Raw genomic sequence first — 130,339 nt, forward strand, 5'->3', positions numbered from 1 at the left:
ACTGAGGCGTGGCAGCAGCACCTGATCCGGGGGCCTGCCAATGCCACTCCCCGTCCTCCCCGGCCCGGCATCATAGCATGGCACATGTTCCACGGTCCTCACGGAAGCGAGCAGCAGCACGCAGACGAAGCATCGATACCATATGGGACACGGCAGCCACGCCGATTAATGATGCTTCGCCTCCGACGCGCGCGCGACCCTGCCCCGGAGGCAAAAATGACAAAACTCAAGGACATTATAGGACACCAACACCACGACGACACCCAATCCAGCGGATGGATACATACGTACTTGGCCCCTGCATGCTGATTTCTGAAGCATGCATGTGTGTACATATACGTACAAAGCAGACATATGCGACATCCAATCCAGCGCGGATACGTACGTGCTGCAGCATGCGTACATACTGTACTACAGTAGTACGTAGCAGGAGTACTACAAATCACAATCAGACAGGGCAGCAGGCGCCGCAGGTACATTCATATATACTCCGCCGGCCCAAACATGACAACGCCGCGACGGGATGGGACGGGAGGCCACGTTGCGTTGTTTTTTTTTTAATTGAAAGAACAGAGACAAGTTCAGAGACAGATCCTTTAAATCCGGCAGTTGATCGAGTGGAGTGAGTTGGTCCTGTGAGAAGACAGATACTTGCAAGGTTTCACGCCATGGAACTTTAAAACACTGGAAGCAGCGTCCTCCCTCCATTCAAAATGATTATAATTCTAAATTCAAATAAGTCATTTTTTTTAAAAAAAATTATCGAGTTTATACTAATAGATTCACACTAATATATTATAATTAAACTAATACAATGATACTTATTTCGTTTTATAAATATTAATACTTTGTATAGACGTGGTTAACCCTGAAATAGTTTAACTCCTTCAACAACGATAATTATATTCCTCTAAGAGCATCTTCAAGAGACTCTCTATATACTTCCCTCCAACAACTTATCTAAATGGTCATACAAATATAGCCAGCTTATCTATGTGGTCATACAAATATAGCCATATTCTATTTTAGATTTTTTGCTAGCCAAATATAGAAGACAAAAATGGCTCCCTAGAGTACGCATGGGATATAAAATAACTGTTGGAGAATAAAAGATATAGAAAACGATTTTTATGTAAATGACTCTCCAAATAATGATTTAGAGAATGAAATTTAGAAAGGCTCTTGGAGATGCTAGTATGTTTGAATATAAATTTTTGGGGAAGCCAACCAAGGACAATTAACAATTTGAGCATATCCCCTGTGTCATAGAATAAATAGATTCAAGTTGTGTTGAGTCAAAATTTTTAAACCTTGATCGAATTTATAGCAAGATCATCAAGGTTTATGATACAAAACTAGTATCATTAGATGTACCATAGAATATACTTTCATAGTATGATAATTTTATGTCATAAATGTTTTTACTCTTTTCTATAAAGTCAGTTAAACTTAGGTACATATTCTAGAAAATTATTTATTTGTGAACGAAGGGAGTATCTATCTACTTTGTTTCGTCTACTGCAGAATTCTGAGGGGGATAGGACATGACTCCTATTGGCCTTAACTACTTTCTTTGTCCCAAAAACTAAGTGTAGTTATAGAGTTCAATATTTATTGTAGTTCTTGCCCACCTATAACTTTTCCATTGTTTAAGTGCAATCATTATATGTTATGCCAAGTTTTATTAGGACATGCGTATGCATAAATCTCTTCTCATCTTAACACTAATGCCTTGTTTAGATCTTTTTTTATTTTATTTTGACACTATATCACTTTTGTTTTTATTTGACAAATATTGTCCGATCATAAAATAACTAGGTTTAAAAGATTCATATCGCGATTACATATAAACTGTGTAATTAGTTTTTATTTTTATCTATATTTAATACTTCATGCATGTGTCGCAAGATTCGATGTGATGGATAATTTTAAAAAGTTTTTGATTTTTTAGGTGAACTAAACAAGACCTAAGTTGTCTTAGAATCGCACTTACATGGGACCGAGTGAATAGGCTCCACGTACACCTGCCTGCGACGAGTTACACGTACTGACACACGGTTTGGGATCTATGATCGAATGAGCCAGAGGCTCCACCGGCCGGGACACCGACGAACGAAACAACCCAGAGAGGGCTTGTTTAGTTCGTAAAATTTTTCAAGATTTCTCGTCACATCGAATCTTGCGGTCCGGGCGACCGGGCCTGTCTCCATCTCATCTTTTGCTCCATTGTTGCTGACGAGACGGCGAGAGGGAGAGTAGCTAGCAGGGAGGGACCAGAGACAGAGAGTGCACCAGCCGTCGAGCCGGTGGAGTAAAACTGATGGACGGCGCCACGGCGGAGACAGCTAAGGCGGCCGGCCGTCCAGCCGGGCATTATAGCCTGCAGCAGTACCGCTTGCACGGTGGCACTCCATGTAGCAGCAGCAGCAGCAGCAGTGCAGCACACTGCACAAGCTAGCACAACCGGAGCTGTCGCTGGCCATGCCCGGAAAGGCTGGATACGCATGCAGGCTGCATCCATCCATCATCATGGCGGTAATCATCGTATTCGTCTGGGTAAAGTGGCTATGACTCTCTCTCAGTCTGAGAACGATGTTGGGGGCATGTCACTCACATGAAATCCTGTGGTTCAGACTGCACCACGGACGGAAACGGAATAAAGTAACTGGACTGCTTTTGGTTCACAAAAAACTCTTTTGATGGCACGCACGTTTGGCAGAGTATTCTAGGGCTTGTTTACTTCCTGATTTTTTTTTTGCAAAATGTTAAAAATTCCCCATAAATCAAATCTTGTAGCAAAACATTAAATCTAGATTAAAAAATAATTAATTACATACAAACTCGTATATAATTTGCGAGACGAATCTTTTGAGTGTAGTTAATCTATAATTAAATAATAATTATAAAATATAAACGAAAGTGCTACACTAACATTTTACAAAATTTTTCTTTTTTTTAGAATCTATGAAGTAAACAAGGATTGTGAAAAATTTGTCACCAGGATCACTGAAAGTATACCAGCCCAGCCCTGGCCGATGGACCCGTTTTGGGCCTACATTTTCTCAGCGGCCCATATTGCGAAACGGACGTCATCACAAGGCTGCGGGCCATCTTTCCACCTGTGCCACCTCGTGTCGTGCAGGCGCGGCCCAGCCCAGCCCAAACCACTTGGTCTGGTGGTGATTAAACAGCTTGCTGCTTGCAGTGTTGCTTACACAAGCGGCGCACTCACGCCACGCACGGGCACGGCCGACTCGATCGGCATCCTTTCCATCCCCAATCCCGCACCCGCCCACCCCGACTCGCAATCCCTAGGCAGCGCCGCGGGCAGGGAGGCGCGCCGCACAGGCACCAGCGGACAGCGGGCGCCGGAGGCGGCACGTAGCACACGGCAGGTCTGCACTGCAGCAGCCACAGGCTGGGGTAAGAAATCTCTGAATCGATCCATGGAGCGCGTCAGGAGGGCTTCGCACGCCGGTTCTTGGTACACGAACAATGGTACTCTGCGATTTCACAATTCTCCTCTCATGTTGCTTTTTGCACTTGTTCTGTCTTGTTCGAGGCGTAGCCTACTAATTGGACACTGTTGGTGTAGTTTCACTTGTCATCACTAACCTTAGTTTATTGGTAGTTTGTTTGTTTGGAGTGGAATGATGTATTGCTGCCTCTGACTGTTACTGTGCTACTGCTGAGGCCGCACAATCGGCCTAATTGTACTGCAGAATTGCTACTCAGTGGGTGGCACATTGAGTACCAGGCCACTGATTTTGTAAACTCACAGGGCATCAATCAATAAATTGATGCATGCACTGCATTGCCTTTTCCTGTTCAGTAAACATATTTATAATGAAGTGAAATTCATCGCTGCAGCATATGCACCCAGTATCCTTTGGATGTAGTGAACAAATGCAGTGTTCAGCTGATAATAAACTTTAAGGGATATAAAAAGATGCTTCCTGTTTCTCCCTTTGCTTAAGTCTTTGGTTTACTATTTGGGTTGCGTTGTCATCTCCTAAAGTCTAAGTACTGCTCCATGTTTACAATTAGCCAGGAAGCTGGAAGAGGAACTCAATGGTTGGCTGGGGGCAGCTGGTCTAACCAAGTCTCCTGATGTTAGGGCAGTAATTGCACCGTAAGTTGGTATTTATTGTAGGATGTTCGATACTTGCTGATTAGTACTATTCTGTTGTGACATGCTTTGCCTGCTTCTACAGCCACGCTGGTTATTCATACTCAGGCCGATGTGCAGCTTATGCTTTTGGCAACATCGATCCAACTAACATGTGAGTCATTTATCATGTTGATATAACTTTCTGCTAGTGTTTCCAGATGTAATAGCAAATCGTTCTTGTTGATTGTGTCAGTACTTAATATCATGGATGTTTTCTTATACCATCAATTACCTTGGAAAAGCTAGTCTTTAGTCAATGCAAGACATGAAGTTTCTACATTTTTTTTCTTTTGACAGAGGAAAACCCAGCTTTTATAGAAAACTTTAAAGCGTAACAAAGTTTCTACATTGTTAAAATTTCAAATCTAATGTATTACTTTGTAACCGGTAATAAGTGAAGGGTTATTCATACATTGTTTCAATGTTGTTTCCATATACATACTTCATTCTGCCCCTCACAAAAAATGCACTTCATTGTACACTCTATAATATCATTCTACCTACTTTCAATTGGTTACTATAAGTATTTCTCCTCAAAATTCTCATTGTTAACGGTCTGCTATTTTTTTTCCTCTGTGCATGTAATTCAGTTCTCGGGTGTTTCTGCTTGGCCCTTCTCATCACTACTACACTCCAAAATGTGCTTTAACTAGGGCTTCTGTCTATTGTACCCCAATTGGGGATTTGCCAGTGGACCAGGAAGGTGGGTGCTTACTCAATCTGAATGGTTGATTTTTTTTTTGCCTAGTTCTGTATATGTACTGTGCATGTTAATCAATCAACCAGTTTAATATTAAGTGTGCATGTTATTTTTTATGCTAATGGCGTCTTGTGTAAGTTATTATTTGTACATTTGTTTTGTACCAGTACTGATATCTGGTTCTAATATGGATGCAATATGTTCAGTATTAGAGGGATTGTTGTAAAACTACATTGTTTACATAATCTGGGATGGACCACTATAAGTGCACATAGTCAGGTCAATTTGCATTCTGAGACATTTCTAGATATTTATCTGTGGCCAGTAGGTGTCGCGTGAGCTCGTGACAACCTGTAATATCTTGTTTAACCCACTCTGTTGATTGAACTTGACATGATGAGTTTTCCTTTGAAACGAGTCCAGACCTCCCCTTTCTGAACATTTTAATATTCTCTCTGTCCCAAATTATAGGTTGTTTTTGCTTTTCTAGGTACATAGATTTTGCTATGCACCTAGATATACGGTATGTCTAGATACATGTTAAAGATTATGTATGTAGAAAAGTCAAAATAACGTATAATTTGGAACAGAGGGAGTACATTATAATAATTTTTCCCGATACCAAGGAACCAAATGCTGCATGAAAGTTCAGATTTAATATTTCTATTTTACTCTACTGATTTACACCATTCTAGTCATCGAGGAACTCAGCGCCACTGGAAGATTTGAATTTATGGATCTTAGTGTGGATGAAGCTGAACATAGCATGGAAATGCATCTGCCCTACCTTGCTAAAGTATTTCAAGGGTAAATCCTTTGTTAATATGTCATATCCATTTAGTAGTCTTTTTGGAACCAAACTCTTGTCTCTACACATTCTTGATTTTTCTCTCTTTCTGTGTTGATTTGACAGACATACTGTGAAAGTCGTCCCTATCCTTGTTGGTGCACTTAGCTCCCAAAGTGAAGCCATGTATGGACAGCTGCTCTCCAAATATGTCGATGACCCAAAAAACTTTTTTTCTGTGTCGTCAGACTTCTGCCACTGGGGATCCCGGTAAGTTGTTAGCTTTTATGTGTCTGCTTACTCATGTCTCTTGCTTGTATTATCAGTGTAAAAAATTATGAATTTTGTACATCTTTGAGTGCATTGCATGCGTGTCTTTGGCCTATGGCATGTGGGGCCTGCTGGTTGACCTCACCTGCCCCGCTTAATTACCATAAACTACCACTCCAATACTCCATTCCCCAGATTTCATATCTGATGAGTCAGGAGAGAGCAGCTGCCATTGTCAGTTCTTGATTCATTATTGTTAGCAATTAGGAAGATAAGGACCAGGAGAGGCTGACCGGCAGCCTCACTTCAAATAGTGATGTCGAGATGAATATATGGTTACATGGGCACTGATGTCCTGTGATTAGATTAGAAATTCGCAAGAAACCTCTGAGAAATGAGAAACATGGGGCTGGAGGGATTGGATTGGATATTTTGGCTGTGAAACCTATGAGACCTTCCCAAAGCACATACCAAATGTCTTTTATCATGTAGATGCAAAATGGTATTGTGGTTGGTGGTGGAGAATTTCATCTGTACCTATGCTTAGCCATGAGCCCTTGACCAATCTGCATATTTTCCAAGAAGAAGAATGCACCGGAGCTGCTATAGTCACTTTTACTTGAGATCCTAGAGATCAATTGCAGTTTGGTGCTCACATGCCAGTCATCGGACACGTTTAATAATGTTGTGTCTGACCAAACCAGTTTTCTTAAAGGAAAGTTATACGGCTCAGTGGGCTATACAACCTTCTTTCGGATTGCAAATCTGAATTTCAGGATACATGGATTTTGTTACATGGTTTTCTTTTTTCCACGCTAGGCGAAACCCAAATTTCATTACTCACATAAGCAATGAAATTACAAAGTTTTCCACCGACCATTCCAACATTTACATGGCATTGCTAGATTAAATTTATTTACATGACCTTTAGTCCAATACTCATGTTATTGCAGCATGTGAAAAAGGGCAGACCCAGTGCCGGAGGCTCCCACATGAGTGGGGTCTGGGGAAGGGAAAAATCGAGGCAAGCCTCCCCCGCCAAATCTGCGGAGAGGCTGCTTCGAACCCACGACCTGGTGACTCAGTGAGACAGCTCTCACCACTGCACCAGGCCTGCCCTTCTTATTGCAGCATGTAGCTTACAAGAATTTGTTGTAAATATATCAGGACAACAAGTATAAGTAGGATAATTTCTCAATGGAAATAGAAATTGAGAGGCCTGAGAGTTAGATTATGGAATATAGATAGGATGGGGAGGAAGAAAGTCTTTTCATTTTTCTTTGATGTGTTTTCCTCTTGCAACCTTCCCCTATTTGAATTCTGAAGGTTTGACTCTTGCACCACACCAAGCCTCATTATAGCGCAACCCCAAGTCCCCAAGGCTAATGCCCACTGCACATGAGTTGAAAAAACTTAAAGCACTCCTACTTTATTCTCAACAAACTTGTTTCTTGCTGCACCTAGCATGACAGCGCCCTCCGCTTGTGATGCAGCCTGTCCACAATCTGCTGCTACAAAACTTTTTTTTTCTCAAACATGCAGGGGAGTTGCATATGATTAATATTAATAAGAAGAAAAAGGGAAAAGAAACCCTTACAAACACCCCACACTAACACCAAAGAATAGCCACGAGAACTCTACCTCACCAGGATCTCTATAGTGGAAAAATTAGCTCTTTAGCAAGCGATTGTCTATTGTAACCCTTTAGCTTGTTCGTTGGTCCAGTGATGGTATGCTGGACTCTGCTTTAATTTATTGCCCAGACTAGTGAGTACTTTGTCACAATCTTAGACAAAGGCACTCCTTGTGTCTGAGTATTAACACTATTTTTTAGTGTTATTAAATCGTATAAGAAACACAAGACACAGAAATAAACATGGCTGGAATTTACCTGTGCGCATAAAGGTTGGTGAACATAGAAATAGACACTTGGTGCTTCTTATATCAATATATATACATAAGTGCTTAACACTCTTCTTATTTGCCTATTTTAGCATCTGAAATTTTCTTTGTTGCTGATTTGTTTCATCATCTGGTAAATGGAAATAGTTTTATTGATCCCATACTCATACCACAGGTTTAGTTATACATACTACGAAGAGAAACATGGTGCAATTCATAAGTCTATTGAGGCCTTGGACCGTATGGGCATGGAGATCATAGAGACTGGTGATCCTGTAGCGTTCAAAGAATACCTGCAGGAGTATGAGAATACCATATGTGGACGCCACCCCATCAGCGTTTTCCTTCATGTAAATGGCTTTCTTGTCAATAATCTAGTCAATGCGTATCTTTTATTTTACTGTCTTCATTCACTGCATAAATCTCTTTTTTTCAGATGTTGAAACATTGCTCAACAAAAATTAAGATTGGCTTTGTTCGCTACGAGCAGTCAAGCCAATGCAAGAACTTTAGGGATAGCAGTGTAAGCTATGCATCTGCAGCAGCAAAGGTTGATGCATCAGGGGAAGAAGAGAAACAAGATTGAGCAAGCTACGGCTTGTTTGATATAGCCGCCAAACCTTGGTGCAACATGTGTGATTGGTTTCCCATAAAAAAACATGTGATTGGTTCGCACCGGGACCTGTCTATCAAACTTTATAGCATTGGCTCGATGCCAGTTTGTGATAAACAGGCCCTGGTTGAATGCCGATTATGTCGCCAGAAACACTGGGAAACCAGACAATCAATAAAACTGTTATCTGGGGATGTGTTCTGTCACTCTGTGTGTCTACCTCGACTTACTGAGCTGCATTAGACCCGTAACACAAAAACAGAAAATTAAATAAAATATTGCTCCACCCTTATTATTTTCTTAAACATTGTAGTCTGTTTCTGATGTAGTTCGCTTATTCAGCAACTTAATCAAACATTGGGCATTCTTTAGTGTACAGCCGTACTTTTCAATTCCATTCTTGAAGGTTTATTTAGCCTATTTGATTTTGTTGCTCACAGATGTAGGTACTTGAAAGCATTTTATATCATATCATTTCATTAAAAAGAAGGGAGAAATCTAATTCTGACCTGTCCTGAGTTTGGTTTTAGGACTTGTTTAGTTTCCACTTAAAAACTTTTCGTCCTATTACATCGAATGTTTGGACACATACATGAAACAGTTTGCATGTATTTTGCGAGACAAATCTTTTAAAATTGATTAGTTTATGATTAGACACTAATTGCTATAGTTACAAATATGCTACAGTGCAAAAAAAAAAAACTATTCTTTTCATGAACTAAACAAGACCAAAATACTTAGTCATCAAACTCTAAACCGGATATCTTAGGCCACCAAAATAACTAAATCTGACAACTCTGGCCCTCAGCTAGTTTTAAAGATGGTTTTGGCACAAGCAGCAGCAAGGCCGGCAGGCATGCTTGTCCTTGTGCCCGTCTGCTCAAGGTACGTACAGGGCATATTTCCTTCCTTCTCCGGTTCCCTTTCCCTCCAAGAGAAGAGATGAGAGGAGTGTGCATCTTTTAACAGTAGGGGAAATCCTGCTCAAATCGGCCGTACGAGATTCAGTTGGTGACTCTGATGATTTGGTCTACGCTCGCTGTCATAGTAGCCTGATAACGCTGCTCCCGGAAATTCTCATGTCCACTGGGATTGGGATTGGGACACAGATCCTTCATGCCTGCTACTGCAGTGGAATTTTCAGAGCAAAGCATCCTGTGGCCTGTGGCTGCATGGTTTCATAAAATCCATTGATTTGGAGTGCTATGGAGTGTTTGGATACAACAAATTTTACGGCTTTGAAAACCATAATATTGCTAAAGTGAGTTTTTTTTTTAAGTTTTATCTTTAAAAAAGTTATTATGCATATCTATGGTAGGTTCTAAAACTGCAGTTTATTGATACCATGGTATCTTAACTACGTAGAACATACAAATAGGACCTCGATCAACGCCTAAGCTGAGGTGAATCTGATCTGAACCTTGAGAGGATACGCCCAACTTGTTAACGCGTATCACGTGTTGGGTAAAGTATGGAGGTCGTTCATATCAGCAGATTCGGAGGACGAGCAAGTTGACAGCGGCTGCATGCATCATGCACTGCTGCTGACATGATATATAATCCCTTTGGTTTTAGATGAAGTATGACACGTCAGAACAATTTACTACTAATAGTTACTAACACTTGACAGCGGCTGCATCCATCATGCACTGCTGTTTGTTGGGGCTTTTTAGGAGCTTTTCGACTTTAGCTTTGGGACCTTCCGATCCGAAAGCCGAAGCAGTTTCAGTTGGGCCTGATCAACACTGAGAGCCCTTAATGTTTAATGGCCCTGCCAGCTGATCCTGCCGACGTCCCCTCGCTGCAGTCAAGGCTCTCTTGCAAGGAGAGGAGATCTCGTTTTCAGGCGAGATGAGATAGGACGGGTGGATGTGGATGGATCGTATCAGTGCCGAGTATGCATGCATGCATGCATGCTACTACGGCAGATTTGATTTGTCCCCCTCCCTCTGGCGTCTCCATCCAATTCCAATCCCAATCCGTCGCAGTCTCGGGCGTATCCGATTCGAATCCGCGCCACAGTTCTCGGATGGTCACGTCGCAAATCTTGCTTTCCCCGTTTTTCATTTTTAATTTAATGGCGTTTTCCGATGGAGATCATAGGATAGGAGTATGTATCCCCGTCCGTATCACCCATCTGATCACGCATGCATGTGCTTGAGCTTGTGGTGGCAAACTCACATAGTACTGATGAATCAAGGCAGAAGAAGCAGAAAACAACCAACACACCATATAAGCAGTAATGAAAGGCCACATCCACTAGTGACACTACTATAGTGCTCCTACATATATTTAGTAATACGTCGTCTCTAGGAGTACTTACCTGTCAATATGCAATTTCTACTCACGACGTACGCGACCCTTTTGAAAACCAAAGGGCCGGCCAGTTGCAACAGCAAAGAAAGATCTATCTCTCGTACATATAATTAATAAACCAGTTCATTTACATCCACGCATCCATCCACTGGACGATAAATAACTAGGATTAGGAGCAAGCTTGTCCTTGGAGCAAGTGTGGGAGCATACCTACTATCAGGGATCGTCAGCACTAGTGGCCGCTAAGCAACGGTTTTAGATTAGTCCACACTCAAAGTCAAACCACCACAGTGGTTTTGACTTAAAATTATATTCCATCCATTTACATTTACTGAATATATATATATATAGTAAATTTTTCCTACTCCCTAGGAGTAGTTACTCCCTTATTCCATCCTGGCTTGTCCCGCACTACTGCTCGTAGCGGATCACAAATGACTAAACCCAATAAAGCACGTATACGGTATATAGCGCATACTATTAGTCATCCACCGAGTAAATGATTTTTTAATCATTTAATAATTATTCCTGCGCTTGACTTGCTAGATGAGATACGTACGACTTCCATTCAAAATCATATCTATTCCGTGATTCATTATCCTTCGTTCTCATCTAGACGGGTTGAGGAGACACTGCCGCACGGCAAGGATGCAGGGCGACGCGCCGACGCCGGTGGTCTATGGAGCGGAAGCAGGTTGCCGCCAACTGGGTTGCACGCGTCTCTGCATCGGACGACGCTGCGATCAAGATCCTCCAGGCATCTAGGCCATCCTTCCACTGTCTCGAGCGGACTGTGCTATCTTACTTCTCCGGCCGGCGGTAGGGCATCCCTGTCTCGTCCTTGATCATCCCCCTAGACCGGATCGAAACGGAGATCCGGAGATTTAGCCAGACCTGCAATAATCCATCTCTTTCTTCGGTATGTCTCCTTGAACAGATTTCCCATTTTCTGTAATATAGATTCTTGAGTCCTCGTATCCAAAGCTTTTATGCGGTGAATACGACACAATGGATTTAGATTTCATATTTCAGATCGGATCAAACATTATAGCGCTCCATCTAATTAAGTCGACGAGCATGTATCTACACATACTATATTTGTCTTACTGTATATGGACATACTATCTAATAAAAAAAGTATGAACACATACTACCATACATATATATGGACATACTACCGTACATATATCCACACATACGTACTATACTTGTCTTCTAGTGTATATGGACATACTTACCCTCTAAGAAAAAAAGTATGAACGCAAGTATGACTTTCGATCTACAGTCCTGGAGCTGCAAAGTATGTAGACATACTAACGTGCATACGTATATAACAAACCCAGCGTACTGATCGGGTGTTCACGGTTAAATGGGTCACGTTCTCAGCCCGTTAAGCATCGTCTACCTTGCGGAAGCTCCACACAGTACCTATACTATGGGTGGGAGTAATTACTCCTGGGAGTATAAAAAACCCACCCTATGATTTGAAGAAAAGTTGGTTAATGTGCTTCGTCCTGTTTAATTAATTAAATTAAATACAAGACGAATTTCGTCCACAAGTATTTTTGTAAGTAACCTACGCAGCGGACGCTGCTCAAGTATCAACAGACTCAAAAAAAAAAAGACTACCTCAGAATCCAATTTGGCGAGGGAAGGGAATTGGTCAACCTATGAGATAGCTGTGACTCGGCCTATTATAGAAAACAATATTAACAAAAAATTATGAAAACATATTTTCATAATGTATCCAATGATACTAATTTGATGTTGTAACCATATTTTTTTCCTATAATTTTGATCAAAGTTAACATAGTTTGATTTAAGACAAACTTGGATCAAGACAGATATGGAGTAGCTAATTATACTCTCCGTCCTATAATATAATATAGTGCATATAAATATTCAAAAAATGTACCCAAATATAGGAAACCATAGGAGACATGAAACAATTATGTACTAAATAGTTGCACAAACTTGGTAGTCATTTATCAACCAACCTCTATTAATAATATTAGTGATAGCATCTTATTAGAAAATAAAGTGAGGGCATATGCATCTTTTATATTCTCAAAATATCCTAGAATCTCTAAAATGCACTATATTTAGGACAGATGGAGTACTTAATTTTAAGTTAAAGCTAACAATTAGCCATAACTCATAAACATGCGCTATCATCATTTTTGGTGAGTCAAAGTAAACACCCCAGTTCATTAGGCACCCTGGATGATGGTTACGGGGCAGCACCAAGCCTCTGACTTGCATCAACCATGTCTGGCCTTCACCTTGTCGCTTTGCAGTTTTGCTCCTCTAAACACCTTCACAAATCACAATCACCTTGATGTGCGCAATTAAATAACCGGCGAAAATGCAGGCCGGAGAATCTGGTCTAGTAGGCCACAAAAATGATACCGAGGATTAGTGCTGACCCTGACTTTTTAAGGTTCTCGATAACGCATTCCTTCTCGCCATCGTCTCCCAAAGGCAAATCATTTGCCCAAGAGAAAAGGTCTCCTTTGACGAATAAGTTGTGCATAGAGGTAGGGGGCAGCCTTTGAAGAATATAATGGAGTCAACAACGATATCTTCTCCTTCAGAATTAATACTCTTGGCCGGCCCCGATGAAAAGAGGAGAAGAAAATTAAGATTAAACGGAAAATAAAAAAAATGCAGTAATGATGCATATAAAATTTGTTCTTTTAAATATCATTTTAGTTTTGTCCTAACCTAAATAATTGATACAACTTTGATCAGGCTATATCTCAGCCTCAGGAATACAACATGAAGTAGCAGTATCATAGCATAGACAAGAGAGATCACACTAGCTAACAGAAACTTGGTGGCGACGCAGGAGAGCCGAATTGACTCTCATGTGCACGCATGTAAATCCTTGCCAGGCTAATATCTTGTTTGGATCCATAGAGATAATAGCTAGATACTACTTTTAGCACCAAATGATGGATCCAGCTAATTACTCACTAGTTAGGCCAGATCAGTTAATAGTTAGAGCATCTCCAAAAGTTCCACTTTCAGTCTTGAGTTTTTGGTGAGATTATCTACTTTGTCTCAACTCACAATCTTTCGATTGGCTGGAGTGATATGGAAATAGCTCGGGATTCTTACAAAATTGTCTTTTAACTTTTAGAAATGAGATATTAAAATGGTTTAAGAAAGGTAGCTAATGTACCATTTGTTTCGTTCAACGACTTGAAAAACTCACTGACTTTACTAATTATTTGTTTAGAATTAGTGGAGATGCTCTTAGCTAGTTAATATTGAGCATCTTCAACCGTTTGACAAAATTTATTTCTCAAATCTTGTTATTTGCCAACATCTAAAATAATATGGGAGAGGAAAAAAAGATCTCATCTCCAACACTTTGGCTTTTGTTTTCAAAAACTCCAAAACCCGCTAACGAAACGAATAGGCCCGCAGCATGCTAAGCGAACGAAGAGCCCCGCTAATCATAAGGAGAAAGACCAATGCCAAGCACGGAGCCTGCGCGCATATTTACGCGTTAGACATGAAGATATGCTTAGTTAAAAAAAAGATGAAGAATTAAGATGTCAAACGGTTGGAGAGAGGTTTTCCTCACTTTGCTAAAAAAAATATGAATAAAAAATTATTTACCAAACTGTCAGAGATTAACTGACAAACTATTAATGGATCCAAAAGAAAAGAAAGAGAGTTAAAGGTTGGGCAAAGCTGAGGTTGTGCCAAACACCCGACGCTCGCTGGCGCTGGTGCGACAACATGCACAGATGCACTTCACTGTTTTGGAACAACCACTCGGAACGAACCGGAGCGATCTCGTCCGTCCATCTTGCATGTACGGCCGTCGTCAAGATAGGGCCTAGCCCCAGCGTCGTTGGGCCACGTTCCCCACCGGCTTCACCGAGGTCGACGAGATGCAAGGTCATGACAGGTCACATAGACTGCGGGCCCCACCTGGCGGAGGGACAAGGCATCGGTAGGAACGCAACGGGGGTTTGGCACGGGGGTGACGTCAGCGGATCTCTCCCCGGGATCCTCGCGGGCCCCGCCCATGAGCGTGACGGTGACCGGGCGAGAGAGCCGGAGAGGACTGGCTGCCTCGTGGCTCCGGTTGGCCCTCCGCTTTGCCTGGGCCTTGTTTAGTTCCCCAAAAATTTTGCAAAATTTTTCAGATTCTCCGTCACATCGAATCTTTAGATGTATGCATGAAGTATTAAATATAGATAAAAATAAAAACTAATTGCACAGTTTGATCGAAATTGACGAGACGAATCTTTTGAGCCTAGATAGTCCATGGTTGGACAATATTTGTCAAATACAAACGAAATTGCTACAGTGCTCATTTTGCCAAAAATTTTGGAACTAAACAAGGCCAGCCAACACGTCCCCACCCCCCCCACCCTCCAGTTTCGTTTCATTTCACCCAACAAGTGAACGAACGGCACAAAGTCACCGCACCACATCACCGGCCGGTAGCTTCTCTTCTTTTTCTCAACACAAACAAACACGGTTCAAATGCTGTTAAGATAATGAGGAGAGGAGACACAAAATGGTGCTAGGCTCGTAATAATACTAGTTAATCTAAACCTTGTACCCTATGCATACTATGTACTACCTTAATAATCGTTCGCACATGATGATTATTCCATCCATCCATCCTGCCAGTTCTGTTCTGCATATTTATTATATACACTATAAAGCTCGCGGGTGTTTATAAATCCCGCACGGTTTAAACCGGCCGTCTGAATGCGCACACGACCCTTTCGCTGTATTTTGCTAGTCATCAGAAAGGTAGAAACTGAAACACACATCCACCTGTTGAGCTAGTTCTCGAAAAGATAAAAAAAAAAAACAAAAAGCTTTTGAGAGAGAGAAAAAAAAGTTGAAAACACACTGACGGCCTAAGGGTGTGTGTTCTTCTGCCCACGTAATCTAATGAAGAAGGTCTTGTTTAATAGATGTAGTAGTTTCTATGAGCAAATGCTGAAATATGTCTATGCTGAGAAAATTGCTATTATATGCTGAAATACATGTATAATCAACCATTTTGCATGATTGTTCCATCTATAGTACAAGGTTACTGTACAACAAACCAAGTATTCCTTTTTTTCAGTCATTTACATGTACTGCATTTAGCATGCCTCACTCATCTCGAAATAATATATAAGATGTACGGAATATTCATGTGAAAGCAACCAAATCGTAGCTGAGAGGGACAATAGAAAGGGGGAGGAGCGGTGTTGGCCTTGTTGGCTGTTGGGTAGAGACCAGAGAGTCAGAAACCGAAGAAACAAGGAAGGCAGCTGTGCTGTGCTGGTTGTGCCGAGAGGTGCGTCCGTGCAGGCAGGCAGGCAGGCAGGCAGGCAGCCTAGTTGCTTGGCATCCACACCACACCCACACCACAGCAAAGCCAAGAACCAACTCATCGGGCGCGGAGACCACAGCGGGGGCAAAAGCGAGGAACAGGGTGGGAGCGGGCGGGCGGGCGGGCGGGACTGGGAGGGAGAGGAGAAATCATGGAGCCGATTTGCTGTGGAGATTCGGGCGCGTGATCCGGTCGGATCTTGCTTTCCCGGGGGGCGATCGAGGCCACGCCGCTGCCTGCTCTGCTGGTGCGTGGGCGCGTGTGACGTGCCGTGCCATGGCTGTGCCGCTCGCCTATATCCCCCGCCTCCCTCTCCCCGCCGCCTGCCGCCGCATTCAGTAAAGCAACCTACCCTTCTTTCTACCGCTACCCCGCCGCGGCCACGAGGAGGAAGGCGACGACGCCTCTTCCCGGCCTGCCTGTGCGCGCTGTTCAGGAGCCGAGGGACGCTGCGGCGTGCGCGCGCGCTGGTCGTTCTGGTCGTCGTCCGTCCGCCTGTTCCCGTCCGTCCCACGCCGCCATGACGGTGGTGGATGCCGAGTCGCGGTTCCATGTCCTCGCGGTGGACGACAGCATCGTCGACAGGAAGCTCATCGAGATGCTCCTCAAGAACTCGTCCTACCAAGGTGAGCCCCCGCCGCGGCGACACCTGGCCGCCCCTCGGCCTCAACAGGACATGGACAGTGTGTGTCCGTCCTGCTGTCCGTGTTTCTTGGAAGAGTTGAGTTTTTTTTCCTCTTCTTTCTTGCGGCGAAATTCCCTCTCATCTCATCATCGGTTTCCAATCGTGTCCTTGTTCTTCAGTGACCACGGTGGATTCCGGGAGCAAGGCGCTGGAGCTGCTGGGGCTGAGGGACAACGGGGCGGAGGACGCGTCGTCGCCGTCTTCCTCCTCCCCTGACCACCAGGTAAGGGAAAATCCCTCGCCTCCTGCCTCCTGCTCGGATTGGCACCCACCCTGTTCGACCCTGTTCTGTTCTGTTCTGGCCTGTAACCTCACCAACCTCTGTTCTTGTTCTTGCTGCAGGAGATCGACGTGAATCTCATCATCACTGACTACTGCATGCCAGGCATGACAGGATACGATCTGCTCAAGAGGGTGAAGGTGAGGGGCCTTAAATTAAATTCCTTCACCCTGTTTGGGCTCTCAATCCCATTAATAATCCTGGTCCACGGACCACCGCGGAGTAAAAACCTCATCTCATCTTCGCTTGCCAATTCTGGGATGCAGGGGTCCTCCTCGCTCAAGGACATTCCTGTGGTGATCATGTCTTCTGAGAATGTGCCTGCCCGGATCAGCAGGTGAGCTCCAGCCGCATTCAATTTAAACCTTATCTCATCATGTTCTTATTTACTGTAGTACGAGCAGCATTTATCGAGTTGGTCCACTAGTACACACACTAGGCAGGAGCAGGAGAATTTAACTAGGGCACAGCTGAGATTGATCTTCTAGTTCATGCGTAGAACAGCCAGTGTGTGGCTGGTGTGCATGCCGATGTACCAGATGAAAATGATTGGAGCTTTGCTGTTTTTTGGCTGCCTGCTTCTTCTGAACTGAAGTGATTAAGATCTGTAGGTAGTAGTACATGGTACAGATCATGGTGAAAGGGTTGGGGGGTTGTCTAGGGAGCAGAAGGAATAAAATGCCATCATGCTAGATTACCAGTTTTGCATGACAGGATTCAGAATGGATTGAGTGAATGTGTGAGTGATTATTTAATTTCTTCTTCTTTTGACAAAAGGCGCCTAGGGATTATTTAGTTTACTAGTGTTTGCACAAAAAAGGCTTCTCCAGGCGTTGGGATCGATTTCTTAATTTGATTGGAGCACTGAAAGATTTGCAACTTTTGGCTCTGAAAATTTGTGCCTTGTAGTAGGAGTATTAGTTAAAGCCTGTCTAGTTAGTAGGTCTAAAGCTTGCAAATAAATAAAACATCCCTGCAAAACTCTGCTTTTCCATCTTGCTAATACAGCTCATCTCTTTCCTTTGCCCTCCTCTGCGGCTCTGCCTCATACTAGACCTTCACTTTTGCCAAATAGAAAATCAACAATATTGCAGTTACTACTGTCTATTACGCTTATACAAAAAAAAATCAGTTCTTGCAAGGGTCCAATTAGATTCAATTTAAACAAAGCCGGCAGCGACCAAACGTCCAAGATTTGATCTTTTTCAGATAAGAACAAAAGAGGAGCATAGTAGCGTGATTTGACGGGACAGGGAAGAGAAAAAGGCCCGGAATTCCCCAGAACAGCACCCTTGACGTTGCCGTGTAACGGAACGGAGAGGCTTTCAGGGTGTGGACTGTGGTGGTGGTGGGGCAATTGAATGCGCCGCGCTGCGTTTTCATGCATAGATCGCCATATCTCGGTGACAGCGACGTAAAGCATAGGAAAGGTTCCTCTCAGTGCCTTGCTGTGCTGTGGTGGTGGGCCAAGATCTCGCGAAATCTTTCGGACACAAACCCACACCAAATGGTTGGATTTGTTGCAAATTGAAAAAAGGTTATTTGTATCTTTGGGTTATGCCAAAAACATTTTCGCTTCGAGTTCTCGTATTCTTTTTGTACTAGAAAAAAACGTATTCCTGTGGTCAAGATTTCTAATAGTGGGATGGGGCTGTGCTGAGTCAAAAAGAGCGCTGAAAAATTCGAAAGACCGGATCTTTTCTTTTCCCTGTGGGAGCAAAGATATCTGACAAGTCTGGCCTGGAGTGATGTGATCACTCGTCTCGTCTCTCTCAGAAACCAAAGGGGGAAAGAAGAGGATTCGATTCTTCTCTAGGGCCCTTTGCTTCCTTCCTTGTTCGTTCCAAGCAATCTGCAGCTTCCATCCCATTTCCAGCTAACGATTGCAAGGTTTTTCAGGTGCTTGGAAGATGGCGCAGAGGAGTTTTTCCTGAAGCCCGTGAAGCTCGCTGACATGAAGAAGCTCAAGTCACACCTGCTGAAACGGAAGCAGCCCAAGAAGCCTCAGGTACAGGCGGTGGAGCCTGAGCAGCAGCTGGACCAGCACCCGGCTGTGCAAACGGCGCACGAGCCGGAGGAAACCGCGGCGGAGCCGGTGTCGGCCGCATCCAACGGAACCGCCGTTGGCGACTGCAACGGCGGCAACAAGAGGAAGGCGGCTGCCATGGAGCAGCAGCAGGAGGAGGGGCGGCTGACCCTGACGGCGGCAGCGGCAGCGGTGGCGCCGGAGAGCACCAAGCCGAGGCTGTCCACGAGCAGCCTGGCCGTGGAGACCTGATCGGAACTCCGGAAGGCAACCGGATCACATACTACTACGTACATTAATCTAGCAGGGCATGCAGTCGACTCGAGAGGCAAGGCAAGCAAGTGAGCAACCCAGCCCGCCGCCAACAAAAGAACTCGTCCTCCTTTCTTTCACTGGTTCTTTTGGTTCTGGGAGGGGTGGATCATCATTAGCTCCTGGGGATGGAGTGGGGTTTAGCTCTAAGTGAAAAACAATTACATAGCGACTGCTGCTTCGGGCTGCAAATTTTGTTGTGTGCTCATGGACATGGACACCCTTGTGTTGTTCATTAGGAAGGGGGAAAAAGGAAGCTGTAGATAAAAAGGCAGGAGGCGCCTTGGATGCTCTTGTTGTTTAGGCTAATTTTTAATTTCACCCGGCTTATTAATCATGGTACTGACTTGCTGCCTAAAAACCTGTGATGGTTGATGCGTGCGTTGATGGATGGATGTATCAATCGGTTGCTGATGTTGTTTTCGCTCGGTCCTTCTTCTTCTTTCTTCCAATATGTATACTGAATATTCAGATAAAACATGCTGTAATCTGAACATTCATATCGTTCTTTGGCCGTAGCAGATGAGCTTTTCTTTCCCGTGTCAGCGTGCCTGACGAACTTTTCTTTCCCCTGTCGGCCTGCCTGACGATGGAGGCAAAAATTCTACAGCATGGAACAACGTTTTCAGTGGTCCTCCACGCCGATCTGATGTCGGTCCCCTCGAAACAACGTTTCAGGTGGTCTCCATTCAGACGCGACCGACCCTTTTCTTTTTTACATGAGAAATGAAAAATCACCTAGACTCTGTAACAGTAAGAAACTGCTAGACTGATTTACAGATGAAGAAGATGATAAAAAAAATATAAGGAGAGAATACTCTAAGAAACATATACAAGTAGTACAGTTTAATGGAAAACACTGTTTCGTACGTGTGCCATACTGGCATGACGCTAGGGTAGCACTGGCACGGCAATATTTTAGGCGACGGTGACGGTGGTGGCGGCATCGAAGCAACTAGTGGTGGTTGGGCGGGAGGAGGGGCAGGATCCGGCAGGATCACCGCGGATCCAATAAGCTAGCAATATCCGGAGATCTCTCTGCGATCACACACGCCTCAGTCACCCAGCGGCACCGGCTGCGAATTTTAATTTTTTTTGGGATAGAAAAAAAAAAACAAGGAGAAGGTCGTCTCGTCTCGTCTCCGAGTTGAACTGGAGCCGCCTTGGCTCTCTGCTCATGCACGCACGGCCAGTATGCATGCGTTGCATCTGGGCATGTGTGGCAAGTTGGTGGCCATGTGGGGGTGGTCCGCTCCCTGTCCTCTGGTCTCCTCGTCCTCCTCCTCCTCCCCTCGGTCGCTTTGCTTGCTTGCTTGTCATGACAGTCTTGCTGCCGGCGGATCGGAGTGGACTGGAGGTGGAGGAGGATGCTATTGCTATTGCATGGCCGGGCCGGGAGGCAGGCAACTGCTTCCAAGATTTGGCGTACCACGCTTGTCGTTTCGGCCTTTTTCTGCTCCGTCTTTTCGGCTGGGGTGGGGGGACACAGCTGCCACCACCGGACAATGGGATTTTACCCTTTTTTTTTTCACAATCAAAGAAAGCACCGGACACGCAGATGTTTAAATGTGTACAAGCGTCGTCTACGAATGATTCGGCTGCTAAATCTTGAGGTTACTGAAGTACGGAATACAGCACATGGCCCCCGTAGGCTCTTACGAGAAGCAAAAGGCACGTTAATAATGAGACATGCAAGGAGCAAGGTGACAAACTTCGGTTATGAATCCCTAAAACGAGTAGAGTACGGGGTCTGTTTGCTTCCTCCTATTAAATTTTAGCTACTGACTAAAAAGGAGCTAAAATAGTTTAGTGCACTAGTCACCTAAGAGTTAGTTGACTAAAATTTAGCAAGGGAAACATACAGGTCCTAATTGTAACCATCAAAGTTGTTGCTTAGTTTTACCCCCTCCGTTTTTTTGTTACGCCCTTTGATTAATATTTTTCCTTTTTGCTCAATATCGTAATGTTTAGGATCTCTTAACAAACATAGTGATTTTTTTTTTCACACCGATGAGTGTTACTCCCTCCATTCAAATTATAAGATATTTTGTTTTTTTTTTCTAGATACAATAATTTTTGTATGCACTTAGATATACACGATGTGTAAATATATTGAAAAAACATTTTTTGTATTTAAAAACTCAAAACACCTTATAATTTGATGAATGAGTAATATAATACATATATTTCAGGCCGGTTTTGGCTTAAGTCACAAGTGCCAAAAACAAAATTAACATGCTGTCCCACCTGTCATATGTACCCCCTGAGGTCTGTAGCTCGCTTGATGTTGATGGTCCATGTCCATCCACTGAGCCCCGGGCCTCAAGCGGGAACTTGTGCCACAGTTACGGAAGGCCCAGCAAGGCCTGCCTGACTTACGGCAATATGATGTGACAGAAAGGTCCTCCTCTCGTCCTACCGGACCTATTGGAAACCAGGCCTCAACTGATCCAGCCCAAGCCAGCAAATCCTCCCCCAGGCAAGCGGCCCGGCCCATGTCTAGTGCAGGCCCATCTGCGCCCGAGCACATGTGGCGTCCTGGACTCTCCGTCTCTCCCGATGCGACAACAGATTGGGAGGAGAGTCACAGTCAGTCACTTTGCGGTTGCTCCGACGACCGCCCTGTTCCACTTTAATCCCAATCCAAGTGTCCAACTTCTCCACTCCGCTCCGCAACCCAATTCCGCCGGTGAGGATTCACTACACTACACTACACTACACCCAGTTCGTTCCTCGATCGCGGAATCCCCTACCTACTTGCTGCTGATCCGCTGTCTTCCGTTGCTCCGGTAAGAACCCTCGCGCGTCGCTCGGACTAGAAGCCCTGCTCTGCTATGCTCTGTCAGTCGTCGCTCGCTCGTCGGGATCACTAATTATTCCGTCCAATTATCCTCCAACCCATTGCTTTCATGTTCTGGGCATAGTTTATTTATTCAGTTTCCAGTCACAATCACAACCACCACAAGAGTTCGTCTGTTCGTGCGATGCCATAGCGAATAATAATAATAATAATATCTAATCATCATCATTTTGCTTGTTTTTATGTAGTTTATATTATATAAGCGAGTCTCGTCTTTTTCTAGGGAAAACAAATAATGCGATTGCGAAATCTTGCGTGACCAAGCATACACTCATCATCGTGGCACCATTTAGTAATCCCACTTCGAGTAAATCCGAACCCCACTCCACCGGCAGCGGACCGTCGATCGATCGCTTCCTGCCTTGCAGGCGCCGGCTGCAGCTTGCAGGTACGACACGGATCCCATCTCGCACCGCATAGAATGCGATCGCTTGCCTCGTAATGTCTTTGTCGGGGTCTAAGGATGGATCTCGGTTCGGTTCTTCGGACCATCCTCTTGCCACGATCTGGGAAGGAACCGAAGTTTTGAGGTTAGGTTTCCATTTCCTCCTAGTCGTAGGTCACGGCTATGGTGGCCGTTCCATCTCGGGGAGGGCTGCGGCCGCAGGGGGACGGCTGCTGTGGACTGCGGAGCGCTTCGTTTAGTGGGGAGTGGGTTGCGTGGAAGCCATTGACGGGTGCTCGGAGCAGCGAAGTGGAAACGAGGTTGGGATGAGCGACGTTCTGGACTCCAGATGAGCTTACTTCCTAGCTGCAGATGCAGATGCAGCCATACAGAGTGAGTAAGCGTGCTCCACAGGGAATTAGTATTAGAGAAAATGACATTTTACAGACCATCCTGAAGTGTATTTCCTTCGGCCAGTTGTTAGCGCTGCGGCAGCAGCTGTGGGATTTATAATAGCACCACTGTAGTTTGTTCAGACTTCAGAGCTCCAGCATAGTGGCACGAAATCCTAAAATCAATTATCCAGTTTGCATACTCCAAGTCATGCTACATACAGTTCGTCTGTTCTGATGAGATGGCAATTCCACGTTTTTTTTCCAGGACATGTGTCTTGTACAGCTGGTTTGAGGAAAGAGGTGCTCCTGTTTGCCCATAATGGCTTTAGCTTATGCTAGTGCCATGTTTCCTCCTTCGAGCTCTTCACATAAAACTTGGGAGGACCCGTCATTCTTCAAGTGGAGAAAGCGTGAGGCGCATGTGCCATTGCGCTCACAGGACACGCTGGAAGGTAAGGTCTAATGCACTCTCCCAATAGCCAATTTTGTCTTTCCTGTATCCAAATTGTTTGATTGGTTTGTTTTCTTTTCTTTCCTATATCCATAGGAGCCCTGAAGTATTGGCATGAACGGAGGAATGTGAACTACCTCAATTCTGACACTGCTGTCTGGAACGATGATGCGGTTCGCGGTGCTCTGGAAAGTGCTGTTTTTTGGTCCAAGGGCTTACCATACGCCAAATCTCTAAGTGGATACTGGAAATTCCTTCTGTCTCCTTCGGTGGAAAGTGTTCCAGAGAGATTCTATGATACTCATTTTGATGATTCAAATTGGGCGGCTTTGCCAGGCACGGTGCTACAACTTCCTTCTGCCTTTTCAACATGCTTTTTAGCTGAGAAGGTGCTTGTTGTTTAGCATGTTCTCTTGCACATCATTTGAAAATTATTCTCAAGTGAGTCCTACTTGCTTGCAGTTCCCTCAAATTGGCAAATGCATGGGTTTGACCGTCCAATCTACACAAATATGACTTATCCTTTCCCATTGAACCCACCATTTGTGCCGGCTGATAATCCCACGGGTTGTTACAGGACAGTTTTTCACATCCCAAAAGAGTGGAAAGGTATGCTATTTACATAATATTTTGCAATCTTTCTTTTCTGTACAGCAATCATGGTATGTTGGTGCTAATTGCCACCCAATTCTGTTCTTTGTTCTTAATCCTTCTATTCCTCCTTTCTTTTCTCTCTCCCTCCCTCCTGCGATGATGATTTGGATGACGTTGTCATTATATCGAATATTTGTCTTGTTCGAGAAGATATGTGGTTCATGAACTTGAAAAGGAATCGCTGACAGTAGCAGACCTGTTCTGAAGTTCTGCATTGGTTTCACAATGTTTGTGCGATTCTTGACAAGTTTGGGCGAGGCATGATTATTGCATAGCTGGCTATCTCCTTGGACAAACTGCTCTGTGCTGGTTACATATACATGTTTTTATTTATTTTCTTTTCCCCTTTTGCTATGTTATTCCTTTAATGTCTCCTGGGATGCGTCTTATGACATTTTCTGAACTTCTTACATTCTTTGACATGGATAACAACTTTGTCTCTGACATTTAAATGGATGTAGCTCTTACTGTTGTCCCTGACATTCCCTGTTATCCATTTTGCACAATTTTGTGCTGATTATGATTTCTGATAGGTCGGAGGATCTTGCTGCACTTTGAAGCTGTTGATTCTGCATTTTTTGCTTGGGTAAATGGAGTACCAATTGGGTATAGGTATGAAAAACCGCAAAATGCTTTGACTTTCTTTCGTTGCACTCTATTTTAATCTGCAATTTACAGTACAAATAACTTATCAAGTTAACAATGTTGATGGCAAAATAATCCCCCGTCCACCTATTTACTGCCAATGGATGCTGTGAAGCCTGTCATTGTTATCACTGTTTCGGTATCTGACTCATAATTTTTCTGTACTACCCTTAAAAGGTTTCTGTATATAAGAAAGTGGAATATACGATTATCTGCAACCACGAATTGTCTGTTGTGTGGTATCCAAAAAGTTTATACGTATAGATCTTTTCAGCATTTTAGTTTCCATTTAACATCTTTCACTTTCTATTTGAAAAAAGCGAAGGTTCTTCCCAGTTCCCAACCTTATAAACATGTTTTCCTGCTGTGAATTGTTTTTTCAAATGCTTAGATTTATAAAATTCTGTTTTCTATATAAACAAAGCTTTAAAAAAATTGCACCTGGAAACATGATAGCTTAAACATTTTGGTTGTGATTTAGGAGTGTTGGGCTGCTGGCTACCTGCTGTTTGTATTTTTTATTCATTTTCGGACACTTTTGAGACAAGAAAATTCTTGAGGATTTTTAATTATACATAAAGTTTTATTATAGTGCTCTATCTGGTTTGACCTATTTTATTTAGTAATTATAGATTTGTAATGAATTGTTTGTTTGATTGAGCGTTGCTTGATGTACCATTGTACCAATGCAGCCAGGACAGCAGGCTTCCTGCTGAGTTTGAAGTTACCGATTGCTGCCATCCTTGTGATTCGGACAAGGAAAATGTTCTTGCTGTTCAAGTTATGAGGTGGAGTGATGGTTCTTATCTTGAAGATCAGGATCACTGGAGGCTGTCTGGTATTCACAGGGATGTGCTCCTACTATCAAAGCCACAGGTTACTCCTTGTTTCTTACATGGCACTTAATGAATTTCTAGCTATTATTTTGCATCTTCTAAAAACTGGGGATCTTTAAGGTTCATATTTGCTTTTAATATGACCTCATTTAAACTTGAATTAGGTGCCTGATGTCATGAGTTTGTCAAGATATGGCATAATAACTAGGCAGAATTGAATCATGAGCTGCATTGTTTTATTTAAAAGGGGGATGTACTAACTTGTTGAGATTATACACTGCATTACATTTTTATTTGTTTTCTCCATTCCTTTTCTTAAAGAAATTATTCTGGTGTCTCCAAAATTCTTGCGTTATGAAGTGCTCAAATGTTCTTTGCAGATTTTTATCACAGATTACTTCTTCAAAGCAACCTTGGATGATAATTTCAGTTTAGCTGATATTGAGGTAACTCTAGTCCCAATCTTGGCAGGGTTATCCGGTTTTGCGAATTGGTTAGTGCCTTAGTGGAGATGATTTTATTCATGACACACATGTTCCGGGAAAAACTAATGAAGATGATTGAAGACTATTTCTTACCTTTCTTCCTTCTTTCTTTTGGGTAGGAATGTTAATATAACCTTCAAAGTTCAAACATTTTTTACAGTAATAACTGATATCTGTTACTCAGAACCACATGATTAATCAATTAACCAACCACCAAAGGACTTGTAGATACATTTAGAATCTTATGCTGTTATCGCAACAGATAATCATTATGTGCTTATCCAGCTTTCGTGCTTGCTTCGATTGCTATAGCTTTTTATGCCCCATCTTTTCAACACCAAACAACAGGCAACACATTTTCTAGGGGAACTCATTTGCCATTTCCTGTTTTTTTCCCTCATATGGCAAAATATAGGTATTGTAATTGCTGATTTTGCACAAGTCAAGGAATTATTTAATCTGATATTGCTATGTAATTTAGTTCACTTCTAATGTTATTTAGTATGTCAGGTCGACGTGGAGATTGACTCACACAAGAAAGACCGGGAGCATGTCCCAACTTTGTCTATTGAAGCAACACTCTTTGATAACTCTGGACTATCTATCAGTATAGATGCTGGTCTTTCATATGCTAATGCAGTCAATTTGAAACCGAAGCCAAACCCAACTGGAAGCCCTTGTCGTGGTTTTCATGGTTATGTTCTTGGTGGAAAAATAGAAAATCCAAAACTTTGGTCTAGTGAGCATGTAAGAGATATAATAACCCCAGGGTACTGTTACAGTTCAACTGTATAAAAGCTATGTCTTTAACTATTCTTCCTCTTGTAACAGCCCAACTTATACACTCTTGTTGTTCTCCTTAAAGATGCCAATGGGAAGCTTATTGATTGTGAGTCATGCCAAGTGGGCATTCGTAATGTGGTCCTGGCACACAAGCAAATGCTTGTCAATGGATGTCCTGTTGTACTAAGAGGTGTCAACAGACATGAGCACCATCCACGCCTTGGAAAGACAAATTTAGAAGCATGCATGATTGAGGTCGATATCTTCCTCTCATATTGGAGAACATTTTAAGTTTTAACATATCATCTCTTTGGTTTGATTTAATCATCTGCCCAGGTTCAGATTCTTACAATCTATCTATTTGTGACAGGATGTGATTTTGATGAAGCAAAACAATATCAATGCTGTTAGAAATAGCCATTACCCACAGCACCCGAGGTGGTATGAGTTATGTGACATCTTTGGTCTTTATGTCATAGATGAAGCCAACATTGAGACACATGGTTTTGATGATTCTAGCACTTTCAAGCATCCTACACTAGAACCTATCTGGGCAAATGCAATGCTTGATCGTGTTGTTAGCATGGTGGAGAGAGATAAGAATCATGCATGCATTATTGTTTGGTCCCTAGGAAATGAATCTTCATATGGACCTAATCATGTTTCCATGTCTGGTAAAACATTCTTACCTGTCAGTTTATTTTTTCTGTATCTTATCTAATGGTAACATTCATCTAGGGTGGATTCGTGGAAGGGATCCAACAAGACTCCTTCATTATGAGGGAGGTGGTTCCAGAACATCATCCACAGATATTGTGTGCCCCATGTATATGCGTGTCTGGGATATTGTTAAGATAGCAAAAGATCCATCTGAAACAAGGCCTCTAATTCTTTGCGAGTATGCTAATCATGACCTCACATATTAATAACTTGATTCCCTTTGTCTGTATTCATATGATTTTGATTAAAATACTTTTCCTTTTGCTTTCAAGATATTCACATGCTATGGGAAACAGTAATGGGAATATTGATGCGTATTGGATGGCCATAGACAACACTTTTGGACTCCAAGGAGGTTTTATATGGGACTGGGTTGATGAGGTATCACCTATTTACTTTCATCCACTCTTGACATTTGTGTGATTCTAGTTTCTATAAGCCTCTAGGACTTTCTTATGTGTCTCACTGGTTGGGTTAAGTTATGATTTATGACCTGCTTCTTTGATGAGTGGATAGAGTAGAAAAGGATTATAACAAGCTGACTTCTTTAACTTTCATCATTGCCTAAAAATCTTGTCAAGCTAATCTAGTACATTGCTACAGCCTACAAGTGAAATGCTGTAAAATGTATCATTGACGAATTTTGTTTATTTTCTTACACCATCGTTTGTTTCTGACCACTATCCTTTTCCTTTTTTTTTTTTGTTTCAGGGTTTACTGAAGGAGGACTCAGATGGATCTAAATTTTGGGCATATGGTGGTGACTTTGGAGATACTCCAAATGACTCCAATTTTTGCCTCAATGGCATTGTGTGGCCTGATCGGACGATTCACCCAGCTGTTCATGGTAACCGGAAATACTAGGGAAAAATGTTTGTCTTATGTATCAATTTGTTAAACTAATATCTTTTTCTCCAAAGTCATTGTATGCCAAACTTGGCTGACCAAATTGATTCTGGTTGCAGAAGTTAAATACCTTCACCAGCCTATCAAAATATCATCAGCAGAAAACATGCTTAAGGTAACCTCTAGTTGATGTTTGTTAGTCATCATGTTATTTTCTTATGTGCTTTGTGCCTCTAATAGTTCCGTTATTATCACACAGATTGAAAATGGACACTTTTTTGAGACAACAGAATCTTTGGACTTCAGTTGGGTTCTTCATGGAGATGGTTGCATCTTGGGCTCTGGTCCTTTGAATGTTCCAACTTTGGCACCGCAAACTAGTCATCTCATCAACATGGAATTATCACCATGGTTTGCCCTTTGGAGTGCTTGTGCAGCAAAAGAAGTATTTTTGTCTGTAAATGTGAAACAGAGGCATGAAACACGATGGGCTAAAGCCGGTCATCTCTTGGCTTCAGCACAACTGTGTTTGCCTCAGAAAAATGTCTTTGTCCCCAACGTATGTTTTCTCAGCCTGATCTTGTTTACTACTTTACTCCTGTTTCATCCTCATTGTCTTACAGCTTAATACTCAAAGTTTGACCAACATTATAGAAAAAATTAGAATGATTTATGACATCAAATAGATATTACTGTGAAAATATAACTAATGAAGAACCTAATGATACTTAGTATCATAAATGTTATTATGTTATCATATAAATTTGGTCAAAGTTGAGATGCTTTGACTCTTCAAGATTCTTGGAATGACTTATAATTTGAGATGGATGGAGTACTATTTTGCTCCTGTTTCGTCTTCATTCTCACACAGGCTAGTACTATTTTACTCTGGTTTCTTCCTCAATGTCTTACAGCTTAGTATAATCTTCAGGTGATAGCATTCTCCAGCAGCCCTTTGGTCTGTGAACGCATTGGTGATAGTGTAACCATCTGCAAGAATAATGCATGGAAAATTAAAGTAAACAGTCAATTGGGAACAATCGACAGCTGGAAGGTATGTAGAATGTTCATGGGGAGCTGAAACATGCTGTCCATACATGCCAAAAAGTAGTAAATAGGCAAGTGTAAATCAAGTGGACTAATAAAGCTAATGATGCTATTGCGAACAACAGGTCAACGACGTTGAGCTTATGAGCAAGGGGATACTCCCATGCTTTTGGCGCGCACCAACTGACAACGACAAAGGAGGTTTCTTCACCAAGCCATACGCTTCGCGATGGAGAGAAGCCTTCCTCGACAACGTCTCGTTCCACAGCAGTCAGTTCTCTATCAAGGAATCGCCGGACAACACCGTGGAGTTCTCCACCGTCTACTACGGCGTTCCCGGGCACTTGCCGAAGCCTGACGACGAAGCCTCCGAGTCCATTCTCTTCCGGGTGAAGATGGTCTGCCGGATCCACGAGTCAGGCGACGTGGTTCTCGACTACGAGGTGAACCCCAAGGCCGACCTCCCTCCCCTTCCCCGGGTAGGCGTCGTGTTCAGCGCCGAGAGGTCCCTGAGCCACGTCACTTGGTACGGGCGGGGCCCCTTCGAGTGCTACCCGGACCGCAAGGCGGCGGCGCACGTCGGCGTGTACGAGAGCAGCGTGGAGGAGCTGCACGTGCCGTACATTGCCCCCGTGGAGTGCGGCGGGCGGGCGGACGTCAGGTGGGTGGCGCTCCGCGACGGCGGCGGGCTCGGCCTGTACGCGTCGGCGCACGGCGGCTCCCCGCCGATGCAGGTGAGCGCCAGCTACTACGGCGCCGCGGAGCTCGACAGGGCGACGCACGTCCACAGGCTGGTGAAGGGGGACGACATCGAGGTGGGATTGGGAAGCCATGTGTTTTCTTTTTTGAGTGGTCGGGTCGGGGAGTGATGGCTCGGCTCGTGCTCGTGTTTGTTTTGCAGGTGCATCTTGACCACAGGCACATGGGGCTGGGCGGCGACGACAGCTGGTCGCCGTGCGTGCACGAGCAGTACCTGCTGCCGCCGACGCGGTACGCCTTCTCCCTGCGGCTCTGCCCCCTGCTGCCGACGTCGTTGTGCCATGACATCTACAGGTCTCAGCTACCCAGCTGATGGTGCCGGAGGCCCGTGAAGAGAGAGGCAGGCCCATCGAGCCTTGCGAAACAACAATGAACCAGAGACGCATTCGATCCTGCAATGGACTGGCCAGTGAATTATTATATTATAAATAATATACAATAAATCAGAGACGCATTCGCCTGGTTCCCGTGATGTTCTAACAAATCCTGGATATGTTTTTCGGTTTCGTTACTAGTAAACGTAACTCAGCACGTCAATCAGACTCCATTGCATTTGCATAGAACTTAACACATCTTGAAATCGGATTTCGTATCATCTTTTTGAAATTGGACCCCCTACCGAATTCTATGAGTATGGGGTTATGAATCCGGATCATATATCAGATATATATGGAGAACGTGGGGCCAGGTCACATTATGGAAGTAAAAAGAGGGATATAGTTTTTTTTCTTGAATACACAAAAGGGGAAAATGGTTTCTGCGTCTTTGTATTAAGTAGGAGATATTTTTTTTACACGATGCGCTATTCAACAGCACACTAAGGAAGGAGGACAAGAATGTTTACATTTTGGCTTCACATCCCTAGCAAAGGGGTCCTTCGGTGGACTACTCACGAATTAGACAACCTAGCTTGCATGCCCTGACATCAACCCATTGTTTGGCGACATGCTTGATGACCGCTAGCACCAAGATAACTGCGGAGGTGTGTTATTACGAAAATATCTCGCGTTATTGTGAAAACATCTTGCATTGTGCTTTTTCCAGAGCTCCCATGGCGGGAGAAGAGCCACAAAGCTCCCATGGCGGGAGAAGGAGCATGACGTGAGCATGTGGTCGATGGACTCCGACCCTTGAGCTGCACAAGAAGAAGTGACTTGGGGCATCAAGGCTGTGGCGTCGTCTCTAGTCTACTGTCCAAGGGCATCGAGGCCGCGGCGTCATTTTGTCTGTTGTCCGGTACGTGGCATCTTCGTAGTGCAAGCCAGAGGAATTATCTTGACTCGCAAAGGGGCCCAAGTCTCCCAGATCCGATCACATCCTGATATTGGGTGTGATACCAAGTGTAGTGCCCTATAAGCTGACCGCGTGGTATACACCCTATCAACCGTCCATTGGCACACCAAATGGTCCTTAGCCTCGAACAATTAGACGTGTGACGTGTCACACCTGATCCGAAAATCTAAGGTATTCCACCATTGCGGGTATCGTGACGCCTCCTGTGATCTGAATGGTTCGGGTAATCTATAATTTTGTGTAAGAAAGAATACTAAATTCCTTCCAATGTTTGAATCCTGCTTCTAAGATTATCTATATTATTCAAAAAATAGTACATTGTGTAACTAGTTACATCGCAAAATTCAATACCCATTACTAAATTTTAGTAGCCTCAATACCCATTACTAAACTTAAGTAGTCAAATCATTTCAATTTCAACATCCAAATACTTAGGCACAAGCTTTTGTTGGTGTGTTACCAATAACCAATCCTACGTTCAATGATCAGGAAAGCACCAATAACAAAATCCTACATTATTAACCATCAAATAAAAGTAGTTATTACTCAATGATGGAACTCCATGCATGGTAGATAAAAAGCTGTATACAATATGATAGGAAGAAAGCAATTAAATAAAATAGATGTACTCCCGCTTATGATCGTTCGAGCTAGCCCCAATTCCATTCTTACGGTTAATTAGCTCTGCATGTTATTGATTCTAGGAAGGATCCGTGCAGTGTTCACAAGAAGGAAGGCGTGAACCACGCCGGCGGCGGCCATAGCTGATGCTTGCCGAGCGCACGTATAGTCTCTACACTGCCGGCCTTTAGGTTATAGACGCCAACGTCTCTGAGCTCGATGTCGTCGGCTTCGCCGTAGGAATAGGATCTCAGCTGGCAGTTGGCCTCGCGTAGGCAGGCCGCCCCGACCTCGTCGTCGGTGAAGTAGACGCAGCCGGGCCTAATGCCCTGGTGCTCCCTCGTCGACAGGCACATCGACCCGTTGACGCCGACGAAGAGCGCGGTGTCGCCGATGTCCGCCGCCTCCTCCCACCGGCCCTTGACGCGGTCCAGTATCTGGACCTTGAAGGAAACGCGCGTGCGCGTGCCCCTGGCCCTGGAGTAGGGATGATCGTCGTCACTTTTAAAATCCCCAGCGTGCTTGAGCACGGCAATGAGTCGCCCGTCCATCGACGCCGCGATGTACTTGCGGCGCAGGTGCATGTCCTCGTAAGCCAGCCTCGGCGCGACCTCTTCGCTGGTGAACTCGCCGGTCTCGGCGTCGCGCTGCCACGCCTCGACGCGGCCGGTGTAGGTGATGGACAAGAAGCGGCCGTCGTGGTGTATGGCGTCCTCGACGGCGTCGGGGGAGCGCGCCATCCTCCACGAGGGGTCCGGGCCGTCCTCCGCCGTCGCGAAGGCCGGGGCGCCGATGCACCGTTCCATGATGAGCATGGCGGCGTAGCTGTCCGGGCGCGGCGATTCCGAGAGGACGACCTTGCGGTAGAACACCTGCCGCATCTGGGCGGCCGTGACCGTGAACGTCCTCGCCGTTGGGTAGTCGTAACTGTGTCCCGGCGCCGGCGGGGGTGGGGGTTGGCCTCCGAAGCGGACCTGCAGGAAGGGATGCACGTCGAGGCAGAACCAGTGGCCGCCGGGTTTCGGCTCGATGAACGGGACGGTGGTGATGGCCGGCAGGTCGGCGTGCGCGCCCGTGGCCGGGTTGGTCATTCGCAGGGCGCCCCGGTCGTCGGCCGTCACGAGCCACCCGCCCGAGGAGCCGATGGCGACGGGGCCGCGCATGGCCACGTCCGAGGTGCGCACGGTGGCGGACTCACCGTCGGCCACGGAAAAGACCCTGGCCCTGTCCGCGTTCTCCGCGGGGAGGATGAGCCACGGCGTCTCCCTCAAGAGTTGCCCCGACTCGCCGCAGACGGAGGCGAAGGCGAGCCGCTCGAGGAAGGCGAGGCGGTGGTGGATCTCGGCCAGCAGCTCGGGCGGAAAGCAGTGGAAGTTGAACAGCCGGACAGGGGCAGGTGCAGGGGCAGCTGCGGCGGCCGCCTGCTGCCTCTCCCTCTGCCGCTTGAGTTGGCGGCGGCGGCGCGAACCGGCCATGATTGTTTCGACGAGGATCCAGAGTAGGGCACGGTCCGCTATACATTGCTCATGCAAGTCGGTAGACTTGGATCTAATATATCATTTCTCTCCTATTTTTTTGCCTTGGCCAAACAAGGTGTAGTTAGGCCTTAAAAATTTATCTTGTAAATTATTAATTATTTTTTATTTATATTTAATATTTTATGTGTACATCTAAATATTTGAGGTGACATTAAAAATTCTTATAAAAACTATAAAAGGCACATTTTTTTTCCAATAAAAGAGACATGTTTTTCCCCCAAAACCCCGCCCCTCCACGTCTCGCCACGCCGTCGCGCCGTCCGGCCCCGCCTCTCCCCGTCCCAAGTCCCATCCTGCCACGCGCGCCGCCCTGCTCCGGCGCTCCCGCCACGGCGCCTCCGATCCACCGGTGTCCTCCGAGACCTCGCATGGCTTCCCGCCGGTGCCGGTCCTTTCCGGCAATGAAGGAAACTCGGTAGGAGCTGAGGAAGAGGACGGACGAACGAAGACGCTGGGGCTTCATCCTGCCGCTCGCTAGCTCCTTCAGGTTTCAGGAGACGGCCGCCGCGCAAGACACGTGCGAGCGAGCAGCGCCGGCGTTGGGCAGCTCCCCCGCCCCCCGGGCGTCTGCATGGTGTCCTATCTCGTATGCACCACCACAAGTCCACAACTCAGCGCCACCGCTTCATCCGCTGCGGTGTTAAGTTAAAGGAAGAGGAATTACCACAATTGACTGACATGTAAATACGACCTGAATTTGCATTACCATACTAAGCTGGCATGGTAATTTAGATTACAAAAAATTAACATGATTCTCGAGAGAGTGGCAAATGCAAATTAAATGCAATTTCCAAACTGACTTGAGGCCGCGCTGGTAAGGCCAGCAACATGCTAACAGCACGAGCAGCAGCATACACTGGCAGCCTCACTTTGATTGATGCAACCTTGCCTAGCTAAATGCAACACTTTACATAAATTTGACAAACCTGAAGAGGAATGATCTAGAACTTGATCAGATTTGGTGTCAAAACTTGATGATGCCCTTGGGAAAAGGGGTATATAGCGTCTAAATTGTACATTTGTAAAATTAAATCTCATATAGGACGATCCCAGATCACTCCTTTTCTATATTTTGCTAAAGCTTGCAAGGATTGTCCATAAAAGACAAGGGGGTGTGCGCAGGTTAGCATGAACTTTAATTATGGCATTTTACCTGCTGATCGCGTATCCATGGATGCTCCAGGGTGTCCTTGCGGTCCCTATATAGTAGTGTGGGGAACACACGACCATTCCTGCATTCTATGACACCAGCACTCACCACAGTAGATGCATATATATGGAGCTATATGGGTACCGCTGGATCGCATGGTAATTTTATTTTTATTTATATCTTTTATTTGGACATCTTTCTTACTATACTAATACTTGCCTAATTTAGTATATCAATCTCGATATTTTTCAGTCCAGCTTAATTCTTTAAAGGTGCTCATAAAGGTATATATGTATGTGTGTTCACTGTGGTAAATATGCGATCGTGCGTTTGTAGTTGGGTCTCCCAAAAAAGAAATTGCACACGAGATCAAGAACAAGAAGCATCTGAAGAAACGCAAACATTCTCATGCTGCATGGGGACATGCTTAAGCCTTAAAGTGTATATGCAGAGGAGGAGAGATTCGTGATTCGTAGTAGCACTGCCCTGAATCTTTATTGTAACGTGGTGCCAGGGCCACATGGACGTGGTTTGGGCGTGGATGGATGAACTACCCAAGGAAGATGTAGATGATTGATTTGGCGGCTTCGTTCGCTAGAACTTATTTGTCGAATTTGTTAATCATTCAATAATATTTTTCTTTAATAATAAATTAGACAATAGTATTTTCAGTTATGACTTTTGAGATAAGTGAACAGACTCAGAGCCTACGTGGAATGCAGGATTTTATTTTTATCTCATGTGAGAGAAGGAACTAATTTATGATTTTTTTGCGTAATATCCATCCAATACAGCAATTGAAGATGGTCAATCCCCTGTTATATACATCTCCATCGCCGATGCAAGTAGGCAAGAGCAAGTAGGATTTTCTCCTCATTGGACCTACTAGTATATTCATACGAGGACCTACTAGTATATTCATATATTTCTGTGATAATGTTCTTTAATTTTCGAGTTCGATCCCGACAAACCCTTGCCGCAGGTTGTTTGGTTTTTGAGATTCACACAGTCGCGACAGCTGATTTTTTTTTTTTTTTGACAAGTACTGCCAGTGCCAGTATTTGAACGGACCTAGAACAGCCACGCCGTTTGGTTGGTGGTTGGTGGTTTCAGTTTCAATTCTGAGAGGTAGAGGAGGTATCCCAATTCCCATCATCATGCCATTGCCATTGGCGGCCCAGAGCGCTCTCGTCGCGGCAGCCGTCGCCATAGCCACGGCCACCGTCCTCCTCCTCGTCCCATGTACGCTACGCCGCCGCGCCTCCTCTCTCCTGCTCCCCTCTCGCGCTCGGTAAAGGCTGACATGACCCGCCTCTCCTCGCATTTGCAGGGACGCCAACGCCGCGGGACCGCTTCGCCGACATGGTGCTGGCCAACGCCACCATCTACACCGCCGACCCCGCCCGCCCCTTCGCCGACGCCATGGCCGTCCGCGACGGCCGCGTGCTCCGCGTCGGGACCTACGAGTCCGTCAAGGTCGCGTCCGTCGACGCTTCTCTAGTCTCTACGCTCTCTCATCCTCTTCATCTCTCTAGTTCAGAGCTGATACTCTGCTGCTGCCTGCACTGTGTACTGTGTGTGTTTTCAGGAGCTCAACGGCCGCCACACGCATGAGCTGAGTCTCAGTGGGAACGTGGTACTGCCAGGGTTCATCGACTCCCATGTCCACTTCATCGATGGTGGATTCCAGGTACTACTGTGCACTCCAATTGGCATGATCGACAAGTTACGGATTTATAATAATACAATGGTGCAGTGTGTAAACTGTTTCTTAGCGTGTAATAGCTTTGTAATGCTACTCTCTGATTGATACTCTGCAGCTAGCGAGGGTGCCACTTCGAGGGATCAGAAACAAAGATGACTTCATTGGCAGAGTCGAGGAAGCTGTCAGAGGTAATGTGCTAGTACTTTTTTTAAATTATTATTCCAATTCATTTTCCTGCCAGAAACTGAAATTCAGTTGTGAATGCATCTCGTTCAGTGTAGCAATTATCAAATGAGTAAGAGTAGGTTCTTTGTTAGAGTTATGATCTGCTTTTTTTTTCCACTTCTACATATCAATAGCTACTATGCAATATGCTCTGCTTGGGTATGGCAATTTATTCAAATGCTTGTTTCTGCATAGCATGCTCCCGGCATAATAAGTAGTTTGTTTAGCATATCTACTGCTCCTATTTCATCAAGGTTAGTGTTGCCAAAAGCTTTCTACTGATATTACTGAGACTATTTTCTGAACAGATAAACATCCTGGGCAGTGGATTTTAGGAGGAGGTTGGAACAATGATTTTTGGGGAGGTGACCTCCCTGCTGCTGCTTGGCTGGATGATATGTCACCTGATAATCCAGTGTGTTTTCAAACTTGTGCGTTGGACCGTTCTTTTTGAGAAGCCATGGTAACAGGGATAGCAAGTGACTTAAATTTTCAAATGCAGGTCTGGCTCTCTCGTATGGATGGTCATATGGGAGTAGCCAACTCATTAGCTATGAAGATTGCTGGGATTGACAAAAACACAGACGATCCAATTGGTGGAACAATCATGCGAACAACCGGAGGAGGTAACACAGCTGATTAACATGGGTCTTGGCCCACCGATGTGACTTATTATTTTTTATGCTTATCATCGCCAAAAAGAAGGGGTTATTCTCCAACTACTCAATATGCCTTCTGTCAGTTTATTCACATGGTAATTTTTCAAGAATCTTGTGGTTAGGAATGACCAAATTATCTGTCCTCTATTATTACTTGTAGAGCCTACTGGTCTTCTAGTTGATACTGCTATGAAGCTTATATTTGATGTCATTGAAAAAGTTTCTAACCATGAAAGAAGAGAGGCTCTTCTTAGAGCAAGTAAACATGCCCTAATGAGGGGAGTGACTACTGTTGTTGATGTTGGAAGTTACTTCCCTGGGACCTCAACAGAGAAAACATGGCAAGATTTTGCAGGTATTCTGTAATACCTTCGCTTGCATGGGCAAGAACTAAAAGGTTTCACTTTTGTCTTATTTTATATATGACCTTCTTTGGACTCCTGGCATACTGATGTAAGTATTGATATCACTACAGACATCTATGAATGGGCTCACTCAATGGAAAAAATGATTATGAGAGTATGCTTATTCTTTCCAATGCCCACATGGTCTCGTGTTTCTGTAAGTTTGTTTCTGGAAGCATGACTACCTCTTTTGTGTGATTTCTTTACTTTATGTGAATATAACAAATTTGCTGCTTTTAGGATCTTATTGATGAACATGGTCGATCACTAAGTCAGTGGATCCATCTAGGTGGTGTTAAAGCTTTTCTTGATGGTTCTCTGGGTTCTTCAAGCGCATTGTTCCATGAGGTAAATAGTTTATCCCTCCCTCTTGTAGTAGCCTTTAAGCTTTTTTTTTTAATAATTTGTTTTAAGTTGCTGATGGATCTTTACAGCCTTACGAGGGTGATCCTGGTAATTATGGTCTGCAAGTGACAGATTTGGACAGCCTACTTAATAGAACACTAGAATCTGATAAATCTGGACTCCAGGTAAGTTTTTTTTTTTAAATACCCTCTATCCTAAAGTTTAACTACCATCATTCTAGAAATTTAAAATAATGTTCTTTTCTTCAGGTTGCCATACATGCAATTGGGGATAAAGCTAATGACTTGCTACTGGATATGATTGACAAGGTTGTTGATTTAAATGGAGTGAAGGACCGTAGATTCCGGGTATGTTCTGATACTATTTCAGAATTGTTTCTTTCCCTCGCACTCTGCTTAGTATTTATTTATTTATTTTGGAACGAACTCGCTCTGTTTAGTAGAATCTGAATTGAACATTTGCATATGTAATCAGATTGAGCATGCCCAACATCTGGCTCCAGGTGCAGCAAATCGCTTTGGCAAGCATGGTATCATTGCATCCGTGCAGGTAAACTATTCCGTCCCATTGCTACTATATATATTGCTATTATGCTTTACAAAGCAGATTGTGCATTGAAAGCTTCCGCTTCTGAATTCCTTTTAAAAATCTTCGACTTCTGAAGTATCTGCTTTATCGTTGACAGCCAGATCATCTATTAGATGACGCCAACTCAGCTGGAAACAAGATTGGGGTGGAACGGGCTGAACGAAGCTCCTACACATTTCGATCACTGTTAGATGGCGGTGCACAGCTAGCTTTTGGCTCTGATTGGCCTGTACGTAATTCTTCAGACATTTCAGTAAAGTCGGTTTTTCAGTTACCATATAGTCAGCCACCAGGTATACTATTACTGTCTTTCAGGTTTCAGACATCAACCCTCTACAAGCTATCCGAACCGCAATGTTCCGTAAGCCTCCTGGGTGGGAGGTCCCCTGGATCCCTGCAGAGCGCTTGACCCTAGATGAATCACTGAAAGCGTAAGTCTCTTTTGATCTAGTCATTGCAATGCCAAGCTCTGCAGACCGATCGTTTTCCCTGCTAATGGATTGGTCTCTCACTCTGACGAACACACAGGCATACGATGTCTGCTGCCTACGCCTGCTTCTTGGACCACGCCGTGGGCAGCCTTTCTGAAGGGAAATACGCGGATTTTGTGGTGCTGCCCTCTACATCGTGGGACGAATTCTCCAACGATGTGCCGGGGCAGGTCCTGGCGACGTACGTGAGCGGCAGGCAAGCCTATCCATGAACCATAATAGATAGCAGTTCTAGGAAGATCACGTTGTGTAGGGTTATTGCTACCATTCTTTGGAAATCAATGGCTGCAATACTGTAATCAGCATTCTCGAAGATACGATCTGCAACATTTTTTCAGAGAGATTTAGTTACTACTACAAAAGAAAGGTTCACTTGGAAGTAAGGCCTTGTTTAGTTTGTAAAAATTTTCAAGATTTCCCGTCACATCGAATTTTTGGTCGCATGCATGGAGCATTAAATATAAACAAAAATAAAAACTAACTGCACAGTTTACCTGTAATTTGTGAGATGAATCTTTTGAGCCTAGTTACTTCGTGATTGGACAATGTTTGTCAAATAAAAACGAAATGCTACAGTACCCAAAAACAAAAAATTTTGCAAACTAAACAAGACCTAAATGTTCTTGCAAGGACTTCGGGGTCTAACGAATCAGCTCGAAATTCCGCTGAAAGAAGAGTTTCGTAAACACACACGTGATGCACCGAGTTTAGTGGACACTTACTGAACATCCCCTGGTTTTGAAATGTTCTTGGTAGACTTGATTTGAACCACCAGCTTTTTGTTGCTGACTTGGCCTAAAAGGAAGAGCTAGACTGCTAGAGCGAGGTGTAATTCAAATAGTACACACGGGTTGTCTGGCTGAGACTGACTGATCGTTGAAACTTAGAAAGTGAATGCGCACGTGTAATATGATATGACCAAGGAGTTCAACGAATGACGTCGGATGTGAACTACTACGAGTGGAGCCCACACGAGGACTGATTCTCCACTCGGCTTTGCTCAGCGCAGCTGCTCTGGAAGCTAGCGTTCGGCTGCTGATTGGTTTGTTTGGAACAGGACTGCCACCATTCCTCTCTCTCTTTTTTATTCAAGAAAACTGGAAATATTACATAGGCCTGGTTTAGTTCCGAAAAAAATTCGAATTTCGCTACTGTAGCATTTTCGTTTTTATTTAACAAATATTGTCCAATCATGAACTAACTAGGATCAAAAAATTCGTCTCGCGATTTATAGACAAACTGTGTAATTAATTTTTTTGTTTTCGTCTATATTTAATACTTCATGCATGTGTAGAAAGATTCGATGTGACGGGGAATCTTGAAAATTTTTTGGATTTCGATGTGAACTAAACAACGCCATAGACGAGTATGGTTTTGGGACTTCCATTGACTCTGCAATTTGGAGCGGTCTGAATCAAAACACAAGGCGACAACCCACTGTTTACTGAAATTGACGAATTGGTGGCAACAGGTAATATGGTCCATACTTCCTCAATAAAGGTAATATGATCCATATGGATAGGTTCAATGCAAGGAGAACAGTCAACTTCCTTCTAGTTCCAAAAGGAACGAGATTATACACACTCCCTTCATCCTAGTACATAATGCGTAACTACTTTTTATTCATGTCTCATAGTATAAGACGTACCCTCTCACGAATATTAATACAATAATACTAGTGTTGAGAGAGAGAATTAAATATATTATTGGTCTCAGATGGTTACGTCTAATATATTGGGACAGGGAGAATAAGCAACAACACACCGGCATAAGTATAGGACGGTGGCGGGTTGAGTAAGGCGTGGGTAGATTAGCTATCCACCCTTGTAGATTAGCTATCCGCATAGAGAATTTTACATCTATACTGTACAAGTTGGGTAAGATACATGAGGGTTAGAGCCCGAATAGAATATATAGAATTCATTGTATTTTAAGCATCAATGGCAAAACGACATATCCAAATATGTATCCGTCGGTAGAAATGGCACTCATACTTGCACCCATAGTAAATTTTTATATTGACACCCATCAGGTGCAATACCCTTGGGTAGGGTTGTCATCACTATGTGCATGTCATGCTAGTCTCCGATTGCACTTGTATTTCATATGGAAACATAGAAATAGTGTGCTAGGTTAAGATTAATATCGAATGGGTGTAACATGACTTGAACTTTTGTCTAACATCTCGCCTTGCTAGTAATTTGGAAAGTCTTCTCACAATCTAAAACTTATAAAAGAAATTATATGCATTTTTCGTGGATTTTATGTTGTTCAATTGGAGGTTTCTCTAGAGTACCCCTTCCTTATCAATTCCTAGGTTAAATTTGAGTCATTCATGTAATTTGATAGTCGGTCTGAGTCCATTTTTCTTTTTTTTTCTCTTTTTATTTGAGAGGGGGAGGGGGCACAATCCCCTCACTTGATAATATATTAACTTTTTAATCTCTTGTTATGTTGTTAAATTAGAGGTTTCTCTAGATTGCCCCTTCCTTATCCATCCCTTGTTGTATTAACCCTATACCAGCAGTGTTTTCCATTCTTCACAACAAACTAGCTAAAACACCCTCTTACATGGACACATGCACATAATGACATAAACATGAAGTACAACTCGCCCTAGCTATTTGCTAGCATATTAAACATCGCATATGCACAACCATCACCAGCTCAACAATCACCACTTACCTTGTTTAGTTCCGAAAACTTTTTGGTTTTCGGTACTGTAGCACTTTCGTTTTTATTTGGTAATAATTATTATCCAATCATGGCCTAACTAGACTCAAAAGATTCATATCAGGATTTACAGGTAAACTGTGCAATTAATTTTTATTTTCATCTATATTTAGTGCTTCATGCATTTGCCGCAAGATTCGATGTGACGTGAAAAATTAGTCTCTGCCTCTGCTGCAAGAAGTTCCCACAGCGCGGCAGCCACCATGAGAGGCAATTTCCTTGTGTCAAATAAGAGATATACTTGCTCCATTCGAAATGAAAGAACAGTTTGACCTCCGTTGCTCTTATCAATTTTTTCAACCTAAATTTCTTGGGCGTACATACATTTGGAAGAAGAAATAAAAAATAGTAAAAATCCACATGTCGGCGTGGGGGGCATGCAGACGCGATAAGGCGACCAAACAGCGGCCGACTGGCATCTGTCATTTGTCAAGGAGTAGTTGCCACGTCCATCTGAGCGGCCGAGAAGATAAACTGAACACCAACGTGACGCACGCGCGTCAGGATCACCCACCCCTCTTCTCCGCTGGCCTGGCCATGACAACAATACACTTGCAGAGTTGCACGCGCAGCCGAAAACGGAGGCCAGCCAGCCAGCCAGCACAGAGCTTGTTCCACCTGTCGCCAAGTCGGCACTCGCGCCGACGCGTCCAACGGATCGGAGAAGCCTCGGAAGGAAAGGAAAAGAAAGAAAAATGGCCGTCACCTTTGACCACTGACCTGGCCTGCCTGAGCCCTGAGCTGAGCCAGCACAGAGAGACACCTCCCCTCCCTTTTCTTCTTCCAGGTCAGGTCAACCTCCCTCCCTCCCTCCTCACCACCACCACCTCCTCTCTCACATATATAGCCACCCGCCTGCCACAGTTTATTACAAGCCCGGCCATCCCGATCGAGCTCGCTTCAATTCTCACACCGTACGTTGCACGTGGATCCATCCGATCCCTAGGCTCTCTTCAGACATTGGGACATGGGGAACGGACTCTCCTTCTCCCCGTCGTGCCTGCACCTGCCGGCGGCGGCGGCGCCCACGGCGGTGCGGCTGGTGTACTGGGGCGGTCTGTCGAGGCAGCTGGTGATCACGGGCGGCGGCGGCGGCGACGTCACGGCCGGGGACGTCGCGGCGGAGCTCCCGGCGCCGACCGCGGGCTACGCCGTGTGCCCCGCCGACGCCTTCTTCGTCGGCCTCCCGATCCCGGCCATGTCTCCGGGCGAGGAGCTCCTTCCCGGCAGGACCTACTTCGTGCTCCCCGCCGCGCGCCTCCCCTGCCTCAAGGCGCTCACGCCCGCTACGCTCGCCGCGCTGTCGTACGGCGACGGCGGCAGCAATGGCAATGGCAATGGCAATGGCAAGAGGAAGCAGCCCTTGTTTGCGGTGGCGGGCCCGTGCCCGTTCGAGCACGTCAAGGGCGCCGACGGCGCCGCGCCCCTCATCAGGGTCCTCCCGGAGTTCATCGAGAAGCTCATCACCTGCGACGCAGCAGGTGGCCGCGGCGCCAACTCAAAAGCCAAGGACAAGGACGCGGAGCTGTGCAGCACGCCCGAGCTGAAGCGGCATTACGCGCAGCTCGTCGGGACCGGCAGGAGCCGCCCCTGGTCGCCCAGGCTGGAGACCATCTCCGAGCGCAATAGGAGCCGCTGGATGACGGCGGCGGCGAGGACCATGCTGTCCTCGCGCTAGGCGCTAGCTGTTAATTAGCTCCAGGAGATTTCCGCTTAATTAGGAACGAACGATGAACACCAACAGCAAAAAAAAAAATGTATTTTTTTTTCACTGTGTCTCGCCATTGTTCATCCTGTCCACGAACTGAGACACACTGGCTGATGATTGACGCCATCCAAATGCATGGAAGGCTGCAATGTGCCGCCGCCGCCGCGTGTGGGAAGCCTGGAATTGGTCGGACACGCGTGGGAGGATGGGAGGGACTCGTCGCGTCGACCGCAGTCTCATCGTCTTCTCCGGTTGACCGGGCCGCGTCCGCGTCCCGCCGTCTCCTTGTCCTTGGGTAGTGGGGTGGTCGGCGTCGGGGAAGGAAACTTCGCGGAAAGAGAGCATCGGCCAGGTGGGCTGGGCCTCCTTTTGCTTTTGCGGCAGAGCATGGTCAGGTCCACGGGCTGTCAACGAACGCTCGCGCTCGCGCGCGGCTCCGGACTATTACTTCGAACGCGGCCGGGCCGAATTTCACCCGGATCCGCGGGCCTTTTGAGGATGCAACAAGCAGGCTAGCCCGCTTGCATCCTTCTGCTCTTCCTGCACAATATTTCAGTACAAGTAGAAGTAGAGGACTTGTAGCGCTTCTCCTCATACAGTCATACCCAGAAAAGCAAAACAAAAACAAAACAAAGGGTCTATGGACTCTGGCTAACAGAAAACCATATACTATGCATCCATTGGTATTTTGCAGTGACTTTCACAATTATCATATATATATTCTTCTGTGTCAACAGAACACACACACATGGACACACCATCAGCACGCGGATGCATGCGTGCATTAGTACTGCTACTACATAGTCTTCCCAGGTAAACAGTCCATCATTTACAGACTAAACTAGAATACCTTATTAGCTAGCTGCATGCATGCTTATGGAGTAGCACGCCGTTGGATCTGCAGGAATGCTGATCGAATGCATGCGCCAGCACTGTGTGTACCGGCCGGTGGTGGAGGTACCTTATCTGGCTGCTGCAGATAGCTACGCCCCTGCTTTCTTCCTGACGATCTTCTCCAGTTCGTCGCAGAATCCTGGGCACTGCTCCTTCATCGTTCTTTGACTTCTCTGTCAGTGCGAAGCATTGGTAGGATGCATATTGTAAGTCAACAGGGACAGACAGCCGTTATTATCAACTTAGCAGGAATGCAGTGATCATAAGCACATGTAGATATACAGGATATGAGGGAGGAATGGACCATGACTACAAAATTCACAGGATGATTATCTCACAATACACCACTCCCATCAATTGACTCTTGCGCTACTATCACTGTATGGACCATTTGTCAAAACTGTGCAGTTGAATTGTCATATGCCATTTGAATTTGAATACATGTAGAAGGCAGGACTGATCAATCTGCCTCAGGACTCCAGGAGATGATGGTAGAGTTTTTTTATAGAGTTCCTGGGTGAGGTAACCCTACTTAGAAACTGAATAGCTCCAATCCTTTCAATATTTCTTGTTACTTATATTATGGCATTTTGTGGATACAAATACTGGATTTTCTTACAAGTAAAAATCCTTACGTTGGACGACTATTATTTTTTCATCGCTCCAAATCCCCAAAGTTCACATCCCTATTGGTGTAAGGTAATGTATCTTTCAAACTCAATTAAGATTGCTAGTACAACATGTGCCATGTATGGGCTAGCAATTCTAGGAAGATATTTCAAGAAGAGTGTAAAGTATTAGAGAAGTGTGTGGATAAATCTAGGGCCCACTCCTAACCAATACCTTTGCTTCCTCTCATTAATTTGTTCATTTTCTTGCACAATACCTATTGATGAATTGTTATCTTTATCCAAACGGGATAGACTTTAGTTGTGGGTTACACTATATATTTTCATTCCCATCTCCATTCATAGTTTCTACTTTGACTAGCCCATCTGTAAGACTTCATATATTAGTCCATATTTTGCTTACTAATTTGATCCCACTTACTTCAATTTGTAAGGGAAGTTTTTTGGTCTGCATGTTAGGCAATTGTGCATAGTTTCGATGGCTATTGTGATTGGGTTTACAAAAGTGATGGTCATTATTTCTAGGGAATTTATATGATTTCTTTCTTTTTCTAGCATGTTCCATGAGAACTAGTGGAGCACTAAAACATTCTCCAAATAATAATAGTAATAAGATATAATAACATACAATAATTACATTATAGTTGAATATTTGTAAAGCTAATGCATAATTTCATTCTTTTTCCGATGGATAAGTCACTATTTATGGGTTTCTTTTTGTCAAAATATAAGGTATTTTATACCCTATCAACATATTTAAGTATGAACCAATTGATTTTTAAGTTTATGTTGGCATCTTTGGGTGTGTACATAATACATAAATAATAAGGCACACACATGTTGCAATAATTTTGGTAAGCCAATGCACAACAACGGTCTTCCTAGACTATAATTTGGCCCAACAGCTAGTAAATATTATATACATCATATAAAACATTTAAATTAAGGATAAATTATGGTGTCTAATAAGATAATTATAGATACACTAGCACTTAATTTTTCAGGTTACAACTTTTTTCTAACTAGCTCTAACTAAACTTAAACTATAGTCTTGTGTACCTGAGACAAGTAGTTCTTGTTGTAGATTAAAACACCATATATAAAAAATCATGTATTTGCACTAGTATTTGTGACCTTGCATAAGCTGGAATTCTAAAAGACATAATTATTAGAATTTGTGGATGAAATAGAAGCCAAATTAATCAAGAGCTCTTCTCTTTGCTCTCTCTTTGTTTGTTTTCTCATAAGGTTGTGTCTATTTTACTAAAATAAACTTTGACTAACAAGTACTCTTATATGTTCTTCCATTCATATTATTCTAGCTTTTCCCCTTTGTATCATACATACATGTGTCTTCAACATATGTTTAGTTTAAACTTTAGCTTTGTCAGATTTTCTTGCATTTCATGTGCTTTGATTCATAACTTTATGAATCTTGCTTGTGTTACCTTCCCAATTTTTATCTTATTAGTTGTTGCTAGTTTTTTAGAAAATTAAGTGTCTATTATTGTGCGTATGAATCTTCGTTTTATTCAAAGCTCTCTCTCTCTCTCTCTCTCTCTCTGTATTTTTAACATATGGATTTTGTGTCATAGATTAAATGATTAGTACAATGAAATAGTATGGATTCATGAAGAAATATCTTTTCATTATTTGTAAAACATGAAAATTATACTTATCACTCATGCATGCATACTTGGTCTCCTAGTAGACCATGTTTGTTTATGAGAAATTTAAATGTGCATTTCATCAAAATGATGGAAATTGGTAATTTTGAGATAAATTTAGGGTTTAGTTTATATTACCTTACATAATATATATACAGTGGCAGGCACAATTGTGTCCATTGGTATTCAGTTGAATACCCAAAATTTTTGGCAAAAAAAATTATATATATATATATATATATATATATATATATATAGTATTTATACATATGTGTATTAGTGTGTACAAGAAAAACAAAAATATTGCCTCCTGTCACACTCGTGCAAAGGTGAATTACGTAAAAATATTCTCGAACTCCATCGGTAGCATGAACTATATACAATATATACCATATATGGCACAATACATGTCGAATATGAGCCATTTGGTTGTCAAAAAAAACTTGAAGCCATTTAGTTGTCAAGGTTTTCTTTTTTTTTTGAATACCTAGCTCTCAAATCCCGCGCCCGCCACTGTATATATAGTATATGTGCTTAACTTAGATGCAAATTTAGGGGAGGGGTTAGTTTACCTTATATTTTATAAGGGTGGAGGTGGGTAATTTAGATGATTATTTAGAGGCTACCTTATTATGTTTTAATTTTGTAATGGCAGATGTGAATAACTTAGATGTAAATTAAATCTCTAATAGTTATTATTGTCCATAGTGATTATTATAATCTATTGGACCAATGTTTTATGAAAATTTATAGGATTTAATTTTCTTCTAGTATGTCTAGTAGTTGATTAATATGGATGCTCTAAAAGAAGCCTCTAACTAGTAATAGTAAGATCGTTATATATATGTCCATTGTTATGTGTGCGTAGCCAAGAAATCTAGATCCACAAATGACCTGCTAGTTTTAGGGCTCATTTGGCAGGCTCCTTAGGGCTTCGACTCCATTAGTTTAGATCCTAGGAACCAAATCCGGTGAAGCCACTAGCATATCTTGTGATGAGAGAGAGAAAAAAAAAAGCTCCTATAAACTAGTGCAGGAGAATTTGAAGTCACAATAAGCCATGTCAAACAGACCCTAAGTTATCTCCCAATTCTATATCTGTTAAATGGTATCCACCACAAGAGTGAGTGGCCCCATATTTTTTGCTTTTGAAACAAGATCAACTTTGCTGGATCTATTTTGATTCCTTTTTGAAACAAGATCTAGTGGTTATTGTGAGCCTAGTGTTAACAATATATAAAGAGCTTTATCTTTCAAATACTTTTTAATTCAATATCTTATTAACTTAGCAGGGCCGGGTATGGAGAAAAGTTAATACTCCACTAATTTAGATGAGCCTAGCTAGATGAAATAAATTATCGTCGTATTATGGCAACTGTTAGATTGTATCAATCAATCCAATATAAGTAATTGGACAGAGTAAAAGAAAAATCAGGTCAACATCAAGGAAAAGGGAAGGAAGAACATTGAACGATGCATCGTCAAAAGAGAGGTCGAAGCTGTCATGCACCTGAAGATGGAGGCTATAGAATGTCTTGTTCTCGAAGGTGGAGTAGGTTGATGAGCTGACGAGGAGAAGGCCTTCGTTTTCTAGCACCTTTATGCACTTGGAGAGAGGGAGAGCTGTGGCGGCCACATTGCTGTGCAGGCTGACCTGAACCATGATCTCCGTGTCGTTAAGGCAAGTAGCAGAAACAATGGGAGTTACGATCTCTTTGGTGTTGAGAACTCCCGGCTTGCAGTTGGCGTTGGTCAGCTCCTTCTTCCTCCTCTCCAGGTTATCCACCTGCTTCTGCAGCTCCGGGATGTACTTGAGAACTCGGGACACGGTGGTGGGGATGCTCAGCTTCTTCTGCAGCACAGCATGGTATGCGTCGTCGTCGTCAAGATCCATCGATTAATTCGCATGCTTCCACAGGAGATAGCTAGGAGCTTAGGACGTACAGTGTGATCAGCGTCCGGGAGGAGGGATCGGAGCGAGGAGTAGAGCTCGTTGAGCTGCTTCCGGCGGTCGCGCTCGTATGCGTTGTGGCTGAGCTTCCTGCCGGAGCCGCCGGAGCCATAGCCGCCGCCCGAGGAGGTGGCGGCGTTGGCGGCCGGCGCGGAGAGGTCGTGTATGTCGTAGTCGTCGTCGAGGTCGAGGTCCGGCCACGGCGGCGACGGCAGCTGTCCGCCGCCGCCGGCGGAGAAGATGTCCGCCTCCAGCGACGAGATGCTGCTCCCGAAGGGGTCGTCGAACAGCTGATGGTCCATGCTAGCTAGCTTCTGTTTGTTCTTGGTGAGATCTCAGGAAGGGATGATAAAAGAGCTATTTGGAACGCCTATGAGGCTACGCTGGGTAGCAGTAGAGAGGAGATGTTAACATGAGAGAATTTTAATGTGATAGATTAGCAGGAGGCAATATTTGTTAACTATAAATCTGTGGTGGTGGTAGAGGGTTTGATCGAGTAGCTTAGCTTTAGGCAGTTTCAAAGGGGTGCTTCCCTATTTATATAGGCCGTGGTGGATAGATCCATGTCGTCACTGTGTCACACATCTATGCATGGCTTCATTAGGAGAAACAAATTCAGTTAGACATCCGGATGGAATAAGATATTCAGATGAACGTACTATGCACATTATCGCATGCAGTAAAAAGTACCTAGCTTTTAGAACAACAGTTAGAGACGTACTTATAGTTGGTCGGCGATCATTTTCAGTATAAAACAACAGCAATAATCAAGGCTAGAGACGTACGACTGATCCCTCTGTTAAAAAAATGTCATTCTAGGTTTAAAGTAAGTTGAATTTTTTAAAATTTAACTGAGTTTATAGAAATAATACAAAAGCTAGCTATATCTAAATAGATTTATCATAAAATTGTTTCTATCAAGGTGCCTCTCCATTGCTCCTTTTAAACCGCGCTAACTCATATGAAGATTTAAAAAGATTAAAAAGAATAAATAATAAGTCTCTCCATTGGTCCTTATTTTAAACCACTAACTCATATAAAGTTTAGCTACATTTAGAAAAAAAAATTAGCAACATTTATATCTCTAAATAAGTTTATAATGAAAATAGATTCAATGGTGTATCTAATGATATTAATTATGTACTATAGATATTAATATTTTTTATATATATTTAGTCAAAGTTAAAAACACTTGTTGACTCCTCATGAAGTGAAAACGACACTTATTTTTAGATAGAGTACTACTCCCTTTGCCCCCAAATATAAGGCGTAATTTGACTTGGTGCGTGATTCAAGAATATATTTTGACTTATAATTTTTCTTATAATATACAAATTGTAGGAATAAAAGTTTGATCATTAGAAAGTACTTCTAAATACAAATATAATGTAACTATTTTTTTAATATAAACTTTTGATATAATTAGGTGAATTATTAGTCAAAGATAACAAAGTTTAAATTTTAAAATACATGTATTCCTTGTATTCAGGGATGGAGGAAGTAGTATATAGAAAATCATGTAAGCATAGACACATAAATCATTAGAATGTGTGAGAGCTTAGTTCTTTTTGGAAAGTTAGTTAATAGCTTTTTATCTTTCTCTATTTTTTTGCTGAATAAAATATGCTGTAAGCTAATTTTTTAAGAGTTGCACAACCCTTATTGCGCATTGTAAATATTATTAGAATCTTTTAATTTTATATTTATTTAGTCAAAGTTGGGACTGACCAACTCTTCGAGAATGTGAGAATAGCATCTACTATCGTATACTCCCTTTCTATAGGATTTAGAAGTGGTTTAAGACAGTGACATAATTTCCAAAACATAACTTTGACCTCTTATTTTTATAAAAAAATTTAGAAAAAATTATATATATATATATATATATATAATATTTTAAAGACAAATCTACTTATATAATTTTCACATTTGCAAATTCAATAATTTAAAAGTTATTAATGATTTTGATCTAACTTTGTCTAAACCGACTTTCAAATCCTATACGAAGTATATGTCTAAAATATGCAGGATGCTTCCTATAGCTCAGCGTATAGTTACAAATATCTGACGCATGCAAGTTAGGCTCAGGTGAGTGGCTATGTAACTATATTAGGCTAGTTTTAATAGAGTTTTACTGGAGTTTTATGGACATTAAATATGCTGATGTAACATTGTATTAATGAAAAAAGAGGTGATAAAAGTTTTATGAGAGTAGAGAGTTTTATATAGAGATGAAACTCACTATTTCTAAAATATGATGTATTGGAAACTGGGTCATATAACTTGCATTGAGGATGATCTTATTATTGCCTAATATACTAAAACCCAGTGGCATTAGTCAATAGTATTAGTGCACTAATCAGGACTAGTAGAGTATATAGTAATATATTCCCCAGCCAATAGTAGCATCATGCACGGAGCTAGCTAGACAAAGCTAAGCCACCAGGGAGGATCTAGCCTGCTAGCTAGCTAGGGCTTATCTTAATCTGACACTTTTTTTAATACGGAGCGCAGTGATTACTGATTACTCTAATCCTGCAGCATCGCATGACGGGTGCGCGTTCATCACGTCGCGTGAGGGTGTCGACACGCTCGGCGAGCGTGGAGGAACGGGGACGCCTCGTGCCGGCGTGTGCCCGGCAGCCCTACTACCCGTGCGAGCCACTCCGATATCCCAGCCGTAGTCCTCGTTGGAGGTGACAAGAGCGAGGCCAGCGGTAGTATAGCCGGCCAAGCGCTTGTCTATAATTAAGGCATTAAGCCACATCAGCATTGTAGGCGCCAGGTGGCAGAATGGCAATGGGCTTTTTAGTCGTCTAATAATATATAACACACAATTGTAGTCATAGTGTCGTCGCTAGAACGCCAGCAGGTCGTGTCATCATCACGGGTCCCATGAGTGTGTTGGTCGAATATCGTGTAGTGTTGGTCGACCAAACTGGTTGCGAGCTCTCTCCTCTTTTCGGTGGGTCGGCATGAAAGCTGGCGTGTTGGGCTGTTAGATGAATGTAATATATAGTGACATTAATAAGTACAGTAAAAACTAGTAGCATAGAGGGGAAAGCTCTCGTGGCATAGCATATTTAGAGTAATATATTTAAACAAATGTTTTCCCTATTCAAATTTAGTGTAGTTAATGGATGTTTTCCCTTTTTAAATTTAGCTTCGTCAACGACAGCTTTTGTCTGTCTTAACTAATATTTTGATACATGTGTTGAAAAATATTGTTTGTACTAATTTTTATAGAGTAAAATTTCAAAATTATCACATGTATCCATATTATCTAGATAAGTTGACCAACCCGTGAACCCATAAAGAGGCAAAATTTTAAAAGATGCATCATGCATGCATAGTTGTTTCAAAAGTACTAGTAAGAACTGTGATTAGATTTTTTTTTTAGAAAAAGATTAATTACTGATTAGATGCCATAGGAATCTCCGGTAAGAGCATCCTACCTTCATGGTTTTTTTCGTTACAAAACTTAAAAAATAAAACGAAAACAACTCCAACAAACTTCTTAAAACAAGCCTTCATCTTTTTTGCTCTCTAAAACCATTTTCATTCTCACCCTCTAGTAACGGAGAGCCTATAGGCTATGTGGTCTCTAAATTTAATATTGATAGTTCTATCATGATGTTTTATATGAGAAAAATATGGAAAGTCAGTGGATTATACGGAAATTCAAGTTTACAGTGGCTTTTGAAGTTGCTCTAAGATTACATATATGCCACCAGCCCACAACTAAAGTCTTGTTCGCCTCAATTTATCTGCCGAATATGCTAGATATTTGATAGTGTTTTTTCTTTCTTTTATAATAAATCAGTAAATAGTATTTTCAACCATGAGTTTGCAGACAATCCAACAGACTTTAAGTTGACGCAACGGCCATGTTAATTATGGACTAGCAGAAGCTGGAACCGGAACTAATGGGTCGGCCGCCTCAGGGGGCTCGTCATGAACCTGGGCCTTCACATGCTGGGCCCAAACTGAGCCTACCCTCTCGATGCCACCGCCACAGCCTGGCCTATACGAATGAGGTCGTGCAAGCTCGCGGACAATTGGTGACCCAGCATGTGTTGTGGGCCTTGAACTTTTCCATTCTGTGACTTCTGCCTTTGTGGCCTTCTGACCGGAAATTTTATCAGGTTTTTTTAGTTTCTTGTGTTTGTGTGACAACAGAAAAAAAAAATGAACCAGTCTTCTCCAAATCGCCAAACTCCATCTAAAAATATACAGCCTTATTGATTTACTTGAGAAAAGAATGCATTTCGTATGCAAGTATCAAGTACCCGTGACTTTGTAGGAAAATACATCTCCTAGAGGGAAAAAAAATTCAGTGAGGTTAACATGATGTGCTCATCAATCAGTTGCTTGCTTCTAAAACAAAACCATGCATGGGCCCGGTCCATGTCCATTTGATGCAGGCCTTTCGGCTGGTAGTAATAGTAGAATAGAACGGAAGCTCTGATCTGAACTGATGCAGCATCACTTGGTTTGTTTGGAAGCACAGCAAGTGTATAGTAAGCTGGAAAAGAATGTTAATGCTTGTTGTCTTCAGGATCACGACTTGCAGATGTCGCAAATAACCCTTTGATTTGTATACATGAGATGAGAATACACCTAAACACCCTAGGCAATACTAGCTCTTTGCCATCTCTCACACACTGCACACTCTTTACTTGGCTTTTCAGAACATGTGAACGAAGCCAACTGTCTAGTGTCTACAGTTTCTCGCCGCCAAATTCTAGCTCACATGTTACTCTCTCCTAAATTATGTGATCTTGTGTGCTACTGATCCAACGAATCAAGTTAACAATACCATTCGGCAAGCAGAAACTAATGATGATGAACAAACCGCGGGACGAGCTCAACAAGTTTGCAAGAGATTTGTGTTTCTCCCTGCAATTCAGTTCAGAAGAAAGCTCTGCTCCCATAGAACACCCTTGCCCCATCCTTCTTCGCCTGCTGCCGCTCGATCACCTTCTTCTTGTCGGGCGTCTCTTCCTTCTGGACGCCGCTGCCGATGCCATCGCCGCGGCCGAGCTCAATCGGCAGTTGCATCTTGGCCAGCGACTCGCTGAACTGCTGCATGCTCTTCAGGTACATCTCCATGATCTGCCGCTGCATCGCGCTCTGCTCCGCCTCCATGTCGATGTCGATGTCCATGTCCCCGAGCGGCGACGTGAACACGTCGGTCTTGGTGGCCTCCCCGCCGCGCGACGTCGGCGTGTCCGGCGAGCGGCGGGACACGGGCGCCGTGGCGGCCTCGTCGACGTCGTGCAGCGACGGCGGCTTCTCTGCCGCATCGGCAGAAGAAGAGACGGCCCTGTCCTCGCTGACCGTGCTGGCCGTCGAGGCGGCGGCGTTCCTGCTGATGCTGCCGTCCGAGGACGCTGCCGCCGTCGATGACTTCTCTCCGAGCGCGCGCGGGCTCGCGCTCATCTCGCAGTCCTCCGCCAGCACGGTCTCCCCGGTGCGCAGGAACGGCAGGTACTGCACAGCCATGGCGTCGTTCTCCTGCTCCACTCTAAGGTCCGTGAACTCGATCCTCGAGTAGTCCACGGGCGGCGCGGGGCCGAGGATGACAACTTCCGACGCGATGGACGGCTCGGCGTCGGCGCCGCGACCCGCCGGCAGGTCGCATGCGTCGTCTTCGGGGATCTCCGGGCGGAGGGCGAGCGAGAGGCGCACGATGCCGGCGGGCGAGTGGAGGAGGTCGGTGGACGAGAGCTCGAAGTCGGCCTCGACGATCGTAGCGCCGTCAGCCGCGGCGACGGCGGCGAGCGGCACGAGCGCGAAGCCGAGGAGCTGGTCGTCCAGGACGCCCCTGGCGCAGCTGCGCATCCAGAGCTCGCACTTGAGCACGTCGACGGCGATCCTCCCGCGCGGGACGCGCAGCGGCGGGAGGCGCTCGGCGAAGCGCGGGGTGGCGCCGCCGCCCCGCGCGACGCGCGTGGCCCGCGCGGCGCCGCCGTCGTCGTCGGGCGCCGACGTCAGCGCCAGCCTTGCGTACACGTCCTGGTCGCCGTAGATGCAGATGTTGTGGATGCCCCGCGCCTCGTGCACGAAGATGTCCAGCACGCAGGGGACCTCCTCCTCCTCCTGCTGCTGCTCGAGTTGGCCGCCGCTCTGCTCGTCTGCTCCTCCTCCGCCTTCGTCCGGCCGGCTGCGCAGAAACCTCGCCGCCGACTCCATGGCAGTCAGAAATCAAGCCAGAGAGAGGTAAGAAGAAGAATGTTGTGCTGGTGCCTGGACCACGGAGAGAAGGGTTGCAGGGTAGTAGACGCCAAGATTTGTAGTAGTGGCTTGCAGAGCCGGGGGAGTGTGCTGTGCACGCGAGGGCATAGTGGATGGAGTGGAGTGGCCGCCGCGCCGGTAGTTGCAAGAGGAAAGGAAACCCAAACGGCCAAACCCTCTCGCCAGGTCTACTCCTACAGCTGCGACCTGCGATGCGATGCGGTGCTGCATGTAGAGACGACACTTGACTTGAGTTCCGTCCAAGGTCGGGAGTAGGTGGCGAACAAAACCGGAGCGGATGTTCCCGGTTGGGTCGGTTGGCTTGGCGCGAAGAGGCCGGCCGGCGCCAAGCATGCATGGGCCCATGGCCAGCCACCGTACCCCTCCTCTCTCCATCTCCTAGTGCACGCTAGCGGCATCATCATGTTGATGTAGCAGCAGCTGATCGTCAGCCACATCAGCCAGCCATCTCACACCACAGCAGCAGCACCCTTGCTTTGCATGCCTCGGTGTCTTTTTTGTTTTTCCTCTAGCTGCTGGCTCTCTGATGTACCCATGTACTCGTACGTGTGATCCTGCCTGTCCACACCCTGATGATGCATGATGCCTTGCAGTACTGCACCTAAACTCCTCGCCCGACCGACCGGTTTCACTGTCATGTGGTAGTTGCGCTGCTGCTAGCCTACCTGCATGTTTATCTAGAAGACATGGATACACTCACTCCTAGTACACACAGCTACATTAGAGACTGAAGAAAAAAAAAGAAATATATGTTTTTAGTGCTCTAGTAGCGTCTCTGGTTAGTTGATCATGATGGTAGCGTCGATAGTAACATTGATCGATTGAGACTCGATCAGGATCTTGTAAGCGTGACTATTGCAGCTGTTGGAAGTAATGCTAGTATATGATTTTCTTTTAGATAATAATGCTAATAGCATGTCCGGCGGCAGAGCGAGCGGCGACGTCGCCGGCAGGATGGCCGCACGTAGGTCGTCGGGAAAGGTGGGAAAAATAAGCGCGCGAGTAGTGGAAGTGGATGGCATGGAGGGGAAGTGCAGGTCAGTTGGCGTAGGCGTCGTCTCTGTCTGTTAATTTGTCAACCCGACTGGCTGGAGCACACTACCGCTTCCTTCCGTTCCTTGGCTTGCAATTGCAACCGTCGACAGCGAAAGCCACCCAACCGGACTTAATGGGCGCCACCACCAACCGACGACTAATGATTTTTTCTTCTTCTTCTTTTCTTTTGCACTCGTCTCTCTGTCTGAAACTATAGATCGTTCTATTTTCTCAAAAGCTTTTGCTATACGGTAAGATGCACCTCTAGTCCTCCTCGAACTTTTTTTTCTCAGAAGATCTAGTCCTCGAACTTAATTTGGCTCTGGATCCCCAGGCTTCTAAAGATGAGCATCCATGCAAGCAGATTAACTTAAATTTTGCTGATTTAGATCTCACATGACACGATTAGTAAGTTTAATTACGAACTAGACGTGTATTTTGGAAGCTTGGAAACCTAGATGACATCTCAAATAATCATGGAAGGATCACTGGCATGCTTTTTACTCTTTTTGCTATACATAACATTAATTCTAGATATACGTTTGTATCTAAATAAACAATAAAAGCGCGTATCTCTAAAAGTCAAAACGAACTATATATATGATTTAAGATGGACAGTAGTATTTGTTTTTTTATGAAACAAATTAAGACCGGCTGATATACACACTCTCATGCGAAAATGAGATAAAGGCAGGAATGCATGGTGGTCGTGGCGTCACAAAACTTCGTGATGTAAAAATCCGATGACGTCACGGTGCTTCTGGTCTACACCTTTTCCAGAAAACGACTAATAATAAGGCTGCAATGGAACGCCTTTGCATTTGTTTTTCTTGATTGAACAACCACTCGATCATCGCTCTTGCACCTTGGCCACTGTCCATCGTGTCCTTTTATTACTTTTGATTGATCCGGTAAAAGTGGCCGAATCCTGGCTGATGACGCCAACTAACTAAATAACTCAGCTGCCAGCCATGATACACGACGAGTAGTAGTAAAAAGATCTCGTTGCTAGCTAGGACAGCATAGCTGAAACTGAAAGCTAGCTTCTCTGCAGCATGCATCACGATTCACACGCTCAGAAAACAAGGGAGTAAAGCCAAGGCCAAGAGTTAGGTCTCGGTTCAACTCGTCACAATCTACCTTTTTAGTGGGGATTAACAGGTGAGCTATGCTTTGTATATTGGGCCTTGTTTAGTTCCGAAAAGATTTCGGATTTTGATACTGTAGCATTTTGTTTGTTTGTGGCAAATATTGTCCAATCATAACTAACTAGGCTCGAAAGATTTGTCTCGTAAATTACAGACAAACTGTGCAATTAGCTTTTGTTTTTTTCTATATTTAGTTTTTCATGCATGTGACACAAGATTTGATGTGACGGAGAATCTTAAAAAGTTTTTGAATTTCGAGGTGAAGTAAACAAAGCCTTGGTTCTTTTATTAGCATCAATATTGCTGAATTTGCAGTAGTGGTTAGGGTGGTTCGTTTCGTTATTTAGTACGGCGTCATCCCAAACCGCCGTCATGCTCGCAACCGTGATCGACACCTGCAAACTGATTTAGGTACCCCACTGCTTATATAACTAATACTCCCTCCATCTCAAATTATAAGTCATTCCAAAAATCTTGAAGAGTTAAAACATCTCAAGTTTAACCAAAATTATAGAAAAAATATAAAGTTTTGTGACATCAAATAGATATACTATGGAAATATAATTAATGAAGAACCTAATGATTAAATGTTATTATCCTATCATATAAATTTAGTCAAACTTGAGATACTTTGATTTTTCAAGATTCTTGGAATAACTTATATTTTGGGATGGGGGGGTTTTATAATTCTGTACTGCCTAGGAGTGGAGTATATGCTGCTCATAACTACTCATACTTGTACTACCTAGGAGTATATCCTTAAAATGATGCAATTCTAGTTCTATAACTTTTTTTTTTGAAACTAATTCGAGTTCTATAACTAGTCAGAGCATCTAAAGTTTAACAAGTATATATAAAAAATAATAATATTTATGGCACTAAAGAGACGTGTTATAAAAATATATTTGACAACTAATCTAGTGAAACCTATTCGATGTTATAAAAATAAGAATTTTCTTAAATAAATTTGGTCAAACTCAAGATGGATTGATTTGGTACTATGCTAGAATTATATCTTTTTCCTTTAACAACAGAATGAATATTCCCTAGTAAATAAATTCTTTTTATTAAAAGGAAAAAAGCAGCATTCCATTTTCTTCAACCTTGCCGATCACAAGTGGGAGTGAAATAGTGCTTGACCAAGCATGAATCACACGGTGAATGTAAAGTCAAATCCTCAAGTGGTGAACCATGCAAATGTTTCCCATTTTGTGTGGTCTACCGTTTGCACATCAAGTGGAGGAGATGGTGAACATCTTCCTTTTCCTGCCATTGGTTGCAGTGATGATGATCTTCATTGCCACTCGAGCAACTAACTGCCAACAAGCAACCTTGCAGTTGCAGAGGGGGAGCTAATGGACAGAGTAGTGGCAAAGTGGCAGCTGGTGCCTGCCTCCAAATATTGTGCAGCAGCAATGAGCAATGGCCGGCCGGCCGGTCGGTCTGATTTCACACCACGCCGTGTCCTGCAAGTCCAGCGGAGGTTGACAAGTGAGGGGTCGAGTTCACAAAGAATCAGACGGGTTCGGTTGGATTAGGTCTGAACCCACTTTGGCCTTTTAGATAGTCTTGCTTGCTTTGACAGCTCGAGAGGGTCCCGTGTCGGTCGTTTCTTTTATGTGCATTGCAGCGACAAGTGTGCTTCCAGAAGTCCCACACTGACGCTCAATGGTGATGGACTCGCCAACTTGTGCCGATAACTCTTGCTGTCCTGCATCAGAATTCAGAAGCACCAAACAGAGAGGGATACAAACATCTGTGTTTGTGTTTCTGAATGTTTAAAGGCACAAGCTTTGGCAATTCAGCTTCAGAAATGCCATACTTATGCAACAAGCTAGAGTAATAGCTTCGGGACCCAACTATTCTCACCAAACTCTTGCCACATGAATACATGATTACATTATAAATTAAGAAGACTTCCTCCGCTCAGTCTTTCACAAATTCATAGGAGTATAATATCAGCAACGGCGCACCATGGCAGATCACAATCATGTACAGCTTGTGGACAAGATGTCCTACCTGGAATACTGTAGTACATCCAGCCAAATCTTGACAGTTCTTTCAGTTCCCTCCCAGGAATTGCAGTTCTGTCATCTCATAATTGTTTAGTTGATTTGCCTCTATACCATAGGGGAAACCAACATATATCTCCTCTTCTTTTCTTTTTCTTTTTTTTTTTTTGGCGCAAGAAGCTTCCATCTGTCCACACTGCACACCACCGTGTGAGCTTCCTTGATTACTTGTGTATCATATCGTCATCCATTCAGTATGCACCTGCACATGCAACCCAAACAATTTAACCAAAGCCAAAAATGGACGTGTTTGGGACATGTTTGGCTTTTGTCAAATATATTAGTTACCTTACACTTGATACTTGATAGTAGTATTAGTGTAGCAGACCGCCTGACAGTCTGAACAAAAATAGTTGATGCTGCATAGTGGAAATCTAATAACCAATGGAGAAAACTACGTAACTCTGGTTCACACTGGCCATCCAGATTAGATTTCATTTAACTGCATTTGTACAATCACAAACTTTCACTTAATTTTAGTCGCTGAATCATTAAACCTACACCAAAATTCAAAATGTGCTAAGACAAGACAACTACTGACAATCAATTCTCATTACTGGGAAAGGTAAAACACTATAACACAATCTTTATTAGATGTGATCGAACCTTAAATACTCAACAAACAGAACACCCTTGGATTTATTACAACTTTCAGGCCACCCACAATGCATTACAGGTCCCAAGCGAGGTATGTGACGTGCCAGAGCCATAAACGCTTCTCAGGGAAGCAATGGTCCCGAGTTGATTCAGTCCTTCTGGAGCCTGAGTGTGAAGGCCTGAAGGGATAAGAGCACTTGCTTGAGCCGCTCTCTGATTTCAGCATCAATCAGATTTCCATCGCTGTCAAACTTGGGTGGTTGCTGAAATGCTTGGACGCACAGTTCTGGCTTGTTGATGAAATGAAGATCCAAGAATACTCCAACCTGACGGAGATGGTACTGTGACCTCCCTCCTCCAAAGCCACCGCCTGCACTCACAATTGCAGCGGGTTTGTCTGCCCAACAGTTCTTTCCTCTAGAAGCCCAGTCAAGTGCATTCTTCAGGGGGGCTACAATTGTAACACAAACCATGTAAACGAAGCAGAAATGGTGAATTGTAAACGCAGGCTACAATTGTAACACAAACCATCTATCATATATCTAAAAGAGGTGAATTTGGGTAGTTTTGGAATTATGATATTGTACCATTGTCTTAAGACAACACAACCACTACACGAGTTCTGAAAGTGAAAACTCACATCAATGTTAGTTAACCTATGAAATCCATGAAAATGTCAAAAATTGTGTACTCATAATCAGACAAATGGAGGGACACCCATTGATAAACAAATAGCAATGTGAAATCAACATCAATCTATGGCATACTTAACATTGTGTGCAGCACAAATTACCTGGCAAACAACTATATAAGAAGTTTGGTAAAAAATGATTCGAGATACCAGGCCTCAGGAAAAAATATAATGATGCAGATAATACTACAGTGTTCTAGACCTATCATTGACTGCATGGTAGAAGATGTATTCAGTGCCACAAAAGGTTACGATCTACATTGCAGGTTCACTTGTGAGTACATGGAATGCAAATGATGCAAACAATATAAGCTGATAGTTTCATTAAAAATGCAGTTTATATATGGTAGGCTAATAAGTAGAGACCAAACGATTAGGACGGGCTAAATCTCTGGAAGCAATGGCAGCAGAAGTAACAGTGATGCTAATTGGCATTGGAATGGCATATTAGATTCCTCTCCAGGATAATGGAGCGGAATTATGCACTCCATAACAGCATATATAATACTAATACGCAAAAATAATATTGCATTAGAATAGATGTTAACAAGCATAGTGTACTCGAACTGGAAGTTGTTGCATTCCTAGCAAATGAAATGGAATAGCCATGATATTTTGGGGAATGGGCCTTTCTTCAGCTTAGAGGGTAAAGGGTGTTCCAATATATATAGATATTAATTAAGAGGGTTAAAAAATCTTCTTAATATAATGACATGCAGGTCTCCTATGCGTTTGAGGAAAAATAATAAAAAGGATTAAAAAAGAGCATTTCTTTTTTTTAGATAATGGATATAAAAAGAGCATTTCTTACTAGCAGCCACTAATCTGTGAACTAAACCAACATTAAAGTCAGCAGAAAGTATGAATGAAAGAATATTGACGTGCTGCTTTCTTGATGAGGTTTCGCAAGAAAGGAATAAAGGAAAAGAATACACATCATGGGAGACATGCCTTTGTTAAAGGCCAAATGCCCCTGGGTTTTTCTTTCATGCAATGTAGGCAATTTCATCATCACTGACTCAGTGTACCGACATGTAATCTTAAGTTCCTGTTTGACAGAATTACGCAAACCTAACACACTAATTGTGCACCCACGATAATTGGGAATCAAATCGGTCCCACCCATTGCGCACTATGACAAACCAATGTGAACCTAATTTGGCAGTAATGCACAGGGTAACTTGGGCCTCTGAGGCTCTGTGATACGCAGTAGAGTTCAGTATGCCTAAATTGTATTTCAAACTGATGAAGGTTAAAAATCAAATAATGAATCGCGTTGCTCAATTTGCCTTCATGACAACAATGCTGCAGCTGATTGCTGAATGAATGTAAGTGAAAGGCCGACCTAAAGTTTGTAGCAGGAGGCATTTTATCCATGGCAATCCCCTTCCAATTGGTACGCGCGGGCAGGAGATCTGAAATGAACGAGGAGGAAAGAGGGAGGGGGGCGAAGGACGTACTGGCGATGGAGTAGTTGTACTCGGGCGCGCCGAAGAGGAAGCAGTCGGCCTGGCAGACCTTGGCGCGGAAGGCCTCGACGGCGGGCGGGAAGCCAGTGCCGCCGCCGGTCTCGAGGTCGGTGTTGATCAAGGGCAGGTCGGAGATGTCGAGCTCGTCGACGCGGAGCCCCGGGATGGAGTCCTCGCACACCTCCGCGGCTGCCGGATAATTAGTTGGACGAGGAAGCGAAGCCGTGAGTGAGGACACGAAGAAGGAGGAGGGAAGCGAGGAGCAGGGGAGGAGGAGGGGAAGCGTACCGGCGCGGAGGAGGCCGCGGTTGAAGGAGGCCTTGCGGAGGGAGCCGCAGATGGCGGCCACGCGCAGGACTCTCGCTGACGCCGCCGCGGCTTCCATGCTTCGACTTGGAGTTGGGGCGGGGCTGGAAGACGGGAGTGTTGGTCGGTCGCCGTGCTGGTGCTGGTGCTGGTGCTGGTGCTCGACGCGGCGAGGAAGCCAATAAATACGTCAGGCACTCAGCTCGGTCAGCTCGACTGCTCCGAGTGCGCCACCGGCGACTCCACGATTCTCTGTCCAAATCATTGGCCAGCTTTAGCGTGTTCTACTATCTGCTCCGTTAGCATAGTTTGGTGGCACGGGAGTACGGGACGATCAAAAAGTGCGGCCGGCGGCTAGGAGCAAGTCTTGGTCTTGGCAGCCGGCGGCTCGTCGTCGGTGGATGAGAGCGTGACCTCAGCAGCTCCTCTGGATGGCATCGGTTTTTGGAGGCCGCCGGAGCACCGAGCGCGGGCCGGTACGCGAGATAGAGAGAGAGGAGGAGCTGCTTGGAGGCCCAGCTTGCAGCTCGTGACGGGCCTTTACCGCGCTGCGCCATTCTATGGGCTTGCGCGTCCAACAAGGAAAGGGGAGTTTGGGCCATAAGATAGGCCTTGTTTACTTCCATTTTTTTAAAAAAATAAAAATAGTAGTACTTTCATTTGTATTTGATAAATATTTTTCCAATCATAGATTAACTAGGCTTAAAAGATTCATCTCGCAAATTACAGGTAAACTATATAATTAATTATTTCTTTTATCTATATTTAGTGTTCCATGCATATGCCGTAAGATTCGATGTGATGAAGAATGTAAAAAATTTTACAAAATATTTTGGGAACTAAACAAGGCCATAGTAGGAACAATGAGCGGAACCTTTCTCATTTTTCGTGATAAAATAAATTATTTATCAATTTTGAAAAGAAAAATACATCAAGACTTTGCTAATCGTTTTCCTCCTTGAAGGCATCATCCTAGTAGAGGGATCATCCTCAAACCCAAGCTCTTTGCATTTTGCATGCGACGTGCAAGGTGGTTTTGTTCATCACTGTTATGTGGATTTGTGGGCATTTTTTTTATGGTAGGTGTCATGTTGTTGCTTTTCACTATATATGTGGGTGGTTTTATAATTTTTTTTGTTGTATGATATTTCTTTTCTTTTAATACATATCTCGCAAATTCTTGCATGAGGCTTTCTGAAAAAAAATGACTTTGCTAATTTGCCCTTTGTGCTTCTGTTCGTGTCGATAAAAGAAAAATACTGTAGCATACTCCAAAGGAGCTCCTATCCCATCTCCGATCATATTTTGAAGACACGAAGATGTAGGGATACAAACAGATTTGACTACAAGGCCTTGTTTAGATGTAAACTTTTTTGATAACACTTTCGTTTATTTATAGCAAATATTATCCAATGATCTAATTATAAACTAACTAGGATCAAAAGATTCGTCTCGCTATTTACAGGCAAACTGTGTAATTAGTTTTAGTTTTTGTTTCCGTCTATATTTAATACTTCATGCATGTGCCGCAAGATTCTATGTGATGGAAAATCTTGAAAGCTTTTTGGTTTTTGGGGTGAACTAAACAAGGCCCAAGTCTATAAATAGGCTTATTTTTGCATGTTTCACATAAACCTGAAAGATTAAACCAAGCCCGCTTGAATAGGGAGGAAATGACTTCTAACCGTTCCTAATCTTTTATTCGTAAAGATGGCAACAGGTATCCGAAACTCGATAGATTTTTACTCTGTTAAGGTAAAAAATATAGGTCAATTTAATAGGCAAAAAGGAAACCTAGTGGGTTCATGGGTGTGAGTCTGAAGGTGTAATAGCCGAACCCATAAACCCATGAAGTTTTTAAACCCGATCTATGATAACAATTATATACTTTTAATTGTCACAAAATAATTAGTAGAAAACAAAAGGCAAGAAAAAACAAAAGGAATTTCTACCCATCTGGAAATAAAGGACACACTCCTTACGTGAATATACTACAACACTCTGTGTTTTCAGCACTGGCCATGTTAGGTGAGCTATAAAATACACAAGACTCCGGGCTGTGTTGTAGATTGTGTGCCTATCTATAGCGGGTACCCGTGACCCATAAGCACCTATGACCCATGTGCGCAAGGGTTTGGACATAAAATTGAATCCGTCGTCATTAGTTTTTAATGGGCATGCTTTATGTTTACTGGTTTGAGTTGAGTACTCGTTGCCGTCTTTATTTATTCACGCATAATATATATTTTTTCACCCTCACCAGTCACCACTCACATGTAGGTTGATTCTATCCATCGCACCTACAAATTGTGTAGAAGCGATTCTATATCCGCAAGTGATTATAAAAGCATCGGTAGAAGTCGATTTTTCTACTATAAGTAAATTAGGGGGAAACTAACTCTTTTAGCTTCTAGCATTCTACTTTACTTTCAGAGAATTACTTCACGAAGTGATCATAGACTTATTTAGGCCTTGTTAAGTTCGCGAAAAGAAAAGTTTTTGGATCATAGTATATTTGTAACTATAACAATTAGTGTTCAATAATTATGAACTAATTAGCCTTAAAAGATTCATCTTATAAAATGTATGTAAACTATATAATTAATTATTTTTTAAGTTATATTTAATGCTCTATGCATATGTTCAAACATTCGATGTGATGAAGCAAAAAAATTTTACTGGCCTTGTTTAGTTCTAAAAAATTTTGCAAAATATAAACTACAGCACTTTCGTTTGTATTTAATAAATATTGTTCTACTATGAACTAACTAGGCTTAAAAGATTCATATCACAAATTGCTGGTAAATTGTGTAATTAGTTATTATTTTTATCTACATTTAATGTTCCATATATATGCCGCAAGATTCGATGTGCTGAAAAATTTTGCAAAACTTTTTGAAAACTAAGGCCTTGTTCAGATGTGAAAAAATTTTGAATTTCGCTACTGTAGCACTTTCGTTTATTTGTGGTAAATATTGTCTAATCATAGACTAACTAAGGTTAAAAAATTTGCCTCGCGATTTACAGTCAAACTATGTGATTAGTTTTTATTTTTATCTAAATTTAATGCTTCATACATGTGCCGCAAGATTAGATATTAGAAAATCTTGAAAACTTTTTGGATTTTAGAGTAAACTAAACAAGGCCTAAAATAAGGCCTAAACAAGGTCTTGTCTATAAAATGCAGCTACAACTCCAAGATCCAAAATGTTGATCCGTGACTCCGTGAGCTCCGCCAAACCCAGAAGTGCGCTCGAGTAGTCGAGTTTATGAACAGATACTCTAGTGGAGTGGTCGTACACAGTGCGTCTGCGGCGACGGAGCACGCGCGACAGTAGGGCCCAGTTTAGTTCCCACCAAAATCCAAAAAATTTTAAAGATTTCTTGTCATATCAAATCTTGCGGCACATCCATAAAACATTAAGGCCCTGTTTAAATTAAAGATGAAAAATTTTTAAGTGTCACATCGGTTATGTCGGAAGAATGTCGGAAGAGGTTTTTAAAAACTAATAAAAAAATAAATTACATAACTCGTTAGGAAACTTCAAGACAAATCTATTAAGCATAATTAATCTATCATTAGCACATATGGGGTTACTGTAGCACTTAAGGCTAATCATAGACTAACTAGGCTTAAAAGATTTGTCTCCCGATTTTGAACCTAACTGTGTAATTAGTTTATTTTTTATCTACATTTAATGTTTCATGCATGTGTCTAAAGATTCGATGGGATGGATAAAAAAATTTAGGGTGGAGAACTAAACAGGGCCTAAATATAAATGAAAATAAAAACTAATTACACAGTTTACCTGTAAAATCGTGAGACAAATTTTTTGACCTTAGTTAGCCTATAATTGGACAATATTTGTCACAAACAAACGAAATTGCTACAGTAGCAAAAACTAAAAAAAATTCGGATCTAGACCTAGGCTAGAGAAGCAGAAATGGAGAGAACCGCAGCTGGAGGCCACGAGGAAGACTACGGCCTCAGCCTTTCCAGCCTTTTGACCCTGCAAATTTTGCCACCAAGGGGTGGCGAGTACCGACGTACTGCGCGTCGAGGCGAAGTGGACTGTGCGCGGCCGGCCGGCAGGAGCAGGAGCACAGGCCTTGTACAGTTAAAAAAATTATAAATTTTTTAAATTTTATATCACATCAAATAAAAAAATAACTAATTACATATTATATTTATAATTTATGAGATAAAATTTTTAAATCTAATTATTTTATGTTTGAGTAAAATTATTAAATATAAACAAAAGAACTATAATATCTATTTTATAAAAAGTTTTGGAACTAACAACAGCAGAGACAGAATCCAGCGCGGAGCAGGCACTTGTTGATGTGTCGGTGCGTGTGCGTCGTCAGCTTAAAAACCAAAAACTTTTTAAGTGTTTTTATCAAATCGTATCTTGCGGCACATATATGAAGCATTAAATATATACGAAAATAAAAAACTAATTGTACAGTTTATTTGTAAATTATAAAATGAAATCTTTTGAGTCTAGTTACTCTATAATTAAACAATATTTATCAAATAAAAATAAAAATATTATAGTTCGAAACAAGGTGCGTGATCAAAATCTTGGTGAAGCTACTGAAAAACATGTGTTCAATGCAGTCTGGGCAAAAGGCAACGCGCGCGCGAGGGGCGAATCCATGGATGATGACGCAGGTAAGAGCAACTCTAACTATTATGTAAATGAACTTGGTATTTACCAAAATACATAAAACTCTAAAAAAATCCTCTCCAATCGTTATGTATTTGGACTTTACATTTTACATATCTATGCATTTAGAGAAGGAAACTTGGCATATATGCCAAAGGAGTCCGGCTATGCAAATAGAGATCACGGGATTCTCGGTTCTACCTCGCGGGCCTTTTTCTTCTCTTCGCGCGGTTTCCCTTCGCGCCGCCACCACTTCGCGCGATAGGAGAAGCATCGCGCGTCCTCCTTCGCCAGCTTGACTGATGGCGGCGACCTGCCTTGACGACGAACTGATGGCGGCGACCGGAAACTGATAGGGAACAGGACCTGATCGAGATCGGTACTGGAGCCAAGGGGCGAACCTGTACGACGACGAACTGATGGCCAACAGACGACGACCTGGTACGGTGAATGGGAACTAACGGAACGGGAGATCGGTACTGCGATCGGTACTGCGAACGGAAACGACGAACTGCGCAGCTCACGATCAATACTGCGCGGCTGTTTGGCGCGGGAATTGGTGAACGGGAGACGACGGCGGGCTGTTTGGCGCGGGATCGATTGGCCGCGCGGGAAGGAGTGCCGCGAAACAAAATTTCTAGGAAAAAAAAGATGATAGACTTGATATTTTGCATAACGGTTGGAGATCACCCGATTTTAGCCTTGCCATTTTCATTTGGGGATTGTAATTTGCCTAAAATGCATAACTTCAAATGCATAATGGTTGGAGATGCTCTAAGAGACCGTTTCTTGCCGCGCTAATCACAATCACGAGAAATTTATTATTATATGACTTGAAATATTGAGCTTCGCTATTACATGACTCTAAACGTGGACTTTGCTATAATATGATTTCTTTTGTTTTAAAGAAGTTTTTTCATATCTAATTCATGTGATTAAGACTTGACATTACTTTTATGACCCTGGTTGATTTAAACAGATCAGGAGACGCCGTTGCTTGGCTGTTTGCCAACCTAGCCTCCTTTGCTGGCCTGGGCGGCTCCTGTGCTGGTCTGGTCGGCTCCTGGGCAGGCTGCACGCCGGCCAGGGGTGGCAGGTCTGGACTGGGCGCCTCCGGCTACACGCCGGCCCGGGTCTGCAACAGCCGTGTCCAGGTCGTGGACGAGACCTGGCCGGCCAGGACTCCACCCGCCAGGAACAGGGAACCCAAAGGGGCGGCGGTTGCGCATTCACCGGCCGTGGCCGGCCCTCTAGCAGTCGCGGCAGCGCGTCCAGCGGCCATGGAGAAGGGAGCTTCGGGCGGCGGGTCTCCTTCCATGCTTGGCCGCCGCGAGGGGGAGAGTGGATGGCCGGGGCGGCAGAGGCGCGCGTCGGCCGGCGGCGCGGCCTAGGTCTTCCGTCGACGGCGGGTCGACTTGCGTTGGAGAAGGAGCCGAGAAGTCTCGTACGTGAGAAGGAAGACAGACGGTAGATACAACTTGATTAACAGAAGGGCGAAATGGGCACTATGAAAAATATATTTATTAAGTTCACTAAATATGCTTTAAAATAAAAAAAATTATATAATAGCAAAGTGTAAATATTTTAGGTCATATTATAGCGAAGTCCACGTTTAGAGTCATATAATAATAAAGCGCAATGTTTCAAGTCATATAATAACAAATTTCTCGGTAATCACACCCGAGACTGCCTTTGACCCCACCCAAATCAGGAGCAACGTTTGCCGGGTCTGCATGTCAGCATGCTGACGCTGCACCTCTGAAACCTGAATTTGATTTGACGCGAGCGAGACCCATGGCGAAAAGCGGCCGCTGGTACCGCGTCCGATTGGACGTCGTCTCAGCATGCTTCGAGAGTCGTGAGCACGGGCAAAAGATCAACGGTGGAGATCACGCAGTGCAGCTGGAAGCAGCGCGTCCCCTCGACTCCTCTTCTCCCTCTCCCTCTCCCTCTACAAATTAAAACTCACCGTGACATTATTTTGAGCTCACTTGCTCCTGGTCTGAAGAATCTGAAGCTATTTCACTGTTGCTACCGTACCAGCAGCCACTCTTCTTCCACTGCACCTGTACGAGTGTGTTTCGTTTCGTACAGCAGGCCGGCGATCGGTCCGACATGGCCGGCGAGGAGGCGTCCGGCGGCGCCGGGCTGATGGAGCCGGCGCCGGCGCCGGCGCGGGCGCTGATGCCCGTGACGGCGAGGAAGCCGCGCGGGCGGCCGCTGGGGTCCAAGAACAAGCCGAAGCCACCGGTGGTGGTGACGCGGGAGAGCGATGCGGCGATGCGGCCCGTGGTGCTGGAGCTGGCGGCGGGGTGCGACGTGGTGTCCGCGGTGGCGGCGTTCGCGCGCCGCCGCCGCGTGGGCGTGTCCGTGCTCTGCGGGCGCGGCGCCGTCGCCGCCGTCACGCTGCGCCTTGCGGCGGCGGAGGATACCGCCTCCGCGGTGACGCTGCACGGGCGGTTCGAGGTGCTGGCGCTCTCCGGGACCGTGCTGCCGTCGTATTCGCCGTCGTTGGCGCCGGCGTTCTCGGTGTCGCTGGCAGGCCTGGGCGGGCAGGTGATCGGCGGGACCCTGGCCGGGGAGATGACCGCGGCGGACGGGGTGGTCGTGGTGGCCGCCGTGTTCAGGACCGCCGAAGTGCACCGGCTGCCCGCTGCTGGCGCAGAGGATGGGGACGGCGACGGTGGTAGGGAGGAGGGGAGGCAGCTGCAGGTGGCGGCCAGCGGCGCCGATGCTGCGGGACTGGGTGGCTACGGCGGCGGCGGCCACGTGGGCCAGCACGCGGAGCAGCTGCCTGAGATGGGTCTGTGGGGCCAGCAGCCGACGCCCACTCGCGGACCGGTCCATCCTCTGCAAAACCGCTTCTAGAGGCAGGCACGCGTGCATGGCATGGCAGCAGCAGCATGGCGTCGTGGCCTTGGTTGCTCTGTGCTGTGCCTGTGACGTTCTTTTGCCCGGTCATCACGGCGATCGGGAGACACCTAACGTTTCTGCTGCCTTGCTGTTCAGAGGAGGGTATGGTGTATCGTAACGGGTTGTGATGTGTCGTCGGATAGTACGTAATACAATGTACGTATGTTTGTACTCCTGCTATGCTATGCTAGTGGATGAAATTGAAATGTTTTGGGTAAGGGCTGGCTTGATGCCTATCTATCCTTTTCGATCTATAGGCCACGCTCGTTTAGCAGATAAAATTATGATAAAAAATATTATCTACTACTCTCTGAAAACTGCAACTTTGAGAATCCGTATTAGTAAAACTTTTTTTAATTTTGACCATCTTCATAGAAAAGGATTATTAATATTTATAATATGAAATAAGTATCTTATGAAAATATATTTTATAATAAATCTAATAGTATTAATTTGATACTATAAAACTTTACGTTTTTTTTCTAGAAATTCGGTCAAAAATTTTAGAAGTTAAAGCTTTCAGGAATAGAAAAAGTAATTTGTTGTGAAAGAAAAAACACTAGTATACTAAGCATCAATAATAGTTATGCAATTGGATTATGCATTCTGGAAATTTGCCAAAAATCTTAAAAATGCATTTTGGCAAACTTGGCATTTGATGGTCCAAACTTGTCATTTTTGTATAGGCACAATGGCTTGACAATTTTGATATCCCGAGTTTCCTATTTCTTATCGTGCGAGACCTCCCCACGCTCTGCGGTAGTTTCCCGCGAGAACTCCTCCTCCCCGTGCGAACTCTTCTTTGCTCCGCGCCGCCGCCTCCTTTCTTCACGCCGTCTCTTTTCTTTCTCCGCGTGCAACTAGGAGATACGATCCATCGCCGCGTCCTCTCCTTTCTTCACGCGACGCGAGGCTAGGAGAGATCCATCGCCGGTGACCTCGAAGGCTTGGTGCGGAATGATGGGGAGAAGGCCGCGACGGACCTGGAGGCCGCCGCGACGTGAACTCTGCGACTTCGTGGAGTACTGGCGCGCGACGGAACTCTGCCGAACTGTGACTTTGTGGACTAGCGGACTGGGAGACCGCGATTCACAGAAACGGCTGTGACTTGCGACTTCGTGGATTGGTGGCGACGGGTGATGGAAATTCCAGCGTAGAGGAAAAATCTCGCGCGAAGCGCGCCAAACAAAAAAAAAATCCGGGATAAAAATAGTTGAGACCACTATTTTAGAAATGTCAAGTCAAAAATACCAAACACTTAGAGATGGACTTATTTTTTCTTTGGCAAAACCTTTAGCTACTTAGCAAATTCCAACAAATAGAAAATTTTAATTATATAACTGTTGGAGATGCTCTAAGCAGATTTAGTTGATAAACTCATCGATCTTCATTTCTATTTCGTTGTCCGTTGGCGCTGTTGCTGCTGTTGGTTCGCATGACACTGTAAAAACCCGAATTGTGGTACTCCATCTTTTGTAGCAGTAGTAGTGTAGTACTACTCGTGACGGAATCTCGTTCGGGTCCAGCTGTGGACAGCAGGCGCTAGTAGCTTGCGATGCGAAGCCCGACGATACTGCATGTGTGCGGTGCCAGTACTGTATTTTTCTCGGGAAGACGCGAGTTTTGTGCTGTTTCCGATGCATGAAACCCATGCAAGACGTAAGGGCAATCACAATGCAAGACTCTATCATAGAGTCCAAAACACTTAATTACATATTATTAATAGTATTTTCTTGATGTGGCAGCATATTTATTGAAAAAAGAGGTAGAAAAAATAAAACTCCAGATCTTATTTAGACTCCAAGTCCACATTGTTCGAAGTAATAAATAACTTTAGACTCTATGATAAAGTCTGCATTGTGAGTGCCCTAAAGGTGCTTGCTCTGTGGTGGTGCTCCAGCAGGGAGAGCACGCACGCAGCGCAGATCCACGTGGCCTCAGGCTTTTGCAATATTTTTTTTTAAAAAAAAAACAAATCAGCTCACATTCTATGATGATTTATCAACCAAACAAATTACATGCCAAGAGCCCACCAGAGCACGGGGAGACGAAGAATTAAAAGAGAGCAGCCGCAGCAGCATGCGAAGCATGCACCGCGTGTCATCCGTCGTAGAGTATGTGCGCACAAGTTTTGTTTGCATGTTTGTTTAGAGCTGTGTCTAGATATATTGCCCATCGATCTCCATGCGTGTGAATTGTGATCTGTCTTTGCCCTTGAGAATGAGTTTTTAGCAGAATACGGAGCTGCAATCAAACCACGTACTGCATATATGTAGCGTGCATACATCTATGTTTTTTTTTACAAAGAAATGGGAGCACCTCCGCTTCAAATTACATGTCGTTCTTACTTTTCTTAGCTAAAACAACAACTTCTATATGACTTTTTTTTAAGGTTAAAAGGGATTTGGGATTTCATAATTTTTTCATAATAATATTTGGAATTTGTTAAAGAATATATGTATTCTTATAGGTTTTTTTGTTAAATTTATTTAATCCTTGAATTAAAGATTTACATGTCTCGCAGCTGATGTGGCTCCACGGTGATGAAACCGGCTGTTGAAACAACAGAGCAAATTTGGTGATTCCAAAACATAATTTCCAAACCAACCCAAATAATTTTAATCATGATTTTTTTTTTTACAAGCAGCCTGTATTTTGCAATGGTATTTATGCCAAAACTAGCCTTCAAAACATGACTGGAGGAGATCCAGGCTTTATTTATTTTTTTTCAAGATTCTTTATCATATTGAATCTTTGGACGCATGCATAAAGTCTTAAATATATTCTAAGAAAACTTTAAATATAGCTAAAAAAATAACTAATTATATAGTTTGTATGTAATTTATAAGGTGAATCTTTTAGTCTAATTAGTTTATAATTGAACAATAATTGTCAAATACAAATGATAGTGTTATCGTAACCAAACTAAAAAATTTAACGAAGTAAACAAGGCCCAATTGGAGAAGGTGAATCGAACTTTTTCGGCCGTCCACCAGCCGGCCTTTTCGGCTAACTGGGCCGTTGAGCTAATTCAAGGTCATGCTTTGGAAGCGTGTCACTGTGACTTTCGGCCTGTTTCCACACAAGCAAACAGCAGTTCCTGCACCCTGATAGTCCTGAGCCTTTGCTATCGCTCTCTGACGTCCTGTATACCGCGGCCCAGAAGTCGTTTAGATGCGAAAAGATTTTGAATTTTGTTACTGTAGTATTTCAGTTTTTTTTGGCAAATATAGATCTATTTTGAGTATCAGAAGAGGCATAACCTAAATTTGGGTATCCCCTTTTCTCGAGACCCATTTGCAGATAATGTTGTCTTTTAGGTCTTGTTGTTGGAGAATACTAAAAATAGGTATGGAACCTTTTACTTGTAACGCTACCCAAAAAACAAATGGGTCTTGTATTTTGGGTGACGATTGTTGAAGATAGTCTTAGTTGGGCCAACTAAGCTGTGATCTTTGCTTGTGATTATGCCGAATTTGTCATTCAATTAATAGTATTTTTTCTCACGATAATTTAGCGAACAGTATTTTTAGATATGATTTTACAGACAAATGAACGGATTTTACATATGGGGAGTCGTATAAACCTGAAAAGGGATGCTTGGTAATTTGTATATGCTGTGCACACTTGGCTTCGCTCATGTATACACGATGGGATCCTCAGGCCTTGTGTAGTTCTTTTTTTTTTTCAAAATGTACACTGTAGTATTTTTTATTTATATTTGATAAATATGTTCAATCATAGACTAACTAGGTTCAAAAGATTTGTCTCGCAAATTATAGATAAATTATACAATTAGTTATTTTTTATTTATATTTATTACTTATATATGTATCGTAAAATTTGATATAACGGAGAATTTTAAAAAAATTGTTAAAAAAATTAGGAACTAAACCAGGCCTGAATCTGGAAGCAACCCAAATCGAGCTTCACTTGTCTGGGTGCAGTGATGTGATAAGGTCCGCGTGTTAGTCTTACAGGTCCTACTAGTTGTATCATATAGGTAACCAAGAAACTCTGGCCTGAAAAACAAATTTTTTTTAAAATTTTCCGTCACATCAAATTTTGGAACACATGCATGAAGCATTAGATATAGCCAAAAATAAAAACTAATTGCACAGTTTGCCTGTAAATCACGAAATGAATCTTTTGAGCCTAATTAGTCCATAATTGGATAATTATTGTCAAATAAAAACGAAAATGCTACAGTGTTAAAATCTGAAATTTTTTCAGAACTAAACAAGGTCTTTCTTTTTTTCATGAGAGCTGTTTAGTTAGAGAGTGTTAAAATTTAATAAGTATTGTATCATTTTGTCTTATTTGGTAATTAATGTCTAATTATAGAGTAATTCGTCTTAAAAGATTTGTCTCACAAATTACTCTTTAGCTATGTTTTAATTTTATAAATAATCTATATTTATTACTTTATGCATATGTCAAAACATTCGATATGACGTGAGTTAAATTTTAACAGCGCCAGCCAAACAGGGCCTCATGCATGCTTACCGAACATCAACTTTTCTGAAATACAATTTCACCATGCTTATATCCTTTTTCATCTGACAACCAAACACAACTTTAGTGACAACTAAACACAACTTTAGGACCGAAATTCGGTGGCGCCATAGGATAATGTCGTTGGCAATGGCCTCCCGTAACCGTTTTTTATTATATTTTATTTTATTTGTGTCTTGTACATCAGGAAAAAAAATCAAACTCTGACCAGCTAACAAATTCTAAACATTACGATGCCAAATGACAAACATTTGATTCATCACAAAAAAAATATTTCCTTAGTATGCCTATTTTATGTTAGAAACTGTTGGCAATTTTTCATAAACATGTTGGTTACATTGGAATAATATAGAATAAAGTTGTTATAATGATTTTTTTTTTGTGGGGCACAGAGCTGCTGCCATCCCTACCTACCAGACAGCCTTTACAGCGTAATAAAAAGCCTCCAGTCGATTTTTTTTAATAAAGTCATTATGAACCTATCCATTTTTAAAAATGAATTTCGTGGACGTCGCGCTAGGCAAAAAGTGACGCCATATAAACAAGGCCGCTAGTGGTCTTGTTGCGTCCACCGGACGGCCAATCGCACTCGCGAAATGCATAGCCGCCATGGCCCATGGCTTCCGTAAGCACCACTGTGAGGCCCGGCCCCAAATCATTAGCATTCGGTAGTTATTACTTATTACCTATACCTGGCTACTGGATCTAAGGCCTTATTTAGTTTCTTCACAATTCACATTTTTTTAAAGATTTTTCGTCACATCAAATCTTGCGGCACATGTATGAAGCACTAAATATAGATTAAAAAATAACTAATTATACAGTTACGTTGGAAATTGTGAGAGGATTCTTTTAAGTCTGGTCAGTTCATGGTTTGACAATAATTGTCAAATACAAACGAAAATGCTACAATGTTAAAATCTAAAAACTTTTCGGATCTAAACGAGACCCAATTCATTATAACCTGTCAGCTTATAATTGCTTGGGTGGAGTTTTAGCTAGCAAAGTATGTGCCTACGTGTATAGTCCATGGACGAAGCTAGCGGTGGGGCTAGGGGGCTCTAGCTTCCCCTACCGCTGCTGATTCAGTGAAGCTCCCAATGTTTTTCTTCTAATTTTAGAAACAGATTTATAAGGTATGGTGGGCTAAAATTTTTATTTTTAGATATATTTTGTGAGTTAATATAAGACGATTTCAAGTTAATATATTTTTTTATTGTGAGAGGTTATAGTAAAATTAAATTGATGTAGCAATTTTGTTCAACCCCTCCTAAAATATTTTCTAGCTTCGTCCCTGGTATAGTCTGTTGCGTGCTTAGCTATACAACTTACAATTCAAAGATTTATTCAAACGATCGTATTATGTATTTAAATTTATCTTAAAATACCATACAGATACGTGCGCTGCTCTAACTCGTATGGCCTTGAGATTTTAGGCCATGTTTGGTTTCCCTTGCTAAATTTTAGTTAACTAAACTTTAGTCATTTTAGTAGCTAAAATTCCAAATACATTGACTAAAAGAAGCTAAAATACTTTAGTTTCATTAGTCACCTAAGAGTAGCTAAAATAATTTTAGCTAATTAAAATTTAGCAAGGAGAACCAAACAGGGCCTTAAGACACTCACAATGCAGACTCTATCATAGAGTCTTAAGTTATTTATTACCTCGAAAAATGTGGACTTGGAGTCTAAATAAGACTTGAAGTCTTATTTTTTCTACCTCTTTCTTCAATAAATATACTACCACATCAGCAAAATACCATAAATAATATGTAATTAATTGTCTTGGACTCTGTGATAGAATCTTGCATTGTGAGTGTTCTTACTACTTGTTTCCCCATCCAAGTTGACTCCACATGATCATGAGATTTACTCGATGATTGTGTTTTCCGATCCAAGTTGACTCCACAGCCAAGACACGGTGAAGTCCTGATCACGGACTAGGGCCTTGTTTAGGTCTAATTTTTTTATTTAGATACTGTAGCATTTTTTTTATTTGACACTTATATATTATCCAATTATAGACTAACTAAGCTTAAAAAATTCATCTCATGATTTACATGTAAACTGTGTAATTAATTTTTATTTTCGTCTATATTTAATGCTTCATGCATGTGCCACAAAATTCGATGTGTTGGGAAATCTTGAAAAGTTTTTAGGTTTTGGGTTAACTAAACAAGGCCTAGGTAGAAAGTGGCGCGACGATAATGTGAGAAGTAAAATATGTTGTACGAAAAGATTCGCTTTCATTAGCCGGATACTAAACTAATACTAGCTGGCTCATTAACTACTCGCTACGTATGTAACTGGACAAATACTTGTCCCCATATACTGAGCTAGAAATGTAGTATCCATTTTAGGATGAATAGAATATGTCATTTAGAACGTATCCAGCTAGTTTTCAACGGCTAAGATCATCCGCAATGGTTATCAAATAGCTAGCTAGAAGGAATTCTATTGGCTCTTAATAGCACTTTACAAATAGCTAGCGAGATGATGTATAAAAATACGGAGTAATAAAAAAATAGCACTCTCATTGGCCATCGAGGAGAGAGATCAAATAGCTAGCGACTCATAAATAGCTAATCTAGCACGATCTTCTAGAAATAACTCTCTAACAATACTCTCCACAATAGCTAGTGACTTCCTAAGCTAGCTATTTACAAATTGTCATTGAGAGCCAATAACATTCTTCCTAGAGGTCAAATAGCTAGCAATTGAGGCCTTGTTTAGTTCCAAAATATTTTGCAAAATCGACACCGTAGCTTTTTCGTTTGTATTTGACAAATATTGTCCAATTATGGACTAACTAGGCTCAAAAGATTCGTCTCGTCAATTTCGACCAAATTGTGTAATTAGTTTTTATTTTTGTCTATATTTAATACTTCATGCATGTGTCTAAAGATTCGATGTGACGGGAAATCTGAAAATTTTGCAAATTTTTTTTTTGAACTAAACAAGGCCTGAATACCATTGCGGACTTGCCCTAACGGAACCAAACAAATCGTCGTGAGCCATTGATCATTGACCATGCTATGAGATTCGCATCGCAGCCGCCTGCCTTCACCACGCATCGCTACAAATACACCTCTGCCCATCTCTGCACTTGCACACTTGTAAACGTTGCCTGGTACGGGGAGGTCAGCCACCGACCGCGCTCCGACACCTCACAGACGCACGCATGGAAGGCTCGACGGCGGCGAAGACCGTCCTGAGGGTGGCGGCGATCTCCGGCTCGCTGCGCAGGGGATCGGCCAACACCGGTCTCATCCGCGCCGGTAAGCTCCATCCCCTACGCCTTATCTGATGAATCTTCTAGCGCCACCGTTATGTGGCTGCCGAGTACTGAGACCGCCTGTCTGCGCGCCCGCAGCCGCGGAGATCTGCAGGGAGTCGATCCCGGGGCTGGTGATCGACCACGTCGACATCTCCTCGCTGCCGCTGCTCAACACCGACCTGGAGGTCCCCGGCGCCGGCGCGTTCCCGGCGGTCGTGGAGGCGTTCCGCTCCAAGATCCGCAGCGCCGACTGCTTCCTGTTCGCGTCGCCCGAGTACAACTACTCCATCTCGGGCCCTCTGAAGAACGCGCTGGACTGGGGGTCGCGCCCGCCCAACTGCTGGGGCGACAGGGCGGCCGCCATCCTGAGCGCGTCGGGCGGGTCCGGCGGCAGCCGGTCGCAGTACCACATCCGGCAGGTCGGCGTCTTCCTCGACCTCCACTTCGTCAACAAGCCCGAGGCGTTCATCAAGGCGTACGAGCCGCCCAAGAAGTTCGACGACGACGGCAACCTGGTTGATCCGGCGACCAAGGAGCAGGTCAGGAAGGTGCTCCTGGCGCTGCAGGCTCTCGCGCTCAGGCTCCAGCTGGGGAAATCTGCTGCGGAATCCGAAGTCTGAACAGGGGAGGTTTCAGGCTTGTCAAAGTGCTCTGTAATCTGTACTACTGTACGCTTGATGGTGTCTTGAATAATTTTCTGCGACCGAATATTTTGGTGGCCTTTTCTTGACCCCGCTAAATACTTGGCGGCCAAATGCCTACGGGTGGCTTTCATCCAAGAATCAAGTTTTAAACAATGCAAAATGATGTCTATGTCTCATTTGAGATACAGGGATAAAGAGCCCAGATCCATTTGCGTTTTATCATGATCAAAGATCAAGGGTTAACACCCTTTTAAATACAAGTTTGTCACGCAATACAAAGGTTTTTCTTGAAAGGATGGCAAAATGCAGTTTTTATTAGACGAGGAAAAAAAAGATTTTAGTGCAAGAAAAACATAAACTCGTCTGTGCGCTTCAGCCATAATTGAAAGAAGCACTAAAACAAGATAAAAAGCCTGAAACCACTTCTGACCAAAATAAAAATCGACAGAAGCGCAACCCACTAACACCTAGCAACAACAAAGACCCCCTAGGGAGCAACCAATAGCTATGCCGTCTAACTGGAGTACGTTCTAGGAACTATTGCCATGTTGTATTGTTGTATTGGTTAGGTGAGTGTCTCCGTGCATTCTCTTGATCTTATCAAAAAGTCACCTTGTAATCTGACTCTTGTCTTGTTAACAAAGGTCTTGTTTAGTTCTATTTTTCTTTTACAAAATAGAAAAATGTAGCACTTTCATTTCTATTTGATAAATATTGTCCAATCATAGGCTAACCAAGCTCAAAAGATTCGTCTTGCAAATTATAGGTAAATTGTACAATTAGTTATTTAATACCCCGCTAAATATTGTCCGCCAGAGATTCGATGTGACGAAAAATTTTTTGAGGTTGAGAGAGTGACAACTGAGAATAGCGCTAGCTTCTCCACGTGCGTGGACCGTGGAATGGAAGGTCCGAAAACCGTGGAGTAGCTGCTAGCAGCGTCCAAAGGGCTGCCGATCGAGCTGAGTCCGCCTACCATGCAAGCATAGTATGCATTGCATCATTGCATGCCTACTGGCAGCCGTGGTTCCTCGCATGGGGCACGGCACCCACAACACAAACCAAACGGACGGAAGCTTCGTTGATCAAGTGCTAACAGCTAGCAACTTCCAGGAAGAGGGGAAACGGCCACGGCATTGCTGCCGTAAGCAAATGGTTGACAGCAGCAAGTCTTCATATAGACAAAAATGCATCATCTCGTCAAAAGTCAAAGACTGTCAATCAACGACGTCAAAATTCCACATCGCTTCGTTCGATCATCATCATTCATCATATATAACGCTCGCACACGCCTCTAGCCTAGCTATCTGCAACCCATCATCATCAATCACAAAACCAAAAGAAGCGGGTGCTAGGAGGTCACCCAATCCGACTACGACACGTCATGTCGCTCATGGAGGAATCCTCGACGACGGCACACCCGCCGGCGAAGACCGTGATGAGAGTGGCGGCCATCTCCGGCTCGCTGCGCAGGGCGTCGGCCAACACCGGCCTCATCCGTGCTGGTAATTAATTAGCTCATTTCCACTCTACTACCACCCATGGCTACCTTCTGTTCTTAATTAATTCTCATCGGGTGCGTGTGTGTGCAGCCGCCGAGATTTGCAGGGAGTCCATCCCAGGCCTGCACATCGACCACGTCGACATCTCCGACCTGCCGCTGCTCAACACCGACCTCGAGGCCGCCGACGGCGCGTTCCCGCCGGCCGTCGAGGCGTTCCGCGACAGGGTCCGCAGCGCCGACTGCTTCCTCTTCGCCTCGCCCGAGTACAACTACTCCATTTCAGGTACGTACCTGTACAACTACTCCGTTTGATTGCGTGCTGTCCACGGTCCTCCTCACTCCCTTGCATTGCAGGGCCGCTGAAGAACGCGCTGGACTGGGCATCGCGGCCGCCGAACCGCTGGGCGGACAGGGCCGCGGCGATCCTGAGCGCGTCGGGCGGCTCCGGCGGTAACCGGTCGCAGTACCACATCCGGCAGGTCGGGGTGGCTCTCGGCATCCACTTCGTCGTCAAGCCGGAGGTGTTCACCAAGGCTCATCAGCTGCCCAGGAAGTTCGACGACGACGGCAACCTGATCGACCCGGAGACGAAGGAGCAGCTCAGGAAGCTGCTCCTGGCGCTGCAGGCGTTCGCGCTCAAGCTCCAGGGGAAGCCTGCTGCTGCAGACTCTGCTGAATAGGTGGATTGGTTGATGGCTCCGTTTGTTGGATTGTTGAGGCGAGTTCAGTTCATTAGAGGAGTGCTCGATGCTGTCGTGAATAATTCTCTGCAATACTGTCACTTATTATCTTTTTCTGCTTGTAGTTTTGCTCACTGAAACTTCTTTAATAGTGAGTATGTTCGGTATTATTATACAAAAATAAGAGCAGCCGGTGATCCCCATTGCAAAATTCATCTCGAGGTACAGTTGTGACATTTTCTGGTATGATGAGATTACACCAGGAATTGAAATTGGGTTTGCGCTGAATGATTGAACTGATGATAAACCATAAACGGCGGAGTTGCCAGCTTGAGTTGAGGAAGTAAATGATCACCTCTGGGTAAACTAGCGAACCACATACGGAGAACACCAATAAGAGCCTGAACCTGAAGTCTGACTGATTTATTCCGAAACGAACTTTGAATGATCTGCAGGCAAAACCATATGCTACTAGTGACAATGTTTTACTTTTACATTTATTTATTTATTTATTTATTTATTTATACATATATAAGCGGGGAGCAGCCCATATGTGAACTCGATAGTCTGCAATTCTGCATCCTGTAAAACGACAACCAGCCATGCCAAAACGAAACAATTGCCACAACCTTTAGTGGGCCTCGCTATGTCCTACTCCAGAGGAGAAGTGTGTGGGCCAAAATACCGTGGCCCGCGGGTCTCCTCCTTGTTGAGAGCTTACTTATCAATCTGGGATATAAAATATCGGAGGAAAAGGTATTACTCCAATGTATGTCTCGTTTGTGTTTTCGAGAAACAGTTTTGATCAAATATATATTTAAAAATATTAATATTTATGATTACATATTAGTATTATTGGATAGACACTTAAATTTAGTTTTTAATAAATTTATTTGGAGACAAAAATGTTACACATATTTTCTATAAATCAAGTCAAAGTTAGTGGCATTGCAAATCGTGGCGACAAACATTTAGGTACAGAGTACACAAAATAATAATAATTTCTGCAGCAAAGATAACACTGACCATGACTAGTTTTCATTTTGATAATCGCTTCCGTTGTTAAACATTTATTTAGGTCAAACTAGCTCACTTATTGTTATCCCTAAGCATTGTATCTATCTATCTATCTATCTATCTATCTATCTATCTATCTATCTATCTATATCTCTTATAAAGATAAATCTCACTAGCTATTTCTCTTGTCATGCAAAGTATCTACGTCGGTATCCACTAGAACATACCACTAACACATTCAACTATCTCACCATACAAAGTGTTCGCATCACCATCCATTAACACATGCCATTATGTCTTCATTCAAGCAAATCCCACTAGCTATTTCTCTTGTCATGCAAAGTGTCCACATCAGCATCCACTAGAACATCCCACTAGCACATTCAACTATCTCGATCCCCATGCAAAGTGTTCACGTCACCATCCACTAACACATCCAACTAACACATGACATTATGTCATCATTCAAGATATTGCTACATAACCAACACTATATATATACATCTTCTGATTTTTAGAAATTAATACTCTAACCTATTTATATATTTTTTCATACATGTGGCAACATGTGAGGAATCCTGCTAGTTTTTTAAGAACTTATAGGGTAAGTATAACATATTTTTGTTCAGGGTCATATACTAACTTGCTGTGCTGAGGGCGCACGATTCAGGCCCGACCTCCTCACACCGACGAGGTCGCCGTCAGAAGTATATGCAGATGCGATCACTGCAGCACGAATTGTGAACATGTCCGATAATATATAAGGGTCGCAAAATCTCCTCTTCAATATTGTCCTACTCAGCAAGAAGGTAAGACGATTCTGAGTAAAGAAACCAAACAACAACCCCATCGAGGGCAAAGGGAAGTTTGCTTACATTCAAACAAACACAGCTGTTTTCTTTAATCCGAACTAATGAAATCACCGTGATGACACTAATAGCATAAGCAGCAAATCGATGACCACATCGAGCATGCATAGGAATGGAGCTAGGACGACACACATAGGAATGGAATGGATCAAAATATAGATACCGTGCGTAAGTGCAGACCAACATATATAATGCTAGCCGCCGCCGCGTCGGTCTTTTGGACACTAACGACCACGGGTGCCGTCGTCGTGCCGCGGCTTGTTGGCGCCGGTCCCATCCGGATCCGACTGAGACCGGCTGCCAGAAGTGGCCGGCGGCGGCTTCTTCTTCGTCGTCTGCCCTTCCTGGCCTTTGCCAGCCCCGCCGCCAGCATCACCGTCCCCGCTGCCACCGGCACGGGGGTTCTGCTGACTCCCGTCGACCGACGACGTGGCGCCGCCCTTGGCTGCCGCTGGTGGCACCTCCTCGTCGCCGTCGACGTTGAAGTCGAGAGGGAGCGCGCGGGATGGCTGCCGCCGGTGGCGCGACATGGTCAAGGCCGGCCTAGCTAGCTTGGTAGTCCTACTAGTTACCAACCTAGTCCTAGACGGAGGTACCTGCTGTAACGAACTCGATTTGCCAATGAATATTGCAAACGTCGCAATGCAAGACGCTGTTGCAATGTAGTAGTACAAGTAGGGTCTGCTCTAGCGCTGATATTTTGCTGGAGGAGGACGACCATGGCGAGCAGTGCTCGTGACTCGTGAGCGATGGGCAGCTTGGCCTCTTTATAGATATATATCTAGGCTAGGGGAAAAAGAAGGCAGCTGCTTGCATTGGACATGGACCGGAATTGGAGCGAGAGATGCTGCATCATTGGGCACTTGCTCCGAAAACAGTTCTGAGTCGAGCCGACTGATTCTTGTGGCTTCATCTCGCGTGCGTTCAGTGTAGGATCGACACCTGTACGTGTCCGATATTTTTGTGGGGGCGCCATGCATGCATGCTCGGACAAACACTACAGTACGTACTGTACAATTATATGGAGAGACCGGACAGTCCGATGGTATATATATACGAAGGCATAATCATGTTTTTAAGGACAAAATAAACTTTACCGCACGACATTAAATCTCAGACTGGCTCATCGTTGCGTTACCTGGATGAATGAAGAACTGATGAATTAAGCACGCCCTTTGTTTCCATTGGTGATCACAAGTAAACAAAGACGGGCGGGACCATGCATCATTGGAACGGCCGGAATGATTGCATGCATGGGATCGTGTAAAACGTTTCACCATTAATAATAAAAACTACTCTGTCGTGCCTGCAAGTCTGCAACTGCAACTGCAATGCAAACAGATCGATATTATTATTCCCTGAGAGCAGGAACAGAAGGGGTCCAAACAAAGCGAGGGAGGCCATGCCATGCCGATCCAAAACCGTCGGCAAGACAAGAGATAAGAGTTACTGTGAATATGCAACCTTCTCCACGCACGCACAATACTACATACATTTATGTATTTTTGGACCATGTGTCGTCTGCATCTGCATGCCGCGAGGCGCCAAGAACGCGCGTGGCCCGGCGAGACACGCCTCTATGTACCTTCTTCACTACTGGATTTGCTTTCTTTGCCGAGAGCCGGAAACCCTCGGCAAAGGCCCAAAAGCCCTCGGCAAAGTCTTCGCCGAGAGCCTGCCAAGTGGCTCTCGGCAAAGAAGCTCTCGGCAAAGAATTCTTTGTCGAGAGCCACGTGGCAGGCTCTCGGCAAAGACTTTACCGAGGGCCAGAAACGCCCTCGGCAAAGCCCACAGCGCCGTCGAGGAACGTCTAAGTTGACGTCGTTTTTGCCGAGAGCCAGACTGGCCGGCTCTCGGCAAAGAATTTTTATTTTTTTCAAAAAAAGTCTTTGCCGAGAGCCTGCTAGGTTGGCTCTCGGCAAAGGAGGGCTTTGCCGTGAGCCGCCCATGCAGACTCTCGGCAAAGACTTTTTTTTTAAAAAAAAAATCTTTGCCGAGAGCCTAGCTAAACGGCTCTCGGCAAAGTAATTTTCAGGATTTTTTAAAAAAATCTTTGCCGAGGGCCGTGGCAGTAGCCCTCGGCAAAGACACTACTACAGCCAAAAAAAATTACAATAATCAAATGAAGCAGTTAGCAATATATATATATATATATATATATATATATATATATATATATATATTATCAAATCTGACCACATCACAACACATAAGTCATAGTCATCATCCAAATATACAAAGAGTAGAAGTAAACTATCTAAGCATACCACATTTGTTACAGAAAATAAACTTTCAAGATTGTTCATTCATAGTTTGTGTAGTTCAGGAAACACATCCTTTACAAATAAAATTCAATTTCCCACTGCTCTAGCTAGATCCATAGTACTAGTCTTTGAGATATGAATGGATTTAAGTGTCTTTCATGGAAAGAACGTCTCAGGTTAACGAGTTATGTATTCGGATACTGCAAGGCACAAAAGGCAAATTAAATTGTGTAATCATTGAGGAAATACAGCACCAGCATGCTGATAAATCAAATCAAAAGTACGATGAGTTCTGAGTTTAGTACTATAAATATACTAGGTAAAGTAACACTTTGAAGATGATAAAAATATTAGGTATCTAAACCAGGAACATGTTCCATTTATTTGTGCTATTGCAATGTTCCAGATGGTGAAACAAACACCACTTACTTTCTACTAGTAAACCTTTTGTTTGTTAGTACTTGAGACCACATATAATGCTATAAAATATGGTCGCAATTTATGCATGAAAACAAAATTTGAAAACATTTACCAGCATCTCTTGATATGTTGCGTAATACTGGGGATATCTTGCACAGGCACCACCAAAAGCTTCTTGCCAAGTGTCTATCAGAATTAGTATCTTCTCTTTGACGTGATAGTCAGGCTACAGATCGCACGAAATAACAGATGAGACATTATTCTTATTACTGAATAGGGTTACTCAGAAACAAAAGCCCAGAAATTTGTTTGCCAGGGATTCAAATATGCATGTCCATGTCGAAGTGGCAGGTAAGAATGACACAGGAGAATATTAAAAGGCACTTGCATCTTCTTCTTAGCTATCACCATTTCATGAAGTATATCCTTCTCAGCAACTTGCATATGAACAAAATCACCACAGTTTTTAATCAAGGTCTCCAGCAACTGAAAAGGAAAAGGGAAACAACAGTAGTAGCTTAGTACAAGCTTACTGATCAGTAAACTGTTGCCTGCTTTCAAGTTTGAAGTATGAACAACAGCCCCAACAGATTAAATTTCAGAAACTAACATTGTTCGATTACATATCTCTGGGAGAACGGGTGTATGCTGGGACAGATCAAAGAGGATAATCTAGGATAAAACAGTAAAACAGGAAGCCTAACGTTCTAGAGATAATAAACGTAGTTACATTACATAGAACAATATGTTATCCCTGTCAATATTTTCTTGTCATGCAGTATCGTTTTTTAAAATGCCAGAGAATTTTCTTAATAAAACAAAAAATAACAAAGTTACATTAATGTTCTGCAAGGCACAAAAGGCAAATTAAAAGATGGTTACAAAAGTGTGCGACACTCTCAACTTGTATGTATTCGGATAATATCGATGCTGCTCAGTTATTATAGTAAGAAATAGCAGCACTATATTTTCATTGGCAGCAGATAAAAATGCATGAGGACAGAAAAAAAATCTAGTATATATAATCTATTTAGTGTTTCATTGCGAATGGCACCAATCTTAGAATAGACAATCTGATACTTGTGCAAACACTGTAAATGGCACGAATCTTAGTACATATACTCAAGTTAGATCAGGTAGGCAAGAGTTTCATTTCGCTGGGCATAATTTTATTAAATAAATCTACATAATATGTAGTACCTGAGAGAATAGATCAGCTAGGCAAGAGTTAGATCCCATAAGGCCTGAAATAGGAAACAGTTAGATCCCTCTTGAGTGTTGCCCTATACATCAAAAAAAAATATTAGTAATTAACTAGTGCTAAGATTTTCTAGGAAAAGGTCAAAGCATCATTACTCAATGGCCAAATTAAGACTACCAAATCATTCTATCAACGTTAAAAGGCAAGGAACAAGGAAACATGCACAGTTATTTTCCCAGACAATGCACATAGTCTCAAAAACGTTTGCGCTGTAGGAAATCTAAGTCAGCACTTGAAGATTTTGGTTCTATTACAGATTCCAAAACGCAGTTGAATGCCTTGTTACCCCCAATCTAGTCAATATAATAAACAGGTGGCCGACACACATGGACATCACACGAGATGAGCACGGAAGCGATCGGGACTCACCGGAAAGGACACCCCGGCGGCGTCGCTGACCACAGACCCAGTGGCATCGCAGTACCTGCACGGGAAGATGCGATACACGGCTTCGTAAGCGAGCAGGATGGGAACGAGGGCCGCAGCGGCGGCGCACGGGGCCTTGCAGGCGAAGCCAGTGGCGGAGGCGTGGATTCCAGTGCGGGGCCGCAGCGGCGGTGCAGGGCCACGGCGGCCGTGCGGGGAGGCGGCGGTGGCGCACGGGGCCGGGGAGGGGCGGGGATGGTGTGGGCCGCCGCCGGCGGATCTGGTCGGCGGCGGCGGTGCACAGCGTCCAGCGGCGGCGGGTTGGGCGTGTGTGTGCGGGCGGCAACGGGTTAGGGTTGGGCGCGCGAGGGGCCGGGTGGGGATAAAGCAGATATTTTTTGGAAATACCCTTTGCCGAGAGCCACACAAACAGTCTCTCGGCAAAGAAATAGGCTAGTTTTTTTCCTATAAACATCCTTTGCCGAGAGCCAGCCAGTCCGACTCTCGGCAAAGAACCTTTGCCGAGCGCTATATGGACAGGCTCTCGGCAAAAATTTATATAATATGTGCTTGTATACAATATGCAAAGGCTACAGGAAATGTTATAAAAAGCTCCTAAATTTATAAAAAGCTCCTAAACTTGAATATGTGCTTGTATACAATATGCAAAGGCTACAGAAAAAATTTGGGTCTAAAAATTTTAAAAAAAACTTTTCTCTTTGCCGAGGGCTAATTTAGGCCCTCGGCAAAGGAGCTCTTTGCCGAGAGCCTAACGGCGTGGCTCTCGGCAAAGGTGACGACAACAGATGTCCTTTCATGGCGCGGCTCCTTTGCCGAGAGCCTATCTTTGCCGAGCGCTAGGCTCTCGGCAAAGCTGGCCTTTGCCGAGGGCGGCTTTGCCGAGAGCTAAGCCGTCGGTAAAGGCTCTTTGCCGAGGGTTCTATTTGGCTGTCGGCAAAGGCAGTCTTTGCCGAGAGCTAGTTGGCCCTCGGCAAAGCTCCCGTTTCCTGTAGTGTTTTAGCATTCTCTCCTTTAACTATTTTAAATACTCTTGTTTGACTAGTAAAACGAAACTATTTTAGTTTTTTTTCAATCAGTGTCTTTTAAAATTTATCTACTAAAGTGACTAAAGTTTAGCTGATTAAAATTTAATAAAAAAGAGGCATATGTACCGAGAAGGAAATGTTTGGCCGCTACCGCGGATACATGTCGAACACAATTTTTTCTTTTTGCCCCTAAAAACATATGCTCTCGTAACTGAACCATAAGATTTATACTGACAATCACAGAGAGAATCTCTTATAGTTTATATTGTGAGAGCACGTGTCTTTAGAGATATAAGTTTTACTTTACCGATACGGCGATACGTGCATGGTTGGATAGTGACGAGCACATGCATGCACATGGACGAGGCGGGCGGCCGGCCCCGGGCTCGTCCCTCATTCTCCGTACCGTACGTCTCCCGGTGTCCGACCAATGTCCGATCGATATCTTCCTTCCATGTGTGCATCGCTGCGTTGCCGGCCTTGCGACTGCTCCCTCTATCCTAAACTATGAGTTATTTTAAAAATTTTAAAGAATCAAATCATTTTAAAATTGAACAAATTTATATAATAAAATAATAATATTTATAATACTAACTAAGTATTATTGGTTTATTCAGTAATTATATTTTCATAGTGTATCTATTTGATGTAATAAATTTTTATAATTTTTTCTATAATTTTATTTAAACTTAAAATACTTTAACTTTTAAAGATTTTTAAAATGACTTATAGTTTGGAATGGAGGGAGTAACGTTCATCGGCTACATCTACACGGCGGCGATGGTGGCGGCACGATGCATCTGTGCAGTTGGATGAGCACGCCCATGGCCGGAGTCGCCGAACCCGGAGGCATGCATGGCACGACGAATTATTGGCAGACTCCAACAAGGTGTCCAACCAATGGATGTGCTGTGCTGTGCTTGGATCTGTAAACTAGCAGCTCTGTCCGCTGCTCGTGGTCACTGTCCACTCCGCCACTCGAATGGCTTGTACTCAACGCAAAGCTTGTGGCTATACGTGCCTCGCTCGTGCGCGGTGCCACACGATCGACGTGTGAGCTGCACAAGTCGTCATCATCTGTGGTACACCATGACGTGCTTGAATTCCGTGGAATGGGCTCAAGTTTTAATGGGCCGGATGGGCCCAGCAAGAACAGACCATTCGTCGGGGCTTTTCTCATCGGGGAGGATCCATTTTTCTCGTGCAGGAAAGTCAGTTTTCAGGCGATTCTTTTTGTTTTTTCCCCGTGAACAGAACTTCACGCGTATTTCTCTACAACTAAAAAGACGTCATCGTCTCCGGCGGTTTTCGTCCCCCCCCCCTCCCTCGCGGTAAGCTCCCCACAACCGCACGTTCCAAAGAAAAAACCAAGTGCGCACTAATCGGCGCCGCCTCGCGCGCTAATCCCCCGCTCGCGTCGCTCCGGAGAACCACCACTGCATCACGCACGCACTTTGCCCAGCTCCCAGTTCATCTCGCTCCAAGGAACCGCCGCCCCTGCGCCCTCGCCCTCGCCCTCGTCTTCGCCGGCTGCTCGTCGCCCTGCCTCGGCACGCATTTGACCCTGCCTCACTCTCTGTGCCGTGCAACCACCCGCTGCGCTCCCGCTGGCCTGCGACTTCCTCGCGCCGACTCCCTAGGCGCTGCCCGGCCCTGCTTCGTTTCCCCACCGGGCCTCCCTCCGGCCGCTGCCCTTCATGTGCCCGGTGCCTCCCTCCGGCCGCCGTCCTCTGTGCCGGCGACGCGGTTCCTCGCGGATGAAAAAGCAGGGCAGTTCCTCATGGCGGCGACGTGGTTCCCCCTCGCCGCAGTTCATGTGGCACAACGCCGTATCCTTCTCTAGCGTCATTGGCCTCTTGACTGATATGAGGTATGAACCGTTTGCCATTTGCCTTCCGATCTATTATCCATGAGAGGTATCTCAATGGCTGAGGATATGGCATAATATTTCTTTTATCCCAATGAACCTCTTTTGGCTGCAGATCGTTGCCCTCTTGGTGTCGATGCACTATAGCTGATTTTGCGAAGGGAGAAGACAGGAAGCGGCATCAGGATGAGGGCAAGTTTCTGATCTGTTTGAGGTATTGAATCTTAGCACTTTTTCATTTGTGTTGTATGTTTAGCCCTGTCCATGTATTGTAATAGAATATGCAGCACGGTACCAGATCGAGGTCTCCCATGCATATAGCTGTCGAATTAGAATGTCCCGTAGTACCAGATCGAGGTCTCCCATATAGATTGTGGAATTTTTCATTACCTTTCCAATTTAATTGAATACTATTGGAGATATTCAGTTTGGACAATCAGTTTTGGGGGTCAATTTAGGAGTTCGTCGAGGCCGAATTGGTCCAGTATGCTATGGAGTTTTTTATAATACTTTGTATGATCTTCCTATCAAGTATTTTAAATCTTGTCAACAGGTAGTTTTACACTGAACGTATATTCATTATTCACTACGAATTTAAATGTCTTCCAAACTGCGCTCAATATCAAATTAGTTCATTGATATATGTCTCGGTAATAGCTGCATTGCTTTCTCAGATGAGTGATCGTTTTTAAAGATGAACTGATTTTTCCATCTCTATCATATTGCCACACATAATTTTCCTTGACAAGCACATGTCTGTAATCATATTTGTTTGGTTGATTATAGTCCTCATACAAGATCTGGTGCAAGTGATGTTATTCTGTAAAGCAGTCTGAGTGTCCTTATCCTCCATGTGTATATATATGGTCTATCTTGGTGTTTCAATTTGTTATATTGCAAATCATTTGTCTGCATTAATGATGTCGTATATGTACCCAGTCGAAATTATCATGGAGTGCATAGGGTTGTATGTATGGTTGTTTAGAAGTTGACAAAATTAGGCTTGCTCAACTAGGATGGGTGATTTATTTAGCCTCTTGAAATGTAGATAGCATTCTAGTTAGGTTAGGAAATATCAAGTGTGTGATTTTGGAGATGATTTGGTTTTGCGATTTGCTTTTCATGCCGTGGTGGTGGGGAGGGGATGATTTGTTTTACGTGGTTCCGATTTCTTAGGTTGTGGCGTGATCTGTTTTAGGCTACATGTACACATGGATGGTGGAGACTGTTGCTAGGCCTATGAGATGATGGACGCCATCAACAAGGGTGTCTTGCTGTCCTGCATCCAATCCTATAGGAATTTATTAAGTTGCCCTTCTTCATGTACTTCAAGTTGAGCACTTTAGAATTTTTCCCCAATGTTGTAGACTGTGATTTTGGCACATTAGTGAAAGTTTATGATGTTGTGTTCCAAACGGAGAGATAGAATGGTTAGAATAGAGTCATGCGTGTTTGATTGGAGAATTTGATGCTTGGTTAAGGAGTTTTGGAGTCTTTACTCTCTCTCTCTCTCTCTCTCTCTTAAGTGCTTCTGCCATTTTATATATGGAAGATTGTCATGACAATTGTGTATGTTTTTTTAGAATTTTTTAACTAGAGCAGTTGAGTGTGATTTTTTAGTTTTCTACTATTCTAAGGTGAATGTTTCTAACCTTAGGATCAAACTTTTTCTGTACTTTACTGTTGTAATATTTGTCTTTTGATTAGTAATGATTCTAATGAACAGTAATCGACCATGCTGATGCAAATCAGGAATGAAAAATAGATACAACAAAGTGGGAGAATTTTGTCAGAAAAAATCCTTCCTTGATGAAGATTTTCAGACCTCAAGTAAGAATGTACCGCATAGAAATGCATATTTATTTTATAGAGACTATAGTGGACATGGACATATGGTAGAAAATAAAAATTCAGGAGCATTGTTTTCTATGCTCAGTGCTTTAAGTCTAACTAAGAACTTTGCTCTCATGAAGAAATTAATTGTTTCAGTGCTCTGCAAATCTTAAATGCCTCCCTCACAGTCTAATACATCATCTTCTGTGATCTACTTGTGGTCAGGATGGAATTAGGCATCTAAAAGCACTTGTGCGGGAAATATCCTGTGAAATTAGGCATCTAGAAGCTACTATATTGGTGTGTCTGTGCAATAGATTTTCTATAATTTCAACATGTGTATAGATAATATTTTTTCAGAGCCCCACTCTTGAAGTTTATTAACTGCTGATGTCCTGGTTGTGTAAGCACCAAAAATTTGGATTTTGTAAGCAAATGCATATGAATGTCAGCAAAACATTGCTTCTCAGCCTATTTAACAATTCATGTTTTACTTTTATTTTGATTGATAGCAAAACATTGCTTCTCAACCTGTTAAACAATTCATGTTTTATTATACTCATGGCAACATATGTTATAACATTCATGTTTTTTTAGTTCTTGTTTTCCTAATTCAAAGAATGCAGCAAAAGATTTTAATCATTGTAAGTTTTTGCTATTCTATTCTATCCATGTATACTACTAAGGATCTTTTTAAAAGGTCTTCTAAAGTTGTGTTTGTGATATCTATGTTTTTTTACAACAGTGGTAATCTGTGTTGTTTGAAGTGGAACACTCAAAGCTATTTTGTTTGAAATGGAACATTCAAATTTTATTGCAATTAGAGCTACATACAGTGGTAAAGTGTCAGGTTGTGTCGCCACAGACCTTGACTTTGCCTGTTGTTGGACCATGCTAAGTTGGTCGAATATTATTCCTGTTGCAACTCACGGGCATTTAGCTAGTCATTCATTATAAAAGAAAAAGAGTGCTGAAAGTACGGCTTACAAAATGCGGCTGCAGGAGAACCGGCAGTATAGATTGTAGAACGAGAAAGTGGTTAAGAACTCAAACAACAACAACAACAAAAATAACAACAAAAAGAAAAATGGTAAGGAAAGGCCCTCAGCCACAAGGCTAACCGGTTGGACTCTAAAAAGGGAAAATACATCAACGCAAGACTGACAATATAGGAGATGAAGTCGTGGTGACAAAACATCGACTTAGAAAAGACAAGACGACAACGATAAAGTAACACGACAAAGCATCCACCAAAGACGACGTGAAAAGTATTCGTAGGTGTCGGAGCTGAACAGGCATTCAACAATACTTTCTGCCATAGCTTATCGTCAAACGAATAAGGCTCGTTGGCGAAGTATTGGACAACAATCTGTCATCTTTGCTGCTGCAAAGAACCAATCGACTACAGCAACACCTAGCATGCGGAACATGCCATTGCACAGAGAAAGTCTTTTCATGTGATTCTTAGTTCAGATTTTCTCCTACAACTAAAAAAATTAAAACAGGGACATTTTTTTTTGTGCGGTTTTGGTTTTCGTCAGCCTGCCAGCTCGCGACGAGCGTCCGCCTCCCCCGTCATCCCCTCCCCGATCCCCTCCCCTTTCCTATCTTGTCCGTGCGGGCGCTCCCCTCTGCGAGAGCGCCCCAATCCCTCCATCAGCGAGGCGCTCGTGAGCGTCCGCCGCGAGACCGTCAGCGGGACCCCGACCTAGAGCGCCGCCCGCCGCGACGGTGCCCGAGATCTCCTCGTCCGCACGCCGTCCGCGACCCCAGCGCTGCTTGCGACCTCGCCGTCCGCGAGACCGTCGGGACCGCGGGCACATCCGTCTGCGCGAGGACGGGCCTCGAGCGCCGCCCGCGACCTCCTCGTGAGCGCCGTCCTCGAGCTGCCGTCCGCGCGACCCCTGTCCTCAAGCGCCGTCTGCCGTGAGAGCGTCGTCGACACGCCGCCGTCCGTGACAGCTGCCGTCCGCGCGAGCCCCGTCCTCGAGCGCCGCCCGCGAGCCGCCGCGACTGCCGCCATGAGCTTGCCGGTGGCCGTGGATGCGTCCGCGCTCTGCGAGAGCGCCCCAATCCCTCCGTCAGCGAGGCGCTCGTGAGCGTCCGCCGTGAGACCGTCAGCGGGACCCCGTCCTCGAGCGCCGCCCACCGTGACGGTGCCCGGGATCTCCGCGTCCGCACGTCGTCCGCGGGACCGTCGCGCCGTCCGCGACAGCGTCGGGACCGCGTGCACTTGCGTCTGCGCGAGGACGGGCCTCGAGCGCCGCCCGCGACCTCCTCGTGAGCGCCGTCCTCGAGCTGCCGTCCGCGCGACCCCCGTCGTCGAGCGCCGTCTGCCGTGAGAGCGTCGTCCACACGCCGCCGTCCGCGACAGCTGCCGTCCGCGCGAGCCCCGTCCTCGAGCGCCGCCCACGAGCCGTCGCGACCGCCGCCATGAGCTTGCCGGTGGCCGTGGATGCGTTCGCGCTCGTCGGTAAAGCCCTACCCCGGATCTTCACCAGCACTAGGCCACACCTCCGCCCCAAGTCCCGTGCTCCGGACCTTCGCCGCGGCATCCTGCAGTGCAGCCCCTGGCGCCCAGAATCCATGCCTATGCGACCGCGACTCCGCGAACAGGTGCACGGAGCAGCAAAGGACGGCTACTAGCCTCGCTCGCACCTAGGGTTGGGAGCTTGGGGCGGCGCTGACCGCGGCGCGAGCAGCAACCGGTCGAGTCGCCTAGCAGGGGAGCAGCGCAGGCAGCCGGTAGTCGGACCCTTCTAATATCGAGACGACCATCCTCCACACCAGATATGTTGGCCCCTCGCTTGCCTTCCTGCTGTTCAAAACGGAGATCATGTACCTTGATTTAAGCTATTTTGTTATCTGTACGAGGTTTCCTATAGCAACTGGCGAGTGGCAACATGTCGGCCATGCCGTTAATGGAGTTGCGGCGAAGTGTACTAGATGGATTCTGAGTAGGCGTCGCTATCTGGTTTCAGTTTTAGTCATATACGAGAATCTGATAATATGCAAATATCTTTTTTGCATTGAGTTCAACTAAAGAATCTTAGTATTTTGTATTTTATTCATGTGCTGCAAATGTCAGAATTCCTTTTATTTGTGAACTGAGGTACTATAGAATTCTATTCTATATACAACTCAAATTAGCACGGCCAAAAGTTCAGATGGGAGAAGAGTAACTATCCTGGTTTGCTCTGAATGTTCTGAATTTCAATCCATGACTATGATGAATAACTGAGCTAGGTATCAGTACTCACTTTTCGGGTCTGTATTTTAAGATCCTATGTGTTCCTGCTTAACTTTCATGCTTTCAAGTTTCAGTCATGTGCTTTGTCTGGTACTATGTGTATTTACTAAATTTTATTTGACATATTGTATGTCCTAATTATTTATTTATTAGTAATTTTATGTCAGGTTTGTTCATGGGGATGTTAAACCCGTGAATTTTCTACTTGGTCAGCCTGGATCCCATGATGAGAAAAAACTTTTTCTTATTGATCTTGGGTTAGGTACGTCATGGCACTTCTCCTGTGATTGATATTTTGCTTGCACATGTTAAGATGGTCTAACCAATTTCCAGTATGGTGTGGTGTTTGAAAAATGAACCAAACGCTCTAATGCTCTTGCTAATCATTTCAACATAATACTACAGGATAACTGAGATTGCCATGTACAGGATCCCATGGAAGGCAAAAGACTAAATGGGATCTGAAGTACTTTCTAAGTCTATACTAATATCTTGATCAATTTGTTCTTTTCTGCCATTATTGTAGGGCAAGCATACTGTTTCTGTGAGCTACTAATCTTCACGTTTTTTGAACTGATCGTACATTCTTTGACTGAGGCTGCCATGGATTAGGAAAAATACAGAGTCTTTTTTGGGGGGTAGCTAGCATAGTATTTAGTGATTTTAGACGAGTATTAAATTTTAGTGTGCATAGGCTTTTTACTTGATCATGATCTCTTACCTCTCTAATGAAGATGTGTACAATGCCATAATAATGGATAGAAAATCATGGTTAATTCCATGTTTGGGGTAGGTTGTACATTCCAACTTTTTTCTCTCTGTTTGAAGATAAGCAATTTGCTTTCTGATATGTTGCATGTATTTCAGAATAAATTAACATAAAAATGTCAGCAGAAGTATTTTACTTTAGTAATATATATTCACAACCAATGTAATTTAGTACCCCCACGTATTATATTGTTACCAGTTAATCTGTGTGGTTAGTATTTTTCAGGATTCCTCAATGTTCTACATAAAAATTGCCAAAAAAACAGAACCTTAAATTAAACTGAAATAATATCAGAAAGGTCTCTGATCAAGCCTTTGATTTTGTGCTGCTAAAAAAATGCACTTGTAGATGAGGTAGCCCGGCTGGTGAGCAGACCGTCGACCATCGCTCGACTGATCTGGCGACGAGGCGGATCAGATAGGATGGAGAGGCTCACCCTCGTTGGATCCGGTGAGGAGGCATCCTCAACAAGGTGGAGGCTGAGGGTTCAGGCGACGAGGCACCATGGGCGGGGAAAGGTAAGCTAAGGGTGAGCACCTTCTTTGCCACTCCCCTGTCTCCGCACACACTGACACATCTCTCAACGTGCAGGAGTGGTGAGCTCGGCGACGGTACAGCAGTAGTAGTGGATGTCACTGATTAGTTGCATTCTTTTTGAAGCCTCACTTAGTTGCATTCAATGTGAACTTGTCTTCCTCTTTGATTGAAGTGCTGGTCACCGGCCGGCACCATCATTGTCACCAAATCTCTTGATCATTCCCTTTATCTATAGTGCTTGCTACTGCATCCTACAAATTTCCTAACAAATCATCATCACTTGCTTGGGGCAGGAGGCGTGCTATCACAGTTCATAGGTGGGCAGAGGCAGCTGGGTAGATGTGGCAGACCTTTATATGAAACAACCGTTAACATGGTGCTCTGTATCTGCTCCTTTTGTGAACCTGACATCATTGTATTAGTTTGTTTCATGTTGCTAAAAAGAAATCTTATATAGGTTGTGCATTCTCTTCTATTAATGCAGCATTTTGGGCACTCCAAATGAAGAAACTTTGCCAGACATTGTTTTGTTATCTGATTACAAGTCAAATTTCCAGAAGTGGACGATGTGGTAAGTAATAAACAAGTTCTTTTTATTATTACAAATAGTAAGATGGGGTTTTGAGTTGTGAATACTTTCACTGTGTACGGCTCCAGGACTAAAGCTATAGAATCTAAACAACTGCAAACAATCATACTATATCCAATTTGTTTTTTCTGATTTATCAACTGAATGCCTGCTGCAACTCTAACTAAAACTCAACTTTAAGATAGGGTGTCATATTAACATCCATGGTGCAAGAGAGGATTTTTCATGTTTATGGATGAGTTTTGGCGCAGGGAATCATTTGTTATACATCCATGGCCTACATCATTGGAGCACAAAAGATACATCATTGGAGCACAAAAGACAGGGTGTCCAGTTGGATTATTATGATATTTCCCTTAGTTGAAACTAAACATTCTTGCTCAACAATATGACATTTAACATATGCATTGCTTACTTGCTTCTTTGCAGTAATTACAGAGTTTTTGATCCAAACAACTATAGCTCCCTAGACAAACCTTTTATATGCCTCACACAAAAGCATAAAATCTGTTTTTTATAACAGGAATCTCTGACATATCTGGTAAAAAATGGCCAATTTGTATTGTTGGCATGGTTGATTTTATCTTACTATCCAAAACTTGCTGGAAGAGGTCTAAAAGTTCATAACTAGCCTATAATGAAAATGGTTTCCTTCCCAATTGCTACCTCTGGACAAGGACTTCATTGGACATAGTCATCTCTAGATATCTTCTTCTATTCTATCGATGTTTTGCAACCTAGAGCATATAGAAATTTGGGTTCAGGGTTGCAGGGATCAGTCACAGGTTAGGTTTTGGGACGTGGTTGATCTATGCAGCTCTGATCTATTACATGCTTAATGATTCTTGCAGGCCAGATCCTAAGGATTTTATAGCTACTGAAAAATCAATGTTGCATAGTTAATTAATTATTTACAAAAAGAATCAGCATAGTAGGCAAACGCATATAAGCTGTTAGATAGATGTCTTATCTACGTCCCCGTATAAAATTGACGGTTGATGCATACCCTGTTGCCATCTCTACTAATATGCAGGGATGAAATAGTCAAGGACTTGACCTGATTTTTATAAGGTCATGTGTTTACTTATGTGTTGCTACTGAATTTACCTGGCCATGTGTTTACTGAGTAAGTTAAGTTATCACTTAACACCTCTACTATTATGCATTACTTATTTTGTGTTGTAGCATGTGGAAAACCGTATATCTTTACTGTTGTTTTGCAAGACATCTTATATGAATTGTTTTCCTTTAACAATGTGTTCTACCATTTGTAGAGTTAGTAAATTTAATTATATGCACATGTTTCGTTTATCACTGCAGATTGTAAGAGCTAGAAAACTATCGGAGCATTCCAGTACTCAATGAAACAATAAAGGCAAGCACTTCAGTACTTCAAAGCCATGCACACAGTTAAGAATGTATGTATCCTTCACCATGTCGCTCGCTGGATCCATCTTGCCCGCCCCGACACACCAGGAATATGTGAAAAGTCCACTATATGTAGCTGGATCCAAGAAGCATAGGAAGATGAAAGGGATTGATGAAGTCATACAATTGAGTTTGTGAGCATGCGACGCCATGCTCTTCATGACTATGTTAATTTTATAAATTTTGTTTTTTGAATTAAATGTCACTTGAACGTTGGTATTTAATTTTATAGTATTGTTATTTTATCGTGTGATCTATGTGTTTTAGTACAAATTGTCAGTTATCCCGTAGCAACGCACGGGTATGCTACCTAGTCTATATTTAAAACCTAATTTCTTGCACCTCCAGGTATATCTTCACGAGCTCTAGATATTTCGATTAGGTTTGTAGTGTCTCATAATTTATAGGGTTATAGATAATATTTTTGTGGTTTATAAAACTCCGATCAGATATTTGCCGAAAGAAACAATAGTAGAGAAAGATTGTGAACCATACTGGTCCTGCAAACCCAACTTTTGTTCTTTGAAAGCCATCTTTAAGTGAGTAGACCTTTTCCCTTTTCTCGGAATATAATATATTCTAGATCGAACATGCCAAATCAAGGAAAGTCAAACTTGTCACGCATCACCTGGGTCTTGTTGAGTTCCAAAAATTTTTACAAAATTGACACTATAGCATTTTTGTTTGTATTTGACAAAAAATATCTAATCATGGACTAACTAGGCTCAAAAGATTCGTCTCGTCAATTTCGACCAAACTGTGCAATTAGTTTTTATTTTCATCTATATTTAATATTCCATATATGCGTTTAAAGATTCGATGTGACGGGGAATCTGAAAAATTTTGCAAAATTTTTTGGGAACTAAACAAGGCTCTGCTGGTAGTAGCAAACTTGGGAGCCAAGTACCTTGCTGACACAGAGGATCCCAGCACGGGTACCTCCGCCGACTTTCCAGTCGCATCGCACTGCTTGCTCTGTTGCTCGGTCTTCCCCGTCACTCGTCAGCGCGTAGATCATGGCATCACACGGCTGGTGCAGTCAGCCCATAGGCCGTTGGGCCTGTGGCCGCGCCGCCCCGGCGCTGTCCGTCCGTCCGGCCCATGGGCGCGCGGATAGGGCGAGCCACGTCCACGTGACAACCCGGGGAGTCGGGGGGTGGCAGTGTCAAATCACGCGTGGCGGGCAACGGAGCCGGAGCGAATAAACGGGCGGCATCTCACGTGAAGATCCGCCCCGTCCTGCCCAACGGTGCCCACCGGCCTCTCTTTCCTCTTGTTTTCTTCGGACGCGCTCGTTCGTTCGCGAAGGCCCCCCTTCCTCTCCTCACATCCACTCCTCCCTTCCCTTCACCGACCGACCGACCGAACCGACCCCGGAAGCTCTCGCCCGGTCGCCTCCCTCCTCCCGATCCCCACCGCCATGGCCGCCGCCGCCGCGTCGTCCTCCTCCGAGGGTCCGGTCGCCGTCAGCACCTGCGTATCCCTCGGCGAGGTGAGTTGAGTTATCCTCCCCTGCCTGACGACCGTTCGGCCCTGGATCCGCCCGATCTGCTCGCGCGGTGCTTCGCTCGATCTCACCTTGTTTGATTTCCCTTTCCTCCTGTGTTAGGCAGCGGCGGCTCCAGGCGGCGGCGACCGGGCGGCGGCGGATTGCGGGGTGTGCGCCATCTGCCTCGACAGGATAGCGCTCCAGGAGACGGCCCTCGTCAAGGGGTGCGACCACGCCTACTGGTCTGTTGCTAATTTCTCCCCACCCCGTCTCCCCTTTCTCCAGATTATTATTACTGGTATATACGTACTTAGTTGCGCGGTGGAATTACGATTAGGTTGTTTGTTATTCCCCACCTCTAATATCAATCTAAATCCCTAGATTTGGGAGGCTATTTCGCACCTTCCCCCCAAATTAGCATAGCTTTCCTTCACACTGTAATTGCAATTGCGATTCCTTTTCTAGGCCGTTTGCTATTCGTCTTGCTGACATGTAACTCTACAAACCTAATTCAACACTTTCAAAACTTACAGGGGCTGGTCTGACGCCCCGACCTTGTGATTCGCAAGCTGATTTTTCATTTAATAATTGCCTTTACACATGTAATTTGATTCTGTCATGTTAAACCTATGGAATAGATGCAGCACCGGCACCAGTGAGCCTATTCTGGAACACTGTCGTTTGTTCCCTTGTAGTAACTAAACTTCAACTTATTCTTTACCATAGTTGCCATGTGCATCTCACCCTTTGCCCGACCAACCACCCCGTGCATCCAATGGTTGTTTCACCTACCCTTTTGGTTTTCAGCTCTAGATTGAATTATAGAGCTTGACTCTGTGCCTATTATGTGTGAAGTAGCAAGCAGCAAGTACCTTTGATGTATCCATTACAGCTGATGCTAAAGGACTAACGTCTGGTGATACCTCCTGTTTTCTGTCTGCTATAATTTACTGTATTCATTGATCCTACAGTGTTCTTCCTTTTATATCTTACAATGATCCTTTTACTAAAAGCCGACTGTTCATTATATTTGAAATCTGTTTTGTGAATGCAGTGTAACCTGTATTTTGAGGTGGGCATCCTACAAGCAGAACCCCCTGTGCCCACAGTGCAAGCATCCATTTGAATTCCTCAGCGTGCATCGCTCTCTCGACGGCTGGTAACCCCTTGTTCATCTGAAATGTGGGGGGCTGAAAATTTTCAGGTAGAATTATGATCTTGATGCTTGTTTCTTTTCTTCAGCCTACATGACTACCTGTTTGAGGAGAGCGTTTGCCTTCTCCTGAGGGCCGCTTGGTTTGAACCTCTGATCGTAGAGGCTCACGAAGAGCCCCTGGAAGATGAAGAGTTTTTTGACCAGCAGTACCAATACGATGACGATGAAGATGATCTTGATGAGGAATCTTATTACATGAGCAGGTCCTCGAGCATTCGTATTGGTAACAGGAGATGGGGTGACAATGGGTACATCAGAGGAGGTAGGAAAGAGGCGAGGCCAGTCAACACTGATGCTTCTGCTGGTCCATCCAGGACCCCGAAGAAGAAGAAAGAGAAAACTGCGTCGTCGTCTTCGGCGTCGGTGTCCGTGTCAGGTTCGGGATCAGGGTCAGGGTCTGTGTCCAAGGATGTCGCTGGAAGGCGAGCGAAGAGGGCGCAGAAGCGAGAAGCTGCGGACAGGGCAGCTGCAGAGAAGCACCTGAAGCACCTGCAGAGGTTGGGGCTGAGGAAAGCGCCCGAGCCTGAAGTGCCCGCGGAGGTTGGGCCTCTGGTGAACGAGTGACCTCACCAGCCACTGTGCGTAATGGTGCTGCTAACAACACTGCAGCCCTGTAGGCCACAAAATAATCTTCCACTGTGAAGAGCTTGAGCGTGGCCTTGTATCATGGCAGCTTTTCACCTTGTTGTACATAGTTTTAGTTTCTCATCACTGTTTTAGATCCAGCACAGAAATGCAGATGCCGTCTGCACGACTGATGCAGCAATGAAGTTTTATCTCGTTCTTGGTACACCATTTAGGTATTACATTATTATTAGGGGATGCAATCGACATGTGTTTATTCATATGTTACTATGGGGACAAATGAGGCGTGGACCCAATTTCACACTGCAACCTTGTAACCATATGGAATCACTTGCAGTTGACGTGATAGTGATCCTGTTGACTGCTCCAATCTCGCGGTGCATCTAATTCTAATTTTGTCCTGTAAGGGAACAATGTGTTTTTGCCCATTTATCATGCACGGGCTTTGTGTCAAATTGGGCTGACTAAATATGTTCCAGATACGGCAATAATACATTCTTGTTTTATAAGGCCGTTGAAGTACATATATGTATTCTTTAGGGTTTTCAGCTCGTTTTGCAAGTGTTCTAGATGAAGCAACGGTTAGAGGGTCACCCTATTAGAATATGTAGGTACTATGAATCAAATGTCTGTGAAGTCTTATTAGTAAGATTTTTTTTTTTAAAAAAAAGAAGTCTTATTAGTAGCAACTGCTTTGCACTATGTCTGCTTTTTTTTCTACATTTCTGTAGTATATAATGACTGGTTTGCTCGGCTTTTTTCCTTTTTGATCTATACTGTTTGCTCTGTTTTTCTTTTCTTTTAAAACCATGTAATGACTACTTTGTTCTGTTTTTCTTCCTTTTAAAACTGTAAACTGCAGTTTCAAAAAAAAAAAACTGTAAACTGCTTTGATTTTTTTTTCTTTTTGAATTATAACGACTGCATTGCGCTCGCTCTGTTTCTTGCAATCAACTGCTTTGCTCTGGTATTGCACGAACGAAGAGCACCATTATTATTATTATTATTATTATTATTAGGGAACAAATGTCAAGTCCGGAACATCGGACCGGGCCAGCCCATACGTTTCGCGAGGAAGAGCCTGCCGGCTATCTTGGTAGGCTGGTGCGGCCCATCCCGTTGTGTCACGGTGGGTTAGTTGGGCCATTCGGCTGATCGTCCCCGTCGTGCAGAGAGAGATGGCCCATCCAGTAGTGACGCACACCTCTCCCTCCCTACTACTGTAGTCCCTACTCTACTCCTAGCAGCGTGGGCCAACCACGTTACGTCAACAAGAGCATGGCACAGTGTCCTGGATGGTTCCGTCACCTCCGCACTCGACAACCGCACGCCACGCCGTGCCCTGCATGCCCTGCCGCGCGCGAGCGCGAGGTCCCCGGACGGATCCTGGTGCAAGCTGCTTCTCCCCTGTGCGCGCGCACGTTCGCCTTGTCCCACTACTGGTTCCGACTTCCGACACGGCCGCCGCGGACACACGGAACCAGCCCAACACGTACGCACCCGCATCCCGTCGGTTGCATGCGGCGGGGAACGGCAAGACGTACGTGCGGCCGGGCCGGAGCAAGCGGCGAGCGAGGCGGGGCAGCAGTCCGCATCACACTGTTGGTCGTTGCACAGTCGAGCGCCGGCCGTAGGAGCTGAGCGAGCACCGCGACGACGGAAGAACATGGGGGCCGCCGGCCGGGGTGACAAAAGGCGACGCGCGCGGTGGTGACTTGACCTGTGCCCCTGTACCGCCGCGCCCGACCACACATCTCCATCGTGTAAAAGCCTACTCCTACCTAGGGTTTCTATGACCGTCCCCCCCTAGCTACTACTCCTAGGTAGTAGCGGGCCTGCTTGCCGGACAGTTCGATCGAATGGATGGCATGGCATGGGAGAACGTTATCACCCAGTACCACCATGGAAAACAGACACCTCATCTCCATCTTTCCTTCCAGAGAAATATCTACTCCAATTCGTCGTCTGTGGATTCACGGGCCAACTTGCCAAAGCAGCTCGTGTTCATGGAATCATCCTTGTTGCAAGGAAAATTATTGATTGTCCTATATAGGTCGGGGGTTCAAACCCTCGATTCACACAAACACACACACACACACACACACAAAAGACCACTTCTTGAGCTATTTTCGATGACATACATGATCCAGTAGCTAGCAATTGCAGCGTGATATACGTGGCCGCTGGCTCATGCTCGTCGACTAAGGACCTGTTTGCTACAGTTGCGAGCTGTTTTTTTATTAAATATTTATTTCTAAATTAGTTTTATGGTTGAAGTTATTTTTTCTCTCCTCTTATAAACACATGAGTTAGGATAAAGCTGAAAAAATTAGCTTATTGTAGCTCGCTCGCTTCCCCATCATTACTATTTTATTAAAACTTTTTCCAAAATAGCTCGACTTCACTTATAAAGTTGCTCATTAAACTATTTTCTAAAAAATAGCTTTACTAATGAAATTGATTTGTGCTAATTAAATCACAGAAAAGGTGCAAGATTATCTTTCGCTTGGTCTAGAAAAGAAAAATAAATTTTCTTTTTTTTCATCAATACTCTTGAATTTGTAGAACAGGTGACCCTACGAGAACATTCTGTAATTTTTTTAGTGTGTATGCTTCGTGGAATCACCTCATACCTCATCATGAGTTCATCGCCATAAATTTTGTTCGAATCAACTCATTTATCATGTATATATATTAATTATTAACTTATGAGTAATGATGTGATGACAAATCAAACCATTCTATACATAAAAACAAAAAGAGGAGTAAGAATAAGATGGACCACCTTGTTTCTCGAATCAAAGATACCCTTTTTTCTTTTGGCATGTTATCTGCCGTCACGAAAACAACATCCACCATTTCTTTTTTACTTATGGCATCCTTAACAGTAGAGTTGACTTGCTAACTCATATGAAGTTACCCCCCAAAAAAAAAAAAAGAACCTAACATCTAACTTAGAAAACACATGTCAACAAAGACATATGGGTCATAGAAAATGTGCACGTTTAGGTCTTCAAAAGAAGCTAGTTGATTTTTATCAATCTCTCTTCTTGCTAAATAAAATATACTATGAGTGGTAGCATAGAAAAAATGAGTGAATATAGACACATGATGACATGAACAATAGAAAAGCGTGTGAATTTAGCTCATGATGCAGACATATCTAGGTGTCTTTTACCACTCTCTCCTTCCTAAATAAAATATGCTGTTAGCGACCTGTAGGAGTGTATTTCCAAATGCAGCAAGTCTCCTTTGAAATATATGAGATCGTAGGAGTGTATTTTTTGCAATAAAAATGTTCCAAATGTAAAAATGTTTTTAGCGCGAGAAACATTTCAGATTCTCTAGAAAGGCAGTGCTGCCAAACACTAGAAGAGAGAAATGTTTTAGAGAGAATGAGATGGAACCGGTTCTCCTCTTTTACTAGTCTCAAAAACCCACCGAGCTAGCCAGAATTTAGTACGAAAATGTTTCCATAGAGAACTTAGATCCGAAACGTTTATTTTATACACTGCCCGTCTACACGCTTATTTTATATGTTTACAAAACTGCATCATTGTGCCTTGCAACTGCACCTCTACACGCCATATTAGTAATTTTCACAGGCCCATCCAATGTAGTATTCGTGCACCAACATAGAGTAGAGAGCTCATGTTCTTTGCAGTCGAAAATACTACTCGTAAAGAACCTTGGCAGCAGCTGAAGAAGAAACATGCTGCTAAAGTGAAAATTCCACATCTTTACCTTTTTATCCTGTCAATGATCGTTTGATCATCGCCACTGCTTTTAAGTTCTGCAAATTGTACCGTTCCGTCCACTCGTCTGAGCCACAGACAGTTCCCACAGGAACAGTAAAAGCTACGCAACACGCGAAAAGGGAGAAGCATGCCGCAATAAAGCAAAGATTTTTTTTTAAAAAAAAACTACTGCATATTCACAGCTACAAAAGTGCAGTGAACTGCAAGCAAAGTTTAAGAATGATGCCAACAAAAAAAGTGGCACACACGTAGGGAGATACTCCACCAAGCAGAGCACCAGTTGCACAAGGATTTGTCTATGGCCATATCATGACAAATTTCTGCAGAAACTGATCCAACTTAAACCTAAGCACACGCGTTTTCTTTAATCAGTACACTACATCACCGCTTTGTAACCCAAACAATGCAATTGCCATAAATGGTTTAGAACTTCATATTTCATGAACAATGTAAGCTTCGCAAGTACGTGTACAACATGGGAACAAGAAGCAGAACCTTTGACATGTCCATGAAAAGATGCTAATTTTGTTCAGCAGTTTCAGTTTCAGGTAACTGTAATAGAACAAAACACACACATGGGAACACAAAGTACAATATTTCAATAAATGGCTACCACTGACAAAACAAGGTAGGATTGGTACAAATGTATGTCAAATATGCATCTAATTCACTGTAGTGCCAAAATATCAAAGATCCACTCTTGAACAAAAATTGTATTTACACAGACTTGTTTACAGATGATGAGATAATTCCTTTGGATGTAGGCAGCAGATTCCAGCCACTGAACTATAATAGAACAAACAGGTTTGGATAAAAATATGTATGTCTCTATTCAGTAATGCACTATCCTTTTAGACGAATTACCATTATGGAATAGAAATGCTGGGATAATTTATACCAATATGGTAAAAACATATTGCATTGAGTAAACATGATATTACCAAAAACAAATGAGTTGTGTACTCAAAGATGATAGATTGATAAATTGAAGTTAACCGTCCACTTGGGTACATCAATGGTAACAAAGATTTGGCAATACAAAGCAACATAGTTATTCACAATCACAAACACAACATGATATTTTCCCCTTCTTTTAGAACTAATAGACTTCATTTTATTCACAATCACAAACACAACATAGTTGATAGTTAAATGGCCACTTACCTCCTGTTCAAAAGTAACATATACAAGAAGTACCAATAATGCACAACACTGTTAACTAAACCTTTGACCCCCTCTTTAGACATGCATTTGAATCGAATTAGTTAATCGTGAAACACCAGAAATGTATAAAATGCAACTGCAAAGTCCAATACTACTACAAAACAATTTGTAGCAACGCCTCTCTACAAATGGTTCCTAAATGAGCATACAACTTAATGTAGCCAAATTCTTTCATTTTTTAAAAACAAAGCATGGATTTGATACAAGATTAGTCCTCAGTACGTTGATGTAGCATGCACACCATTTCTGTACTTAACCTAGCCAAATTTTTAGTTGGGCAACACCAACATTAGAATAGTCACTATGCTTCAAACATACAGGAGTTATCTTAACTGGAACACTGCAAATTCAATAGTCCATTCCTCTAATCAGCAAATACAACATATGAATCAGCGCATAATAGAAGTACCTTTTGCTTATGTTTGGAGTTATGATGTAGAAATTTGTAGGACAAGAAACATAACTTGAGTTCAGTCCAAGTACGCGGTTAAATGCATTCAGATCGCAATAGAATAGATCATAAACATTTAAACACTAAGTAAGTGACTTTCGTAGGCAGCTGAAAGACTGCAAGGTGATCCAGTCAATTGGACTGGCATAGTGTCCAAATGCATGCTTAAATATATTCAGATCGCAATAGAATAGATCATACACATATAAACACTATAGTTGATCCAGTCAATATGATTGGCATAATAACAAAAGACAGCAAACAGACATTCATGTTTTAGACGCATCCAATTTATTTGCAGGATAGAGACCCATCAGAAAATGCAACTTGCCAACAAGAAAATTTATGCATGTGATAAATATGCAGATTGCAGTTGTCCACAATGTATACAAAACAAAACGATTGAACCAATCATATGACCCAACAGGACCATTCATTGCCGTCAGACTGTCCAAGTAGCACACGTTACTTCACCTTGCTTAGTTGCGTTTCAGTACAGCAAAAATAAGCAACAAAATGCCAACAACCGTAATAAAAAATTATGAATATTATATTAGATTTTTCCGTAGAATACTCCAATTGGTAAATTCAGGAAACCCATTCCAGTAAACAGTGTTCTCTGGAGTAACGAAAGTAGGCAACGACAAAAACAAAGGCGAGCATGACCTGGAATAGTAAGTTGTAAACAAAAGTCTTCAGTTTGCAAGAAAGCTTTACCACAATTCACGGTGTCCATGTTGCACGCATAATGTCTAGTGTCTACAGCCCCGAATAAAGAAGCAATGTGAACAGTAGACGTGCTCCCGGAAGGTTGAAGGCAGTGGACAGGACGATATGGACCAGTGACATGATCACACGTACTAGTACATGAGATAATAGCAGCTTTGATGATGACAAGATTGGCCAACAACACAAAATCCCAAATTTGAAAAAGTTCACAGCTCATGCCGGCCGGGAGATGCAACCCTATGCAGTGAACTTGTGTTCTTACAGAGTTACTACTCCACAGTAGTACTCCAAACTTATTACAGAGGCCTACTACCCTCTAACCATATTATGCAGAAATGCTGACTCGATGGAAATGCAGAGCAAAGCTCTCACTGTAAAAAACATGCAAGGAGTACTGCTGCTGCTGCAATGGAAGACAGCGAACCAAATCAAAACAGCCGTCCCCAAAAAGCACAGGCTCTCAGTGCATGCATGGCAATGCTTTTACCATGGACACCTTTCTTTCGTTTCACATCTTGTCAACCACGAGGGGATCCGGCACAAGGAATAAACATGGGGGGGCTTGCACAAAAAATAAGGAGAAGGGGGAGCAGGAAGCCGCCATGATCGTGCGCCCTCTTCTTCCTCCTCTAGTCGTGTCAAAACAAGGATGCCGCGCGCGGCGGCATCACCGGCGGTGAACCAGGCTGTAACATACGCTAGGATTGGAGTAACATGCACGATGGACATGGTTTATAATATCCAAAGCCGGATGATTATCTCATCACATGCATTACACAATGGTCTCCAGAATACAAGTCCCAATGCACCTAGTAGAAGAAGATGCTCCGTCCAGATGGCACAAAGCCATGGCAAGAATCCATGCCTTCCACACCGACCCATAGAAAAAGAGAAGACACCAAAGGACTGCAGCGAAACGAGTGAAGCTCATGGTCACTACAGCAAGCCAAATTGGGCACGCAAAGAGCAGAGACGGGCCAATCAGATGAGGGAGGAGTCAAACATTGCAGCTCTGGATGCTGGAACATGTATCAATCACGAGGCACAACAGTGCACGGCTCTCAAGCTGCTGGGCTGGAGGTGACCCTCACGGCGAGAACACATCCCCAAATGTGGAAACGGATCGAACAACAGGCATTGGGAACATGAGAGCATATGAACCAGTGGCTAGAAACCAGCAGGCAATATCTTATGCATAATACTAGGAAAGATTTAATCTTGGGCTATCTTCTTTCCAATTCCTAACAATTATTCTCCTCTCTACCCAAACTACTAGTAGTAGTAGCGAAAAAAAAAGAACTAGCAATAGTACTTGCTTTGCTAGAGTTGTAGCACACCTAAAAAAACAATTCATCGATGTTATTGTACACCAACGAATGACTAAATAACACCACGATGGAATGAAGAAGTTGAACAGGATAACACCATGCATTGACAGACATTGATGCCCACCAGAAGGTTGAGAAAACTGAACTCCGCTACTAGCAATGAAGAGGAACAAAGAATGGAAATTGACGATGTAACCTTACTCTTCCGGTGTAGAAGGAACATACGTACTCGATCAGTTCATGGTGTTACCATAGCTTGACGAGCCGCCAAGAATGTGCGGATGATGTCCTCCGCCACCGTACAGCTCTGTGGGCGCCATCGAGGTGCCGCCTTCCCTCACGCCGCCGGCGCCGGAGCCAGACGCCGCTCCGAGATGGAGCTCCGAGATGTTGGGCACTCCCGCCGTGGAATCGTCGTTGCTGGTGGCCGCGTGACGGCCGTCGTCGGGGCCCTGGTCGTACAGAAACCCTTTGAACAGGTGGCCGTTGATGGTGACCGTCGCCTGGTACGCGTACTCGTCCTCGCCGTCCTCGATGGACGTCACGCGCACGCACTTAAACACCGCCGGCGCGCGCACCTGCCTCGGGAGGCTGTCCCTGAACGACGCGTCTGCAGCGACGAGACGAGGCACACACGGTTTGCGTCTGTGAGCATCGTCGTCGTCGATCCGACTGCGCATAGAGAAGGTGATCTCGGAAGGAATAATGGCGGTTACGTACCTTGGTGACTGGAAGTGGTGTCGAAGCTTCGTGGCGTGGTGGCGTTGGAGGTGGACGTGTGCGAGGTGGTGGTCTGCGACGAGAGGAGGCGGGGCTTCTTGGACGCGGACACGGCGACGGCTGCCGCGGAGGCAGTGGCGGGGGAGGAAGATGCGGAGCCAGAGGCGGCGAGCTGCTGGCGTTCACGGCGGCGCGCGGCGGGGACCCAGGTGCTCTTGACGTGCGTGGAGCAGTCGAAGCCGCGGCTCTTGCAGCAGGTGCGGCACCTGTTGTGGCCGCAGTCCTTCTTCGCTTGGTTGCCGCAGTCCTGGCACGTGGTGGCGCCGGAGCCGGAGGACCCAGCGCCGGCGTCCAGCATCGGGAGGGGCTTCTTGAGGTAGGCGAAGGGGCTGGCGCTAGGGTTAGGGTTAGCGCCCGCAGCAGCGGCAGCCGACGACGGCGACTGCGGCGGCGGCTGCCAGAACTGGATGGCGTTGGCGGGCGCCCCGGAGGAGGCCGACTTGGCGGCGGCGTCCGGATCAAGCACGCAGGGGCCCCCGGAGAGCAGCGGGAAGATGGGATCGCCGGCAGCCGCCGCCGCCGCGGCGGCGGCGGCGGCCTCGTGGTGGTGGTGGTGGTGGTGCGTGTGGTGGAAGGAAGCGGCGGGCGCGACGACGACCATCCCGACGTCGGCCATCCCGTAGTTCATGGCGGCCGCCTGGCGCATGGCGGCGGCGGAGGCGGATGACGCCGGGCCCCAGAGGCCCGCGGCCAGCGAGGCGCCGGAGGCGGACGCGGCCGCGGCGGCGGCGGCCGCGCTGGCATTGAAGCCGAGGGAGAGGTCGTCCCCGCGCGCGGCGGCGGCGGAGGAGGCGACCCAGTCCGCGAAGGCGCCGGTGTCGGATGGGAAGCGCCGTCCCGAAGCCACACTTATAGGCCCGGGGATGGATTCCGTCCGAGGAGGCAGCTAGCAGAGAGAGAGAGAGAGAGAGATGAAGAGCTGCTGCTGCGGACTGCGGTCGGAGCAGCCGCAAAGATTTTTAAAATTTCGCTGCTGCTTGCGCCGCTGTAGATAGAGCCTAGATTTCGTTACTGCCGCCCACCGCAGCAGCAGATAAAAAGGAGGCTAGGCTACGCGCAGCGTGGATCCGATCCGAATAAAAATCTCTTCTTCCTCCTCTCCTCTCCTCCAGTCGAGTCCTCCCAGCTGAGCTGAGCTGAGCTGAGCTGAGCGGAGAGCTCAGCTGCTGCTTCTCCGCCAACGCCAACGCCAAGAGAGCTGGGAGTATCTTCTCTGAGGTGAGCAGCTAGTGCAGTAGAGCGCCCTGTCTCTATCTATCTATCTCCCCCCCTAATCACTCCCCTGCCCTATATACCTGGTCCTGTTCCTATCATCACCATCATCAACCTCTACTAGCTAGTAGTATTCAACTCAACCTTCATCAGTGGGGAACTCTAACACCTCTAAATTCTCTTCTCCCTCCTATCCTGCTGGCTGCTGCTAGTAGTGAGATTTTTATTGCAATTTCTTCAGCCTAGGACAGTGACATGGGTGGATAGCTACATATGAGAGAGAGAGAGAAGGGGAGAGAGAGGAGGAAGAAAAAGGAAGCAGCACAACACAGCAGTGCAATGGTAGAGAGAGAAAGCTTCTTGCGTCTCTCTCTCTACTCTGGAAGGGAGAGATGAGGAAGAAAATACTATAATTAATAAAAGGGAATAAAAGAAAGGGTGTGTGATTTTAAGTGGCTGAGTGGGGACACTGAAATTCCTCTGTGAGATCTTCTTGATCACTCCCTATCTTTGGCGGTGGGACGCCCTTTTCCACCATTGGCTTCCCTGCCCCGCTTGTCTTGTTGCTCGCCTCTCAACTGCTGGCCTGCACTGCATCTCGCACCACTGCTGGCCTGCACACTACTGACGAGCTTCTTCTGCTGCTGCTGCTGCTTCTGCTCCTGCGGATCCTGCAGCTGCGTTAAAAGCTAAGCGCTCAGCGGAGGGGTCAGGGATCTAGCTAGCCTGCTCCTGCTCCTGCGGCCTACCACTCCTACCATACCAAGGGTTTAGTTCCCAAAAAATTTTATAAAATTTTTGAGATTCCTCGTCACATCGAATCTTTAAACGCATGTATGGAGTATTAAATATAGACGAAAATAAAAACTAATTGCACAATTTGATCAGAATTGACGAGACGAATCTTTTAAGCCTGGTTAGTCCATGATTAGACAATATTTATCAAATACAAACTAAAATGCTACAGTATCTATTTTGCAAAAAATTTTGCAACTAAACAAGGCCCAACATTGGAATCCCACGCATCCACACACACAACACATTTTTTGCCAACAGTCAGACATTCACTGTGGCAGTATATTTCCGTTGCCTCGAACGACATCCACAGTCAGACTCGCCAAGCATGCTTGCTTCCTGGTTTAGCTCACAAAAATATTTCCGTTGCCTTGTTTAGCTCACAAAAGAATTAGCTTCGATAATTGTAGCATTTTTTATATTCAACAATTATTGTCTAATTATAAATTAACTATGTTCAAAAGATTTATTTTACAAATTACAAATAAATTATATAATTAATTATTCTTTATTTATATTTAATGCTCTATGCATGTATTAAAGGTTAATCCATCTTTTTCTCTTTTTATGTGCAAAAAAAGATAATTTTTTCCCTAGTAGTACAATCGGAAAGCAGTTAGATTTATATTTTTTACGTTCATACAAAAATCCAATTGTGCTTGAGCATCGGCCTTTTGTTATAGTCATTATGTTGTTCACCACTATTTTAATTATACTTTTTAACAAATGAACAATATTTTTATTTTACAATAAATCAGACTAAGCTAGATTTTAGCGAAACCGACAGCGATACCTTCTCTTGACCTCTTTAGGGCTGCATTGGGTTCTGGTAGCTCGTCATCGTCGTGCCATTACTACGGCCTGCATATTGTGGCACCCATGTTGTGGTCTTCAGAAAGTTCCCGAGGGTGACAAACTTGGTACAGTATAATTGGTCGGAAAAAAAATTGTTGTTCCCCCACAGTCAAGTGTTTCTCCCGCATTATTTGTTAGGTCGGGTCTCGATGCATGTTTTATAAGAGTGTCATGCATATTAAATAAGGTGCCACATAAGCAAAATTGTTGACTTGACAGGGTCATTAAATGAAGGAGTTTCATCATATGAGACAGGAGTTTCATCCCCATAAAACTCATGTGACTCGATTACCTAGTTTATAGTCTTGATAACTGTGTCATGAAACTATGCATTGAGACTAGCCTTAGAGCATCTCCAAGAGATTGGTCAAATTATTTTCTAAAGATAAATTTAGCTATTGTTGAAGGAAAAACGTCTCCAACCGACTCTGTAAATGACTCTTCAAATTTAGCAGCTCTCCATCTCACCTTTTTCGCTCTCTACTTTTGGATAGCCTACCTCACTAGCCATCCTTTATAAAATCTGTTGGAGTACTCTAATATCATTTTTTCAAATCTATTTTAGAGAGTAGCTAAATCAGTAAATTTCACTAAACAAATAGCAAAGTGGTCCATAGAGATTACGTAGCTAGCTAGCATGTTGTTCTACCCTAGTTCAACTTATGCACTACTCCTTCCGTCCTTAAAAAAATAAAACATACGAAGTACATGCTCAGTCTAACCGTCCCAAGTTTAATTAGGCTTATATAAAATTATCAAATAACTGTAGGTCGATACGCATAGTTTATACGTAAAAATATCAAAGCATAGTTTTCCAGTATATTTTAATTGTCAAAAATATTAATACTTTACATTTGATCAATCTTTAAATAAATTTCAGTCATATTATTGACTCTATAACTTCATAGATGATGTAATTAAGATTGGTTTTCCATAGTCAATGATTTCGTGTAGTTATGCCTTGATCCTATATTCGATAGAACACAATCACTTCATATCTATAGCTCAATCGAGTATGTTTGCTTGTCTAAAAATCTACAACTAAAAATATTATTCGTTGATTTGTTGTGAAAGAAAAAACATTACTGAATGGCTGACATATTCTGCATATAAGCTCAAACAAACAGCACCATTATAGAGCTTACGATCAAGGGAGGACTTAGCGGGTGGGTGTAGGGTGGGCCCTATATCCACTAACACGATGAACGTATGGAGGCCCCATAAGCCCCTCCTATAAATTTTTGACATAGCTGAAGTAGAAGAAGATGAAAATTGAGAGAAAAAGGAAGAAAAATAGGAACAAGACTAGGGTCTTGTTTAGTTCATGAAGTATTTTATAAAAAATCTAAAAACCCAAAACCTTGACACTTCCACGGGCCTTGTTTAGTTCTAAATTTTTTTGGAAAATCGACACTATAGCACTTTCGTTTGTATTTGACAAATATTGTCCAATCATGGACTAACTAGGCTCAAAAGATTCGTCTCGTCAATTCCGACCAAACCGTGCAATTAGTTTTTATTTTTGTCTATATTTAATACTTCATGCATACGTTTAAAGATTCGATGTGACGGGAAATATGAAAAATTTTGCAAAATTTTTTGAGAACTAAACAAGGCCATTCTAACACCAATTTTTTTTTTGGTTTTGGTGTTCACTTCCCAAAAAAAATTTGCAAAACTTTACCTATGTGGACTACTTGTTTCTTGTCTCAACTAATGGAGTAGCATCCTAAGTGTCAACGCATGTCCCCACATTACGCCATCCCCATTCTCTCTTATGAGGGGACAACAGCCTTGCAAAGTTGACCAACAAACTCGAACGTTTGTACTTTTACAAGATACAGATACATCATTAGTACATTGTATTGGATTCTATAATATTTCATTTGTTTAGGCCTTGTTTAGTTGACCCCAAAAACTAAAAACTTTTCAAAATTTTCCGTCACATCGAATCTTACGGTACATGCATGAAGCACTAAATTTAAACGAAAACTAAACTAATTACACGTGTAAATCGCGAGATGAATCTTTTGAATCTAGTTAATCTATGATTCGACAATATTTATCAAATAAAAACGAAAGTGCTACAATACCGAAAACCAAAAAAATTTCGAAACTAAACAAGGCCTTACTATGTTTTCAGTTTTTTTCCAAAATTTATACAAAAGTGTGTTTATATTTTATCATTATTATATTATTCGATTTTTTTAACCGTACATGTATTAAGTAGGACATACATACGAGGTTGGCTTGATGTATTTGTTTCATTTTTAAGAGCGTCTTGAAAAGACTCTTTATATCCCTCCTAATATGCAATAGTAATACAAAATCTGGAAAAAAAATACCACCCAATAGCATCTTTAATTGGCCCTGTAGCTATAGACATCCTCTATTCTCTGTTAAAAATACTGTAACAAGTGATATTTTTATTTATAACGACAAAACTGGATGACCACATAATACTCCCTGACTCCCTCCGCCATATAAACAAGCCACCGTAGTATTTCTAGGACACATTAATGACATTGTTTAGTTTTATTTTTTTTCAAAATAAACACGGTATTTAACAAATATTGTCTAATCATGAACTAACTAGACTCAAAAGATTCGTATCGCAAATTATAGGTGAACTATATAATTAGTTTTTATTTTCATTTATATTTAATGTTTCGTACATGTGTCTAAATATTCGATGGGACAAGTAATCTAAAAAATTTTGCAAACTTTTGTAACTAAACAAGGCCGCCAAAATGTCCTTTTAGGCCTTGTTAGTTCACCTAAAAAATCAAAAAACTTTTTAAAATTTCTGGTCACATTGAATCTTGTGCCAAATGCATTAAGCATTAAATATAAATAAAAATAAAAACTAATTGCACAGTATGCGTATAAATCGCGAGATGAATTTTTTAAACCTAGTTACTCCATGATTGGACAACGTTTGTCAAATAAAAAAAAAATTCTACAATGTCAAAATAAAAAAATAGATCTAAACAAGGCTTTAGTACCCCCACTAGTAAACAGTGCCAAACAGTGTCCGAGTACCGATACAGTGCTAAACCGTACTAGAATGTCAAAGTTTTAATTCCTACTGAGTATTCCTACCTCTTTGGGATGTAGGGACTTGTTATAAGGGTATTTTTGCCTTCTATTTTCCACCACATCGGCCGTGCTTGTCGATATATCAGCATGCCTACGCATAATCTGGTTTTGTTTCCTCTAATTAACGTGGTAGTTTCTCGTCTAGACCACGACAATTAGCACGGAGACTCCTTCTGTTGACCTTGACTTCATACGAACAAGCAACTCACAGACACAAAGGCCTTGTTTAGTTTCCAAAATTTTTTGGTTTGGAGCACTGTAGCACTTTCGTTTGTTTGTGGCAAATAATATCTAATTATAGACTAAATAAACTTAAAAGATTCATCTCGTAATTTACAGACAAACTATTTAATTAATTTTTATTGTTTTATTTAATGTTTCATGTATATTCTGTAAAATTTGATGTGACGAATAATCTTAATAAGTTTTTTATTTTTGCAGTGAAAACAAAGCCTCGCAAAAAGAGGGGGAAAAATACAGTAACAAGAAGAGTGAATGCACGGCTGGGTACAGAGGCCGGATAGCATTGACGACGACTCCCACCCATTTCGACTGCGCTGCCAACTGGTCACGTGGCGCACGCGGCGGAGAGAGTGCAGTGGAGTGGGCGGGCAAATGAGAGGTGGCCACCGCGCGCGCGCATCCGCCGGGCGGTCCAAGGCCGTAAGGCTGTAAGCCAGTGCTGAGGGGAGGAGAGAGAAGAAGAGAGGGCTGTAAGCTTACGGCCCATTCAGACGTAAAAACTAAGAAAATATGTAAGATAGATAAGTGGGCTATGTATTAATAATGATGAGTTAACCATTATATGAGTGGCCTATAAAAAGACTGTAAAGAAATTTTACAGCCAGCAGCTGGCTGTATTATAATACTTGCTAGTATCAAACCACTGTGTTTCAACAGCGGCATGATGGATGATTGCCTCATTGCCTGCCTGGAAACTGGCTCTTCTCTTTTCACCACGGTCGTCATTGTCACGTGTGTTCCAGTGTTGTACCAAGGTCCAAGGCACATCGTCGTCGAGATATTTTGTGTACGTTTTCACTTAGCGACACAAGACGCCCAATGAATGCGATGGTTACACACAACACACTGAGTAGATGCATGCATGCTATCGACTACCGCTGGCCCGGGTCCTCGTCCCGGCCCGGCCAGAATTAAAAGACAAAGGAAACGTGCTGCTCGGAACTCAGGAACAGATGCGAGAGGAATAGGCGGATAGAAGGTGACCTACCTACCTAACAAAACCGGCCAAACGGGATGATGATATGGAGCGTGGGGAGCGTCCAGCCCTCCAGGCTTTTGGAAGCACGCAACGCAACGCATACGCATGCGCGCAGGCGCAGCAGCCACACAGCGAGCGGCGGTACTAGTCGGATCGTTCACAACAATGAGCATGCATGTGAGGCCTTGTTTAGTTCCGAAAAGTGAAAAGTTTTCGGTACCGTAGCACTTTCGTTTGTTTGTGACAAATATTCTCCAATCATTGACTAACTAAGATTAAAAGATTCGTCTTGTGATTTACAGTTAAACTGTATAATTAGTTTTTATTTTCGTCTACATTTAATATTTCATGCATGTGCCATAAAATTCGATGTGACGGAGGATCTTGAAAACTTTTTGGTTTTCAAGGTAAACTAAACAAGTCCTGATTGTGAAAGCAAAGCGACGGCGCGTCATCGGCGGCGCATGCATGCAGATAGAGCATGCATGTAAAAGCAAGCCGGCCGGCCGCAAAGCGACGACACGTACGCGTCATCGGCGGCGCATATGCTGCATGCATGCGCGCGCGCGCCCACGACAACACACGCTGCACCCCTCCAAATCGAAGGAGGGAGGAGGACCGCGCGCGGCGCGCGTGATCATCATCATCATCATTATATATATATATATATATATATATATATATATATATATATATATAAAACGGCCGTTTGTTTGCCTTTTGCCCCCGAGAAAAGCGGCCCAAATGCCATCGGAAATGGCGGCCAGGAGACGAGAACAACGGGCGCGCCGGCCGGCCTTTAGTTACTACTACGCTTGCTTAAAGTAAGCAAGCATAAAGGCAGCGAAAGACGACGCCATACATTCATCAGTTTACTAGTACTCCTATTTTATACGTGCATCCACCTTTTTAGTAGTATATTTCTTTAGGGACAAATGGTCAAACCGAGCGGCTGCTGTTTCTAGCTAGCATGCTTGTGTTTCACACGCCTAAGCAAGCTAAGCGAGCTACTGTACAGTACTGTACGAGCAGCGTGACGCCGGCGCCACGGCGAGGAACCCGTCAAGTTGCTAGACTAGGAGGAGTGTAGCTGTCGCCGGGAGTCGTTGTCAAACGCGGCCGCCCGGTACGGGTCCGCCGGCCGAACGTGACGCGGAGCGACCAGTGACTGTGTTCTGCACCACGGGTCCACGGCATTTGCTTTCCTTAATTTGCTTGCGCATTTGCAGTGAACTTCTTGCACTGTTCCACACTGTTTAGTGTTTTGTATGTTACTGTGGCTCCAAGCTTAGGTCTAAGACTTGCGGCCTGTTCGTTTTAAGTGTTTTTCTCTCGCAACAAATCAGTTAACGGTACTTTCTACCATGGTGATGTCGGCAGTACTATATATATATATATATATATATATATATATATATATATATATATATATATATATATATATATATATATATATATATATATATATATATATATACACACGTTCTTTATCGTTGATTTGTGTGTTTGGTTACACGTCAACGGACATTTACGTACACTAGTGAAGCCAGAGCAAATTAGAAAAGGTGTACTTAGCTTGTGGGCACATCTTCATGAGGTCCATATATGGTGGTGAAATTTTAAAGTTATTCAAGGTTTTTATAATTTTTAAGGTACATTTGCACACTTCGCTCCTACGTACCTATTTACGTACGTCGGATATGGTAAGAATATTTCAGTTTCTCTAATAAATTAACGCACGCTGCATATACGTATTCCCCAAATCCAATTCCACGATCGTTCACTAGTAATGAATTCAGCGAACCATTAGCTACTCCCGCAATTTTTCTTATTTGGAAATAATAATTTCCGTAACTTTCTATTTTTAGAAGGTAACTAAGTCATACATATATGTTATAGAATATAACTTATTTCTATAAATTATACTAACAACTTGGTATAACACTTTGCAAAACCTATCACTATATGACTTATACCATATAACTTACAACTTATGCCAAAACTTTGAAGCACAAAAGTTATAAAACATTTTCTTAATTTTTCTTTTGCTTTTTTTCTCTTTTTATTTTTATATAAATCTATCAATTTTTTCTTTTTATATATGTTGTCAACCTTTATTTTATTTGGGCGATCGTTCACTTAGATTTGATGTAACAAAGGTTCTTTTACCTCCTCTTCTAGTGTGTTTTTCCATAACCACCGCTGATGTCATAAAAAAGTAAAACATTTATTTTAAAATGCTAGATGTAAATTTTATAATTATTAACTTTCTGCACGTAACTTTTATATCTAACTTTCTGTACATAACTTTTATATCTAACTTTCTACATGTAACTAGTAGATATTAACTTATAATTATTATCTTTTATGTCTAACTTTTTGCAAAGCTATTTGATTTATTATATTTTGTGCTCACTTGCAGTTATTAACTTATATGTTAAAATTGGTTTAATTAAATTATATGCTTAAGTTTTAATTGTAACTTTTTTGAACGTTCGCTAACTTGTATCGTCATAAATTATGTTGATAAACTTGTTCCATAAAATATTATAGATAAAAGTTATACATATAACTTTATCATGTAGTAAGTTATATGTATAAGTTATGTGTATAACTTTGGCACATTGAAGGTATATATTAAAGTCATGTACATGAGTTATATGTAAAAGTTTCTTCCATAAGTTTTACGTAAAAGTTGTGAGTACAATTTTTCAAAAAAGAAAAGTAGCGATTTTTTTGCCTAAAATAGAAAACTTTCAAAAAATAGAAAATTAGGGGATTTTTTTTGCCAAAAAAAGAAAGTCGTGGGGGCTGTCTGATCGTTCGCTAGATTCAAATCTAATGAACGTTCGCTATTTAGTGAGTCCGTATGTATTCGCACCAAACACTATATATGGATAGCGACGGGACTGTGACTCGTTCTATAGCCATGCATCCACCATTAGCAATAGACCGGGGTGACCGAAATGTCTTGTACTCCATTGGCGGTATGCCATACTCTCTAAGGTCCTGTTCCAACCGTTATGCAAAATGCCAAGTCCATCATCTTTTTTTTCTGGAAATTTTGTTTCGCGGCACTCCTTCCCGCGCGGCCAATCGATCCCGCGCCAAACAGCCGCACAGTACCGATCGTGAGCTGCGCAGTTCGTCGTTCTCGTTCGCAGTACCGATCGCAGTACCGATCTCCCGTTCCGTTAGTTCCCGTTCACCGTACCAGTTCGTCGTCTGTTGGCCATCAGTTCGTCGTCGTACAGGTTCGCCCCTTGGCTCGATCTCCATCAGGTCCTGTTCCCCATCAGTTTTCGGTCACCGCCATCAGTTCGTCGTCAAGGCAGGTCGCCGCCATCAGTCAAGCCGCTGCGTCGTAGATTCGTCCTATCGCGCGCTGCGTCGTCCTATTGTGCGCTGCTTCGTCCAAACGCGCGCGCGAAGCTGGCGAAGGAGGACGCGCGATGCTTCTCCTATCGCGCGAAGTGGTGGCGGCGCGAAGGGAAACCGCGCGAAGGGAAGAAAAAAGCCCGCGAGGTGGAACCGAGAATCCCGTGATCTCTATTTGCATAGCCGGACTCCTTTGGCATATATGCCAAGTTTCCCCTCCAAATGCATAGCTATGTAAAATGCAAAGTCAAAATGCATAACGATTGGAGGGGTTTTTTTTGGAGTTTTATGCATTTTGGTAAATGCCAAGTCTATTTGCATAATGGTTGGAGTTGCTCTAAGGATGGCCTTTCGGGACAATGTCCATTAGCTGAAGCTAAATGCCTTTTGGAACGCAATAATATCAAAGGAATGGTGAATGAATTTTATAGAGATTAGTTTTATTTTTTTCAGAAAAAACCACAGGAAATAAGAAAAAAAAACTCTACAATCCAAATGGGGCCTAGATCCATGCACCTAAAAACCACACGAAAAAAACTCGTTTATCATCAACTAAATTAATTTATGTATGGTACAAAATCCATGCACCTAGATCCATGTCTCAAAATTGTCTCCACAAATTCTTTTAGTGCTGGCAAATAATAGAATATAACTTTAAATGCCACGGTAAAATAATTAACTATCAATTGTATACATCATTTTGATCAACACAAAAAAAATCCCTTTTGTCACCGGAGCATGGAGTGTAATATCATGTATTGTCGCATACTCCTACAAAGCTAGCTTTACATACACTGCTAATCTAAACTTACTCGAGATGGGCAAAAGACATTAACGAGTCCATGTGAATCGGTATAAATTGTTGGCTCTGTATTTACCATTGAGTTCTGCATACGCCAAAACCCAACAACCATTGTCTCGAATAACCCCGTGATGAGTTGTAGATCATCAAACATCGACAGAGGGGTGCACTATGGTGCACTGTGAGGGACTAAGGGAGAGGGACTGAGGAATATTATTCTATGTGTATTCCCTTTCAATTGATGCATCCATACATTACAATCAAACCCCTTTTGGTTTTTATCAACATTTTTTGGTTCTTCATTTGTACCTCTTTATTTGTTTTTTTAGCACAATTATGACGTGGTATGTTATGGCCAAAGGCCGATGCACTGATGTTTTTTGAAGTCAGGAGGAATGCTATGAACAATTCGTGGGTTCCCAATGACAGCATAAGAAAAACATGACTTAAGAAGAGGCAATAGTTGCCTAGTTATCAAAGGATAGTTCAAGATGGTTAACCACAAAAGGTATAATTCCTCCAAAGTAATATTTTTGCGCTAAAAGATTTGAAAAAATAGTGCTAGACCTTGTTTAGTGTCCAAAAAGTTTTACAAACTTTTTTAGATTTTCTATTACAGACTTTTGCAGCACATGCATAGAGCATTAAATATATATATAGAGAGAAAATAACTAATTACACAGTTTACATGTAATTTAAAAGATAAATCTTTTAAGCTTAATTAAGCTATAATTAAATAATATTTGTCAAATATAAATAAAAATACTATCATATCTATTTTGTAAAAAAATTTGAAACTAAACACGGCCCTAATACCGTCCTACCCTGGGCCTTGTTTAGTTCCAAAAATTTTTGGAAAATCGACACGGTAGCACTTTCGTTTGTATTTGACAAATATTATTCAATCATAAAATAACTAGTTTTAAAAGATTTGTCTCGTCAATTTCGATCAAACTGTGCAATTAGTTTTTATTTTCGTCTATATTTAATACTCCATGTATGCGTCTAAAGATTCGATGTGATGGAGAATCTGAAAAATTTTGAAATTTTTTTTGGAAACTAAACAAGGCCGAGAAAACGAGTTTCTGGCGTTGCTGCTCGATCTGCCACATTATTGGAATGAGGAGGGAATGCACACATTATTGGCGGCGGGCGTACGGGTTGGCAGGAGCAAAGGGCAGGGTTCCAGGAAGCGGAAGGCGAGGTGGCAGAGCCGGGACCGTTGGATGTTTTGTACGCTAGTGGCGTGGGCAAAATTAACTGCGGCCGCTGCTCCCAACGGCCTGCGCAGCGCAGCTTGCCCGCGCCCGACGTTTGTACAACACCACCAGAATGCACCCTGTCCATCGATCATAGCCTCTCCCACACCCTTATTTTTCGATTTTTTTTAAAAAATAGACATCTTAGCATTTGACAAATATTATTTAATTATAAACTAATTAAATTTGAAAGATTTTCTTATATATTACAGATAAAATGTATAATTAGTTATTATATATATATATATTTAATGTTTTATATATGCGACGTAAAAATTTAATATAACAAAGAATCTAAAAGGTTTTTTAAAAAAATTTTGGAACTAAACAAGGACTTAAGGAGCATGGACCATCACTCGCGGAGGCGAAGCAGACATGCATGCAGTTGCAGTGCATCAACGTGCCGAGCCGCAGCGCTGCAGCCCGGCCGGCCGGCCCGCATGGTTGATGGTGTTGTACCAGACGCCGCCGGCGCCGATGGAGGACACAGCCGTCGGTGTCTGCCGGCGCGTCGTCGCTTCACCATGCAGGTCGTACTGCCGTGCTGGTGGCACAGTGCATGTATACAGTACTGCATGCATGGTCCATAGTGTATGCTCGCCGTATACGTACCGCTAGTACGCGCTAGATGTAAAGTCCGGATGGAGCGAGCGGCGAGCCTACCGTGAGGCCTTGTTTACTTCCACTTTAAGATCCAAATTTTTTTAAGATTCTTCATCACATTAAATCTTTAGATAAATGCTTGCAATATTGAATATAAACGAAAATGAAAACTAATTGCACAGTTTGTTTGGAATTTACGAGACGAATCTTTTTAGCCTAAATAGTGCATGGTTGGACAATAATTAACACAAATAAATAAAAGTGGTATGGTGTGGCAAAAATTTTCAATTCAAGAACTAAACACGTCCTGAAAGCAACAAGTGTATAACCTGGCCCCCTGGCGTTCCATCTCGTTAACAGCTGTCGGTATGTCCGTACGGAGTAGGAGCACACATTCTTAACAACTGTACCCATGCGACGACGTACGTGTACTCGCTGGTGAAAAAAATCATAACTCAAATTACATTTGGCTAATTTATTATGATGAAAAATAATATTGGCCGATAAAAATAAAAGAAGGCTTCGCAAAAAAAAAAAAAGCTCACCGGCACCGCCGACGCCGCCGCTTGCGGCCAGTCGGTGAACTCGATCGCGTGCGCCGCGTTCCTCCACGACATGTCAGCACGTAGGCGTAGACTGTAGACACGACGCGCGGCTTGTCACCCACCACTCGTCATCGGTGACCACGAGCACTGTGCTCGTGGAAGCGGCTGTAGCTAGCAGCAAATCCTTGCCGTGTACGTACGCGATGGTACATGCATGTTCGCCTCGCCGGCTGCGAGCGCGCGCGCGGCGCCGGATTCGTGCATGTGCGTGGCGTTATTGCGTCGCCGGTCTGCCGCTGGACGCCGTGCCGGGGCCTCGATCGGTCCCTCCCTCCGCGTCGTCCGCGCCGCGCGCCTCCTTTCCGTTTGCGTCGTCCTCGATCGTCCTTGGACGTTGGCCTTCTTCCTTCTGCGGGGCCGGCCCCGAGGACTGAGAATTATTGGTGGCGCTGGGCCCGCCGTTCGTATGGACATGCCGACATCCGTCTCCCATCACCAGTCACCAGTAGTATCGCCAGGCTCCGTGAATCCTGCCTGTGCCTTGCCCCGCTGCGAGCCTGCTACCTTTGCCGTCGGTCTACTCCTGTGCCGAGTCCGTGTGTCCGTACCGTAGCGCCGGCCGACTATCTACTCTACTCGTAGTATTGACGTACTCCTATACTCCTTTTTTTGTACAGTACGTACGTAGCTTGGCTATGGCTGTCTCCGACTGGACTCGTGGGTCCATCGTCCTCGTATTGACGGAGCGTGTCGTTCCACCCGATCAGCTGCGACGGCGACGCCACCATCTTTTGGTCCTAGAGCAGCGTGCCGCCGCCGCCGCCGCCGCCTCAGCCTCAGCCGCGTGGTGACGTGGTCCTTTTCTTGGCCCGCCGGCTTCTCTCCTCCGATCTGGGCCTCTCCTTTAGCACCGTCTTGGCCCGACCTGACCCTTTGTTTTCAATTCAACTCCTTGCCCAAAATTAAACTCGGCAAGTTGGCATAAACAGTTTATGGCATGGAACCCGGCCGGTCTAAAGATGTTCACCATCGATTCTTGTAGTTTTCCTATACAGTATACAGTACTGTACACGACTAGTCCGCGGAGATGGAACTGGACGAGAGATCTCATTATTCCCGCCGCCGTCCACAAAGAGGCGCAGGCATCTGGTGCAAAGCCAAAGCCAAAGCAGCCGAGAACATCCTCAAACGGAAACATTGGGATGCACTAACGCTCAAGTGATAATCATACCGAGTACAGACCTGTCGCCACCACGATTGCCGATCAATGTTTTGGCTATGACTACGACTACAAATATTACTACTAGTAGTATTTAAACAAATTTAGTTAAACTAAGAGTAACTTTGGCTTCAAGGCTAGAATACAATTCTCTCACTTAACGGATGTACATATCCTTTTATACCAATCGTGGAATGTATTCTCTCTGTGTGTGTGTGTTTTTTAATAACGGATGTACTAGTATTAACTGTAGTATTTTATACGTACGTACTACATACTTAACTTTTCTCTGTCCAAGACACAAATTCTCACTATGACAACGAAATTCAGACGACCCTTCATTTGGGACACGGAGTTGCTTTTTCTAAGGCCTTGTTTAGATGTGAAATCTTTTTAATTTTCGCTACTGTAGCACTTTCGTTTGTTTGTGACAAATATTGTTCAATCATAGACTGTATAATGATTTACAGGCAAACTGTATAATTAATTTTTATTTTCGTTTATATTTAGTGTTTTATGCATATGCCGTAAAATTCGATATGACGAAGAATCTGAAAAACTTTTTGAATTTCGGTGTGCTAAGAAGGCGGCGCGGCGGCCACGTTTTCCTGGGTCGTGCCTTGTGATGGGTGTCGCGTCGGTGGTGTTCGGCCTTGCGGGCAAGCGATGATGCCCACACTGGATTTGAAAGTTTGCAGGTTATTTTACACTGCCAACACTGGATTTGTCGTCACCACTGTGCTTTATTTTAAGTAGAGTTGGTGTAGTAATAGTAATGAGTCTTTTTTATAACATTTTTAAAATAAGGGTATGTTTGGAACAAAGGAATGTAAAACACAGGTACGCCTTTATAGAAACGAGTATTTTGAACATTGAAATACACTTATCAAAGACTATTTATTTGTACTAAACACAATTGTTTAAATCAAGTATTAGCTAATTACTTCTTTACAATGCAACATATAGCAGTTCAAAAAAAATGACATGACTTGGACGAGTCCATATGGTTGTGCATGTAGGTAGCTAGGGATCAGAAGGGAGTATGCAGAGCCGCAGGAAATATTCCCATGAGGTCTGACCTTATTTTTTCTTTTCTCCAAAACTGTATGTTTTATTACCTTTCGTCCCATAAGGTCTGACGGTCTGACCTCCACAACACAGACCTTTCCTTTGATCTTCCTAATGGTTTGGGTCTCTTCCTTAATGGTTTGGGTCTCTTCCTTAATTCCAAACATTGCTACAGTGAAAAATCCTATTGGAACTTGATTCCTTTGATCTTCCAACGTTTTTCCCAGAAACCAAACAAGGCCGAGCTTGTTCTGAGTTTGGCAGGGTTGACTCATTCTTGGTGACTCATCACTCGTGGGCCGTGTCATCTACACACTTTTAATGCACAGTACTGCCCATACAGCGTGTGTACGTACATACACTCAATACATAGTATTACACGGTACGAGTAGGAGTAGCAGAGACCTGATGGGGTCCTGTGTTTGGAATACTCCCGACTACGAGTACTGTAATGCTGGGGTCTTGTAGCGCAGCGGAGGAGGCTGCAGCACAGATCACGAGCATTTGTGCCCGGCTAATCCCATCATTCCACTGATCATTGTCATTGGTCCCTAAGGCCAGTCTCAATAGAGGTTTCATTAGAGTTTCATGCACATTAAATATGCTGATATGACGCTATATTAATGAAGAGAGAGATGATAAGAGTTTCATGGGAGTAGAGAGAGTTTCATCCCCATAAAACTCTTATGCACTGTTTCTAAAATATTGATGTGTTGGAAACTGTGACATGAAACTCCCATCGAGGATGGCCTAATAACAATCTGGGCCGAAAGAGACAGAGGACATCAGCGTCGTGTCTGACTCGGAGCCTGCCTGGTCCATTACATTATCATTATCATTAAGCCGCTATAATAATAAAATAGAAAATTTTAATGGTCCATCCCTGATCAAAAAGAAAATGACACTGGTCCAGGACTCCAGAAACGGGTCGGAGGTTAATTAGCTAGACCGGCAAATTGCCGCGCCGAGCCTTCCTTCCCGCCGGCGTGCAGGCGCAGCCACAGCCAGCCCGGCGCCGCTCTAGCTTGTCGGTCGGCGTACTCAGGGCTTGTATAGATGCAAAATTTTTTTGCATTTTGACAACTGTAGTAATTTCGTTTTTATTTGACAAACATTGTCCAATCATGGACTAAATAGGTTTAAAAGATTCGTCTCGCGATTTAAAGACAAACTGTGTAATTAGTTTTTATGTTTATCTATATTTAATACTTCATACATGTACCGCAAAATTCGATGAGATGGAGAATCTTCAACGTCGGGAAGCCTGTCCAAGTGTCGTCGATCGGGGTGGCGGGCAGGGAAAGCTGCTCGAGATGTGGGGAAAGGCGGAAAGCGCAGCGCTGTCCAGGAAATGGAAGGCATCTTTGCTCTCGAGGTCGTCAGGGCGGGCGTCGGTTTCGTGGCTGCATGTGACGACTTTGCCCGTTTCGACGAACGAGGCGCATTCATTCACCTTGGTCGTCTCCGCTCCGCTGCTGCCATGCGCATGCCATCCGTTGACAGCCGGTGTGGACGTAGAGTAGGAGAGTATAACCTTTCTTGCCTTCGTCGGCATGCACCATGGATGCATGATGGAGGAGCAGAGTACTGCATCCTCTACGTTGTGCTGGTGGGGGTGCATGCCAAGATTTGCAGGGGTTTACAAATCATGGCACGGATCGACCGGGCAGAGACTATCGCTGTACATGCCGCAAAGTGTCTAGCAAGTGGTGGAGCCGCGAACCCGTGAGTGGTGACAAGACAAAAGGGAAGGGAGGAAAGAAACACGGGCCTCTGTGCTGCGAGAAAAGGGCGAACCCAACCGACTGAGGGCCTTTTTCTTGCCATTCCATGCCTGCTCTCGGCTCGGCTCTAGTGGCTGGCCACCGGACCACGACACCCAGCTGAGCTCCGTGCCCGTCACTCCAAGGCCTTGTTTAGTTCCAAAATTTTTGGCAAAATGAGCACTGTAGCAATTTCGTTTGTATTTGACAAATATTGTTTAATCATGGACTAACTAGGCTCAAAAGATTCGTCTCGTCAATTTCGACCAAACTGTGCAATTAGTTTTTATTTTTATCTATATTTAATACTCCATGCATACGTCTAAAGATTCGATGTGACGGGGAATCTGAAAAATTTTGTAAAATTTTTTGGGAACTAAACAAGCCCCAATCCACTGAAGTCGCTGGAGAGATGGGCAATTATTGGGGGCATCATGTCATGCGTCCATCCAATCCACTGAAGCTTCTTCTCCTTGTATGGGTATGGGCAGGGGCATCATCGGATCCTTTGCTTCCACTGCACTGTAAGTAGTGCACCCGGCCGCTTGCAATTTTGCATGCACGAGTGTGCTGGCGGATGAGATACACGCCAAAATTATGAGAGGCCAATACATGCGCATTCATGGGACAGGACACCGGATCACTCTAGTGTAGTTCTATTCCTCAAAAGAAATGATAGAATTGCATCCTTTTCTAGAAGGCCGAAGTAAGTAGTAGGGTATATTAATAATGTGGCTATAAACTCATTATTAAACCAGCTTTACTAGGATGTTAACTTGAACCTAGCATTTTCTATTTTGCATAAGCCTAGAGAACTATTTTCTATTGTAGATTACTATTGGAAGTGCTGAATGGCAACGTGTACCGCCTTAAATCTGTCTGGCACGTCGTCTCAAATTCGCACGCTGCCGTGTCGTCGCGAGAAGAGCGGCGTTGGGGAGCAGGAGCACGCATGGGGCCCCAACCCAGGCACGGGGAAAGAAAGAAACGCTTTCGGCGCGTCGCAGACGGGGAGCCGTGGAGGGAGTGCAGCGGTGCAGGGCCAACCCGGCACGGCAGCGTGGTTCATGCGGGTGCGCGCGCGCGCGGCACGCAACGCAGCCGCGGCGCCCGTGCCCCGCGCAGCACAGCGACTGGAGAAGCGGAGCCAGACGGCCGGCAGGCGCGTCTCGCGTGTCTTTGGGCGCCGCGCGCGGTTTCCGAGGAGCAGCGCATCGAGCCCCGCGCAGGCAGTGAAGCGAAGCGAAAGTGGAAAGCGGGGGGGCCTGGCATCGGGGACAGCCACCCACGCCGACGCCGCAGCCGGACAACGACCACAATAACTAAACCCTGGCACGGGCAGTGCCCACAGCCGCAGGCAGTGGCAGTCGCACCGCAGAGGCACGGCAGGCCACGCCCCGAGCCCCGACGCCGTTTATTTAATTTAATGAAAGCTGCGCTGCGCCTGCGCTGCCGTGCCCACTGGGCGGCCGGTCCAGCCGCCGCGCCTCGTCGCCTCCCCGAACGCCGACACGTCCGCCGCTGGTCCTGCTCCTGCTCCTGCACGCGGCCGAATGGGCCTCGTCGGCCGGCCTAGTGGCACATGAGACAGCCTAGGGGAGCGCAGCGAGCCCTGCGCTGGGCCTCTCCTCCTCCTGCTGCTGCTGCTGCTGCTCCCCCCGGCGTCCGGCTCCTTGCTGCCTTCCCTCTAGTCCCCCACCGGCCTGGGCGCCTGGCCACCGTACTGCTGGTACGGACGCCGTTTCTGCGCCACGATAACCTGCCTCAGTGCCTGTCCCCCGTCACGTGACCGCCGGGGACCTTGCTACTCACTGACGCCTGACGGTCGGTACCGCTCTGCCTCTGCCTCTACCTCTTGCGTTCACAGACATCAGGCTGGTATTGTACGAGCAGGCGGTTATATATATTCTGTAAAGCCCATACTGTGGCCCACCTATCCGCTCGCGGCATATACATTGGCCAATCGAAGGCCCGCCTGAATCTGTTTCCTGTATGGGCCGGGCTGGGAGATAACACAAGCCGGATCTATTTCGAGGTTCTATTCGGAGCCCCGCCTGGATCCGGTTCTCGTATGGGCCGGCAAGCCGGAGCATTGCTTTATATCGTAGTATCGTGTAAGAGGGCTCAAACCAGCTTAGTACAGGTACATTGCTACATGCTGTCTGACCACCTCAGGAGCTAAAATTTAGAATTGTACTGTTGCATGAGTTGTCGTTGCTACGTAACTCACATATATTCCATTATTGTTTCGATAAATTAAGGACTCTTTTTTTTGTGACTTATAAATTAAGGACTCTAGAATTACTATGAAGCTACTTAAAAGACAATCCATTATACTTTTTATAATTATGTGGCACTACATGAGAGTACCTATAAGACAATACCAATGTATCTACCCTAACTACCGGGCAACATTGAGCAATTACTACATGAGAGCTAAAGTTTAGTCACTAAGGGGGAGCTAACTAGACTAAATAGAGTTAAACCTCACCTCTTAGTCGTATTTAGCCAAACACCCAAGATACTAAAAGGTCTTTTTTAGTCACCCAAACCAAACATCCAACAACTAAAGTTTTCTCCATAGTTTAGCTACTAAAATTTAGTAAATTGAAACCAAACAGACCCTCAAGGCCCATGGATTTAACAAAGCTGCTGCCTAACATTTACACACTGAAGGTAACCAAAAAATCAAGGCCTTAGTGTCTTCGAGTGTTTTGTAAAACAACTCACTATTTTGATATGTTTCCGTAAAAGGAGG

The 130,339-nt window shown here is 43.8% G+C and overlaps 17 protein-coding genes and 1 long non-coding RNA gene across 34 annotated transcripts; 10 read left to right on the forward strand and 8 right to left on the reverse strand.

Moving 5' to 3' along the window:
* On the forward strand, positions 3,220-8,649 carry LOC8062333 (protein MEMO1). The gene is made up of 8 exons (XM_002456898.2): positions 3,220-3,498; positions 4,048-4,132; positions 4,215-4,283; positions 4,762-4,874; positions 5,567-5,678; positions 5,785-5,928; positions 8,006-8,180; positions 8,267-8,649. Exons 1-8 carry the CDS (start codon positions 3,447-3,449, stop codon positions 8,414-8,416), a joined length of 900 nt encoding a protein of 299 aa, XP_002456943.1. The 5' UTR covers positions 3,220-3,446; the 3' UTR covers positions 8,417-8,649.
* On the forward strand, positions 15,988-19,845 carry LOC8077366 (two-component response regulator ORR4). Its single transcript, XM_002456899.2, has 5 exons — positions 15,988-16,741; positions 16,920-17,023; positions 17,143-17,220; positions 17,347-17,417; positions 18,980-19,845. Exons 1-5 carry the CDS (start codon positions 16,636-16,638, stop codon positions 19,356-19,358), a joined length of 738 nt encoding a protein of 245 aa, XP_002456944.1. The 5' UTR covers positions 15,988-16,635; the 3' UTR covers positions 19,359-19,845.
* LOC110433846 (beta-galactosidase) lies at positions 21,981-30,879 on the forward strand. 4 transcript variants are annotated; one of them, XM_021456647.1, is made up of 19 exons: positions 21,988-22,207; positions 22,502-22,666; positions 23,324-23,510; positions 23,606-23,845; positions 23,972-24,118; positions 24,697-24,775; positions 25,501-25,684; positions 26,025-26,090; positions 26,640-26,876; positions 26,961-27,167; positions 27,283-27,586; positions 27,651-27,810; positions 27,905-28,013; positions 28,344-28,479; positions 28,598-28,653; positions 28,738-29,037; positions 29,410-29,532; positions 29,651-30,340; positions 30,427-30,879. In XM_021456647.1, the coding sequence occupies exons 3-19, from the start codon at positions 23,378-23,380 to the stop codon at positions 30,595-30,597; spliced, it is 3,342 nt and encodes a 1,113-aa protein (XP_021312322.1). In that variant the 5' UTR covers positions 21,988-22,207; positions 22,502-22,666; positions 23,324-23,377; the 3' UTR covers positions 30,598-30,879. The 4 variants fall into 4 exon arrangements, with proteins under 4 accessions (XP_021312323.1, XP_021312322.1, XP_021312321.1 ...); XM_021456648.1 differs by lacking the exon at positions 22,502-22,666 and having other exon boundaries at positions 21,981-22,107; XM_021456646.1 differs by lacking the exon at positions 22,502-22,666.
* LOC8077367 lies at positions 32,300-33,673 on the reverse strand. Its single transcript, XM_002459065.1, has one exon. It carries the CDS (start codon positions 33,671-33,673, stop codon positions 32,300-32,302), a length of 1,374 nt encoding a protein of 457 aa, XP_002459110.1.
* LOC8062334 (putative amidohydrolase YtcJ) lies at positions 35,954-39,755 on the forward strand. 2 transcript variants are annotated; one of them, XR_002450798.1, is made up of 15 exons: positions 35,954-36,128; positions 36,217-36,362; positions 36,475-36,576; positions 36,707-36,779; positions 37,125-37,231; positions 37,319-37,442; positions 37,636-37,830; positions 37,951-38,036; positions 38,120-38,227; positions 38,314-38,409; positions 38,494-38,592; positions 38,720-38,794; positions 38,931-39,062; positions 39,127-39,264; positions 39,362-39,755. XR_002450798.1 is itself a non-coding variant. In XM_002456900.2 (15 exons), exons 1-15 carry the CDS (start codon positions 36,044-36,046, stop codon positions 39,534-39,536), a joined length of 1,719 nt encoding a protein of 572 aa, XP_002456945.1. In that variant the 5' UTR covers positions 35,955-36,043; the 3' UTR covers positions 39,537-39,755. The 2 variants fall into 2 exon arrangements, 1 of the variants encoding a protein (XP_002456945.1); XM_002456900.2 differs by having other exon boundaries at positions 35,955-36,128; positions 39,149-39,264.
* LOC8077368 lies at positions 42,655-43,835 on the forward strand. The gene has a single exon (XM_002456901.2). The coding sequence runs from the start codon at positions 43,025-43,027 to the stop codon at positions 43,733-43,735; it is 711 nt and encodes a 236-aa protein (XP_002456946.1). The 5' UTR covers positions 42,655-43,024; the 3' UTR covers positions 43,736-43,835.
* On the reverse strand, positions 44,414-49,421 carry LOC110434161 (transcription factor bHLH101-like). The gene is made up of 3 exons (XM_021457943.1): positions 48,900-49,421; positions 48,466-48,807; positions 44,414-44,832 (listed from the first exon to the last, which is right to left on the reverse strand). Exons 1-3 carry the CDS (start codon positions 49,206-49,208, stop codon positions 44,749-44,751), a joined length of 735 nt encoding a protein of 244 aa, XP_021313618.1. The 5' UTR covers positions 49,209-49,421; the 3' UTR covers positions 44,414-44,748.
* Positions 53,464-55,635, reverse strand: LOC8077369. Its single transcript, XM_021455753.1, has one exon. It carries the CDS (start codon positions 55,099-55,101, stop codon positions 53,818-53,820), a length of 1,284 nt encoding a protein of 427 aa, XP_021311428.1. The 5' UTR covers positions 55,102-55,635; the 3' UTR covers positions 53,464-53,817.
* LOC110434071 lies at positions 58,335-59,701 on the reverse strand. Its single transcript, XR_002451552.1, has 2 exons — positions 58,898-59,701; positions 58,335-58,813 (listed from the first exon to the last, which is right to left on the reverse strand). It is a non-coding gene; the product is annotated as an uncharacterized LOC110434071 (long non-coding RNA).
* LOC110434070 (probable NADPH:quinone oxidoreductase 1) lies at positions 59,815-62,938 on the reverse strand. The gene is made up of 3 exons (XM_021457741.1): positions 62,465-62,938; positions 62,168-62,365; positions 59,815-60,467 (listed from the first exon to the last, which is right to left on the reverse strand). Exons 1-3 carry the CDS (start codon positions 62,559-62,561, stop codon positions 60,166-60,168), a joined length of 597 nt encoding a protein of 198 aa, XP_021313416.1. The 5' UTR covers positions 62,562-62,938; the 3' UTR covers positions 59,815-60,165.
* On the forward strand, positions 68,947-70,020 carry LOC8062335 (AT-hook motif nuclear-localized protein 17). The gene is made up of 2 exons (XM_002456902.2): positions 68,947-69,067; positions 69,161-70,020. The coding sequence occupies exons 1-2, from the start codon at positions 68,947-68,949 to the stop codon at positions 70,018-70,020; spliced, it is 981 nt and encodes a 326-aa protein (XP_002456947.2).
* LOC8077370 (probable NADPH:quinone oxidoreductase 2) lies at positions 77,670-78,706 on the forward strand. The gene is made up of 2 exons (XM_002456903.2): positions 77,670-77,858; positions 77,954-78,706. Exons 1-2 carry the CDS (start codon positions 77,762-77,764, stop codon positions 78,475-78,477), a joined length of 621 nt encoding a protein of 206 aa, XP_002456948.1. The 5' UTR covers positions 77,670-77,761; the 3' UTR covers positions 78,478-78,706.
* On the forward strand, positions 79,765-80,919 carry LOC8077371 (probable NADPH:quinone oxidoreductase 2). Its single transcript, XM_002456904.2, has 3 exons — positions 79,765-80,006; positions 80,094-80,288; positions 80,360-80,919. Exons 1-3 carry the CDS (start codon positions 79,886-79,888, stop codon positions 80,683-80,685), a joined length of 642 nt encoding a protein of 213 aa, XP_002456949.1. The 5' UTR covers positions 79,765-79,885; the 3' UTR covers positions 80,686-80,919.
* On the reverse strand, positions 82,464-84,236 carry LOC8077372. Its single transcript, XM_021455741.1, has one exon. The coding sequence runs from the start codon at positions 83,099-83,101 to the stop codon at positions 82,796-82,798; it is 306 nt and encodes a 101-aa protein (XP_021311416.1). The 5' UTR covers positions 83,102-84,236; the 3' UTR covers positions 82,464-82,795.
* Positions 84,772-87,357, reverse strand: LOC8062336. The gene is made up of 5 exons (XM_021456353.1): positions 86,886-87,357; positions 86,456-86,499; positions 85,664-85,741; positions 85,368-85,481; positions 84,772-85,035 (listed from the first exon to the last, which is right to left on the reverse strand). The coding sequence occupies exons 1-5, from the start codon at positions 87,355-87,357 to the stop codon at positions 85,021-85,023; spliced, it is 723 nt and encodes a 240-aa protein (XP_021312028.1). The 3' UTR covers positions 84,772-85,020.
* On the forward strand, positions 89,264-98,452 carry LOC110433844. 13 transcript variants are annotated; one of them, XR_002451238.1, is made up of 7 exons: positions 89,283-89,798; positions 89,911-90,009; positions 91,522-96,165; positions 96,239-96,560; positions 96,669-96,755; positions 97,807-97,899; positions 98,094-98,452. XR_002451238.1 is itself a non-coding variant. In XM_021456643.1 (3 exons), exons 1-3 carry the CDS (start codon positions 89,626-89,628, stop codon positions 91,028-91,030), a joined length of 309 nt encoding a protein of 102 aa, XP_021312318.1. In that variant the 5' UTR covers positions 89,264-89,625; the 3' UTR covers positions 91,031-91,407. The 13 variants fall into 13 exon arrangements, 1 of the variants encoding a protein (XP_021312318.1); XR_002451235.1 differs by having other exon boundaries at positions 89,279-89,798; positions 96,239-96,258; positions 96,478-96,560; positions 96,669-98,452; XR_002451237.1 differs by having other exon boundaries at positions 89,279-89,798; positions 96,239-96,243; positions 96,478-96,560; positions 96,669-98,452.
* LOC8062337 lies at positions 99,438-101,878 on the forward strand. Its single transcript, XM_002456905.2, has 4 exons — positions 99,438-99,693; positions 99,811-99,932; positions 100,745-100,849; positions 100,933-101,878. The coding sequence occupies exons 1-4, from the start codon at positions 99,622-99,624 to the stop codon at positions 101,468-101,470; spliced, it is 837 nt and encodes a 278-aa protein (XP_002456950.1). The 5' UTR covers positions 99,438-99,621; the 3' UTR covers positions 101,471-101,878.
* Positions 105,828-110,637, reverse strand: LOC8077373 (protein LATERAL ROOT PRIMORDIUM 1). The gene is made up of 2 exons (XM_021457273.1): positions 109,702-110,637; positions 105,828-109,591 (listed from the first exon to the last, which is right to left on the reverse strand). The coding sequence occupies exons 1-2, from the start codon at positions 110,405-110,407 to the stop codon at positions 109,215-109,217; spliced, it is 1,083 nt and encodes a 360-aa protein (XP_021312948.1). The 5' UTR covers positions 110,408-110,637; the 3' UTR covers positions 105,828-109,214.

This window comes from Sorghum bicolor, chromosome 3 (assembly GCF_000003195.3).
Source record: "Sorghum bicolor cultivar BTx623 chromosome 3, Sorghum_bicolor_NCBIv3, whole genome shotgun sequence".
NCBI lineage: Eukaryota > Viridiplantae > Streptophyta > Magnoliopsida > Poales > Poaceae > Sorghum > Sorghum bicolor.

Bases quoted from the DNA above. Each gene is read 5' to 3' on its own strand.
- LOC8062336 (XM_021456353.1), bottom strand. From the start codon at position 87,357: ATGTTTATAGGAAAAAAACTAGCCTATTTCTTTGCCGAGAGACTGTTT. The intron at 86,500-86,885 runs GTGAGTCCCGAT...TTCCTATTTCAG, and splicing joins CCGCCGGGGTGTCCTTTCCG to GCCTTATGGGATCTAACTCT. The intron at 85,482-85,663 runs GTGATAGCTAAG...TGCGATCTGTAG, and splicing joins AGGATATACTTCATGAAATG to CCTGACTATCACGTCAAAGA.
- LOC8077369 (XM_021455753.1), bottom strand. From the start codon at position 55,101: ATGGAGTCGGCGGCGAGGTTTCTGCGCAGCCGGCCGGACGAAGGCGGA.
- LOC8077371 (XM_002456904.2), top strand. From the start codon at position 79,886: ATGTCGCTCATGGAGGAATCCTCGACGACGGCACACCCGCCGGCGAAG. The intron at 80,007-80,093 runs GTAATTAATTAG...GTGTGTGTGCAG, and splicing joins CACCGGCCTCATCCGTGCTG to CCGCCGAGATTTGCAGGGAG. The intron at 80,289-80,359 runs GTACGTACCTGT...CTTGCATTGCAG, and splicing joins GTACAACTACTCCATTTCAG to GGCCGCTGAAGAACGCGCTG.
- LOC8077370 (XM_002456903.2), top strand. From the start codon at position 77,762: ATGGAAGGCTCGACGGCGGCGAAGACCGTCCTGAGGGTGGCGGCGATC. The intron at 77,859-77,953 runs GTAAGCTCCATC...GCGCGCCCGCAG, and splicing joins CACCGGTCTCATCCGCGCCG to CCGCGGAGATCTGCAGGGAG.
- LOC8077373 (XM_021457273.1), bottom strand. From the start codon at position 110,407: ATGCGCCAGGCGGCCGCCATGAACTACGGGATGGCCGACGTCGGGATG. The intron at 109,592-109,701 runs GTACGTAACCGC...TCGTCGCTGCAG, and splicing joins CACCACTTCCAGTCACCAAG to ACGCGTCGTTCAGGGACAGC.
- LOC110434161 (XM_021457943.1), bottom strand. From the start codon at position 49,208: ATGGACCATCAGCTGTTCGACGACCCCTTCGGGAGCAGCATCTCGTCG. The intron at 48,808-48,899 runs GTACGTCCTAAG...GCTGTGCTGCAG, and splicing joins TCCCGGACGCTGATCACACT to AAGAAGCTGAGCATCCCCAC. The intron at 44,833-48,465 runs GTGCATGACAGC...TCGCACTGACAG, and splicing joins TCTATAGCCTCCATCTTCAG to AGAAGTCAAAGAACGATGAA.
- LOC8077367 (XM_002459065.1), bottom strand. From the start codon at position 33,673: ATGGCCGGTTCGCGCCGCCGCCGCCAACTCAAGCGGCAGAGGGAGAGG.
- LOC110434070 (XM_021457741.1), bottom strand. From the start codon at position 62,561: ATGGAAGCCGCGGCGGCGTCAGCGAGAGTCCTGCGCGTGGCCGCCATC. The intron at 62,366-62,464 runs GTACGCTTCCCC...ATTATCCGGCAG, and splicing joins CCGCGGCCTCCTCCGCGCCG to CCGCGGAGGTGTGCGAGGAC. The intron at 60,468-62,167 runs GTACGTCCTTCG...TTACAATTGTAG, and splicing joins GTACAACTACTCCATCGCCA to CCCCCCTGAAGAATGCACTT.
- LOC8062333 (XM_002456898.2), top strand. From the start codon at position 3,447: ATGGAGCGCGTCAGGAGGGCTTCGCACGCCGGTTCTTGGTACACGAAC. The intron at 4,133-4,214 runs GTAAGTTGGTAT...CTGCTTCTACAG, and splicing joins GTTAGGGCAGTAATTGCACC to CCACGCTGGTTATTCATACT. The intron at 4,875-5,566 runs GTGGGTGCTTAC...ACACCATTCTAG, and splicing joins TTTGCCAGTGGACCAGGAAG to TCATCGAGGAACTCAGCGCC.
- LOC8062334 (XM_002456900.2), top strand. From the start codon at position 36,044: ATGCCATTGCCATTGGCGGCCCAGAGCGCTCTCGTCGCGGCAGCCGTC. The intron at 36,363-36,474 runs GTCGCGTCCGTC...GTGTGTTTTCAG, and splicing joins GGACCTACGAGTCCGTCAAG to GAGCTCAACGGCCGCCACAC. The intron at 37,232-37,318 runs GTGTGTTTTCAA...TTTCAAATGCAG, and splicing joins ATATGTCACCTGATAATCCA to GTCTGGCTCTCTCGTATGGA.
- LOC8077372 (XM_021455741.1), bottom strand. From the start codon at position 83,101: ATGTCGCGCCACCGGCGGCAGCCATCCCGCGCGCTCCCTCTCGACTTC.
- LOC8062335 (XM_002456902.2), top strand. From the start codon at position 68,947: ATGGCGAAAAGCGGCCGCTGGTACCGCGTCCGATTGGACGTCGTCTCA. The intron at 69,068-69,160 runs GTCCCCTCGACT...CCTGGTCTGAAG, and splicing joins AGTGCAGCTGGAAGCAGCGC to AATCTGAAGCTATTTCACTG.
- LOC8077366 (XM_002456899.2), top strand. From the start codon at position 16,636: ATGACGGTGGTGGATGCCGAGTCGCGGTTCCATGTCCTCGCGGTGGAC. The intron at 17,221-17,346 runs GTGAGGGGCCTT...TCTGGGATGCAG, and splicing joins ATCTGCTCAAGAGGGTGAAG to GGGTCCTCCTCGCTCAAGGA. The intron at 17,418-18,979 runs GTGAGCTCCAGC...AAGGTTTTTCAG, and splicing joins GTGCCTGCCCGGATCAGCAG to GTGCTTGGAAGATGGCGCAG.
- LOC110433846 (XM_021456648.1), top strand. From the start codon at position 23,378: ATGGCTTTAGCTTATGCTAGTGCCATGTTTCCTCCTTCGAGCTCTTCA. The intron at 28,654-28,737 runs GTAACCTCTAGT...ATTATCACACAG, and splicing joins CAGCAGAAAACATGCTTAAG to ATTGAAAATGGACACTTTTT. The intron at 30,341-30,426 runs GTGGGATTGGGA...TTTGTTTTGCAG, and splicing joins TGAAGGGGGACGACATCGAG to GTGCATCTTGACCACAGGCA.
- LOC8077368 (XM_002456901.2), top strand. From the start codon at position 43,025: ATGGGGAACGGACTCTCCTTCTCCCCGTCGTGCCTGCACCTGCCGGCG.
- LOC8062337 (XM_002456905.2), top strand. From the start codon at position 99,622: ATGGCCGCCGCCGCCGCGTCGTCCTCCTCCGAGGGTCCGGTCGCCGTC. The intron at 99,694-99,810 runs GTGAGTTGAGTT...CTCCTGTGTTAG, and splicing joins CCTGCGTATCCCTCGGCGAG to GCAGCGGCGGCTCCAGGCGG. The intron at 99,933-100,744 runs GTCTGTTGCTAA...TTGTGAATGCAG, and splicing joins GGGTGCGACCACGCCTACTG to TGTAACCTGTATTTTGAGGT.
- LOC110433844 (XM_021456643.1), top strand. From the start codon at position 89,626: ATGTGCCCGGTGCCTCCCTCCGGCCGCCGTCCTCTGTGCCGGCGACGC. The intron at 89,799-89,910 runs GTATGAACCGTT...TTTTGGCTGCAG, and splicing joins GGCCTCTTGACTGATATGAG to ATCGTTGCCCTCTTGGTGTC. The intron at 90,010-90,993 runs GTATTGAATCTT...GATCTGTTTTAG, and splicing joins AAGTTTCTGATCTGTTTGAG to GCTACATGTACACATGGATG.